The sequence below is a fragment of the Camelus dromedarius genome, chromosome 13, assembly GCF_036321535.1.
Source record: "Camelus dromedarius isolate mCamDro1 chromosome 13, mCamDro1.pat, whole genome shotgun sequence".
In the NCBI taxonomy this organism is placed as follows: Eukaryota; Metazoa; Chordata; class Mammalia; order Artiodactyla; family Camelidae; genus Camelus; species Camelus dromedarius.
The window spans coordinates 12,501-121,022 of NC_087448.1; the positions used below are offsets into that span (position 1 = coordinate 12,501).

The following is a 108,522-nucleotide window of genomic DNA, read 5'->3' on the forward strand; positions in this document are numbered from 1 at the left end:
CCTGAGTCTAACCCTAACCCTAACCCTAACCCTGAGTCTAACCCTGAGCCTAACCCTAACCCTAACCCTAACCCTAACCCTGAGTCTAACCCTGAGCCTAACCCTAACCCTAACCCTAACCCTGAGTCTAACCCTGAGCCTAACCCTAACCCTAACCCTGAGTCTAACCCTAACCCTAACCCTGAGTCTAACCCTGAGTCTAACCCTGAGTCTAACCCTGAGTCTAACCCTAACCCTGAGTCTAACCCTGAGTCTAACCCTGAGTCTAACCCTAACCATGAGTCTAACCCTGAGTCTAACCCTAACGCTAAGTCTAACCCTAACCCTAACCCTAACCCTAACCCTGAGTCTAACCCTGAGTCTAACCCTAACCCTGAGTCTAACCCTAACCCTAACCCTAACCCTGAGTCTAACCCTAACCCTAACCCTAACCCTGAGTCTAACCCTAACCCTAACCCTGAGTCTAACCGTAACCCTAACCCTGAGTCTAACCCTAACCCTAACCCTGAGTCTAACCGTAACCCTAACCCTGAGTCTAACCCTGAGTCTAACCCTAACCCTGAGTCTAACCCTAACCCTGAGTCTAACCCTAACCCTGAGTCTAACCCTGAGTCTAACCCTGAGTCTAACCCTAACCCTGAGTCTAACCCTGAGTCTAACTCTGTGTCTAACCCCTAACCCTGAGTTTAACTCTAACCCTAACCCTAACCCTAAATCCTGTGTCTAGCCCTGAGTTTAAACCCTAACCCTAAATCCTGTCTAACCCTGAGTCTAAACTCATTCCCCTAACCCTGAGTCTAACCCTGTCCTTTAGTCTAACCCTAACCCTCTAAACCTTAACCCTGAGTCTAACCCTAATCCTTCCTCTGGTTGTAGCCCTAGCCCTAACCTTATGCTGTTCCCTCATGCTTGACCTAACTTGTACCCTGACCCATACCTTACCCATACCCTGAACTTAACCTGTTCCCAAACTCCTATCCTAACCTGTACTCTAGCCCTATTTCCTATCCTAATCCACACCCTAACCCTTTCCCTAACTCTCACCGGTACCCTCACACTGACCCTAACCCTCACCCATTCCCATACCCTACCCCTAATTTTGACCCTAATCCTAATCCTTAATCCTATTTTCTTGTAACAACCTAGCACTCTCCTGATGGTCAAATCCCATGAAGATGTAACAAAAACACATCAACTAGCCTATGAAATAGAATCCTCCACTTCCCTGTATATTACTACTTACCTGAAATTAACAGCACAATAGAAATGAGTATGCACCTCCTGCAAATGTCTCCAAAGCAGATAACCCAATGTTTTAACATTGTAAACCAAGCACTGTCATAAATTATTACATAAAGCTAAGCAATGTAATCAACAACAATTGTACAATACAGAAAAATCACATCATCCCATCCACTTGATTCACCACAAGCTTTAAACAAATTCCACTCCTACTTCATGGCATAAACACTCGTGAAAATAGAACCAGGAACAAATTATTCAGTATGATACAAAGCAGTATAAAAAACGCACGGTCAATGTCAATCATCTGGAACGAGGGCCAGGGATTTCCCTTCACCTCTGTTACTCACTATTGTACAGGAAATTCCAGGCAAATCCAGGATGAAAGAGAATAAAGATAAAATCATTATATATAAAAGGACGTCCATTCACAGACACAGTTGACATCAGTTTACATATACATCTTGAAAGCACACACAATTCATTGACTAGCTCAATTTTTAAACTGTGAGCAACTCAAATACTTCAGCAAGTAGACAATACAAAGTATCAATGAATCAAAACTTGTCTACATGGACACATTAACAATGAATAATCTCAAGAATTTAAGAGAATTGTATTTTACATGATGTCAATATTACTAAAATAGTTAAGAGTCAATTTAATCAAGGTACAAGACTATTAAATTAAAATGGAAATGACACCACTAAAAGAAGTGAAATAAAATATTTAAAAAAAAAAAAAGACATCGCATGTTGGTAACAAAACTAAATATGGCATGAGTGCCCAAAGTCATCTAGAGAGACAACATAATTTCTATGACAATTTTGGAACAAACACAGAAGTTGATTTTAACATTCGCATATAATTTTAGGAACCCCGAAAAGACAAAACAAACTTGAAAAGGGAAAACCAAAGATAGATCTTCATATTTTCAAATTTCATGTCAATACAAAGCAATATAAAAATATGATATTGCCATAAAATATAAATATAGATAAATGGCAGTACATAAGAAGCCCGAACATGATCCCATTCACTTAGGATCAATACATTTTTGACAAGCGTGAATATTTAGGTTTTTTGTTTTTTTTTTTTAACTACTCTTTTCCACAAATGGTGCTGGGTAACTGGCTATCCACATGCAGGGGAATAAACCACATATACAATTAACTCAAACTACATACATTGGGATATGGCTGATGGTTTTATATTACTGATGGTAGTTAAAAAATTAAAATCACCAAGAATGAGACACCTCCTAAATACACGGAGGACATGGCTAGGTCGGCAGAGGCTCCTACGTGGCCAGACTGCCACCTAGAGGTGGATGTACACGTGGTTCAACAAGTGCTGGCACTTATTACAGGTCAACAAAGGTTCAAAGTAGTGTCCGTGGGTTAGTATGGGGGTAGATACCCAACTATACTTATCTTTAAATCAAAGTAAAATAATTATAATTACTTTACACATCTAAACAGGATTCAGCCTTTAAAATGAAGGTAATTCTGACACATGCTACACTGTGGATGAACCTTGAAGTCATTCAAGGGAAACAAACCAAATCAAACCAAAAAAGGACACACATTCTATGATTCTAAGATGAGGTATCCGCATAAGTCTAATTCAATAACAAAACGTACAATGTATTTGCCAGGGGGTTAGGAGTTAGTGTCTCATGGATACAGTCTCACTTGGGGAAACTGAAAAAGTAGTGCAGATGAGTGCTGAGAACATTTCTACAACAAGGTAAACATAGCTAATATCCAAAAACTGTATTACATGAATGTAATGAAACTATATACTTAAAGCAGTTTAAATGGTAACTGTCATATGGAATAGATTTACTCAATGAAAAACATGAAGTACTGATATTTGTTACAACATGGATGAACAACGGAAACATCCTAAGAAAAAGAGGCCATACAGAAAAGGCCAGCCAGATCATACTCACTTTAATTCGATCAAGGTTGGGGAAATAAGGGAAAGTCTCGAGAACAGTTCCAGGAAAAGAAAAAAACAAAAAACAAAAAACACCACTGGATCAGATTGGGAAAACCCATTGCTGTACAGCTGGAGCAGATGCCGACAGTGGAACTGAGCCTGTGGACTGCATTATGAAGTGAGAACCATAATAAATCCTCATTTGGATGTTATGTGGTGACACAGAGAGAGTGTCTCTACTCAAGGCAAAAACACACTAGAGATTGTCATGAGAAGTGGCATACGTGCTACATCAGTGATGAGAGAGAAACCTGAGCTTACAGATGAAGAGTACACTGTACTGCTACTGCACATATTCTGTATGCTTAAAAGTATTGGAAAGTAAATAATTTTTTTTAAATCAACCATATCAAAATCATAACAGGAAAGCAGAGAAAACATCAAACTTCACTGTAGAGCCCAAGCCTTCTCCAGTTCCAGTTGATCCAAAATGGTTAAGCTGATTGCCCTTGCAGGAATCTACATATTATTAAGAGACACCTTAAGATAATATCATAAACCACTGTGTCTTGGTTGTTGTGAAGGACTTGGATGTGATTTTTAAAAAAAGTGGCAATTTTGAATTATACTTTTCCACATCAACACACCAAAAAAAAAAACTGTAAAAAAGTAATAAATACCTTTACTAAAGTTACATGATACAATATCAATATACAAAAATCGATTGACTTTCTATACACTAATAAAGAAGTTTCAGAAAGAGAAATTAATAAAGCAATTCCATTTAACAATTGTACCAAAAATAAAATAAAATAAAACCTAGGAATAAAATGAACCAAGGATGTGAAAGGCCTGCACATGGAAAGTTAGAAAACGCTAATAAAGAAATTGAAGAGGACACACACACAAAATAAAGCTGTGCTCATGCACTAGAAGAACATTACTGTAACATTCACGAAGCCTAAGCAGTGTACACATTAATTGCAAACTCTACCAAACGGCATTTTTTTTTCACAGAAACAGAAAACAAGAAATCCTACCATTTGTACAGAACAAAAAAGAACCTGGAGTAGCCTGAGCAACCTTGAGAAGGGAGAACTCAGTTGGAGGCATCTCCCTCCCTGGCTTCACACGACGTTAGGAAGCCACAGTCCCCAGCAGAGATACAGTAAGATATTGGCACAAAAACAGGCACATGGACCAGAGGAGCAGAACAGGGAGCACAGGAATAAACCCATCTTTATGTTGTCAGTTGGTCCATGGCAAAAGAGCCCAGAACACAAAGTGGGAAAAGGACAGTCCCCTCAATAAATGGTGCCAAGAACATGGGACACCATACCCCCCAAAATGACACCAGACACTATCAACACTAGACACAAGATCAAGTAAATTTGAAAATTTTCCACATCAAGCCCCTCCTCTGCTGGATCCTCTGACAATGGACCTCCTTAGTTGCAATCACACACAGGAAGCCTCTCCCCACTTTTCCCTCACCTTTTACTCCAACAGTGATGCCTCCTGGTGATACTTGAAGATGTCTGGCTCCTGTCTGGGTGGACTTGGTTGGTCGAGCGTTTTCCTGAAGCTGAAGCCATGGTGGGTCCTAAGGAGACCCAGCCTCCACCAGCCCCGCAAGGAGCCAAGTTCCCACAGGAGCCAAACCCCCCAGTGAGACACGTGCACCTTGAGGGTCAGAGAACAGGCGTGGTGCCACCCGCTGGCCAGCTGGGAACTGCAGGCCACAACCACTCAGCTTTTACCACTCACACCAAAATGCACTCTACAGTGTCCATAGACAACTATAAAATGCACATCTGGAATTATTCTAAAAAAAAAAATGTAAGGAAATCGACATAACCTTGTCTAGGTGATGAACTTTTACAAAAATCCCCAAGTCTATCCACAGAAGTAAAATTTATATCATGGAATTTTAAAAATTAAAAATTTAAACTCTGTTTATGACCTTATTCAGAAAACCTAAAGACAAGACACATACTGAGAAACATAAATTTACAAAACACATAACTGATTAAGGATTTGGACTCAAATTACACCAAGAACTTTACAACAAACAACCCCAATAAAAATAGGTAAAGATCTTAACAAACACCTCTCCAAAGAAAACACACAGATAGTAAATATGCATATAAAAATGTTCTCAAAAATCATATACCAGTAGGAAATAGCAAACTAAAACAACGATGATGTAACACTGCACACTCATTAGAACCACTAAACTCCAAAAAAGTGACATTACTTGTGACTGATGGAAGATGAAGAAAAACAGGAACTTGCCCTTACTGCAGGTGGAATGCATGTGTGGCTAGTTTGAAAGTCAGTTTGGCAGTTTTTCCCAAAGCTAGCCAATGCTCGCCTGAGAATCCAACATTGCACGTCTAGTATTTAGACAATTGCTTTGATAAAGTGTCCAAACAAAAACTAGCATGCAATTATGCACAGCTACTCTACTCACAATGGCTAAAAACTTTAAAATATGAGAATGTCCTTCCGTGCATGAATACATGAGCATTTTGGGGTACACCCATGGAAAGAGGGCAAATGACACCCTAAAATACATCTCTTTGGCATTAAGATTACAATGGGCAGATTTCTTAAAAAAATAAGACACACAAGACTCTATGAAACCCAAATCAAGACTGCCTTTTGTGAGGCAAATTTACATTTATAAGGGAACTCTCCATTTGAAAAGTAATCTCCCTTTCTGTACCAGGAATAAAAGAAAGACTAAATCTCAGAAAACTTATCAATAGTGAAGGCTAGGATTTAAATCTATATAATGAACATACCCTTCCATTCTTTTGCTGTTAGAGAAAGATGGCATTTCAGGTGACGTCGTGGGCCGTCTCAGGGAGCTACTCAACTTCCTGGGCACCTCCCAGGCTCAAAGCAGGCACCCAAGTCCTCGAACTTGTTTGTACAACTACGTGAAGGAAGCTCACACCACAGAAATGTGTGCTTGAAATGATTTCAGTTAAAATTGTCGTATGTATTTTTCATCACAGTGAAAATCATGTAGGAACGTAGAACTGATACAATTTGCACCATTAACAAACACTGAAAAGATCCCTAGTGGAAAGAGCCATAAAGAAAAGTTCTCCTGATCACATGGTCATCGTGTGTGCTTCACATCCATCAAGGCTGTCACAGTGAGAGTCTCAGTAACAAACCCAGAAACAGAGAACCAGCAGCTGGACCAAGTGGTGGCAGCTGAAGGGGCCGGCAGGTCACACAGTGATGCAGACGCCACACGGCTTCTTCACTGGTGGCTATGTGACGGCTCCTCGGGAGACTACCCCTGTTTGGGGTAAAACACCCTACGGTATTTTGTATAAAGTGGCAACTGTGAGTAGTTTTTACCATCATAGAAATTACTGGAAAGTCCATCACTTTTCAAAACAACCATATCAATACCATGGCAGAGAAGCTGATAAGACAGACTTCAAACCTTGCTATAGAAGCCAAGACTCACCCAGACCAAGGTCAGCCAGAGTTGTGATGCTCATCGCCCTTGTAGGAATCCACTTGTTATTAAGAGGCACTGTGGGATGAGTGTACCCTAGCCAGCAAGTCTTGGATCCTGTGCACGACCTGGGATGCAGGAGAACAGTGAGATTTTAACATTACAATTTTCCACAACACTTAACAAACAGTTGTTAAAATAAATAAATTCAGTAAAGTTCAACTTGAAATCAATGTACAAAAATCAGCTGCATTTCTATACACTAATAATAACCCATCAGAAGGAAAATCTAGGGAAACAATCACATTTATAATTGTATCAAAAAGAACAAAATATCTAGGAACAAACTTAACCAAGGATGTGAAAGACCTGTACTCAGAAAACTGTAAACCATTGAAAAAGAAGTTAAAGAAGACACAAATAGACAGAAAAATATTCTGTACTCATGGATTGGAAGAATTACCATTATTAAATTATTGATTCTACCCAAAGCTATCAACAAATTCACTGAAACATCAATATAATAGTCAATGATATGTTTCATTGAAATAGAAATAATAATCCTATTATTAATATAGAACAACTAAGGACCCTGAACAGCCAAAGAAGTTCAGAGAAAGAAGGACACAGCTGGAGGTGTCACCCTCCCTAGCATCAAACTGTATCACAGAGCTGTAGTAACCACAACAGTGAGGAACTAGCACAAACACAGACACATGGATGAGAGGAACAGCATAAAGAGACCAGAAATAAAACCACATGGCTGTGATCAGTTAACTCATGAAAATGGGGCCAAGGACATACAAAGAGGGAGGGACAGTCCCCTCAATAAACATTGCCGGGAAAATGGGACACCATGCACCAAAGAACGTCACTAGTCACCATCGCCACTGCACACAAAACTAACTAAAACACCACAGTTTTCCACATCAAACTCTTTCTGAGGTACCTCTGAGGACAGAACTCCCCTGAACAGTCAGCTGCACACAGGAAGCTCCTCCCGACTTGGTCTTTTCTTCCTCTTATGGCCCCTTTTCACAGCGATACCCAAGAAAACTCAGCCCATGACAGCATGGACACAGCCCCACTGTCTAGAAGACAGAGCCCTGATGGTCCTGAAGAGACCAAGCCCCAGACGGGTCCATGGGCAGAATGCACCTGTGCCCTGTGGGTCAGAGTTGGATATGGCGCCCCCCTGTGGACCATCAGAAAAGTTCAGGGAACACTGAGCTCTCAAAGCCCAGAGTCCTCATCCTGAATGCAGTTCTGCTCTACGTAGTGTCTTTGGAAATCCAAACTGAAACACAGTCAGATAGCTCACTATGTTGTCTCAAAAACTGGCTAAGGAGCAATTAATTTAAAAAATGTATAGAATGAAGAGAACATAGACACAAACTTTACAGCTGATAGCAAAGTTCACTCAAGATTGCCCGTAGACAAATCTAAATGACAAAACTATAAAAATCTTAAAAGGAAAAGTGAGAAAATCTGTATAACCTTGGGTCTGGTGATGAGTTTTAACTCGCAACAACAAATGCCAGTCTACAAATCAACACAAAATTAATAATGTGGACTTTATAGAACTATAGACGTCTACTCTGTGAAAGGTCTTATTCATAAAGGCAAAAGAGAGACTACACACCAGGAGAAAGTATTGGCAAAATGCGTATCTGATAAAGGATTTGTACTCAAGTTATACCAATAAAATCTAGAACAAACAACCCCATTAAAAATGGGTAAAGATAGAAACAAACATCTGGCTAAAGAAGGTATACAGATAGAAAATAACCATACAAACATATACTCAAGATCCTAGTGGAAGACAGGTGCGGCCAACTTTGGAAGACAGTTTGGCAGTTTCTTCCAAAGCTAAACAGTCTCAGCTTAGAATCCAAAAAAATCATCTCTTGAATTCAGACAACTGCTTTGAAAAACTGTTCAAACAAAAACTAACATCAAGTAATGCACAGGATGTCTATTCATAAGGGCTTAGAAACTCAAGTGATCAGTACGTCCTGAATTACTTGAGGCCAAGAGTACAATCAGTAGGTAGGTTTCTGGCAGATGTTCTGGGTGGCTTCATCAGGTCAAAACTTGGGATTTGATTCAGGCTGCGATGTGATAAGTCACAATTTCCAAATGGGCTCCTGGCTCCACTGGACAGAGCTCTCTTATCAATACCAACTCATGATGATTTTCCTTTGACAAGTGAACGAATCAGTCTGGAGAGGCAACATATGCACTATGTGACCCAATTTATATGAAATTCTGGGAAAGGGAAAACTAAGAGATAGTAAACAGGTCATGGGGGAGTTTTGAAATGTTCCATATGATACTGAGTGATGGACATTTGCCATTATGGGTTAGTCTAAACCATAGGTCTGTATGACCCAACAAATCAATTATGTGATCAAGTGAGTGGTAGTGTCACAGAACGGAATGCAGGATGTAACACAGGGTCTGTATTAGAAATGTATGAAAACACTCAGTGATGCTGGTGGAGCAGAAGGTGCCAGCCTCAGTAACTGCAGGAATGAACAGAACGTGCAGACTAAAGGGAAAACATACTGCACGTAAACAGTGGGGTCTGTAAGATCCATCCCACAGGGGCAGGAGCTAAGCATGCTCAAACCACTCATCTGGAGCAGAATGAGAAATGAATTGAATGGGTGGAAGCTGGTGGGAACCAGGATTCTACTGTCTGACTGGGAGTTACAGATAAGCAGAGGGGGAGATGTACACTGTCCATACGATAATGGATCAAGTTGGAGGCATCAGTATAAACCCGTCTTCTGCTTAATATGAATACAGACATTTCCACATAGAAATCTTTATAATTAGGAGTGTATACTATTGGGGAGGGGGAAATTTCACTCTCTCTCCCTCTTGACTTGTTGTGGCTGGACTAGTAATAAAACTAACATAAGACTGAGCCACAGGAGAAAAAGAAATTTTAATTCTGACACACACAATTCTCATAGAAATGAGAAGAAGTAGTGAAAACAGACAGATTTTATACATCTAGAGAACTATAAATTCCTTAAGAATTGACAGCCCAAAGAAATGTAGCTTTTGGGTATTCAGTGAAGAATCTAAACAGAGTTTCAGCTTGGGGTGGTAAATTAAAGAAGTTACAAGTTATGTCTATATGCGCCTCTGAACCTTTCATGTGTTACACTTATTTCCTGCTTTTAGGGAGATAGATCTGGGGTCACAGTGTCCCTCTTGCTTTGGCCATTTCTAAGTAACTTAAATTTATAACACTATGTGGTTGTGGCAGATTGGGGGGGGTGCGCGGTGCTCCCTGAGCAACAACAATACACTAAGGTGGGAACACACGCACACACTTCCTTGCACTGTCAGCTGAGAACATTTTCCTTCCATGTGTAAACTCTTAATACCATTCTCTAATTAATGGAATCAGGACTCTTTGAAAAAACGGCTTATACTAGGACTGAGACAGTCAATATGAGCCAGGATAATCTTGAATCTTGTATCAGAAAGTAAGGAAGTACCAGGAGGGAAAAAAACCCAAAAATATGGAATGACCTCAAAGGAAACAGGAGCCAATGAAAGAGTTCTCAATAGCCAAATCAGGAATAAACTGAGCAACCAAACCTGTGGTGCTGGATTATAACCAAAAGATTAAAATAAATATCCAGGTGAAGTTAAATGATGACAGTTATTTTTTTTTTAATTTTAATAAATGGGATTGAATAGAAACCTATGCAGAAGAAATCCTAATAATCCATGACATCCATCAAGGAGGTGTAGTTAAAGCCCCCTCTCCTGAAGTGTCGGTTCCACATGGCAACCTCCTCCTGTTTAGGTCAAAAGCAAGGAAAGCCTGAGATCCCACTGCTGGGCACGTATGCAGAGCAACACTCTAATGTGAAAAGACACATGCACTGACTAATTTTTTTTTACCACAGTGGGCAACATTAAATTGGGGGAAAATTTGTGTTTTCAACAAATGGCGCCAGGCAATTGTCTATCCAGTGAAACTTTTTTCATTTCCAAGAGAAATGAAATTGGACCCTTGCTTCAAACCACATGCAAAATTACCTCAAGATACATACAAAGCTTAAATTCAAAGAGTGGTAAAGTGACAATCAGCCCTCATTTGCTGATTCCACATTTGCAGAATCAGTCACCTTCAGATAAAATAATAATAATAATTTGAGAAAGTTCCATAAAGAAAAACTTGAATTTGTGGCATGCCAGAAACTATTTAAATAACATTAAATAGTTTTAATTAATATTTTTATTATTAAATAATATTATTTTATTATATTATTTTATTATTAATTAAATAATATTGTCTTCACAATTATTTATGTATCATTTACATTGTATTACTTATTATAAGTGATCTCGAGATGATTTTAAGTATACAGGAAGATGTGCTTAGATTATCTGCAAATACTACACCATTTTATATAATGGATTTGAACACCGACAGATATTTAGTATCCACAGGGTGTCCTGGAACCAATACCTCACAGATAGAGAGTAAAGCTGTATAAACTCTCAAAGAAACAATGGGGATAAGTCATCACGACCCTGGATTTAGCAATTTATTTAGATCTGATAGCAAACACAAGCAAGGAAAGAAAAAAATAAATTGCCTTTCATCAAAATTAAAGACTTTTGTACATCAAAGACACTATCCAGAAACCGAAAAGACAGTACACAAAATCAAAGAAAATATTTGCACATTATATACTTGAAAAAAAATTTATCAAGAATATATCAAGAACTTTTACAACTCATAAAAAGACAAAACAAACCCATTTTTTAACATGGTAAAAAGGATTTTTTAAACATTTTTTATTGAGTTATAGTCATTTTACAATGTTGTGTCACATTACAGTGTAGAGCACAAGTTTTCAGTTATACCTGAACATACGTCTATTCATTGTCACAATTTTTTTCGCTGTGAGCTACCACAAGATCTTATATATATTTCCCTGTGCTATACAGTATAAACTTGTTTATCTATTCTACATATGCCTGTCAGTATCTACAAATTTTGAACTCCCAGTCTATCCCTTCCCACCCACACCCTTGGCAACCACAAGTTTGTATTCTATGTCTATGAGTCTAACATGGTAAAAGGACTTAAATAGACCCTCCTCTATATGTAAAGTAAAAAAAAAAAAAAAAGTCCAGTATATTCTATATATGTATTTACATGCAATATAATGTATATCTGCAGTCAAACAGTAATAATTCTACTTAATAAAAATGAAAAAGAAAAACACCAATAAATAAATTAATTTAAATAATTAAAAAAAAAAATAGACCCTTCTCCAGACAAGACAAATAGTCAACAAGCACATGAAGGGACGTTAAAAATCAGTCGTGATGGAAATGTAAGTGAATACCATAATGCCATACCCTTTCAAGCACACTAGAAGCCCTACGATCAAGAAAACTAAAAACAACAAATACTGGCAAAAATGTAGAGAAATCGAAACTTTTAAACATTACTTGAAAAATTGGAAAATGGTACAGCCCATGTTTCCAGTTTGTCATCTCCTCAAAAAGATAAAAAATATAGTTACCTTATGGTTCAACAACTTCACTTCTACATATAGATCCCAAAACATTAAAAATAGGTATTCAAACAAAAAAAAATGGTGCACAAATATTCGTAGCAGCACTATGCGCAATGGCCCCAAAAGTAGAACAATTGAAATGTCCACCAAAGGCTAAATAGATAAACAAATAGGGTATATCCATAAACTGCCATATTATTCTGCCATATAAAGGAATACAATGGTGCAGCCACGGTGGAGACCCATAAAGGAGTTCCTCAAAAATTTACACATGGGGTTGACATGTTATCCATCAATTCCCAGTTCAAACACATCTGTCCAACCACTGTGTCCCCCTTTTACCTTGGAGCTGACGGGCCCCTCACAGGACTGTGACCATGCTGCTCCCCACACCCCAGGAGGCAGCCCCACCTTCCCTGGTTGATGACCCCAGACACCCAGGGCCTCCCAGTCCCCCACTTTCCTTGTGCCCCAGTGACTGTTAGCTCCTCCTCCAGAGTCTATGGCCAGTCCCTACACTAAGGATGCTGGCCCCCACAGGCCTGACGCTGGACCAACGCGATCTTGTGCCCAGCTCCTCCATCAGGCCCTGACAAAGCTCCTGCCCCCATGGTGCATCTCACATCACATCCCAACTTTCTGAAGCATCACTGAGATAATGACCCTCTCCCACCTAATCCCCCAAAGTGTCCCCACTCTGGCTGGGCTGTCTGCTGGGAGAGACGTCCGCCGGGGCCCTCAGAGTCCCCAGCACCCCGACTAGGCTGCTGGCTCCCGGGTTCCCTGACACTGAGCACCTCAGCAGGCCAGGTGACACAGCCTGAAACCCCAAAACTGCTCACCTCAGGAAGCACTGGCACTGCAGCTGCTCCATCAAAGAGAGCAGGGAAGGGCTCCCCAGCTGAGACACAGTCTTTACTCTAAAATCAAATCCCTCTCACAATGTGGGCAAGAAGTTGTCTGTGAACTAAGTCCCCACTTCTCCAGTCTTTGACTACTGAATAAAGCTTGTGCTGCATTCATATCAGCTTGTCTTGTTTTTGGCTTCCAAACCTGAACTAGCATCTATTCCACACTTTCTTTTAATTATTTTAATTCTTGTCCTTTTACTAACAAGCATTATTGAAAATAACCTGCTGAAATGAAGAGTCTTTGTCTTGTATTTATTACCCTGGTCCTGTAAACTGGAAAAGGAGAACATATCTCCCTGAGACTCCAGAGAGTCTTCACCTGCACTCCAGCTCCACCTTCAGCTTCCAAGTTTGAGGTTCCACTTAAACTATTCCCTGAACAGCTTTTTTACCTTGTTCCTTGAGTGCTATCTCTAAGGGCTGTGTGAGCGTGAGAAAATGACATCATTAAAACGAACATCACTGTGTACCTTGTGCGTTACATGCCCTTCCACCCACAGAAGCGCAGTACAGATGCTTCGGATACGTAACACTGATATGTATAATCGGGAATTAATCAGCTAACCCACGTGCATACGCATGCACGTCAGCCTATCGCTATTACAGGACACAGTAAACACTTCAATCCATATTAGATTCCAGCCCATACAAATATTCACAGGGGTAATTGAACAGATTGATATTACATAGAACTATGTTTATTAATCATACTACCACACTGAGTCCAAACATCTCCTGTCAGCATGGTTATGGTAACCGATAACCAGCGCTTAATCATCAAGCCTCGACAAACCTGCTTCTCTCCTCATTCTGAGCCCATGATCCATGGGAATTTCTGTTAAAGAACTGTAACTGGCATCTGATTCTTACTTCAGCACCCTCTCACATAAAACTGCCAACTTTCCCCCTTGAATAAGACATCTCAATGGCATTTTTCACAGAAATAGGGCAAATCACCCTAATATTTGTGTGGAACCACAAAGGACCCCAAATAGCCAAAGTGACCCTGAGAAAGGAGAATAAGCTGGAGGAGTCTCCTTCCCTGACTTCACACTACAGCACAAAGCTACTCACAAAAACAGCGTGGAATTGGTACAAAAACAGTGCGGAATGGGAACAAAAACAGGCACGTGGAAAAGAGGAACAGAACAGAGAGCCCAGAAACAAAGCCACACCGATGACATCAGTTAAGGTATGACCAAGGGGCTGAGACACACCAAGAGCAAAGGACGGTCCCCACAAGAAGCAGTGCTGGGAAAACTGGACACCACATGCCATCTATACCACACACGAAACTTATAAAACCTGGTTTTCCACACCAAGCCCTTCCTGGTCATATGAACACCACCACCACCACCCCCCCACTCCAAGCCATCAGCCATGCACAGGAAGCTTCTTTCCACTTTTCCTCACCTGTTTCTCCCAGCAGTGCCTGAGTCTCAGGAAACCCAGCTCCTGTCTGCATGGACACTGCCCTTTTTGACCCTGAAGCCACAGCCCGGGTGGGTCCCAAGGAGACTAAGCTCCTGCTGCATAGACATTGATCACATCAATACCACGCCAAAAAAGCAGAGAAGACATCAGATTTCCTTATAGAGGCCAACCCTTAACCAGATCCGCTTCAACCAAAGTGCCGATGCTAATCGCCCTTCTAGGAGTCCACATGTAACTCAGAGGCACTGTGGGAAGATTAGGACCCACTGGGTCTTGGGTGTTGTGAATGACCTGGATGTTGTCCAAACAGGGCAATTTCTGAATTCTAGTTTTCCACAATAAATCATCAAAAAAAAAAAACTGTTAGAACAAATTAATCATTTCAGTAAATCTACAAGGTAAAAAAATCAATACACAAAAATTAGTTGTCTTTCTATACATTAATAATGAAACGTCGGAGAAATTTTTTGAAAAATCCCATTTACAATTGCATCCAAGAAATTACCTAGCAATAAACTGAATCAAAGATGTGAAAGGCCTGCACACTGAAAATTCTAAAACACTGAAGGAAAGAAACTGAATAGACAAAAATAAATGAAAAGATATCCTGTACTCATGGATAGAAGAATTAATCTTGCTAAAATGTCCATTTTATACAAAGCAATGTTCAAATTCAAAGCAACCCTGCTCAAACCACTATGCCCTACACTAGAAAATAACGGAACGTTGTAAACTGACTATACTTCAATAAAATAAAATAAACTTCAGTGGCATTTTTCACAGAAACAGAACAAACAATCCTAATATTCCTGTGGAAACACAAAGGACCCTGAACAGCCAAAGGGATTCTGCGAAAGAACAGGCTGGAGGCATCTCCTTCCCTGACTTCACACTACGTTATGAAGAAACAGTCACCAAAAAAAGTGTGGAATTGGCACAAAAACAGGGACATGGAACAGAGGAACAGATAGAGAGCCCACAAATAAAACAAGGAATATGTGGTCAATTAATTCCCAAGGAAGGAGCCAGGAACCTGCACCAGGGAAAGGACAGTCCCCTCAACGAATGGCGCTGGGAAAGTTGGACACCACACGCCGAAGACGGACACGGCACACTCTACACCACACACAAAACCTGACTAAAACCCATGGCTTCCCACATCCAGCCCTTCCTCTCCCGGGGCCTCTGAGCAGGGACTCCCCTCAGGAGTCAGCCCCTCACAGGAAACTTCTCCTCACTTGTCCTTTCTTCTCACCTCTCCCTCAGTGCAGAACCTCCTGTTGGGTCCTGAGAATATTGGGCTCCATAACCCCCTGTTGTCCTGAAGCCCCAGCAGGTCCAGAGGAGATGCAGCTCCAGTCAGCTGCGCAGGAAGCCAAGGCCTCAGACATAACACAGGTGTGGGAGGCGGGCTCTGGGCCCTGCCAGCCAATGGGAAAGTGCGGACCCAGCCGCCCTCACAGCCAGCGGGGGGTGGGGTGGGGGTGGGCTGCCCTAAGGGTGGCTCTGCTCAGTCCTTCAAACTGGAAATGCAAACTGAAATAGAGCCAAATATTCGTAATTTCTCACAAACTTTACAACTTACAACAAATTCTCTCAAATTTATTTTTACCCATTTAAAATCCAAAACTATCAAAATTATAGAGATAAAGAAGACATTCTAAATGACCTTGGGTTTGGTCACATAGATTATGCCCTTTGAGTTTTAACACGCAACACAAAAAGCCAATCCACAAAAAAAGTAATGATTATGGACTTTATAAAATAAAAGATCTCTACTCTGAAAGCCCTTATTCAGAAAGCCAAAAGACAAGCCACAAATTGTGAGAAAAATATTTATGAAACATGTATCTGATAAATGATTTGGATTCATAATATACAAAGAACTCTAAAATAACCCCATGAAAATGGGTAAAGATCTGAACAGACACTGGGTCCAAGGAGACATACAGATAGTACATAAGCATACAAAAATATGTTCAGATTCATACATCATTTAGGGAATTACAAATTAAAATCACAAGATAACATGGCACACCTGTTAGAACTGCTAAACTGCAAAAGTACAATACCACGGCAGGTGATGGGAAACAACAGGGCTTTCCCTCGTTGCTGGTGGAATGTGTGCACAGCCACTTCCTAAGACACTTTGACAGTTTTTCCCAAAGCTAAACAAGTCTCACCTTGGGATCCAACAAGCCTGCTTTCCAGTAATTAGGCAACTGCTTTGAAAAACTATGTCAAAACACAAACTGGGATGCAGTTATATGCAGCAGCTCTGCTCATAATGGGTAAAAACTTGACATCAGGATGTGCTTCACTAGACGAAGCATAAGCAAACTGGGGTACATGCATGTCAAGAGGAGCAGAATGAGCCACCCCAAAACAGGCCTCTTTGGCAAAGAATTAGTCTGGTCTAACTATCAAAAAAAAAAAAAAAAAAAAAAACCATAGAAAACTAAGTAGAGGTTGCCCATCTGGGAGCAATATTTACATTTCTTAGGAAAATCTACATTTGTAAGGGTGTGTCCATCTTTGTACCAGAAATAAAGAGCTGATTAAACCTCAATTAACTCTTGCCAGTTGAGAAGTCCTGACTTAAATCTGCATAACAAACACACCCTTGTTTACTGAGCTTTCACAATAACCTACCTTAACCGACTTCCTCCCTCCCCAAGGCCTTGCTTCTGTTTTTAGCTGAAGATCCTATTTAAGGTGATACCTTTGGCCATTTCAGAGAGAGACCCAGTTGTCCTGGGTGTCTCCCCTGTACACAGGAGGTACACATGTTATTAAATCTGTTTGTTTTTCTCCCTATAGTCTGTCTTATTGGGGGGGGGGGGTCTCATCCAACAACCTAGAAGGGGAGAGGGAAAACTGGTTTCCCTCTCACACACACGCAATGGAATGCTCCTCAGCAACAGACATTAAACCATCAACCCACGGAAAGACACGGATAAATCTCACTTGTATGTTACAAAGGGAAAGAATCCAGTCTGAGGAGGCTGCACACAGTAGGACCCCATTTATGACAATTATGGAAAAGGCAAAACTGTACATGAGCTGATCATGGAGTGGGGGTGGGGGGTAAAGTATTCCATGTGATATTTTAGGATGGACACCTGTCACTATGTGTATGTCGAAGCCCAAAGGTCAATCATAATCTATTCAAATTTGGTTGTTTAGGGTGCAGGAGTGTCACAGGATGGAACACTAACTGTGACAGAATCTAACTGCATTGGAAATAGGTGGAAAAATCTCAGTCGGTGGTGGGGCAAAAGGTGCTGATCTAAGTTAACTTTGGAAATGAACAGACTTATTCTACAAAGGTAGAATGGACCATTGTTAAGCTGTGGACTTTGTATTATACAGTTCTTTCTGGGGTGTAGTAGCTAACAATTCTGAAAGCACTGTGCATGTAACCTGCAAAAGAGAAATGAGTTGACAAAGGGCAGATGGTGGGAGCCAGGCTCCTCGCTGTGGGATTGGGGAGTCACAGATAAGCAAGGGGAGAGCCTCATACTCCTGGATATGAGCTTCCTGGGCAGATGGTGTGGGGAATAGACTGGGATAGGGGAAGGCACAGGTCCTTACTCTTGGAAGGCCCTGCAGATGGAAGAACTTCACACCCTTTCCTTCCCCCCATACCTGCTGGAAACACTCAGACTTCCAAAATCAGCTGGTTGCAGGTTTTAAGACATTCTCACCCCAACACAGATAAAGGAGCAATGAGGATCTTGCACTACCCAGAAGCTGTCCCAGAATCCAGGCCCTAGAGGGTGGACCCAGGACGGGGTACCTGGATCTCTGACCAGCAGGTGAGAGCAAGGAGACCAGTCCTGAGGGCAAGGGTCTCCTGAAGTCTGTGAGCCCGATGCCCTGATGGGGTTCAGTCCCTGTGGGGACATGGGTGGGGCCTGCAGTGGTTCTGTTTTCCACCTGAGCCCCTTGGATGAAACCTGAGCAGCACTGCGCTCAGGTGTCTCCTGGTAGTGTTTCAAACTGACACAGCAGCTTTACAAAAGAACAGGAGAGTGAAACTGAGCACCTGACAGCAACCCCTCTCTGGCTCTCAGCTGCTTCCATCAGGACCACAGTCCCCTGCACAAGATCTGCTATAACCCACCTGCCCTGACCCAGCCTCTCCCCTTCCACCCTGGACCCCTCTCCCATGCCAGATGCTTCTGTCCAACCACTGTATCCCTCTCTCACCTTGGGGCTAACAGGCCCCTCAGAGGACTGTGATCCTGTTGGCCCCACACCCCAGGAGGCAGCCCCGCCTTCCCTGGTTGCTGAGCTCAGACACCCCAGGCCTCCTAGTGCCCACCCACGTGAAACCCGTGTGCTGCTGGGTTTCTGGCCAGGTGAGCTCCATATGCTGGGAGGAGCCTGCGAACAAGCGTCCTCACTTTGCTGCTGGCACAGTTGTTTAGCTACTGGCCCATGGGCAGTGCTGGGATGAGATGAGAACCAGGAGATGTTCCAGGTCTCTGAGCCCTGCCCAGGCCCATCCAGACTGACCAGGTCAGTAGGTGGGGTGCTGGCTGCTGTGCTGTATGAGGGTGGCCCCATAAGTACCTCCTGTTTCTTCTACCCTACACAGCAGAGGCCTCCAGAGGGCAGAGCAGACAGCCTGCCTCAGTGGGTAGAAGCTCCTGGTGACCCTACAGGGGACCTGGAAGGGAGGGACCAGGCAGGAGGGGAGCAGGGACCCAGGCAGAGCCATGGGGCTTGGGGCCTGAGGGGCCTTTCTAGGTCTGAGCTTGGAGTGGACAAGCAGGAGTTGAGTGTGACCCAGGAAAGCTGCCCTGGTGAATGAGGCTGAACCCACTTTAGGGTGAAAAGCCTCCTGGATGACCCTAAAAACAGGATTATTAGATGAATCCTATTAAAGGAAGACTTTGTAACATGAGTCCTGCTGAAGAGAAGGTTTTGCAAAGCGAATCCTCCTAAGAGGAGGCTCTGTGAGCTGGCACCCCTCAGAAAGAGGATGTACAACTTGCTGGGGGCCACCCTGGGCAGGTGGTGGGCACAGACTCCACTCTGTGGCCCCACATCTGTGCTTCTGGGTGGTCACTTGGCTCCTCAAAGCCTCAGCTTTCCAGTCTGCTCAGGGAGGGATGGCAGTGTGGATTAACCAGTATTTTGCTCACAATAGGGTAGAAAGGGGTCTTGTGGAAACTTTGCAGAACACTGTCTTTAGGGGAATCACAGGCTCTGTTTCCTGCAGGTGTTAGTTTAGGGTCAGGAGGGCAAATCTGAGTGGACTTGCAACAGATCCTGGGGATGGGCTCATTTCAGTGGGTCCTCTTGTTCCCTGAATCTCAGAAGGGGGAGGCTCCAGTGGGCAGTGGCAAGTTCATCCCATACCTGGAAGCATCCAGACCTCAAGGCCCAGTGGCCCCCGGGAGGCGGGCAGGACAGGCCAGCCTCCCCCTCAGTCCCCTCCTTCTCAGGACATGCAGGGTCCAGACTGTCATCAGGGAGAAGGATGGATGGAGGGAGGTGGGTGTCCTATGTGGGAAGCAGCTTGTGTAAGAGAAACAGTCCTTAATTTATGTCTCAATCATTTTTATATTTCTTGAGATGCATATTAATGCACTAGTTTGAATTGAAAAATTGCCTTTTTTCTGCCAGAAGTAAGTCTGATTTTGGCCACTTCATTTAACAATGTGCAATGGGTGTGCCATCGTGATTCTGTGCAGATTTGGAGTATGTGCAGAGGCTCAATGCTGTTATTCTATGTACACATATGACAAAGCCCAATGCCACTTCAGTGGTGTTTGGGGTCCTGCTCCGCAAAGGCTGTTTAGACTGTCACTTCCTGCTGCAATTGTAGCTCACTTGCCTCCACCCATTCACTCCCTTCTTCAGGTTTGGCACCTGGAATCCACCGTAAGTTGAGAAAACACCCAAATTAGTTGTTAAGAAACGTGTTAAATAAAAACCTTAAACTAGACCTAGTTTGAAAGCCTGTAAGGCCTCATTTTACTGGGTTTTGTGAGTTATTTCTGCTTTCTTTGGTTGCTTTCAAGTACTGAGAAGCTTTAAAAGGGCATGATTTCAATAATTGAGAGTTTGTTTGCATTATTCACCTTTAAGTATTTACATATTCTATTACTACAATAGCTTTGCTTATGTAATTTTGATTCAAAATAATGGAAGAAGGTCTTTCGGTGTTTCGTTATTTTGTTGTTGTCTATTTATAAAGAAAACACCCATGAAAAAGACCCAGAATTACTGCCCCATCACAATCTAGATTTTGGCCCCCAAAAGTTGCACAGTGCTACAGGTTTGTTCAGAGTTCAGTTGGGATAATCAACTCATTTGAACACTTAAGAAAACAAAGTAAAGCACCCGTTCAAATTACAGCCTGCATCCACAGCAAGCCTTATCTCTAACAGTGAATTTCACAACAGAAGGTAAAAAGGCCCCAGAGGCATCATAAAGAAAAGGAACCCAGAGGTATCCACACACTCCACAACCACCTCTAGATTGAAGGGTCCCCCTTCTGCAGATAAATCAAAGGAACAAGTACACGTTTGTACACTCATATTTCACTGACAGATCCCTCCAAGACATCTCATCTTCACCAAATACAGAAATAAAAACAGGTATCTTGCTACCAGTCTTGGGCTCTAACCTGTTCTTTAACTGGAAATTGTGTGATAGGAATAATAAATTAAACTGCCTTCCAGGAAGTGGCCTCACAAATAACAACAATAAAGGGTTGCAAGTTATTATGGTGATGCTGATACAACAGCAACACTTTCAATAAAATTATTACAAGACCTTCAAATACAAACTACAGAACTCCATATATGCCCAAACTAAATTTCACAACATAACTTCATATTACAGTTAATGATCTCACAAGTTCTTTTAAAAGAAAAACCTGATGTTCTAAGTAAAGATCTCAAATATTTGCAAATGATGCAACTGACAAGGGCTTAATTTCCAGAATATACAAACACCTCAAATAACTGAATAACAACAACAACAACAACAAAACAGCAACAACAACTCAATCAAGCAATGGGCAGAAAACCTAAACAGACATTTCTCCAATGCAGACATACAGATGGCCAATAGGCACATGAAAACATGCTCAATATCAATAATTAACTGAAAAATGCAAATCAAAACTACAATGAGGTATCCCTTTACATTGGTCAGAATGGCCATCATTAAAAAGTCCACAAATAATAAATGCTAGAGATGGTGTGGAGAAAAGAGAACCCTCCTACACCACTGATGGGAATGTAATTTGGTGCAGCCATTGTGGAAAATAGTATGGAGATTCCTCAAAAACTAAAACAGACTTACCCTATGATCCAACAATCCCACTCCTGGGCATATATCTGGAGGAAACTCTAATTTGAAAAGACACATGCACCCCAATGCTCATAGCAGCACTATTTACAATGGCCAAGACATGGAAACAACCCAAATGTCCATCGACAGATGACTGGATAAAGATGTGATATATATATACATTATACATATATGGCATATATACATAATGGAATATTACACAGCCATAAAAAGAATAAAATAATGCCATTTGAAACAAAAATGAACTTACTTACAAAACAGAAACACACTCACAGACAGAAAACAAACTTATGGTTAGCAGGGGGAAAGGGCGGGGGAAAGGATAAATTAGGAGTTTGGGATTTGCAGATACTACTATATATAAAACAGGCAACAAGATCCTACTGAGACAGGAAGGAAGAGGGCAGGGCACAGCCACTCAAGGAATGACAGCAACCAAAATGGTGGAAGATTCACCTCCTAGTTGGCCTTGAGGATTAAGAGGTTTGATTTCTAATAGACCTTCAGCTTCATTATACGCTCATTGTAACAGCATGATCAAATAACATGCCCGCAGGCGCCATGACAGACCCAAGGCTAACCGCAAAAGGCCAAAGAATGCACGGTGGCCCAGTCCCTGGGAATCCCAGCCCCTTCCCCAGGGCTGTTAGATTGATTGCACCTGTAGGCTTGTGAAGCTACTGAAACCATAAAAAGTGACAACACCATGCCTAGTGGTCCTTTGCACTTTGTATCCCCTTTGGAGAGGGCCTGCCCTCTGCCTATGGAGTGTGTACCTACTTTTACTTTAACCTGAGCACCCAATTCCCACAACTCTTTCCTTGCCTGCCTCTTGCCTTATACTCTATGCAGTATGTATCTCTCTAAATAAATCTACCTTAACTCAACAGTGGCTTGCACTTGAATTCTTTTCTGCACAAAGCCAAGGACCCACACTTGGCAGGGCACATCCCAGGGGCTCAACCGAGACCTGGGACTCAGCCCTCCTCATGCCCCACATCCTGCATCACTACTGTAAAGCACAGGGAGCTATATAATCAGCATCTTGTAGTAACCTACAATAATACAGAATATGAGAAAGAATGTTTCTGTGTATAACTGAATCAATATGCTGTACACCAGAAATTAACACAACAGTGCAAATCAATCATACTTCAATTTTAAAAAATCTCATGGCTACGTTCACACCTGCCACTTAAATCGTGTTTTTATTTGCATTTTTCTTATTATTAAAGCTGAAGGTTTTCCTCTTTATTGGACATGTCGGTCTTCTTTTGTAAATAAGCTGTTTGTGTCTTTCCCCTGTATTTCTCAACAGGGTTTCAGCATTTCTTTTTTTCATAAATTTTCAGCCAGGAGATAAGAGTTCATTTCAGAGTTGGGCCCTGGAGGATGGGAAGCATTTGCCTGGGTAAGGTGAATGGTGTTCATTTATCTGCAGTCCCGTCACCCACTCCCCTCCAGTCCCAGTGAGTTTACCGTGAACCTGGGCAGGTACGCCCTTCAATTCCAGGCAGGTGCCTCCATCGGGGAGGAGTCCACGGAGCTCAGGTAAAAGATATTAGAAAATTTTTTAGCCTTTAATTTTAAGTTTTCTTTTAAAGCTGTTAAGTCAAAATTATGGATCACCTTGCTAAAAAAACAAAAACCTGCAAATTTCCTAGCATGCACCCGTTACTGTTTAAGACTATTTACAGAAATTAAAAGGATGCAAGATCTTAAACTTGGGTAAAAGTGAGGATAAAACAAAAACCACAGGGATAGACCGGAGATGCTGCAACGGAGGCAGAGTGGAGGCCGCTGGCTCACACAGCGACCACGCGCCAGCTGTTCTCCTGGCGCAGCACCGTCTCGGCCGGGCGCTTGGGATCCGCGGAGATGTTAGCCTCAAAGGACCCGAAAAACAAGCAAGTCCAAGACCCTGAGCAGCCGAGGGACCGCAGGCCGCGGCTCGGCCCCTCCACCCAGCGGGAGGCGCAACGCCGAGGCCCGCCCGGCCCGCACGGTAGGGAGTATCACGGACCCACATCGAGCCCCACCGGCTCGCAGGAACTTCCGGGCATGTCCGGGCGGGGGCCGCACGGCCCTTCGCGGGGCGGGTGGGAGTTGCATCACTTCCGGGGGCCTAGCGGGCTGCTTGACCCGCCGACGTCCCCTCGGCAAAGCGACGTCCCCGCGCCCAGCGATCTGATTGGTCCGCGTGGGAGGGCGCGCGGCGCCAAACTCGCTTCCCGTCAGCCTCCGCCCGCCCGCTCTGTGGCCGCGCGCACGTTCGCGCGCCCGGAGCCCGCGCCTGCGCCTCGCCGCCATTCGGGAGGCCGCCGCGCCGCAGGGCCTCGCGGAGCCGCCCGGGGCCGCGAGCCCGGCCTCCCGCCGTCCTTCGCCCGCCTGGACGCCGCCCGCTGCCCACCGGTGAGGAGCGGGGCGGGCGGGAGGGGCGTCATCCGGGCCGTAGCCCCGAGGAAGCCGGGGACGGCCTCCGAGGAGGGGCCTGGCCGGGCCGCCTGCCGGCGGAAGGACCGCTCCCCCGGAGGCCAAGGCGGGGTTGGGCCGCCAGATCCGGGGTGGGAGGCCCTGCGTCACCCCGTCAGAGGCAGGAAGCGTTTTGTCGGAAACCCCGCGAGGAGCGGGGACCTCACTCAGCCGGGCGGGCATGTTCTGCGTTCTGGCCCGGAGGCAGTTTCCTCTGCCCCTCGTCTGCGTGGGCTTTTGTCGTCGTTGCTATTTAAAACTCAGCCAGGCAGCCCCTGGCGTGGGAGGAGTGTGATCGTGTGTGTGATAAGGGGTTAGTGTCCAGAGGATGTAAAGAAATCCTGCAGCTCAACCACAAAAAGCGGTTTTAAAATGGGCAACGGACTTGAGTGGGTATTTCTCCCAAGAAGACGTGCAGATGGCCAGTGAGCACATCAGAGGATGCTCATTAGCCATCAGAGTTACGAAAATGAAAACCAGAATGAGATACCACTTCACAGCCACTGATACGGTTATTATTGAAAACAAGAGTGGACACTCGTTCGTTGCTGGCAGGGTAGTAAAATGGTGCGGCCACCACCTGTGGAAAACAGTGTAGTACTTTCTCAAAATTTGGGCATGGAGTTACCATATGACCCACCAATTCCCCTCCTAGGTGTAAACTCTGAAGAATTGGAAGCAGGGACTCAGATACTCGCACACCAGTGTCCACAGCAGCCTTATTCAGAATAGCTTAAAGGAGGTAACAGTCTAAATGACTATCAACAGATGAATGGGAATAAATTGTGGTATGTTACTCATCCTTAAAAAAGAATTAAATTCTGATACATGCTGCGGTGTAGACATGCCCAGTGAGGTAAGCCAGATACAGAAGAACAGGTGTGTGATTCCGCTCAGAAACAGAAAGGCAAATAGGGCTGGAAAGGGGTACTGTTGAATGAGTGTCCAGTTTCTGTTTATGGTGATGAAAGGTTCTGGAAGTGGATCATGGTGGTGGTCATACAACATTGTGAATGTACTTAATGCCACTCAGTTATGCTTTTAAAAATGGCTGGAATGGTCAATATTATATTTTACCACAGTTTAGAAAGTGTATACAAAAAGGCAAAACTACAGAGACAGTGGTTGTGAGGAGCACGGGGAATTGTTAGAACAGTGACATTACTTTGTGTGAATCTGTAATGGTAGAGAACGTGACACTACATTTGTGAAAACCCTCAGAGCTGTACAGCACGTGGGGTGAGCCCTGTATAAAGTGGACTTTAGTTAAGAGTAACTATATATTCGTCTCTAACAAGTCTGCCACATTAATACAGGGTGTTAATAATAGGAAGGGTGTGCAAGGGAGGAAAGGAGATACATGAGAACAGAGAACTTTCTGTTCAGTTTTTCCTTAAACCTGAAACTGCTCTAAGAAACAAAGTTTAATTTTAAAAGAAAACCAGCGAGGGTGAAGAGCAATACTAGTGGGACCCCATTGGCTTTAAACGTGCTCTGCTACACACATTTTTACATTTAAGAGCTGTGTGTCAAAATGTTTTAGACGACGACCGGTAGTGCTAGACTTTAAGGAAGAAGTTGAATGGGAGATGAAAATAGGTGTGATATCACCCGCTATCCTCACTGAAAAATACAGGATGATGGAGTAGCAAAACACTCATGATTAAAACATGTTTTTAGAGACAATGTTGTCTGTAGAGGTGAAAAGTAAGATAAGAAATTTTTATTAATCTGAATAATGTAGAGTTACTTTCATAGTTAGGCTTAGGAGCCCTGACCTTTAGGAAGAAAACTTCTGTAATCTTGAGGCTGCAAGTAATCTTAGTGTCTCACCTAGCAGTTGAATTCTGGACTCAATTTTCCAGCGTCACCATGGGAGAGACATCGTTGTCTTACAACAGAGATCTGGAAGCAGAAACCAGGGGCTTCTGTAGCTTCCTGTGACCTACTTACTGTGATCTTTGACAGGTTGGTCCCTCTCCCCCAGCATGAGTTTTGTGTTGATTGTAAAATAAGGTTGGACTTAAGTCCTGTGAGGATCCTTCCAGTCCTTTACTGACCATTGGATTCCAATTGTGGACGGCTCCTACCTAACAAAGCAACTCATTCTAGTCCATGATTAAATACTTTGTAACAAACTTTTTAGGTTGACCTGAAGTCTCTTTTCCTGCTGGCTTCCACTTGGACAGCTTACATGTTAATCTGAAATTCTTCCTCTTTTGAAGTTAAGTCTCTGCTCACAAATGACATCTTCTTAAAGACTGACTACCATTATATTTGCTTTCTTTTGCATATTCCTAGTCTTAAGGACTTTCTTAAAGTATCCTTCCCAGTAATCCACTGGGATACTCTGCCCAGTGCAGACTCTAGTCTTATAGTCTGCAATTGATAATTGGATTACAGATGTTTGATAAATTTCATTTAGTTGAATGTGGCCCATTTACTGGCTTTTCAAGATCTTAGTAATCCCATTGTATTCGTTTGGTCAGGATACACAAGGAAGAACCTGGATAGATAGCAGAACGTTTTTCTGGTCCTTCGTCAGGTGCTGATTATCTGCCTGATCTTGAGAAAGGTGGTTTATGTCTAGGTTTGAGTTCCCTTCACTATAAATAGAAGTTTTAAAGTACATGATCTCTGAGGTCTTCTGCCCTACAATCCAATGACTCAGGCTAGACAATAGTTCAGGTCTTTCCTAATTTTACAATTCTGGGAATCTAAGATCAGTTCCCCAGTCTTCATGAGACATCATGAAGCACTACCATCCCTCCCTTTTGCAGAAGCCTCTTCCCTCTTTGCCCCTTGATCCTATTGGTATGTTGTCCCTTCCTCCACTGTGTGTTAATTTGCTGCTCTGCTGTGCATGGATAATTGACAGAATAGCCTGTAGTCACGGCAGGAGTCTCCTGGATGCCGGTCACATCAGCTGAAGTTAGATGGTGGGTTTGAGAAGGTTTGACTGGGTTAGGGTTAGGTATTACATAGTGGATCATTACCATGGAATTTGATAGTCATGGATAGCATCTACTGTAGTCTTTGGTGTCCTTTCATTGCAGTTAGTGTCCAGGCTTATTGGATTGGACCCCTCTCACTGTTGGAAGGGGCAGGACAGTGAGAGGAAGAGGCAGAATTCTATTACAGAGGGCACAGATTACCACAGAGAAGTAATTTTGATTACCCTTCTTTTATTTTTTTTCAGGTTCAAGTTCTCATCTTTGTCCTCCTTGATGTACTGCAGGCTATTGTCTGTGGTTTACTCAAAAAGCCATGTAGACTTCTCTGCCCGTGTAAGACTTCTAGTAAGACAGCTGGTAAGTCTACTAGGGAAAAGTATGTTGTGTTTTCATTCCCTCCCCATTCTAAAACTACTTGTCCTGGATTTCAGTGATATTCTGCCAGCATTGCTTTGCATATATTTTTGTGTGCTTTTATCATTTCTCACTTTCTGATGTTTAAGAGAGTATTTTATGATGAGTATATTTTTGAAAAGTGCTTGGTGGAGTTCTCGAGGAAAAACTCTATAAAGGTATACACACCCATATATGTAATGATGTATGAACATGTGCTAAAAATGTTACTTACAGAATCTGTTTTAGCAGTTGTTGGATTCCCATGCTAAGAACACCCAGATGGAAATGGTGGAGAATAGACTAGAGTCCAGAATGGAATCATACATGAAACTTAGTCATTGCTAATAGAACGTCATAGCTCAGCATAATTTAAAAGAGTCATAAGGAAAACACTCAAGTTTTTAATTTTTATGTAAACCACCTATACATAGTAAAAAAAAAAATTTACAGTCGAGAGACATGGTAAAGTGAGAAGATATTTTCCATATAGAGGCTGATTTCTTTTATATGCAGGGCTATTATAAATTAGTAAGAATAGGCAAAGCACATCCTGGAAAAATAAATACACATGAATAATAAGGTAAAATGCTCATTAGCCTTTCTCATTAAAGAAAAGTACATTACAACAATAGTGAGACATCAGTTTTCACCTAAGAAGTAGCAAGGATTAGAAGTTTAATGATACTCTGTTGACAAGGGAGTTGGGGAATTGTTCTTCACATATGCACTATTGGTTGGTATATAAAAGTACAGCAACTTTTTGAGAGTTTGGTAAAATATCAGTTTCAGTTGCGAAAAGCCTTTGAACCATGTAATCCATTTCTGGGTTTTTCCCCCTTCAGAAATACCCTTAAATTCAGAGAAGGAAACTCTGCTTACTCTGTATGTAAAAATGTCCTAGAAAATGCCTTCTAATTCAGCAGAATTCCTGAACATTATATTTGCCCTTACTATAGAAACACGGAAACTTGGCCAGTTTTGTCTCCAGAATCACCAGAACATGTTCCTCTCGCTTCCCTGGAGCCTGGTCCTGTTGTTTCTCCTAAGCCACAGGCACCTTTTCTTCCTTCAGTGAAAGTGTATTGCAGAACAATATGTTTAATATCTCATTTGTGTAAAAGTGTGTGCACTTTTGTAAAGATAAACATGTCTTCAGTGACACGTAAGTACAGTGGCTTCCCCTGGGGAGTGATACTGTGCGTGTATCTGGTACTGTGTGAGTAAGTGTGTTTTTAACCGTGAACTTCTGTTACTTTTACCACCTAAGAAGACTCACTTAAAAGGTTAAAAGTCTCATTTTCTGGCAAGCAACTTGCCTTAAGTTTCCTCCACCAGAACTGCCCTTTGCTTGGCAAACTCCTTCACGTCATTCAAGACCTCTGCTTGAGTGCCTTTCCTTGACAGCCTTCTCTGTGTTGTCCTCTGCACTCTCACCTCCCCAGCTCTAGTAAGCACCATATTGTAAGACACCCCTTTAAACACAAAGTGCTTAGAAAAGCATGGAACACAAAATGATTTATTAAATGGATGGATAAAAATAGATTAGGATGGATAAAACATTACAAGATATGTTGATTTTTTTAAGCCATCTTTTCATAGTTAGATTTAGTTTAACAAGTACTTCCTGAAGTGGATCTAAGGTTTCTTATTGAGCCTTAATAGCCTAACTATAACTTTCATATTTACTCAGCTTTGTGTGCTGACACTTTATTGATTCAGGGTTTTAGAGTCAAAGTGTAAGGCACAGGCAGTAGATAATGCTGGAGTCAGACCTGGGTCACTGGTAGTCCTGTAACATGGGTAAGTCACTTCTTTGAACATCAGTTTCTTCATCTGTAAATGAAAATACTGTGTGAGTTATGTTGTTAGGAGGATTAAATGAGATAATGTGTGTAAAACTAGCAGAGTTCCTGGAACTCAGTAAAATATTACTGACATTTCTCCTTTCTCTTCAAAATCTTAATAGAGATACCATCTAATAAATGCATGTGCCATTCTAGGCTTAAAATGATACAAGTATAGAAAGGACTAGAACAGTATTTTTATTCAAAATTTTGTTCCCTGAAAATAAGTTATTTCTACTTTATTGCAGCACTGCTTTTAGAGAATATAATCGTGTATGTTAGAAAGAAAAATGGAAGTATTCCAGGACCTTCATAAACTATCAGCACGTTTGGAGTGTGACCACTGCAGTTTCAGAGGCACAGATTATGAAAATGTACAAATCCATATGGGTACCATCCATCCGGAATTTTGTGATGAAATGGATGCTGGTGGGTTAGGTAAAATGATATTCTACCAGAAAAGTGCAAAGCTATTTCACTGCCATAAATGCTTTTTCACCAGCAAGATGTACTCTAATGTATATTATCACATCACATCCAAACATGCAGCCCCAGAGAAATGGAGTGAGAAACCAAAAAATCAGTTAAACAAAGAAGCAGATCCTGTGAAAAGCCCTCTTCTTCCTGAACACCAGAAAATGCCCCCTAATTCAGGAGAACTCCTGAAATCTATACCTGCCCTTTCCGTGGAAACACAGAAATTTGGCCCAGTTACGTCTCCAGAATCACCAAAACCCACTCTTACTTCCCTGGACTCTCAGAATTCTGGCCGTGTTGTTTCTCCTGAGCCACAGACACCTTCTCTTCCTTCTCCCGAGCCTCCAAAACCTGCCCCTATTTCTTCTCCTGAACTTCCAAAACCAGTCCCTCTAGTTTCTGAATCCCAGAAACCAGTGCCTGTTCCTTCTCCAGAACCACAGAAACTTGCTCCTGTATCTCCTGAGCCAGTAAAGGCTACTCTTATTAATCCCAAACCTCAGAAGCACTCCCATTTCCCAGAAACACTGGGGCCACCTTCAGCCTCATCTCCAGAGTCACCAGTTCTAGCTGCCTCCCCTGAACCTTGGGGACCGTCCCCAACTGCATCTCCAGAGTCTCGGAAGCCAGCCCGGACTGTCTCCCCTGAGCCAAGGAAGCTCTCCCCTTCTGAGTCCCCTGAACCTTGGAAGCCATTCCCTGCTGTCTCCCCAGAGCCTCGGAGACCAGCTCCAGCTGTGTCACCAGGTTCTTGGAAGCCAGGGCCACCTGGGTCCCCCCGGTCTTGGAAATCCAGTCCTTCAGCATCATCAGGACCTTGGAAGCCAGCTAAACCTGCTCCATCTGTGTCTCCTGGACCTTGGAAACCAATTCCTTCTATATCACCTGGACCTTGGAAACCAGCCCCCACATCCTGGAAGTCTTCATCAGTCTCACCTGGTTCCTGGAAGTCTCCCCCTGCATCTCCTGAGTCATGGAAGTCCGGCCCACCAGAACTCCGAAAGACAACTCCCACCTTGTCACCTGAACATTGGAAGACAGTTCCCCCAGTGTCTCCTGAGCTCCGTAAAGCAGGACCTCCCTTGTCTCCTGAGCTTCGCAAACCAGGCCCACCACTGTCCCCAGAGATCCGAAGTCCAGCAGGATCTCCAGAGCTCAGAAAACCCTCAGGGTCTCCAGAGCTTTGGAAGCTTTCTCCTGATCAGCGGAAAACTTCTCCTGCTTCACTTGATTTTCCTGAGCCCCAGAAAAGTTCCCGTGGTGGTTCCCCTGATCTATGGAAGTCTTCCTTTTTTATTGAACCTCAGAAACCTGTCTTCCCTGAGACCCGGAAACCAGGTCCTTCTGGGCCACCTGAGTCCCCTAAAGCGGCCTCTGATATCTGGAAGCCTGTTCTCTCTGTTGATACTGAGCCTAGAAAACCCGCCCTGTTTTCCGAGCCTGCCAAAACAGCCCCTCCTGCTTCTCCTGAACCACGAAAACGTGCTCTTTTTCCAGAGCCCCGGAAACATACCCTTTTCCCTGAACTTCCCAAATCTGCTATCTTCTCAGAATCTCAGAAGGCAGTTGAGCTTGGTGATGAACTACAGACAGATGCCATAGATGATCAAAAGTGTGATGTTCTGGTTCAGGAAGAACTACTAGCTACACCTAAGAAACTCTTAGAAGACACTTTATTTCCTTCCTCAAAGAAGCTCAAGAAAGACAACCAGGAGAACTCGGATGCTGAGCTTAGTAGTAGCGAGTATATAAAGACAGATTTGGATGCGATAGACAGTAAGGGCCAAGAGTCAAGCAGTGACCAAGAGCAGGTGGATGTGGAGTCTATTGATTTTAGTAAAGAGAACAAAATGGGCATGACTAGTCCAGAGCAGTCCAAGAACGTTCTGCAGTTTACTGAAGAAAAAGAAGCTTTTATCTCTGAAGAAGAGATTGCAAAATATATGAAACGTGGAAAAGGAAAGTATTATTGCAAAATTTGTTGCTGTCGTGCTATGAAAAAAGGTGCTGTTTTGCATCATTTGGTTAATAAGCATAATGTCCATAGCCCTTACAAATGCACAATTTGTGGAAAGGCTTTTCTTTTGGAATCTCTCCTTAAGAATCATGTAGCAGCTCATGGGCAAAGTTTACTTAAATGTCCACGTTGTAATTTTGAATCAAATTTCCCAAGAGGCTTTAAGAAACATTTAACTCATTGTCAAAGCCGGCATAATGAAGAGGCAAATAAGAAGCTAATGGAAGCTCTTGAACCTCCACTGGAGGAACAGCAGATTTGATTTTTAAACAGTGTGAATATGTGCTCTACAGAGTTGTTTATTGAAACCATTTGTTGAAAGTGTAGTTAAATAGCCTAGTTGAATCAGTAGATGTTGGTGTGTATAATGTACTGCGTTTAATTGTCTCGGTAGTGTTACAAAGAATGAGCATTTGGGTTTTTTGTTTTTGGTTTTTTGTTTTTGGTCTCTATTTATGTGGCTATCTTGTAAGTCAGTACATTCATATTGTGTATTCCGGATGTGTAAAATTTCTTCAATTTCTTTTCAGTGTATTTGAATTTGAAGAGGTAGGCATTCCATTTAATGATCAAGAGCAAGTCATACTCAATTTCAGACATCTAGGTAAAGTGCATCTTTTTTTGTGAAACTAATTTCAGGCAATGGAAATCATTAGTTGGAATGTTTAAGAATTACGGATGAAAATTTTCAGAAATTTTGTTCTCTTAAATGTACTTTCAGATCATAAAAGTTATTTTAAGATTTTTATTGGATCATGTAAAATTAGTTTATTTATAAAACTTGAACCACTTCTAGATGCTTAATTGCTCTTATGGAAAATTGGATCTCAGGGTTGCTGATTTTCTGCTACAAGGGGGAAGTTGAGTCAGTTAAAAAAAATAGTTTGCAGCCTTCTCCTATAGGAAACTGGGAAGCCTGAGTGTGATTTTAGGCCTCACCCTTGGTTGTTTCTTTTGGAGTCTTCCATTCTGTACCTAACCCCAAATTCTGGCCCTTCACTTCCCTGTGAGCTCACGCCAATAGATGACCCTTACTTGTCAAATGCACACGAGCCGTACCTCCTCCTCCTGGGCTTTACGCACCATCTGTTGGGGCTTCAGACCAGGGTAATGAGCAGGAACTGAAAGTCTTCCAGATTCACAACAAAAAACTTTATAAATAGACATTGCTGTTTAAGAATACATCAGTTTTATGTTTTTCACAGTTGTTACTGTAAATACCTTGTGCCTGTTCATGGGTTATTTTATTCTAAAATTTTTTGTCAAATGTGTATCAACCAAATTAAAAACAAAGACTTTGATGTTAGCAACATCTTCAGGTGTGTGTTTCCTTTTGTGTAATTTTCATTGTATGTTACCAAATCCAATTATTCTTTCCAATTTCCTCTTGGTTTTAGCATATTAATTTTGATATCTGGAGCAGCATTTTCTCAGCTCTGCTTTCTCAGAGTTCTGTGATAGGTAAGTTAGGGTGTTCACAGTCATCCCTTGGTATCCACAGGGAATTAGTTCCAGGACCCCCTGCAGATTCCAAACTCTGTGGATGCTTACGTCCCTTATATAAAATCATGTAGTGTTTGTATATAACCTACACACACATCATCCCATATACCTTAAATCATCTCTAGATTACTTACAATGCTTGATACAGTGTAAATGCTATGTAAATAGTTGCTGGCATGGTGGCAAAATCAAGTTTTGTTTTTTGGAACTTTATGGAAATTTTTTTCTAATATTTTTGATTCATGGTTCTTGAATCCAGGAATGTGGAAACCAAGAATACAGAGGGCTGACTACATTAGGCACTCCTTATGGAACACCTCATCAATTCATATCAGCGTATCAAAGGGTGTTTAATCTTGGTTGTGGTCAGTCCTGACTGCCTCATTTAAACAATGTGACGTTTTTAGTGCCATAAGGATTCTGATATTTGGCCACAATTGAGATACTGGCTTTTATTGAGCTGTTCCCAGATATTTGGGAATAAGACATTTGTTCCCATTTTTTCACAGCATCCAAAAGAATACGCGCCTTGGGAAGACTTAGGTCGTACTAGGAAGGCCCTACAAACTTCAGACCTGTCACTGGTGAGCACGGTCTGGCAGGCAAGCGTGTGAGTGGTTGGTGGGATTGTTGGTTACACTGGGTACCTTGAGGATGAGCTTCCAGTTCTGGGGTTTCCTGCTAGGTGTGATGCCAAACAGTAGGACAGATAAGGTATCTTGGACACAGCTGTCTGTTTCTTGTATACTGACTTGATTAAAATTATGAACCGAAAGACAAGGGGCCTGTGGCGCCCAGAAACCCTTTAGAAGCCTGCAGTCTCAGACCAACTGTTAGAGCATGTGACGACATGCAACGGCTTCTTAGGCCTTCACGCTTTTTGATGCAAGCTTCTTACAGAATCCTTCCTAAATTACACAAGGGGGAGCCAGCTGGATCCCACAACTTGCCATCTGATGTTTTCTCATGATACTGTCACAAGTGAGAGGGTATACTGCTAGCATAGGTGGTGGTGCGTGAGCAGCTGTGGCACGGAGCCCTCAGCTGTACTTACTGAACCACTTGTTCATGGCTCCCCGCTTGTTCCTCCGTTTCCCTCTCAGGTCAGGGGCAAGCTGGAGAACTTCTGTTCACCTCTGACAACTGCCTCGTTCACAGTAGCGTCCATCACTGATCAGTGTGACCCACTCTGTGCCTTTACATTTTCTTAATTTTCTATGTAATGGACTTTTTAGTGAAGTCTCCAGTGATTTCACATAATATGAAAGGGAATAAAAGTTATTGTACCATCTTTGGCAACATTACTGGTCTTGATGCCATTATATCCTAGGTGGCCAATTTAGTTTTCATTAATTTGACTACATGACTTGTGATGTGTCTGTAGCTGATCCTGCTTTTGTTTTTAATGTTGGTGTGGGTTCTATAGCTTTGTCTTGGATGAAGATGATGCTTATCAAATCTGATCTGCAAGCATCAAAATGAAGAGGGGTGTCCCTTTAAGTGGAATTGCATCCTTAAATTAACAACAACCCAAAAGTGTCTCCTTTCTCAGTCTAGCTATTTTTGTATTTCTTTCCCACTGCCGTGACACACTGCATGAAATGTGGCTTCAAACCACGCAGATTTGTTTTCTTACAGTTACAAAGTTCTCTGGGCTAACGTCAAGGTGTCAGCAGGGCTGTATCCTTTCCTGGAGGCTCCAGTAGAGAATCCATTCCCTTCTCTTTTCCAGCTTCTAGAGACCACCTGCATGCTTTCCTCATGGTTCCGCTTCTGCATCTGTGAGCTCGCACAGTGCGTCTTAGACTCTGCTTCTGGTGTCACGTGTTTCCCTCCCTCACACACTTAGGACCCTTGTGATTACATTGGGCTACCCAGATAACCTAACAGGATCTCCCTGTTTTAAAGTCAGCTAATTAGCATCCTTAAATCTCCTCTGAGATGTAAACCTCCATAGTCACAGTTTCTGGCAGTTGGGACTTGCCTACCACACCCGAGCTTGAAAATTGGGGTTTTCATCACTCTGCTTAGCCTATAGCAAGCCTGGTGGAGTTTCTTTGCCAACTTATCTGCTGCTACTACCATACTGCTCTAGGCCCTCATCACTGGTGCAGAAGACTGCTTAGTCCGGGGCCCCCAGTGTCAACCCCAACCCAACCCTTACACACCAAAATAAGGTCTCCACAATACTAATTTTATGTTACATTTGTTAAACAGAACGACCCCTTAAGGTACAGTTGCTTAAGGTCTTCTGTTGGCAAAGCATACCTTTTTCAGTAAACTTCTCAGCCCATCTCACAATTCTTGGTCTGTTTATCCTGTTAAAGTTCTACCCTTATTAAGCCAGGCATGGTTCTCTCCACTTGCAAAGGCTACTCTTGCAAGATGACTTTTTATTTTGTAAATTGGGGGAGGGGGGAACCTATAGGACTGGTTTGGACCTAAATTAGCATCAATTCAGTGCAGGAATGCTACTTTTTTTTTTTTTTTTTTTGGTTATAAATACCCCAGACTGGATGCTACACTCAATCCTAAAACTGAAGTACAATATGACATTTCAACACCTTTGATCCTGATCAGTTAGTTGCTTAGTTGTTTTGAGCATACTGTCAATTAACTTTTTGCTTCTAACACCAGCCAATCTCTTGCAGATGCTTGCCATGGGCCACAAGGAGGATTAGATGAAATGGGTAGGGAGTCTACTAAATTGTTACTTGATTTATATAAATGGAAGAGTTCTAGGTCAAGTGAACCAAATTCTAACTTGAATTATAAAAACAGAGTCATGGCCCCTCAATCATTTCCCAGATGAGCTTGTTTATGGACCTGGAACCCCTTGAATGAAGGGGCGACTGGGTCCCCTAGAGCAAGGACCCCAGTACACTACCAGGAATGTATACCGTTAAATTTTACCCCAACCTTCCCCAAAGGTACCTATGGTCATTTACCAGGGTGACTGCATTGGGGAAAAGGAAATAACCGACCCTTCAGGAATTCCTGGACAGTGGCTCTGAGATGACACTTGATTCCAGGAGACACCAAGTGTAACTGTGGCCCTCCGGTCAGAGTAGGGGCTTACAGAGTTCAGATAATCAACAAAGGTTCAGCTCAAAACCACTTCACAGTGGGTCCAGTGGGTCCCCAAACCATCCTGTGGTTATTTCCTCAGTTCCAGAATGCAGAATTAGAGTAGACACAGGCAGCATCCCCATGTTGATTCCCGACCTGTGAGATGAGGGCTATTATTGTGAAAAGGCCAGTAGAAAGCCTCTAGAATTGCCTCAGTCTAGGAAAAATGTAAATGCAGAGCCATCAGGCAAAAGGAGTTCTGGGAAGATGGCAGAACAGGAGCACCAGGAGCGGGTCTCCCCACCACGATAGCAGCTGAACTGGCAGAATCTGTCTGGTAACACTGTTTTGGGACTCAAATCTGTTAAAATCTTCAACTTTCAGGGGAAGAATTGGAGAGTAAGTTGCAGTTAATTTTGGTCAATCTGGGCTCTTCACAGAGTAGCAGCTACTTGTCCCCCACTCACAGCCACGTGAGCACGATGCACACAACTTGCAGGAGCTAGTGTGGGTGAAAAGGACCCTGTTTTGCAAATACAGAGGATCTGTGCTTTGCTTTCTAGTTGCTGCTTTAGATTACAGAAGTGCAGACAGAGACAGGCAACCATTCTTTTTGCACCTCCCCTCCAGCTAAAGTGACTTTCTGTTGATTTAAAGGGCCAGGACTTCCCCGCCCTCACCAAAAAAAACCCCACATACACTTCATTCTTTGTTTTTCTCCTTTGGAGAACCAGACGTTAAAGACTAGGGCATTAAAAAACTACTGCATGTACAGGGAAAATTAGAAAGTGACTGCTTGCCCAAGGGAAGGCTCAAAAGAGACATAAAAAGACATTGTTTACACCTCAGACTGATCCTTGGCACAGAGACAGTCTACAGCAGTTAAGTAAATAAACATATAACCAATAGAGGAAGAGGGAGAATCTGATTTCCAGAGTTACACATCAGCACATTCAAATGTCCAGTGTTCAGTAACAGCAACAAAAGGTACACAAAGAAACAGGAAAGTGGGCCTGTTCACAGGAAGAAAATTCAGCAGACTCTTTCCCTGAAACAGACATAGTGGGCAGATGTATTAGACAAAGACTTTATCTAAAGGTTTATCGATTTTGTTTATCTTTTAAAAAACTCAGCACTTAGTTTCCTCGCTCTTTAAATAGACGGTTGTGTTTTTCCTCTCCACTTCCTTTTCTGTGCTCTGATCTGTGTTACCGCTTTCTTTCTGCTAACTCTGGGCTGTTTGTTGTTCTTTTTCTATCTAGTTCCTTGAGTTGTAAAGTTAGGTTGTTTTTGAGATATTTTCTTTTTCCTATTTTTAAAATATTTTAAAAAATTATTTTTGTTCTTTATTGTTTTTTTTTCTTACTTTGGATTTGGGGGGTTAGGGTTAGGGGTTTGTTTGTTTGTTTGTTTGTTTTATTTATTTATTTTAATAGAGGCACTGGGGATTGAATCCAGGACCTCATGCATACTAACCCTAAGCATGCACTCTACCAATAAGTTATACCCTCTCCCCTCTTTTTTCTTAATGTAGGCATTTATCACTATAAAATTCCTTCTTAGAACTGCTTTTGCCGCATCGCACAAATTTTGGAATGCCAGCTTTCCATTTTCATTTGTCTCAGCTATTTTTTTGATTTCCCTTCTGATTTATTTGACCCATTGGTTTTTCAGAAGCATGTTTGATGTAGTGTGATGCTCCACGTTTGTGAATTTTCCTATTTTCTTCTAATTGTTTCTAGTTTCATTCCATTGTGGTTGGAAGAGTTGCTTGATACGATTTCAGTTTTCTCAAATTTATTGATTTGTTCTGTGACCAAACATTGGATCTGTCTTGGAGAATGTTTCACGTGCACTTGAGAATGTATATTCTGCTGCTATTGGTTGGTATAGTGTGTACATGCCTGTTTGGTCCATCTGGTCTAATGTGTAGGTTAAGTCCAGTGTTTCCTTATTGATCTTCTGTCTGGATGATTGTCCATTGTTGAAAGTGGGCCTTAAAGTCCCCTGCTATTATTTCATTGCTGTCTATTTCTCCCTTCATATCTGTTAATATTTGCTTTATATATCTTATGTGCTCCAATGTAGGGTGCATAAATACTTACAATTGTTAATTCTTGATGAATTAACCCCCTTACGCCTGTATAATGACGTCCTTTGTCTTACTGCAGTTTTTGGCTTAGTATCCTTTTGTCATAAGCATAGCTACCCCTGCTTTCTTTTGGTTTCCATTTGCATGGAATGTCTTATTCATGCCCTCACTTAAAGCTGAAATGAGTCTCTTTAGAACAGCATAGAGGGGGAGGGTGTAGCTCAATGGTAGAGCACTTGCCTAACATACACAAGGTCCTGGTTCAATCCCCAGTACCTCCATTAAAATAAATAAATAAATAAGCCTAATTACCTCCCCCTACCAAAAGTCTATAAATAATAAAGCTAATTTTAAAAAAAGAACAGCATAGAGATGGATCTTTTCCTTTTTTATCCATTCAGCCACTCTTTGTTTTTTCTTTTTTTAAATTGAAGTATCGTTGATGTACAATATTATATAAGTTACAGGTGTACAACATAGTGATTCACAATTTTTAAAGGTTATATTCCATTTATAGTTACTACAAAATACTGGCTATATTTGCTAGCTATATTCCTGTGTCATATAATACATCCTTGTAGCATATTTATTTTATATATAACTTGTATCTCTTAATCCCCATCCCTATCTTGCCCCTCCCCACTTCACCCCTCTCCACCGATAACTACTAGTTTGTTCTCTGTGAATCTGTTTCTTTTTGGTTGTATTCACTAGTTTGTTGTATTTTTTTGATTCCACATAAAAGTGATATCATACGGTATTTGTCTTTCTCTGTCTGACTTACTTCACTTCGCATAATTCCCTCCAAGTCCGTCCATGTTGTTTCAAATGGCAAAATTTCATTCTTTCTTATGGCTGAGTAGTATTCCATTGTGTATATACACCACATCTTCTTTATCCATTCTTCTGTTGATGGACACTTTGGTTGCTTCCATATCTTGGCAATTGTAAATAACACTGCTGTGAACATTGGGGTGCATATATCCTTTCAAATTAGTGTTTTTGTTTTTGTTGATACACAGCCAGAAGTGGAATTGCTGGGTCATATGGTAGTTCTATTTTTAGTGTTTTGAGGAAACTCCATACTGTTTTCCACAGTGGCTGCAGAAATTTACATTCCAGTCAACAGTGTATGAGGGTTCCCTTTTCTTCACATCCTTGCCAACATTTGCTATTTGTGCCATTCTGACAGGTGCGAGGTAATACCGCATTGTGGTTTTAATTTGCATTTCTCTGATTATTAACAATGTTGAGCATCTTTTCATGTGCCTATTGACCATCTGAATGTCCTCTTTGGAAAAATGTGTGTTCAAGTCATCTGCCCATTTTTAGAGTGAGGCTTTTGTTTTTTTTTTTTTTTTTTAAGTTGAGTTATATGAACTGTCTGTATATTTTGGATATTAACCCCTTGTCAGTCACATTGTTTGCAAATATTTTCTCTTACTCTTAAGGTTGTCTTTTCCTTTTGTCAATTGTTTCCTTTTCTGTGCAAAAACTTTTAAGTTTAATTAGGTACCATTTGTTCATTTTTGCTTTTATTTCCTTTGCTTCAGGAGACAAATCCAAAAAATATCGCTAAAATTTATGTCAAAGAGTGTTCTGCCTATTTTTCTTCTAGGAGTCTTAGGGTTTCTAGTCTTACATTTTCATGTATTTAAATTTATGAAAATGTTCTAATGTCATGCTTTACATGTATCTGTCCAGTTTTCCCAGCATCACTTACTGAAGAGACTCTCTTTTCTCCCCTGTTTATTCTTGTCTCTTTTGTTGTAGATTATTGACCGTAAGTGTGTGGGTTTATTTCTGGGCTCTCTATCCTGTTTCATTGATCCATGGGTCTGTTTTTGTGCTAGTACCATACTGTTTTCATTACTGTAGCTCTGCAGTATTGTCTGCAGTCAGGGAGCATGATTCCTCCAGCTCTGTTCTTCTTTCTCAAGATTATTTTGGCTATTCAAATTTTAAAATCATTTGTCTTAGTTCTGTGAAAAGTGCCCTTGGTTTTTTGATAGAGATTGCACTGGATCTGTAGATTGCCTTGGGTAGTATGGTCACTTTAACAATATTAATTCTTCCAACCCATGAACATAGTATATCTTTCCACATGTTTGTGTCATCTTCAATTTCTTTAATCAGTGTCATAGTTTTCTGTGTATGGGTCTTTTACCTCCTTAAGTAGGTTTATTACTAGGTATTTTATTCTTTTGGATGTAAGGGTAAGTGGGATTGTTTCCTTAATTTCTCTTTCTCATCGTTTATTGTTAGTGTGTAGAAACGCACAGATTTCTGTATACTAATTTTGTATTCTGCAACTTTACCAAATTCATTGATGAGCTCTAGTAATTTTCTGGTAGCGTCTTTAGGATTTTCTATGTATAATATCATGTCATCTACAAACAGTGACAGTTTTACTTCTTCCTTTCCAATTTGAATTCCTTTTATTTCTTTTTATTTTCTGATTTCTGTGGCTAGGATTTCCAATACTGTATTGAATAAAAGAGCCACTTCATCTTTAGAATGGAGAATTTAGTTCATTTACACTTAAAGTAATTATTGATACAGACTTACAATTTTGTTAATTGCTTTCTGACTGTTTTGAAGTTCCTTTCTTCCTCTTTTGCTCTTTTCCTTTCAGATTTGATTATTTTCTTTAGTGGTATGCTTTGATTCCTTTCCATGTATTTTTTGTGCATCTGTGATAAATTTTTGCCTTGTGGTTACCATGAGGCTTACATAAAACATCTTAAAACAGTTTACTTTTAGCTGATAACTTAACTTAGAATGCATATAAAAGCTCTACATTTTTACACTCTCCCCTCCCATATTTTGTTCTTGATATCACAATTTACATTTATTTACATCTATTGATATTATATATCCATTAACAAATTATTGTAGTTACAGTTATTTTAAGAGTTTTGTCTTTTAACCTTTGCACTAGAGTTACAAGTGATTATCCCACCACTATTACAATATTAGGATATGCTAAATTTAACTATATACTTACCGTTACCAGTGAATTGCTTTTCTGTTAGGAATCAGTGGCCTTTTGTTTCAGCTTGAAGAACTTCCATTAACACTTCTTCTAAGGCTGGTCTAGGGGTGATGAGCTCCTTCAGCATCTGTCTGTTTGGAAAACTTCTTCTATCTTCTTCAGTTCTGAAGGACAAATTTTCTGAGTAGGGTATTCTTGGTTTGTGTATCCCCCCACCCCCAACCTTGTTAATTATAACATCTCACTCCCTCCTGACCTGCAAAGTTTGTGCTGAAAAATCCACTGACAGTCTTGTGGGGGTTCCCTTGTGCATAACAAGTTGCTTTTCTCTTTCTGTTCTTAAGAATCAGTCTTTAACTTTTGACAATATGTCTCAGTGTGGGTCTCTTTGGATCCATCTTAATTGGTACTCCTTAGGCTTCCTGTATCTGGGTGTCTGTTTCTTTCTATGGGTTATGTTTTCAGTTATTATTATTTTTGGAATAAGGCTTTTACCCCTTTCCCTCTCTTTCCTTCTGGGACCTCTGTAATGCATATATTGGTCTGTTTGCTGGTGTCCTATAAGTCTCTTAAGCTATCTTTACTCTTTTTCATTCTTCTTCTTTTTGCTTCTCTAATTGGATGAATTCTACTGCCCTGCCTTCGAGCTTGCTGATCCTTCCCTCCAGTTGATTTAGTCTGCTGTTGACCATCTACTGAATTTTTCAGTTTAGTTATTGTATTCTTCAGCTCTATGATTTCTATTTGGTACTTTTTAATATTTTCTTTCTTTGTTGAAATTCATACTTCATGCAATGCTCTCCTGACCTCAGTGAGTACCTTTGTGACTGTTATTTTGAACTCTAGCCGTTAATTCACTTATCTCTATTTCATTAAGATCAGTTTCTGGATATTTATCTTGTTCTCTTTTTTGGAACATATTCCCCAGGTGTAATTACTCATTAAGGCTAAGACATTACTCACCTTTTTCATTATGAGCATCTCATGAGTGTACATTGGAGTTTTCCAGAGGCTACATGCTGTGTGGTGATGTTACTACTTTGACAGCCAAATGGACCACGGGTTTATGGATTCTTGAGCTTTAAAACATTTTGTTTTAATTGTGAATACTATAACATCAACAGATATAACCTAGTTATAAACAAAAAGTCCTTTGGGGTTGTCAATAATTTTTAAGAATGTAAAGAGTTCCTAAGACCAAAAAGTATGACAACCGTTGTTTTAAACCATTAATTTTGAAAATGAACACTAACAACCTATGGTTTGTTACACAGGCCAAATATGGTCTGCTGCTTGTTTTTATGAATAAAGTTTTATTGTAACACAGCCCTGCTCATTCATTTACTACTGTAAATGTATTATAAGGCTGCTTTCTCACTACAGTGGCAGAGTTCAGTAGCTGTGACAGAGACCATGTAGCCTGCAAAGTCTCAAATATTTATCATCTATCCCCTTTCAGCCAGAGTTGGTGTGGCTGGGTCAGCTGGGCCTCCCTGGTTCCACAGTAAGTTCTTCTCTCCCCTCCCCCACAAAATTTTGGGGGCTCAGAAGTCAGAGCAAGAGCACAGCAATGCGTGAAACTGACTGTATGTCCAACAGTCATAGATGTTTTTTAATAATAAATAAGTCAGTTTTTGGTAAACATTTTATATTTTATAAGGAGTAGACATAACCAGCAAAATAGTCAGATGATTGAAGCTACATTTTTAAAAAGCGGTATTTTGTTACATACAATTCTATGTAGGAAAGGTACCATAACTGGAGTTCACATTCATAGCAACTAAAATTTTTATTTAATAAATTGGCATAGCACCAAAAACACATGAACATTTAAAATATTCACTAGAAGGAAAAAGTACTATAGAACGCACAGTTGCAGAAAGCTACATTACTATTTTAAAATAAACTGCCTCAGACTGCAAAGAGGAAACCCACAGACGCTGCACTTAGAGTTCCCATCACAGGGGTTACAACACTGTGGTGTCAGGGGCCATGACAGAGGTGCGCAGGGGGGACGGGGCACAACGGCTATAGCGGAATGACAGCTGCTCACTTTCCAGAAACCACAACTCACAGAAAACCAACAAAAAGCACGATGAGATACAGACCCCAACAGAACCCTTGCTTACAAATGTGTGAAACGCAAAGTCCAAGTTATGTTTAAGGTGCTTTAGATACTAGTCTTCTTCCCTGTTTTGGTCATACTTTTCTGCTTCCTAAAGGAGATTTTTTTCCTGTATTAGTTGTATTATATATACTAGTCTGTACTAAAAACGGTAAAATCTATGTAAACTGTTCAAATTTTTAAAAGATCGCTCCTTAAGAATGGTTTCTAAGCCACGTTAATAGTTCTGGTTTCTCATTGTTTTATAAGGAGTAAATTCACCTTGCTCGCTTTATTCCAGGCTAATTTATACACTTGTGAAATGCCTCCTCGAATCCACAGAATGCCGAAGGGAGCTCACCACCGTCACAAATGCGCACGTTGCTCAGTCTGCCCCTTCGCTCTTCTGGGATCCAGCCTCTGTGAAATCTTCCGCCTCACCCCTCTTCCTGACATGGCCCTCCTCGAGGGGTCTTCCATCACACTCGCGGGCTCGGACACACGCTCTGGGCTGGTACAGCTGCACCGCTGGCCGGTCCTGCCAGGAAAGAAGGTGTGTTACTTTTCCAAGGGCCAGAAACATAGGAAGGGACACAGTTCTATTTCTAAGACCTGATAATCCTAATTATCTAAAGAAAATCAGTCTTGCAGCTAAAAACCAGCTCTTTTCATGTATTATCTCAGAAATCAGGCATTTTGAGACCAAAAAAGCCATGAAAAGGAAGACAGTTAATATTTAAAATAAATTGAAAGCAGGTAAAATTAGTATCTGGGTAAGTTACTGTTAAAACCTAGAACACCCTATACAATTAATACAATCATGGCATTCCCCTCCCATTTTGAGAGATGAAAACTCCAACACACACATATCTCAGCCCCTCAAATTCACCAGGGAGGATGTGAAGTCTGAAACAAAATGAGGTGTGGCCCCTCAGAGAGATGGCTTTTTAGAGCTACTAACTAAGCAGTCATTAACATTTGTAATAAGCAATTTCTGTGTAGCTTATTCCTGAACTGTTACCTTTACAGAAAATAAACCTAACCAGTCATCATACTAAACTCTTAGAGATAGTGGGATTAAATACCTGAAATGAAACTAAACTGTTCAGGGAATGGGGAGAGGAAGCCAGCTGGCTCAGCATGGACCCAGCCCTACGGCCGAGGGAGGGGGCAGCTGACCCAGCTTAGCAGAGCTTCCAGCCCTGAGGGAGTAGAGCAGCCCCACAGCCTCCATGGCCACCTGGGGGCCCAGGACAGCATGAGTCAGGTGGGCACGTCCTGGGCTGGGTTTCTCCAGGGCCCACCCTTGGGCTGTGTGTGGAGGCCTCACATCACCACCATGGGGCTTATCGAAACACTCTTCTCCTTGGCCAGGCTGAGAAAGGAAAAGAGTGGGAAAGGGCTTGGCAGGCCCCATGGATCTGAAATCCTGCGTGGCCCGAGAGGCAGGCTCCACACACCACCTCTGCCTGGGGCTCTGCTCTCCCAAGTAACGTGTGCACAGAGAGACCCTGAAAGAGCATAATCGCTTGCCGAGCCTCGTAAGAAAGGAGCCATCACACACAAAGGTGTGCAAAGACCCACACCACTCACTGCTGCTAAACAAAAAGGCAGTTAAACACAAGCGTTCCTGTGAACAAACCCCACCAGAAAGCCCCATGGCTGTACCTGGTACCTGAGGTTAAGGTACCTACAGACCCTTTGAGTAAAACGGGTGTGGCCAGTCAAGGGTGACGATGAGAAGGCCCTGCTGTCTGGAGTCCTGCCTCGCCTTCACTGGGGATGCTTTAAAACCAACGTCACTGACACCCACCACACCCTGGACGGATCTGCAGGGAGTTGCGCCAAGTGGAAAAGCCAGTCTCAGAGGCCACACACATGCTCCCAATCACAGAGCTCCCTGAAAAGACAAAACCACGGAGGCAGAGCAGAGGTGGCCACCAGAATCACGGGCGGGCTGGGAGGTGGGTGTGCCCTGCAGCTCGTGACCAGCACTGGGGCAGGGGCCGGGGCCTGGCAGGGAGATGACCCCAGTTACAGTGCTTCTCTGCGACAATGTGACCTGAATAAAACTTAAACTCAAGCTTCTGAAAGAAAAGCTGTCTGTTGGGCTAAGTTAAGTACACAATCCCAATTCCATGCTGATTGTGTAGAGCAAACCTATGGTGTTTATGAGCTTTTCGAATATCCAAGAACAATCAGAACACTTTTGGGGGGATCAGGATGGAGAAGGGGAGGACACAGAGCTCACCTCCCCCAACAAACACATCAAAAATAAATCGACCTGTGGAACAATTCTCACATAAAACTAGCTAGAGACTAGCAGAAGATCTCCTATGCAACGAAAGCTGCAAGAAAGATCTCCATGTAACTGGGCAGGATGGGAAAAAGGCATCTGTGGGGACCCGTGTCCCTGGTGGGGACTGTAAGGAGGTGAAGATCCGCATGGGTGGTCCCTCATCCTGGGGAGCAAGCAGGTCCAGCCACAATCTGGGTATCCCAGTCCCAGGGTTCTGCTTGGAGGAGATGGACTCCCTTGCCTGCTGGGAAATCCGCTGAGACAGAGAAGGGCTGGAGAAGCTCAGACTCCACTTGTTAGGAGCACAAGTGTGCTGACAATCAGGGTGGAAAGAGAGTCTTGCACTGGCAGCTGCCACCTCACTGCTCTTGGGGCAAACATCCTGGCCTGCTCACTCCACACCACAGCCTGGTGTGAGATCTGGGCAGAGACTCAGTCTAGCAGTGCAGAGACAGAGAAGAGCGTGGGACTGTGGTACAGGTGAGGTGGCAAAGGCCACTGTTGGCATGTGCAGGAGTACACAGCGGTTGTCTCCGAGCAAGAGCCCTCAGCTCCGCCCACTCCAGAGCACAACTTAGTGTTGGATCTGGGGCAGAGGGTCCTGGGAGAGTCTGCCACAGAGGCAGCCCAGACCCCAGGAAGCAGCACAGCCACCTCAATTCCTGCAGCCACATTGCCCTGACCCCCAGCCCCACAGCCTACTCCACAGCCTTGCATGAGATCGGGGTAAACACAACAGAGAAAGGGATGCAACTCTGGGCTGCTTCTGAGGGGAACCACAGATGCCCACACAATCAGCACGTATGTCTTCTGTGACTGCACGGGCCACATTTGCTTTTTAGCAGTCACCTCCTTTGGGGCAGGACACACACTCAAGGGCAATGAAGCTTTACTGAACCCAACCCTCATGGCTTCTACTCCAACAATGGGGGAACAGACCTCACCCCTGACAGGAAGCCCCCACTCATACCCTGCATAGGGTCTAGATACTCCAACACCAACCACACCTCCTATCAAGGGGATAATTGCCAGCACACCCTGAGGAAAGACAAGGCTTCCATACCAAACCAGCCCTTACGCCAAAAACACTGGACATACATAGTTTATACATAAAAACACACTATTAAGACCACAGTAGACAACTGTTTCTCCTAAATTCACAGAGACAGAGAAAGTAAAATAAAAAGGCAGAGGAACCACTCCCAATTAAAAGAACAAGAGAAATCCCCTGAAAGAACAAATAATGAAACAAAGCTCAGTCTACTAACCGACTAGACTCCAAGTTCAAAAAGGAAGTAGTAAAAATGCTAACTGAATTAAGAAAGATTATTGATAGAAATGCAGATCACTGTAAAAAGGAACTAGAAACTATAAAGATGAACCAATCAAAAATAGTTCAATTGCTGAGATAAAAAACAATCTAGAAGCAATTAACAGTGGACTAAGTGACACAGAAGAACAAATCAATGACCTGGAAGAGAGAATAATAAAAATCACGCAATCGGAACAGCTGACAGAAAGACAAAGGAAAGAAATGAAAGCAACATATGAAATCTATGGGATAATCTAAAATGTACCAACCTGTGTATAACAGGGATTCCAGAAGGAGAAGAGAGAAGGAAAATGAAAATGTATTTGAAGAAATTATGGCTGAAAACTACCCTAACCTAAAGAAGGAAACAGATATCCAGGTACAGTAAGCACAGAGTCCCAAACAAGATAAACCCAGAGACCCACACCAAGACTTGTTATAATTAAAATGGCAAAAGATAAAGATAAAGAGAGGATTCTAAAGGCAGCAAGAGAGAGTCAGTTACAGGGAACCCCCTGAGGCTATCAGCTGATTCCTCTGGAGAAACTCTGCAGCCAGAATGGAGTAACATGATATATTCCAAGTTCTGAAAGGAAAACACCTGCAACCTAGGATACCCTACCAGCAAGATCATCATTTAGAACAAAAGGAGATACAAAGAATTTCTCAGGCAAGGAAAAATGAAAAGAATTCAGCAATTCTTAACCTACCTAAAAAGAAACACTGAAGGGTCTTCTGTAAATAGAAAAGAAGAAAGAATCTATAGGAAAGGGAAAGTCACAACAGGAAAGGCTGAAAATCACTTAAATAAACCAGCACGTAGATTAAAAAAACAATAATAAAAAAAAAAACCTGTGAGAAACGATTACAACTACAATTAACAGTAAAAGAATATGCATGGAAATATAAAGTAGGACATCAAAATCACAAAACGTACGGGAGAGGGATATCAAAAATGCAGCTATTTCAGAATGTGTTCAAATTTGAATGACTATCACTCAAATTTAATTTCAAAGACATTCTTGAACTCCATGGTAACCGCCAATCAAAAATACACAACAGAGTCACAAAAACCAAAAAGAAAGGAACTCAAGCATACCAAAAAGGAAAATCGTCAAACCAACAAAGAAAAACAACAAGGAAGAGATGAACAAAGAACTACAAAAACAACTGAAAAATGACTAAAATGGCAATAAGTATACACCTATCAACAATTACTTTAAGTGTTAACAGACCAAATGCTCCAATGAAAAGACACTGAGTGGAAGACTGGATAAGAAAATAAGAACCTCCAACATGCTGCCTACAAGAGACTTACTTCAGGGCAAAACACAGACAAAGTGAGAGGATGAAAAAGATATTTCATGCAAATGGAAATGCCAAGAAAGCAGGGGTAGCAGTGCTCATATCACATAAAACAGACTTTAAAACAAAGGCCATAAAGAAAAAGAAGGGCATTATATAATGATAAAGGGATCAATGCAAGAAGAGGGTGTTATACCCATTAACGTATATGCACCCAATACAGGAGCACCTAAATATATAAAATAAAGACTGACATAATGGGAGAAGCAGACAATAATGAAACTTAAGCCCACTGACATCAACAGACAGATCATACAGACAGAAAACCAAAAGGCAACAGAGATACTAAATGACACAATAGACCAACTGGACTTAATTTATACCTACAGGACTGCATCCAAAAACCCCGGAATACACATTCTTTTCCAGGGTGGACCCTCACTGTCAAGTGTGCACCCTGCACCTCAAGACACCACGCAGACTTCCCTCGTTTGGTTAATAAAAGAATTTCTGTTTGGAAAAGCAGCAGGAAGCCTGCAGAAGCAGTTTATACTTTCAGCAGATGGAAATGAAGTGAGAGGTTATCCCAAGTGAGTGAAAGAACCTTGTTTCCCAGGCGCTCCTTTCTGGCCACCAGCCAGTCCTCACTCCTCTGCTCCATGGGGGCGCCCCAGTCCTGGCTCCCTGCCCTCCCTCTGTCTGGGGCGAAGGCTTTCCCTGACTTCGTCTCTTCATTGCCTCTTCCTGAAAGCCTGTCCAGCTGGCAGTGAGCTCTCTGCTTCCTGCTGTCGTCCAGGTGGTGTCTCTGTGCTTCAAGTTCTTGTTCCCGGCATCTTCTTTCTGCATCCCTTTGCTCTTTATCACTGTCGTTTTGTGACCTGTGATTAAACACAAATGATCAGCAACCTCTTGCAAACTGCTTGTCAGTTACCCGTCCTCCCTTCCAGACTGGAAGGTCAAAAACAGGCCAGGAATACGTAGGTCTGCTCATCCCCATGGTGCCAAGTTTGCACATGACAGGTATTCAATAAGAAACTTTTGAAGAGATGAATAAACAACAGTAATAACTATATTTGCTGTTATACCTGAGTGACACATATGTAATAGGCACTATGGGAAGATACCATGTACACATATTTTTATTATTCTCAGTAAATACAACCTCCCCTTTTCTGAAATGAGATTAACAGTGGTCAAGGGACTTTCCTGAGAGCCCAGATACACATCCATCATGACACAGAGCCGGTATCTACAGCTGCGTTTCTGCTCCAAGCAGAGCTAAAGTTAACTGAAGATTAACGTATGCTGTTATCAAACTGTTAAATGAATAGAGAGAAAGTAAGTGGCTACTTAGCTCATCTGGTTCTTAAAGTCTTTCTCTCCACGAACCTCACACACTGTCTGGCTCCCCGCGCACAAAGGCAGCAGAGCAGACAGGAACAGAAAGATCTACCAGAAAAGCACAAATCTGTGCAAGAAACATGACAAGGGCACTCTGTGTCACAAGCAATAGTAACAGAAATGCCTGTAACATAAACCAGAGTGTTAAAAGATCATAGATTTGATAGTCACACATGAATTAATTTTATAAACAAACCAATTAACCAGAACCACCAAAAAGAGGACAAAAACTTTATCACAACTCTGTACAAGGAAGGCAGTAAGAAACCATTCAGATTATATTGATTCTGGACAAACAGCAGCCTAATCCCATGACCTCACCCTGCTCCCTCCGAACTCAAACCTACTTCCAAACACTCTGTGAGCAGAGGGGCCCTGGGCTCCAGGAAGCTCTGCAGGCGTCCAGGTCCAGCCCATGGGTAAGAGCCCCTGGTCAGGGGAAGAAGCAGCCCAGCTGCATGTGGCACCCGACTGTGGGGAGGGGATCAAACCCTGAGGACACAGGGCAGAAGGCAGGGGCTCCCTTCTGCCAAGCCCCTGGCTGGTCTTTGGCCCCACTCAGAGACTGCCATGTCCCATCCCAGAGAACACTGCCTGAGCTCCTCTCACCAGCTGCTCATCATGAGCAGGCAGAGGACCCCCGCTGGCGGAGGGGGGCTAGCAGAACACCAGTACCCACAGCTGCTGGTCAGATCCTGTGGTGGGACAGAGGGTTGCCCACTCCAGCAAAGGAATGACAGTACTTAGGGTTCTATTTCTGTATCACAAAAGATTCCCAGCACCTAACAGACTGGGTTCTCAAATCTGTAATTCTGTAGATGAATTGAAGGAGGTCCGGAAGATCAAGTGGGCAAAGTATCTCAAAACAGAGAGGAAAATTACAAACTGATAAAAATCCCAAAGGAAGAGAGATTGGGAAGATCTTGAAACCCAGAAGTGCAGTGACAGGGGCCCAAGAGAAGAGGCAGGAGAGGACAGTTAAGGAGATAACACAAGGACATGCCCCTTCTGAAGACAAACCGAATGGGTTCACCAAGTTCCCACTTGACTAAGGAGGGATAACAATGTGGACAAGCATATTCTGGCAAAATTCGTGAATTCCAAGCATACTGTGATGTGTAAGTACTTGCACTGGCAAAGGAAACACGACCGTGACCCAAAGGCCACCTCAGACAAGCAACATGGTCAGAGAAACAGAAGCACAGGCTCACTTTTCCCTGAGCTCCTCCCGTGAGCTCTCCAAGGGCCCAGACTTCATGCCTGCATGGCTGGGATACAGTTCCCGTTTCCCATCTCCGGGGTCAGTTTCCTCTCCTCTTTCTTTTGCTTTCTCAGTGCTTGGTTCTTCTCCCTTTTCTGGTTTCTTGAGAAGCTGAAAAATTATCATGTTAGTAAAATATCACTTTAAGAGTGTATCATGGAGGGTAGGGTGTAGCTCAGTGGTAGACTGAATGCCTAGAACGCATGAGGTCCTGGGTTCAAGCCCCAGTACCTCCATCAAAAAAAAAGGAAACCCAATTACCTACCCACAGAAAGTAAATTAAAAAAAAAAAAAAAGAACAATTTTTTTTAAGTTTATCATAAAAGAAGTTATTTAATAAATAATTTAAAATACACAACAATACTGAGTCCAAATGTTTGAACAGCAAAAAGAGTAAGCTAAAGGCCCACTGAACGGGTTTTTGGTAAAATACACAGGGGAATGTTCAGTCAATGAAATACTCTGTAGCTATAAAAACAATTTAGGATAGTTACTGTGATGAAAACTTACTTATACTAACGAATAAAAGAATGTTACAAAGCAGAATGACTTCTAGCTATATGTTGATTCACACACACAGAAAAATGTCTAAAAGGCTTGCAACACTGTGTTAACAGTGATCATTTTTAGTTGGCAGAACTGAAATGATTTTCCATCATCTACAGGTTTTAGTTTTTCTAAAATGAAGACGTATCACTTTCGTAATAAGGAAAAAACCTTTTTTTATTTTTAAAAAGACTGCTTTATATTGATGACTTTGAGACTAGTTTAGAGTTTTCAAACACTGTTCTCTTTCTGGAGAGAGACTCAGAGGTTGCTAGGATCCATTTAATTTGGTATGAAACTGGCCTCCCTCCCTGTTCTTACTCTGAAATTTAAGTACTGCAGGGCGAAGTCAGTTTGTAGAAAATGAACGGAAGGTCTGCTTACGGGAATTCTGTTCTCCCTAGACATATTCTATATTGCAGCACAGCAAAACTATACACAGATACATTTAGACTAAACTAGTTCCTTTAAGAATGAAACATGGGCTGACAGGCAAAATGCAGAAAGGTGCTTCTCATGAGAGGTGAACACCGTCACCTGCACATATGCTCTTACTCTGCCTGCGTGGGATCTGCGAATTCTAACACTTCCTTTCAGATAACACTCTATATTTTTTTTAATTAAAAAAGCAATATATGCTGGTAATAAATGCAAACCCCAAGGAGGGGCAATAGCATACACCTCCATCCACCCAACAGATGGTTTTGTGCACCTCTGAACCGTTTTTACTCACAGTATTTCTGGAACCAAAGGTTAGGGTTAGACCCCCCTACCACACCACTTCTCCAACACAGGCTGGGTATCCCATGGTTCACCCCAGTCCTGACACCATCTACCTGCCATTAATGTCAGATCCCACGAGACTGTCCCCACTTCAGAGGCCAGTTTAAGTCCCAGGTTGTCTGGGACCTGCACTTCTGATGGGCTGGCTATAAGCTCAGGGGGGTTCTGAATAAGAGTGACTCACGGAACTGTGGAAAGTGTGTCACTCACTATGAGTGGTTTGTTATAAATGGTACAGTGCAGGGACAGCTAGATGGGAGAGATGCGAGGACACAGCAGCAGGGAGAGGTCTGAGGCTTCCATGCGCACCTGGGATCCGCCTTCTTGGCAGCCAGATGCACGTGCTCACAAGCTTGGGTGCTCTCCAAACCCCCCACTTAGGGGACTTTCAGAGAGACTCCATTACACAGGGCTCACTGACTGAATCACTGGCCATTGGTGACTGAACTCAACCTCCAACCCTCTCCCCTTCTGGAGGTCGGGGAGTGGGGCTAAAAGTTCCAGTCCTCTAATCATGCCTTGGTCTTTCTTAAGCCCCATCCTGAAGCCATCCAGGGCCCCAGACACTGGTCAGCTCATTAGCATACAGACACTCCTGTCACTCCAGAGACAAGGGTTTTAGGAGCTGTGTGCCATACATTGGGAAAAAGACCCTGTATCAGGTGCTAGGGATACAGTTGGGAATAAGAGACAAGTGCCCACAATTAAGGAACTTACATTTAACATTCTAGCTGAGGCAGTGGTGGCCGTGGGGGTGGAAGACTGGTGTACACAGTGACAGAAACAGAAAAGAGTGAACAAGACAATCTCAGGTGGTATGAATGCTACAAACACACAATAAAACAGAATAAAAGGACAGTGAGATGTGCGGTAAGGGGAGGAGAAGGAATAGTTTCTCAAGGGGGTCAGGAATGGCATCTCTGCAGATAAGATGTGAACAGGGACCAGACGGTGAACAGGAGCCACAGATGAGAAGGCGTGAGTCTGGGGAGAAAAGCTCCCTGTGGAAGCGGGGAGGGGGAGGAGAGAGGGACAGGACACAGGGGAGGCAGAAGCCAGGGCCACATCCAGGGAGCCCTGCCCAGCCCTCAGTTCTACTTGTTCCACAGGCATCTGCTTTTAAAGAGCTTCGTGAAAGAGATCACACAATTGTCTTGGATAATGCTATTTATAGCCTACAGTTACGTACTCAGGATTTTGTTTGTAACTGTGCTAACCTGACCTACCTCAACTTGAGCTCACTGCTTAGTTTTCAAGTCCTTGGAGGAAATAAAATGCTGAGTTGCTCTCCCTAAATCATATTTTTCTTTACTGTTAAAAACAGCCACGAGAGCCTCTCTCTGCCTCATTACTTTCAGGGTATTAATACAAATTCTTTCGGCATTTCTTTGCAGATTTTATTTTTCAAGTTCTCTTCTTTAAATTAGAATTCTCCAGAAGAATCATAGGTCAGAGACACCCAAATTGAGCACAGATGCTCATTAAAGGCTACGCCTGGAGTCAGACACATAGGGTCAGGTCAGAACACCACACACTGCGGAGGACAGAGCTGTGGACGGCTCATGTCACAGGTCTAACCTACCACCAGGATTCTTTTTTACCAGATTGGAATAAGACTAAGCCTTTCTCTCACTGTGCCCATGTTTTGTTTTCTTTTTTTCTAGATGAAGAGTCCTACAGTTACTTTCACTGACTTAAAATTTTTTATTATTATTATTTTATTTTATTTTTTGGCAGGGAGAGGTAATTAGGTTTTATTATTTACTTTTAGAGGAGGTACAGGGGATTGAACCCAGGGCCTCATGCATGCTAAGCATACGCTCTACTACTTGAGCTATATCCCCACCTAAATTTGTGTTTATTTCTTTGGCTTATTTTGGATGCTAATTCCATACTCAAAAATGTAAAAGTAAAATGCTATACTCCAAATATTCTGTCTTACTTAAAGTCACAGTGAAAACTGTGGGCTAGAAGTTTCAACGACTCTTCCTGAAAAACTCTGATAGCTGTTGACAAAAGTGCTTCTGAGAATATACAGCCTTAGACTAGCTATCATTCTTTGCTGAGGAAAGTAAAGGAAAAGGTTAGACAGTATTTGCACACCTGTGACCATAAAATCTGCATTAAACGTGTACCTACTTCCTCGCAGGTCATGACAGAGCGGCCTTTCCACAGTGACAAAGACCTTCCCCATAACGTGAAGGTTTCATTTGACTAGTTATCCTTCAAGGGCTGTTAGTTCACACTGCTGAGACTATCTGCATTTGCCACAGGAAGTACGTCCGCTACACTTTTGTTATGAAGAGTCGCGCGCTCACTCAGGCCACACGGACAAGCAGAAAACACCCTCTCCGAGTTACTTCCTGAGGGACCCCGGCCTGGCCTGTTCCCGGTCCATGTTCTGGCAGATGTGGGGAAGGTGATCTTCACTGAATACTGCTGACTGGCTTCCTCTACTTCATCAGTGTTATTATCAGATTATGAGACTTTTAAACTACACAGATCTGTGTCCAATTCTCAAAGCCAAGATGAAAGAAATGACTTGGGATGATTTCTTGTGGGGCAAACGGCTCCCTACTCATCTTTGCACACTGGGGTTTCATCTTTGCCACAAACGTGTGTGAGCAACATGGCCTGGCCCACACCTTCATCAAGCTGAGTTTTTCAGCAACGTCCTTAAACTTAAGAGAGACATTTCAAGAAACAGTCTTCAGAAATAATGTCACTCATTACTGCTGTTCATAAATACTTCAGGTTTTCCTCTGGCACTTCCTCTGTCCCCACTTGAGATTAGCTGGGGATGTGCACCATGTTTTGGCAGGTGAAATCTGAGCAGGTAGGATGGATGTCACTTCCATGTGGAAGGCTTAGGAACTAGCGTGCAATGTGCTGTGTTACGCATCCCCTTCCCCCGTCATTAAGACTGCGGAAGCAGATGCCAGATGGTGCCTCCATCAGCTTGGGTCACTGAGTGGCCGTGTTGGGCAATGCACAGTCGACAGCAATGTGGCCCAGAAAAGGACCTGAGTTATGTGAAACCAATGAGATTTTGAGACTGTTACTGCAGCATAACCACCAGTCCTGACGGATACAAGTAGTTGTGTGTTTCATAGGAATGTTGTTGAGACATTGTTCCCTCCATTGCTAGTGAACCCCACATGACCACCTATGCGGGAAATTGTTTTAGAAGTCAAAGTCTAGAAAAGGCTTTGCTTCCCTTGAAGAACTGGCATGTTTTCTCTGCATGGATAATGGAAACTGTTTCTGATCAGCTTTTCTGGTTTTGACTGCCAAGCACATCAGACACTGACCGACAGCTCAGTTAGGTGTTTGCGACCTCTTTCCCATCCTTCCCTGGCTACCTCTGTTCCTCCAAGTCCTGACCTTTCATATTTTTCAATTTATATTATATAATTTTAATGAATCCCTAAAAGGTACCGTGAACCCTTCATGGAACAGGTAAGATTCACATTAGGCTACAATCCGGGCTCAGTTTAAGTCACCTGAGCGGAGCACTGAGAAGGCGAGGCTGACCCCAATGCGGACAGTAAGTTTTACACAGAGGAAAGCTCCCTCTCAGCACTAAGCCACACTCCTGAGAGAGTGCATCAGCCAAGGGAGAAGCTGGGCAAGGGAGGCAGAAGCCGTTGCTGCCACAAGAGAAATGGGACAACCCGGTTCTATGAGTCAGGCTTCATGTAGAAAGGGCAGTGAACACAAAGCCAGCGGGTTTCAAATATGCAGTTTTTCAGTCAAGAAATCTTCCTTCAAAGGCAAATATAAGCAGAAGCCCAACCTATGACATTCAAATGTGGGGCTCCTCTGGGTGCCGTGCTCCTGTCTCCCCAGGAGGCCAGTCCCCTTCCCCACCCACCTACGTGGTCCTCCCAACACAGCACGCCCAAGGAACCCCAGGGGCTCGGGGAACACACTGTGAGCAAAGAACTCTAACAGTTAAAGACTACACTCATTGAAAATGTTCTTAAAGTTCTAAAGAGCTAAAATATCTAAAAGGTAGAACTATTTTTGGAAAAAGGAAACGAAACGTCTAATCAGAATTACCTGAATCCTTACTTCTTTCTCCACACTTCTTTTTGGCCTGTCTGCCGCTTTTCTCTTACATCTTTCCTCCTCTCTCCTCCTCTTCCTCTCTTCTTCCCGTAAGCGCTTCTTTTCCAACTCCCTCCTCCTCCGTTCTTCTCGCTTTTCTTCTCGAATTCTCTAGAGATGTGGGAAGTACGTGCATAAACTGTCTGCACGGACGTGACAGGAACAGGAGCGCTGTTCATCAGGTAAAAGGCCAGACCTACCTGCTTCTCTAATTTTCTGTTTTTAATATATTCCAAAAGAGGCGTGGTTCTTCTAGCTGAAATACAAAAATTGCAATGTGGTATTACCTCTAAAAAAAGATTTCTTTCCTTTATTTTAAATACTTGCTTTCAATTCAATCTTTAAAATAATTAGAGGAATTAAAATATACATGAACATATACTATATTTGAGGGAGTTCTTATTTCATCACTATAAAGTCAAATAATTTGGAGGTACTGACAATTTTACACATGCTAGGCATTTAATTCCAGACTCTTCAGGGAATCTTCTATATTACAAATATGGTATAAAAGCAAAATGAGTACAATACATTAAACTTCCCAAATGTTATGACTATCTTAACATTTTTGCTGATAATTTAAATCAGCACATAACATTTGTAGATACAGTCAGCCCTCCGTACCTGCAGGTTCAACATCCACAGGTTCAACCAACTGTGGATCAAAAATATTTGGGGGGAAAAGTCCAGAAAGTTCTCTAAGGCAAAATTTTGAATTTGCCACTGAGTGGCAACTATTTTCATAGCGCTCACAGCAAATCAAGTACTATAAGTCACCTCGAGACGACTGGAAATACCCGGGAGGGCGTAGGTAGGCCACATGCACGCACAGCACTGTGTTTTAGAGAGGACTGAAGCGCCCACAGACTTTGGTATCCATTGGGGGCGGGGGGAGGGGGGCTGCTGGAAATCCATGCAGACTCTGCTCTGCACTGTGGAAGTTCCGGCCTTGCCCACCAAGGGCAGGGCTGAGACCCTGGATGGGTGGAGGTTGACATGGAGACTCGGCCTGCCTCCCTCCTTTCCTGCAGAACACCTGCCTTGTTACCCCAAAGCAGTGATGTGAATGAGGGGTAAATGAGACCTTGCATGAGAAAGTGCTTTACAAACCATAGAAGTGTCACTGTTAGACCTCCAGAGAGCTGTTACCACAACCTATGAGGAAACCGGGAAGCTGAGGCTCCGGACAAGGTCACGGGGTTGCTAAGTCTCAGAGCTGGGACTGAGCCCAGGTTTGTCTGCTCTGTAGACCCTGATATACACTGAACTAACCTGAACTTCAGAGTGAATTAAAACTTCCATTTAACCCACTCTGCTTAGACTTGATCGTAAGAATCCACTAAAGGCCAAAATCTAAGAAAAGAAGAACACAAATTGTCTGATTAAGATTAAACCACACAGGCAGAAACAGGAGTCACAGAAACAAAGCCCTCGGCCTGGTCCCGGGCTGGCGGGCTTCCTCAGCAAGTCACTACCATTCGTGTCCCACGCACCCAGCACTGGGCGCGGTACTGGGAGCCAGAGAGGACAGAACTGCACCCTGCTCTGCAGGAGCATGGCTGGAACCTGCAGGGTGGTGTGTGTTTGACCAGCAAGGGGGTATCTAAAACTGCCCAGACATTAAAGCCCTCACTACTTTTCTGAAGCTATCCTATACAAGGCCATTCACAACAAAGCAGTGAAGAAGTGGGTGGGGGAGGGAGGTGACTTGTGTCAATTTCTGATCTTCTTCTTTTAGTTCTTCTTAAATTCAGCATATTTCTACAGTGAGATCACAATCTGTCCTCAAAACTGTTTCTTCCCTACTTCAGTAACAGTGCCATGGTCCACGGACCTGCTCAAGTCAAACTCCAGGAGGCCCTGATTCCTTCTGCTTTCTTACTGCACATGCCAGACCTCAGCCCAACCCCTAGAGCGCACGCCAACTCGGCCAGCCTGAGTCAAGCGCCTTCCCTGACCACAGCCTCTCTACTAGGGCCCAGCTTCTACCAGCACACACCGTCCCCGACACTGGAGCAACCAGAGACCACACCATGCCACTCCCTCAATGGTTTCCAGCGTCCCTCCAGTAAAACCCAGCCAACCGTGCTGTGCCCCATCTCCAGCCCATCTGCCCCTTGCAGGCCACGTGCCACCAATGGGCCTGCGCCCGCTGCTCCGGGCCCAATATGCCAGCAACCAGCCCTTGCTTCCTTGCCTGGCTGGTCTTAGGTCAAATGCGGTCTCAGAGGGGCCTCTCACCAAGCCCTTACTCTATTCCAGTATGTTTGTGGAGCTCATCAGGAATGGAAACGCTCTGGTTTGGGCATTTCTGCACGTGTTTGCGGCCATCACCCCAACAAGAGGGCAGCGCGTGAAGGCAGGAGCCAGTGCACCCCATTCTGGTGCAGTCCCCGGTAACCAGTCAGCACATGCAGGGCATGTGTCCACAAATACTTCAGTGAGTAAGTCTTCTGAGCCACATGTTAAATCATCTCTTATAAAACTCCGTTACTACACTAATGAATGTTTCAGTAATGTTCACCTTTTTGATTAATTTACTCAACAAATATTTACCAAAGACCTAAATTTGTCCAAGCAATGTATTATATGCTGAGACTAAAAGACAGAAATAGAGTCCCGTTGGTGGGTGTGGGGTGGGGGAACAAAATGAGAAGAGAGTTAAGGCAGAGGGAGACAGACAAATAAGATAAATTATCAACAGTGTCACTGGCCTGGCCTGTAAGTGTCAGTGGGTGAACAGGGTGCAGGCACCAGGAGGGGAGGGAGGAGAAGGGGAGGGGAAGGGAATCGGAGACAGAAAGGGAGACACTACAAGCAGACTGCCTGATAGAAAACAGGGTTTCATGTCTCCAAGTTCTGGGGGACTGCTACCAGGAGACAAGCACTTCTACAACGTACCACCTGCAGGTATAGGGTTGAAGGCCTGATTCACACCAGACTCTTGGCTTTGGCTGGGCTTACCCACTGGCTCAGGAGGCTAAACAGTTTTTTTGAACAGCGGCAAGATGACCTCATACTTAAGCAAAGCATCTCATTTGTGGGACTGCTCTTTGCAAACATGTCTGATTTCAACTTTGAGACATAAGGCTTTTCCCTAATGCAGCCAAGCACACAGCACTCAAATGTCTTCTTTGTTGTTCACACAGAAGCATCATAACTCTGAAACAAAATGACTGTAACTGAAAACTCTGGTGTTCTCCATTGACAGATGCTCAGAATTATTTTCCCAAGTTGCCATCTCACCATCCTTTTGTCAAAGCTGGGAAATATGCACATTTCTGTCACGTGTCGGTTTTTTATCATATAATGAAAAAGAAATAAATATATACTCTATAAATACATATCTCAATAAAGCAAAGAGAAGAAATGAGCAAAACAGACCAATAAGTTCTCTTGTCTTTGCTTCTATGTCCCCCAGAAGAGTTTCAGGATTGGCACTAGTTTTCTCCTCCTCCACACAGTAAGCTTCTAAAAACTTCTTATATTCTGGATCTGTAAATTAAAATAGACAGAAAGAGAAGAAAAATATTCCTTGCCATATACAGGAGAGGAGTCATACTTGATCAGTGTATTTAATTTGGTGGTTTTCCAACCCAGCATCTGAAAAGGACGCACCATCTTCAATGCTTCCAGTTTTAGCATCTTTTTTCTTTAGCTTCTTTTTGGCTATCTTCTGGAATGGAGCAAATTCTACCACTGCAGGATATTCTAGGCCTTTAACAGAAAACAAATTACAAAAAACATTCTGAAATTCTACTGTATTCATTTTGGAAGACAATGCACTAGCTTACTTAAGGATTGAACACAGCATTGACAATATTACTGTTTAAACTATAATTTAATTATACTTTCAAGTAATTGTAATCTTAGCATGTCAAACTCCAGACTTAAACAAAGGATGCACAATTATTTGTTAAATAAAACAAATGTTTTATTTTGTTGTCGTGGTGGTTACAAGATTAAATACACACAAAATTCATTAAACTGTATACCTTAAAATGCTCATTATTAAAGATATGTAACTTATACCTCAATAAATGTTATCACTCTACCACCAAAGAGTTTATCTTAGAATATCTTCAAATAGGTTTCCTAGTCACATTTAAAATTTTTAAGTTTTAAAAGGTTAATTCAATTATCGATCTGTTATGTGAGTTCAAGGAAATGATTCTGCTTAGAAGATACACTCAGCTAAAAGAGAGGGCTTCAAACTGAAAAGTTCACAATGAAAGTCACTTGAAACTGATTTTGTTGTTATGTGAGGGGAAACAAACACACAGAAACTTTCACTCAGAGAATCCACTACATGATTACTGAAAAAAAGATGGAACACTTCTACCTTGGCACTAAACTCACTGAGTAATCACTTTTAGATTTGTCAGATGACTATGATATTTTAACTCTCATTTATCTGGAAGACATGTTTGTGCTACCCTCAACTATCCAGAATAAAGTCAAGAACCTGGAGGAGAGCAGGGCTTCAGATAGGCAGGGACAATGTCTGACTCATTTGTATTGCTGTGTCCACAATGCCTAGTACATAGTATTAGGATACAATAATTTAGTTCAGGGACATAAAAAGTTCACTTCTCCAGAAAACTCACTTATATGAAAAACTTGACTCATGATAATACATAAATAGGTTGTCACTACTACACAGAATTGCTGGAATTTCTGGTTTATATATAATTTTAATTTTAAACATAAGCACATAATCACAGTAATAATCAAAATTTATGAGTTTTAGATTAGTATCTAAGAACTTCTTAATTAAAACTCACAAACATGCAGCAAAACTTTTACTTAGAGATTATAATAAAGAGTTTAAAAAGCCAGTGATCCAACCTTTACTGTCAATGAAGATATATCCATCAAAACGATCTCTAAAAAGCAGGATGTCATCAGGGTTTCTAAAGTTAATGTACGCTCTTGAATAGAGATGAGGATAAAGACTGAAATAAGACATAACAATGAAAATGGTTAGTAAAAAACTTAGGACTTCTTTTGGTTTTGTCTTTTTTTCTTTTCTGGATACAACAGACTACTTCAGATACAACCTTTATGCCACAGAATCATATCTCAGTTAATTACAACAATCTGGATATTCTATAGCAAAAAACCAAAAACAAAGTATTAACTGAGATCTTTTTTTTTTTTAACTGAGATCTTTTTAATGATTTGGGAGAGACAGTTTAGGTTGGTTTCTCTACTGCACAGAGCCAGGGTTAAAATACTGGTCCTCAGAGGTGGAAAACCAAAGGCAAGGTTATTCAGAGATAATTCCTAATCATGCATCATGACTGCAATGCAACCTGGTCATGATTCATTGAGAAGAAAACATTATACTGTAAAAGAGATCTTTTGCTGATTTAGAGAATATGTTTACGTATCTTAAGAGTATTTATTGTAGCACATGGCATGTGGTCTACAGAAGAACTAAGCCTTTCTCCCCTTTCTCACAGCTACCAATGCCCTTCACAGGCAGGGACTTTCAACCCCAATTCACAGATGAGAACACTGAGGCCCAGAGAAATTAGGTACTTGCAGAGGGTGTAGCTAGTTAAAACGTGGGACTGGGATTCCAGTCTGAGTCCCTCTGAGACCAGTGCCTGACCTCCTTTAACTGTACCAGTTTTCCTAAACTTTAGTCATGTGAAAAGTCATCTTTATGTTTTTTTAACCATATTTTTTTTACCTGTGATATTTTTCTTTGACTGAACTGACATTTTTTATTTAAATGCATTTACTCAAAAGGAAAGTTTATATGGCTATCATAAATGAGAATGCATGATACTAACGATAAAAAGAAGAATAAAGATAATGTGAAAATCACTAAAAATCAATATTGAAAATTGCTAAATTCTAGCCAAACTGTCACCTGTTGAAGGGCAAACTTGAGGTCTGCTCTCTTTTTGTTAATAAAAAGGAGATCTGGAAGTGTTAAAGTATTGTCAGAATCATCTTACTACCAAGCTGTAAAAGGGAAGTAAAAAAATACAGCTTGGTTGGGGTGGGTTGGGGTGGGGGGTGTCAGTGGTGGAAGGGAGCACTGGGAGGTTTCTGGGGTCTGGAATATTCTGTTTCTTTATCTAGTGTTAGTTACGTGAGTTACGTGGGCGAATTCACTTGTAAAAATTCATTAGGTTATACATCTACTGTTTATTCACTTTTCTTTGTTGTATTTTAATACAATTAGTTTAACAGGCTGTATGAAATCAGGTTTATTGATATACAAAATGAAAAAAATTAAGTAATATGTTGTTAGACTGTTTTTCTTTTTAGACTATGTTGGTGCTACAGAGATACTCAAATTTATTTTAGAGGAATTGAGTGACCTTCCTACTTAGGAACGACTTGCAGAAATAAAGGTCTGTACTGATTTCCAGGTACATGTGGGAAAGAAGATGGAAACAGATGGTTTCTATTATCTATATTACTTCACCATCAACTGACAGTGCCTCTCAGCTCGTTAATGTTGGTAAAAGCTTCTCACCTGAGATCAGCAGTAAAGAATTCAAAGTAATCATGTGCGGGCAGAGGGTGTAGCTGCTCCGCCAGCTGCTCCTTGGTGAGACCGGGAGGAAGCCGCCGGATTACCACCTGGGGAAAAAACGCTGTCTGGGTTTTGTTTCACTAGTACTGTATCAAGCTTTAATTACCTGAATGCTTGGTCACCTTTGTTTATGCTCAGAGTAAAATCTAAGCCAAGAGACCAGCAGAAACACGCATTTTAGGAAAGATTCAGAAATACATGCATGGAGAACACGGCTATCAAAAGGGTAATGAGGGCTGAACGGTCAGAAAAGGCTGTGTATAGCAGCTCTTTTTCGTGAAATCATTTCATTAATACCAGACAACGGCTGGCATGTGCCCCCCTACCCTCTTCCTGCACGAGGGGCCATACTGGAATGTAAGATACATGTACGAAACACCAACAGCAACAAAACATCGACGCATCTCTTCTTACTGCCGAGAGAACTCCGCCCGCTGCGGACACCTTCCGCCTGCTGACCGTCCGCAGTGTTCACCCTCGTCCACTATCCAATGCTACCAGGCTGTCGGGCTGTGCCTCTCCCGGCCCACCGTCTTCCCTGGACCGGACCGGAACGGACCCTCGCCGAGCCACCCCTCCCTCTCGGGCCCCCTCTGGCCGCGGTCCTCCGCAGCGTGGACGGCTACTGCCCGGCGCTGGTGAGCCCAGCGATTCAGCCCCAACGGGACATATCCTCAGGCTGAACTGACTTTTCTTCCTCCTAAGCCAGGAAAGATTGCGTCAAGGGGGTGTAAAGCTGGGTCTCAGGAGGCACCAGCCCCTCCGCCGCTGGAGCAGCGCAGCCCGGCTGCTGTCCGCGGTGCTGAAGCGTCCGCGGCCCCAACCCGAACGCGAGCCGGGAGCCTGGCCCCGTCCTTCACCTCGCACCGCCCCAAAGCTAAGACCCGTCCTCTTCTCGCGAGGTTTGCCGGCATGGCTCCGCCCCCACCCTGCCCCCTCTCCCCACCCCACCTTGCTCAGGACCGTCCTCTTCTCCTCGCGAGGTTTGCTTACACCGCCCGCACAGCCGGAGAACGAGGCCACTGGTGCTTCGGGCTCTCGCCGCGGAGAATAGTGGCAGAACTGGGCTTCCGCGGGTGACGGCTTCTCCCTCCCGCTCGGGCCCCGCGCAGCAACGGCCGCCCCGGGGCCGCCGGCCCCCTCCTTCTCCGAACGCATCCCGCACCCGCCGCGGAGCCGCCGCCGCCTCCCGTCTGGGCCGAAACCTCGCGAGAACTGGGCCGCCCCCACCCAGCCCGCGCCCGTCGGAGGCCGCACGCCCCCTTATCCGGCCGGTGCGGTGGCCCGGCCCGCACCCCTCCCGGCCCAGCCTCCGTCTCCGCCCGCAACCGCAGGGCCCGCGCGTGCGATTCCGGGAGCCGTGGAGCCGGGCCTGCCGCGCTCCCCTGCATCCCGACTTAGGAGGGTCTAGGGGCGCACAGGTCGAAGCCCTCGCCCATGAGCGGGTCAGCGGGAAGTTCTGGTCCGGGGGACTTCGCCTTGAGCGGGGCCCTTCCCCACGGAGAAGAGCTGGCCTTTTGGCCAAAAGTTCCAGAGAATTACATACACGTGCTTAATAAGATATTTACAGCTATTTATTTTTTTCCCCAAGGAATCTGAACCTTTCATCAGAGAACAGCAGTTACATTTAAGACAAATCAAGCGACTGACAAACAGCAGAAACCGGTGGTGCATGGCTTTCCTAAACGAAGTAGAATAGACACACCAGTCAGCAGAAATTGGCCGGCAGGGAAAGAAGGTTCACTGGGCTGTCCTTAGGCCTCAGGTGGCAACGCTGACTCCTGTCTGGATTGGTGGTACAGGCTGAATTGGAGCAGCTCAGACCCGCGGCATTCACAAAACAGGGCCTTAATGTTTTCCAAGGTAATTTTCACTCAACTTTTTGAGGTATTCAGTAAATGGGACAGCAACCAAACCAGGTTCACATTTGTATGTTTTTCTTTTGCAAACATTCAGGCAATACTACTTCTGATTAGAATAGTTTATATATGTTACTTTTTAAATGCCACGTTTTTCATATTTTATATTTTCAACTGATGTTGGCTGTATTCTTCATTCATAGCACCTTTCTTCCCAGAACTTCCAAGTACAAAAATAGAAACTAGAGATGGAGCGAGTGAGGCAATAAGAGGTTGCAGGTCCTGGAAGTAAACCTAGGTTTAACGCGATCCAGTCCTTTATCCTTGAACCACTTACTACCTATGAACACACTTGAAATGTGTCACTTTACATGAGCTGAAAGACTGACAGAGTAGTTCCAAAACTGAGTTCTTTAAAACCCCACGAAGTGAGGCAGGAGCTGTTACCAATATTTCATAAAGTCTAAAGGAATCCTATCAGGAACACACCTATGACGAAGTCACATACTCTAGATCCAGAGTTTCTTTTTCTGTCTCCACTCAACTCAGTATTGAAAGTCTAGTCATGCTAATCAAAAGCTCTTATCCATGACAAAGAACAGGAAAATGTTGTTACCAGATAAAATCATTTATTACATCCTGAGGGTGGGAGGTAAGGGCAGAAGGCGCTGATGGTGAGAAATGTGGGAACCATTCATTTTAAAAATCTGAATGTTTCAGCAGTCTTTAAGAACAGAGCATAAATTTGGAGCATCTTTTTTAAAGAACTGCTCTCAATCTATTTGCAGCTTTTCTCTCTTTAATTTCTAAATATTATACAGATTAAACAACTGAGTATCTAATTGTAACTCTTTAGTGATGTTTCTAGATTGAGATAATAAAAAGGATTCTAAATCTTACACTTCACATCTGTTCTTCTTGAAGTGTTCTTGTCCTAAGGGATTTTTTTCATGACTCAGCCAAAAACCACAAAATGCTTAAATGGAGAAAACTCCTGTCCCAATCACGTGCAACGCCTTGTGCCACTTCTTCTGTCAAGATTTTGCGCCCACCACCATGACGCTATGGCTGTGGCCTCTGCCTGAACGTCCTGCCCACTTCGCTGAAGACCTCTCAGCCCAGCTGAACACTGTCCCAGCCATGATGGCTTCACTTGAGATCCCCCAGGACCTTGAGCTCACCTCCACTTACTGGTTACTAAGCTGTATCCAACGCTCGAAGGACACTCCCTAAAACCCAGAACTTGACCTCACTCAGGAAGGAACCCTGTCTTCGTTCAGCTGTGTGCCCAGCCCAGGCACTCACATGTTTGCTGGATGTCCATTTCTTGTAGTTTACCCAGAAAAAATGCCAAAATGTTCTTCTTTTCCCCCACTGTAACTTCCACCACTGTCGATTTTTAACGACTCCCTCTGATTCTTTAATTCCTGTTATTACCAATAAAGTTCTGAGAAATGGTTTCACAAAAATGACAGAACTCTAGAATTCAGGTTTGTCTGATGAAATTATTCTTTAAATAAAGTTGTATAATACAAATTTCAAGACACAGTAAATGAAATACATTTGTAAAACCGCTTATGATTTTATATGAAAAAAAAAGTGCAGCACAAAGAAAATCTAGCTTCCTACACATTGCCCAACACATCCTGTTTAAAATACTGAGAACTAAATTCAAAACCAAGCAGTGTTAAATAATCTCCAAATGTCAGTGAATATAGTAGGTAACTTTGCTTTTGCTTAACTGAACACTCCACCCATGACTGTGATCCTGGGGGAAATGCTGGTCATAGGAAGTGTTACATATTACTCCAGGTAAATTATAACCACTCTAACTGATGGATGACAGTAGCTTAAAGCAGCTGGTGATTATTACACTCCACTTTTCTTTGAAGATGACAGCATGGTCACTTAAGAAAGTTGCCTTTTTAGGAAACTAGGCATCATTACCAGAGACCAGAGAACTGAGTCATAACAGGAAAACACTTGGTAGTACAATCACACATTACCTTTCTGACACGCTGTGAAGACAACACTGATACTAGACTGCTGCTGATATGAAACAGTTTATCAAATGTCTTGAAGCTTTTGTCTCTTATGTCTTAAAGAACTGCCAGCAAGGTCATGCTTACTGATCAGGAGTTCACTCTTCCAGAAACCTAAAAAACCACACCACATGTTCAATGAAAAATCTAAATGAAGTAATATTTTGGTCTGGTGGGCCAAATAAATGTAAAAAAGTATTAATAAAATACCTTCATTTTAACTTATTTTAAAAGTGATTAGGTGCCACCATTTGATTTTCTAGCCCAGCTAAAGAGAGGGGAGGCATAAAAATAGGCACACGTGATGCCTGACAGAAGAGACAGAAAGGCATTTAAAAAGAAAAGTGAAAACTCAGTAACACACTATTTGAGTCTAAATAGCAGGAAGCAACTCATGGCACTAACAAAATAAAATGTAGGAAAGAATTCAAAAGGGACACATCACATCGAGATGGCTTCACAGGTCTTTTTCTAGCCTTCAAAGAACAAGTAACTGCTCCTTTACGTAAGCTGTTCTAGAAGGAAAAATGTCCATGTCACTTTATGAAGATAATCAGCTCAAGAAGGTAATTCATAGTAGATCAGTCTTTGATGATCCTAGTTGCAAACATCCTAAACTAAACAGCAGCTAACAAATTTGTGATGTATTAAAAACAAATACATCAAGATATGAATTAACACCAGAAGTGCAAAGAAAAGCAAGAAATAAAAGACCAAACTTTCTATCTTAAGAAAAAAACCCAAGGTCAACTTTAAATTATTAAGAGTTCATTAAGAGGTTTTTTGCCTCCAATCAACATGGAAAAATATATACTAAATTTGTCCTCATACACATGTAAACAACTAAAAACCTGGACAAAATAATACTGAGTGACAGAAACCAGATACAAATGAGTACATAATGTGTAAGTCCATGTATATAGCCCTAAAAATCCAGAAGAGGTGAAAATAATCTAATGTGTTAAAAGTCAGAACAGTAGTTAAATCTTGAGATTTTACTTGAGAAGTTACAGCTGACACCACAGAAAAACAAAGGTTCAAAAGAGACTGCTACAAACAACTATATGCCAATAAAGTGGACATTCTACAAGAAACAGACCAACGCTTAGAAAAGTACAATCTAACAAGACTCAACCAGGAAGAAACAGAAAATATGAACAGACCAGTTACCAGTAATGAAATTGAATCAGTAATTTAGAAAACTCCCCACCAAAAAAGTCCAGGACCAGATGGTGTCACAGGTGAATTCTACTACACATTTAGAGAAGAGTTAACACCTATCCTTCTCAAACTATTCCAAAAAGTCACAGAAGAAGGAACACTTCTGAACCCATTCCACGAGGCCAGCATCACCCTGATACCCAAACCAGACAGAGATCACAAAAAAAGAATATTACAGGCCAATATCACTGGTGAACATAGACGGAAAAATCCTCAAGAAAATATTAGCAAACCAAATCCAACATTACATTAAAAGGATCATACACTATGATCAGGTGGGATTTATCCCCGGGATGCAAAGATTTTTCAACATCTGCAAATCAATCAATGTGATACACCACATCAACAAATCGCAGAATAAAAACCATGTGATCATCTCAATAGATGCAGAAAAAGCTTTTGATAAAACTCAACATCCATTTATGACAAAAGCTCTCCAGAAATGGGCACAGACGGAACATATTGCAACATAATAAAGGCCATATATGACAAACCCACAGCTAACATCACACTCAATGGTGAAAAGCTGAAAGCATTTCCTCTAAGATCAGGAATAAGACAAAGATGCCCACTCTTGCCGCTTTTATTCAACATAATTTCCAAAGTCCTAGCCACAGAAATCAGACAAGAAAAAGAAGTAAAACAGAATTCAAATTGGAAAGGAAGAAGTAAAACTGTCACTGTTTGCAGATGACATGATACTGTACATAGAAAATCCTAAAGACGCTACCAGAAAACTACTAGAGCTCATCAATGAATTTGGTAAAGTTTGGAATATAAATTTAATATACAGAAATCTGTGCATTTCTATACACTAACAATGGAAGATCAGAAAGAAAAATTAAGGAAACAAACTCACTTACCATCAGATCAAAAAGAGTAAAATACCTAAGAATAAACCTACCTAAGGAGGTAAAAGACCTGTACTTGGAAGAGAATAAGACACTGACAAAAGACACTGAAGATGACACAAACATGTGGAAAGCTATAGTGTGTTCATGGGTTGGAAGAATTAATATTGTTAAAATGCCCATACTACCCAAGGCAATCTACAGATTCAATGCAATCTCTATCAAAATACCAAGGGGATTTTTCATAGAACTAAGACAAATAACTTTAAAATTTGTATGCACACACAAAAGACCCTGAATAGCCAAAATAATCTTGAGAAAGAACAGAGCTGGAGGAATCTTGCTCCCTGACTTCAGACAATACTACATGGCTACAGTAATCAAAACAGTATGGTACTGGCACAAAAACAGACACATGGATCAATGAAACAGGATAGAGCCCAGAAATAAACTCACACACTTGTGGTCAATAATCTACAACAAAGGAGGCAAGAAAATACAATGGAGAGAAGAGAGTCTCTTCAATAAGTGGTGTTGGGAAAACTGGACAGATACATGTGAAACAATGAAATCAGAACATTTTCTAACACCATATGCAAAAAATAAATTTAAAATGTATTGAAGACCTAAATGAAAGACTGGAAACCATAAAACTCCTAGAAGAAAAATAGGCAGAACACTCTTTGACATAAATTTTAGCAATATTTTCTTAGATTCATCTCCTAAAGCAAAAGAAATGAAAGAAAGAAAAAAAACCAAAAAACAAATGGGACCTAATTAAACTTAAAAGCTTTTGCACAGCAAAGGAAACCATTGACAAAAATAGACAACCTACAGAATAGGAGAAAATATTTGCAAATGATGTGACTGATAAGGGGTTAATATCCAAAATATATAAACAGCTCATACAACTTAAAAAAAAACACAAAAACTCAGTAAAAAACAAGCAGAAGACCTGAACAGACATTTCTCCAAAGAGGACATGCAGGTGGCCAACAGGCACATAAAAAGATGCACGTGCACACTGTTAATCATCAGAGAATGCAAATTAAAACCACAATGAGATATCACCTCACACCTGTCAAAACGGCTACTGTCAAAAAGAACACAAGTAACAAATGTTGGAAAGGACGTGGAGAAAAGGGAACCCTCATACACTGTCAGTGAGAATATAAATTGGTGCATCAACTATGGAAAAGAATGGAGGTTCCTCAAAAAACTAAAAATAGAACTACTATATGATCCAGCAATTCCACTCCTGGGTAAGTACCCCAAAAAAACACAAAAACAGTAATTCAAGCAGATACATGCACCCCAATGTTCACAGCAGCACTATTCATAATAGCTAAGATATGGAAGCAACCTAAGTGTCCATCAACAGAAGAATGGATAAAGATGTGTGAGATACATATATATATATATATATATATAACAGTATTACTCGGCCATAAAAAAGAGTAAAAATTTGCCATTTGCAACAACATGGGTGGACTTCGAGGGTATTATGCTAAGTGAAGTAAGTCAGAGAAAGAAATACCATATGATATCACTTATATGTGGAATCTAAAAAATGCAACAAACTAGTGAATATAACAAAAAAGAAACAGATATAGAGAACAAACTAGTAGTTACCAGTGGGGAGAGGGAAGGGGAGGGGTGAGACAGGGAAGGGGATTAAGAGGTACAAACTACTATGTATAAAATAAATAAGCTACAAGAATGTACTGTACAACACAGGGAATATAGCCAGTATTTTGACTTTAAATGGAATACAATCTTTAAAAATTGTGAATCACCGTTGTACACCTGTGACTTATATAATATTGTACATCAACTATACTTTGATTATGAAAAAATGAAAAATGAAAAAAATGACGTTACTGATAATCATCTGCTTATTTTACATGGATTCAGAAGATACAACAAGTATAAACATACATGTATCTAATAAGAGAGCTGGAAAGCTGTCCTTTAAAGATGAGAAATGCCTGTTTGTGCCACTTCTGTTCAGCAAAATACTAGAACTGGCTTAGCCAACAGTTATGCAGGGAAAAGAAACAAAAGGAATCCAAACTGGAAAGGAAGAAGTAAAACTACTTCTCTTTGCAAACGACATGATCCTATTACATAGAAAATTCTGAAGAACACACACACACACACACACGTACAATTTGTTAAAACTAATAAACACATTCAGGATACAAAGTCTACAAACAAAAACCAGTTCTAACTCTATACACTAGAAATGAATAATCCAAAAATAAAATTAAGAAAACAATTCCATTCACAAAAGCATTGAAAAGAATAAAATACTTAGGAATAAACTTAACCAAGGAGGTGAAAGACTTGTACAATGGAGACTGTAAAACACTGCTGAAAGACATTAAAGATAAATAAATGAAAAGACATCCTGTGTTTATGGATCAGACATAATATTAAGAAGACACACAAATTCAATGAAATCCCTATCAAAATCCCAATGGTTTTTTTGTCCCAGAAATGGAAAAAAGAAAAACCCTAAAATTAATATGGAAATTCAAGGAACCCAAAATAGTCAAAAGAACCATGAAAAATAACAAAGTCGGAGAACTCACACTTCCCTACTTCAAAACTTATTACAAAACTAGTTAACAAAACAGTGTGGCACTAGCATACAGACACACACAGGGACCAAAGGAACAGAGTTCAGAGCCCAGAGCCCACCCTCATATTTATCATCAGTTCAACACGGGCACCAAGACCATTCAACAGGACAAGGACAATAGTTTCTTCAAGAAATGGTGCTGGGAAACTGGACATCCACATGTAGAAGAATGAAGCGGGACCTCACACCATATACAAAAATTAACTCAAAATGGATCAAGGACCTAACTGTGAGACTTAAAACTATAAAAATCTCAGAAGAAGACATAGTGAAACTCTGCATAACCTTGGATTTAGCAAGTTTCTTAAATATGACACCAAAAGCACAGTCTACAAAAGTCAAAGATGAAAGAAAAAAATAAATTGGATTTCATTAATTTAAAAACTTTTGGGTATCAAAGTACATAATTAAGGGAGTCAAAAGACAACTCAAAAAATGGGAGAAAATACATGCATACTTTGGACCTAACAATGGTTTAATATCAAAAATCCACAAAGCACTCCGGCAACTCAACAAGATAAACAACTCCATTTAAAAGTGCGCAAAGGATCTGAATAGACATTTCTCCAAAGAAGAAACACAAATGGCCAATGAGCACAGGAGAAGCTGTTCAACATCACTAGTCACTAGGGGAATGCAAATCAACCAAAATGAGGTGTTACTTCCACCTACTATGATGGCTACAGTCAATACAAAAAACAAAAAAACCCAGTAAAAACCAGCAGTGAGGATGCGGAGAAACTGAAATCCTCATGCACTGTTGGTGGGAATGTAAAATAGTGCAGCCACTGTGAAAAAAGTGTGCCACATCCTCAAAAAGTTAATATTGCCAGTAGCTAAAAGGTGAAAACAACCCAAGTGTCCACCAACAGATAAACGGTAGGTAAGTGGTAAACATACACATACTGGAATAGCATTCAGCCACAACACTATGGAATGAAGTTCTGATAAAAGCTCCAACATGCTAATATTATGCTAAATAAAATGAATGAAACAGAAGAGGACAAATACTGTATGATTCCACTTACATGAAATTATCCAGAATAGGCAAATTCAGAGACAGAAATTAGCTTAGAGGTTACCACAGGCTGAAGGCGGGACGAGTGGGGAATTACTGCTTAATGGGGACAAAGTTTCTGTTTGCAGTGATGAAGAAAAGCTGGAAATAAATGCCACTAAATTATACACTTGAAAACGGTGAAAAAGGCTATCTGTCCGCACCTGCACACACGTTGTTTCTCAGCGCATTAGGTGAGCAGAGGCAGAGCCCCGTACACGAACCCCCCCCAACACCTGTCTCGCACTAAGTGGTGCAGCTGTCACCAACAGCGCTCGCGATTGTTCACTGAAGGCCACAGTTTATGTCCTGTGCACTTCACCAAAAGGAAAGTCACAGGGACACAGGAGCCCAGCTCAGAGAGCTCCAATGGCCAAAGCTGAAACAACTGAAGCCACAAAATAAATAATATTAGTACAGAATTTTAACCTAAAATAGGAAATATATATAACAGCAGTCTACACTGATAAATAAATAAATGGGATAAATAAAACGAATAAATAAATTGGAGAGAAGAGATGAAATTTCATTACAGAAAAATTCCAAATAATATGTGCAGATACCCCCACCCCACAATCCCGAGGATGGAGCTTAAACCCTAGTCCGACGGAGGGTGGGCTGGGCCTAGTGATTGACATCTAAGAACACAGCACAGCAAGGGAAACGCTGACTACAGTGCAGAGGCCTGGCAGACACCACTGTCACCAGGGACAAGGCCAACACCTCCTGCGGGCACCACGCTGGCCTTGGGCACCCTGACGTGATGTGAGGAGAAAGGTACTTCACAACTGAGGTATTTTCCCCAAAACCCTTAACCCTAGTCTAATCATGAGAAATACTCAAAACTAGTTAACAAAACAATCATGAGACGTACTCAAAACAAACTCAAAATTGAGGGACATTCTAGAAAATATCTGACAAGTCCTCCTCAAAACTGTTCAGCTCATGACAGACAAGAGGTGCCTGGGGGAAGTGGAGACTGGGCCGTGTGGCCCCTGGGCACAGGCACAGGAAGAGGACATCAGTGGGAAAATGGGTGATACCCAAGAGTCTGGAGTTTAGCTGCTGGAAACATACCAACGTGGGTTTCTTAGTCATGATAAAAGTCCCATGGGATGCAAGATGTTATCAACGGGGGACCAGGTGAGGATGTACGGAAGCTCTCTGTACGACCTTTGCAGGTTTTCTGTAAATCTAAAATTAGTCCAAAATAAAAATCTACTGAGAAAGAAAAAAAGACGTAAACGAGGGTTTACCTTCTTTATTTCACTTCATATAGCTATTCTGTAGGGCCAGAAAACATGTGCTGCAAAGGTGTGCCATCCAGTCCCTCAGGCCAGGTCTCCACTCCCGAATGCAGACGTGTGGCTGGGGTGCGTGATGAGCGTGATGAGCGACGGGCAACTCTCGAGCCACAGGAGGATGAAACGCTGACCTCTCCAGGACGGCGTGGAAGCGGCCCGCATGGAATCACATACTGTGGTCCGACATGGACGTCTCTAACATCATGTCGCTTTCATTCATTTCAATTTCAAATGCTTCCTCCAAGGAAGGTCTGGAATCTGGAGTCTTCCTTGAGGCCACCAGCGGCGCAAGCCCTGCTTCCTCCACAGTCTGTTTTTCTGCCTCAAATTCCCTGAAATCCCACGGGGGTGAGATAATGTTTTTTAGCGTCTTCATTGTATGCACATCAAAGTCGTAGCACTTTAACTTGTCTTTAATGTCTGCTCCTAGAAAGAGAGAAATGCCAGAGTAAGAACAAAGTAAGAGATTCCACTTACCTGCCATTTCCATCGATACATAACACTGCTCCGTCATTTAGGCCGAATGTACTTTCAGGGGCACAAGCACAGCTTGGGAGAAAGACGTTCCAGTCACTCCCCTGCTCTTTTGATTCTTACTATGAAGGGCGACGGCCGGGAGGACGTTCAGAAGCACAGGCAGGTTCGGCCTAGTGGGGCTCAGCAGCCTCCGCAACTCCGAGGCCATTACCTTTGTGAGGACAGGTAAAACATCTGTCCCACTCAGCACTGTTTCTCCAGACCTTGCCTAACTTCATAGGACTTCTGCATTTAAGCCTTACAACTCCTCCTCGGACAAGCGTGGAAACTAAGCCTCACACTGGCCCCAAAGCCACTACTGAGTGGTAAAGCTGAGATTCCAGCCCAAGGTCTTCAGGATGACAGAGTTCAAGTCCCTTCTTTGTTTTTTAAGTTTTAAAAAATTGAGCCATGACATACAATCCAAAAAGCGTGCACAGCTAGGTGACTTCTCACCTATGTGCACACCCACATCAGCACCACCAGACTAAAACAGAACACTCCCAGCTCTTAGAAAACCTCCTCAGGCCTCTCTAATGAACACTTCCCTTTTCAATCACTGCTCCAATTCTTCTACCACCGATTAGTTTTGCTTATCACTGATCTCCATAAAAATGGAATTAATCATATATATATTCTTTTCTGGTCAAAATCTGTGAGATTCACACATGCCACAACACGACTCAGCAGCTGGTCCCTGAAGTGCGCAGTGGTCTCCATCTCCTACTGACGCACAGTCGGTCATGTGCAGGAGACACTGCCAGGAATGAAGCTGCTGTGTGCAATCTTGCGAGTGAATACCAACTCACTGAGCCACCTGTTTCTCCTGGGCATAACCCAGGAGCATAACCGCTACATCATAAAGTCGGTGTGGCAGGTCACTCACTGCCCTAACCACCCCCAACGAGCCACACCTCCCATCACCCATGCCCCTGACCCTGACCCTCCTGTGTGGACTCTGCACATAGTCGCGTCGCTCGTTCTGATGTACAGAATGCGATGAAAGTGACTTTGTGCGACTCCCAGTATCTTGAAGGTTTGGATACTGCCCCTCGGGACCCTGAGGCCACGGTGCTATGAAGAGACTGGGATACAGACCCACGGAGAGCCCAGCTGTTCCAGTGAGAACCCCACAGACGAGGCCATTCTGGACGTCGGCCCCACCAAGTGAACGAGACCACCAAGCAAGCCAGCCAGCCCGCAGGCTGCGAGGAGCAGTGTGTCTCTGTGGTTGGAGCAGCATCAGGCGGCAACAGGTAACAGATATGACAGGCCTGCTACACGTCAGCAGCTGTGTTGTTAAACAGTTTTCCAAAGAGGTTTTACCTGCTGGACCCCACCAACAACCAGTAATGCACGCGTCATCACCAACACTAGGAGCTACCGGCACCTCGCACCTTTAGCCACTCTGGCAGGTCCACAGTGCTGCCTCACTGTGGTTTCTGCTTCACTTTCCTGGTAAGTAATGGTACTGAGCACCTTCATTTGCTTTCTAATTATCTGAATGTCCTCTTTGGTGAAGCTCCTGTTCAAGTATTTTGCCCATTTTTGGCTGAACTTTCCCTTACTGTAGGATTTCGTATTCACGACACAAGTTCTCTGATAAGCCTATATATTGTGGTGACTTCTCCTGGTCTATGATATGCCATTTTGCTCTGTTAATAGTGTTTTTGGATAAACATTAGTTCTTAATTTTATTGAAGCCTAATTTACCATCTTTTCCTCCTAACAGCTTTTACATCCTGTTAAAGAAATCTTTGCCTACCCCGAAGTCCAGGTCTCAAAACTTAACCTCACTGAAACCCTCCTTACCTTAAAATGTTCGTAACTAAATGACGCCCAAGTGCAGCAACTCCATACAAGCTTATCTTATGACTCGCTAATCTTAAAAAAAAAAAAAAGTTAAAGAACTATCTAGCGCTGTAATATGAATGTAAGCCGACTTACTGTCCCACTGAAGCGCAAAGATTAACATGCTACACTTTGCTTACTTGTTTATTAGAAAAATCTCTCAAGATTTCTTTCAGTGTTGCAATTAGATTGATTCCTGTACATCACACTGCTTTATGCGTATTCTGTAACAGTATTTTGCTTATAGTAGTACTCAACTTTAAACTGAATGGACACTTAATGAATCACTAATTCCCACAACATTGTTCAACTGAAATAAATGAAGTTCCTTGATATTAACGCAGTTAGGATGATTAGAAAGATAAACTGAGGACAGTGCATGAGAATTTGAGAAACCTAAACAGAGATAAACGACAGTCTAAACAACGGAATACAACATCAACAAGAATAATTATAATCTCACCAATATAGGCTTCAGAGTCACCAATGTACATTTCAATGCAGTGACCAAGCATCGTGACAGAAAAGGTGTCATCTCGCCGAAGACCCAGGGCCTGCCAGGAAAGACGCAGCTTGGTTATTACAGGAAAACTTACTTCCTTCTCTTTGGCTAAAAATAGTCCCACAGGACGCAATTCAACATACTCCAGGGAATCCAGGATGGGGGTGGAGGAAGTGAGAGTTGTGGGGACACAGCCATCACCAGGGGACATGTCTCGATACTGCTGAAACTGGGTGACAGGACACAGAGGGTCATCACACTGTTCTTTTCCTTTTCTGTGTCTGAAACTCCCTCCTCCAGAAGATGGTAAAGACTCCACCTCCACAGAGAGCCCTTTGTTATTAACTAAATCACAGAAGACACGTACAGACATCTGAAAGGCCACATGAACTATAAAGCTGCCAGTCACACTTGTGAGTCGCTCCATGCGTGCTCTAGGTGTCTCAGCGGTTCCTCAGGATCATCCTGCCTGAAAGTCTCTCTATCACTCACAAATTTCACCTTTAAAACACAGAATTTTCTCATATTTTATCTCTTTCTCCAAATACAGTTATTTCACCATTTTTTTCAAATTCTAGCACTTCTGAACTGGGGAAGTCTTTCAACCGGAGGTTCCTTAGTACTGCGGTCAGCCAGCCACAGCTGTGATCAGGGTACCTGCATCAGCATTGTGGACTTGGTGGCCTCGTTGGTGGCATGCACTAGACCACAGACCACGTGAGGAACACTTAAAGAAGACACCTGAGTTGTGGCTGTCATCTAAAAACCTTCTGGTGACCCTTTCTGGCAGAGCCAATGCCACTGGCCGGGAGGAACCTGAAGGAAGAGTGGGGTGTGAGCACTGACACCAGGACACAATTTGGGGAAAACAGGAATATTGATTTAGAAGAACCAAACTCTGAGTGTGAAGAACTGAACATCTTTCATTTATATCTTCTTTTTTTATGTAGGTATTAGAGTGATCCCTGATAAAAATCTATGTCCTCATATGTCCAAAAGAACACTTTTTCTAAGTACAAAGAAAATCTGAAACAATAGGCTAGAACTGTGTTAAAGTTTAAATGGCAGCGTATTTGTTTCGTGTGATCATCTTACTTACTAATGGTGTCTCAGACTTGATGAAATACTGTGTATGGATTGAGAGAGTCTTTCCTTGTGATGAATGCAAACAGTTTGTCCATCTATTAATGCGGTCTGAGGGAATTAGTTACAGTCATAAATAGGCGAGCTCCCTGAGGGCTCCCACAGACGCACACCCAGCTGAGACTGCGCTGGCGAACACCCCAGACCCGCGTCTCACTGATATTCAGGACGGGTCTCACAACTGTTTCTATTCTGATGAGCACTGTACAACGTGCACAGACTCTTCTCTGCAAAGAAAACAATAAAATACAGGTTGCTTGAAGAATTTTAAAGCATAAACTTAAACTGTACTTTTGTAAAGTAACAAAACACTGCCTAGAAGAGATCTTAAAAAAAAAGTGGTAAATGTAACAAGATTTAAAGTTAGACACAAACGAGAGACATACTGTGTGGAAATAGTCAACAGCGTTCTCAAAGTTGCCCATCAGACTGTGAATGTACCCGATGGCAGAGTAGGTGGACGCGTTCTGAGGGATGAGCACGAGGGCCTGGCGGTGGTAGTCCAGGGCCTCCGTGTACTTCCTGTGAGGGAGGCAGGAGGGAGGAGGACAAGAGGAGAGAACAATCAGTGGATACCATGTCCGGAAAAGCATGCGCCTACAAGAACACACAAGAAAGAAACTCCTTCCTCTATCAGAGTAACGTCCAGACTGTGACAGCCTCCACCCCACCAGTGTGTCTAACCCCCTCCGTGTGTCCTCCTGCCTTCCCGCCGGGGTGGCACTCCTGCAGGGCTATCAGCTGCCTTCTGTGTGGGGCCTGGTGTGGAGCCTGGCGGGAGACTGAAAGCAGAGCCCCACTCTCGACCATCACCCAGCAGGGTCTTCTGGATGTGAAGACAAGCCCCCACACCAGTGGTGGTTAAAAGCAACCAGACAGCTATGCTTTAAGGTCCACAGGACTTACTGGGAGCAGCATGTCCCAAAACTCTCCGGAATCCTTGCCCTGTAAAACCTTTTGTGAGAAAAAGGTTTTGTGCTCAATAATGTTTGGGAAATGCTGCAGTTCATTAATAAATAGTAAAGACTCCAAGAAATCCTGAAAAACCTGCTAAATTCTGAGTAGCCTCAAGTTTCCCAAACTCATTTAACCAAAGAATCTATTTTTCAATTGTCATTGTTTGTCACATCACAAAACTGGTAACCACAGGAAAACAGAGAGTGAGGGATGGATACGGTTTTAATTGGGGCCTGCTGTCTTAATTCTCCCAATTCTGAACATTAAAAATTTTTAATCTAAGAAAATAAAAGTTATTATAATTCTCAATGTATTTCTAAAGTAAAATTATACCAACAGAGATGATAAAAACAATTATTTTGGTCCTTGTTAAATCTGAGTAGCCAAGTACAAGAAAGCTAGAGGATCTTATAAAATGTGGAAAAGGCTACACAAAAGTAAGCAAAGTTTTAGTCACAAAGAATATTTCTAAAAATGCTTTACTTCACTTACTTAAGTTTTCTGCAGACATGCCCCAAGTTGTTCAACAAAGGTTCCCATTTGTCAACTGTCACCTAAAACAGAGCAACATCAGATGCAGGGTTTACACTGTGCTTTTCAGCCCAAGCGTCTGCATCGGGCTGACTCAAGCATCTTCATGAGTGAGGGGCTCCCTCCTGGTGCTCCCACAGCACCAGGCAAGAGTGTCCAGCGCCTCCAGCTTCCCTACCAGACGAGACATCCTGAGGACTCCAGTATCCCAACAGTACAACTTGTCAAGGAGCCCTCTGTGCTGAAGAAGTTCAAATTTACCTCCAGGCCAGAGCTTTCCATCTGCCTCCCAAATATCTCTACTCAGAAATCTCACAAGTACTTCAACCCCAATGAGCCACATGCTGAACTCTTACGCTGTCTCTCCTGCCATCCCAGCTCCCCAGTGTCACCCCTGCCCTCAGCACCCACGTCCTCCCTGACCGCTCCAGGGTCACCGAGACCTGTTCATCAGCCTCTTCATCAGAACTGCACCCCCATTAACAAGACCTGTGGGCCTCGTGAGTCTGACCGGACTGCCCGTCCTAACCCTCTCACTGTCCTGCCACCTCAGGACAAGGCGCAAACTCTCACGTTGTCTTTAAGGTCCCTGAAGACCTGCACTCAGCCCTCCCACCCTGTTTCTTGACATTCTCTGTGAGCTCAAAATCCGCGCCACACTGACCCAGCTCCAACTTCACATGCACCATTCTCTACACCTGAAAACACCCCTTTCCTTATTTCTGCCGCCTGCTGTCCAACCGTCCTTTAGAACTGAGGTGCGTGTCCTCGTGGCCGCGAGGCCTCCTGGACCTGCCCTCAAGTCTGCGAGGCCTCCCTTACTCCATCCACCAGAGCGGGTCCGTGCACTGTCATCACTGCCAGTTTACTTGTGCACGCGCCCGACAGACCTGAAGACAGTCAACACCGAACCATTCTCTGTTCCCTCCCAATGCACAGCTCAGAGCCTCAGACACAGCTGACGTGAGCAGTGAGTCAGGACCAGGTGAACAAACACACCTGGGCCGCACTCTCTGCCCTGGGCCTGGCTCTAGGAGGCACTGCCCACGTCGGCAAAATAAATCCTTAATGATTCCTGGGCACAACTGCTTTCCTGTGGCTACTCTGACATTTGCTGCAGTTTATAACTAAGTCACACAGTATCTCCCCCTCTGCATATAACCCTTTAATGGGCATTCTGAAAGTTTAATAGTCTTGTGCTTTCGTAATTAAACCATTACTTTAAATGTCTGTAAGAATCCAGTGTCTTCTGATCATCAAAGCACACAGTTCAAGTTTAAGTGTGCTTTAGGACAGTGCAGCCCAAACTTCTCTGTGCCTGAGAACCACCTGGGGACCTTGCTAACCCTGCAGACCCTGGCTCAGTAGGAGTGAGGGTCTGCACCTCTAACGAGCTCTAAGGTCCAGTCTGATGCGGCTGGTCCAGTCTTGAGTAGCAAGGTCCTAAGGGATTCAACCCTTTGAAAACTGGCAAGGTGGTAAGTGGCAACCTATACTCCAGAAACATGTATTGCCCAGCCCACCAGAGGCTGAGCTGTGGAAGAGCCTGTTTCACGTACCTCCACGTGCAGACACTCAGAAGTACAGTGTTTCTAAGCTCATCTGACAAATAAGAAGACAGCAAAGTAAACAAAGCTCTGTCTCCAGGGACAGGTAAACTGCCACCTGGCAGGGCCCCGGGGAGCTGTGTCTGCCTCAGGAAAGAGGAACTCGCAACGAAGGAAGATGCGGGCTGTGGGCAAGTGTGCCAGACAGGAACAGAACGAAACTGGGAAGTGATAATCAGACAGAATAAAACAACACAGGTGAGAATAAAAAGAACCAGGAACCAAAGAGTGGCAACAAGCAAGCCCACAACCCCAGAAGCTCACAGTATCTAAAGCTGTTGTCATTTTAATGTAACACCAGTGCTGACACAGCCACGCTGGCTGGAAAGTTTGTTAGCACAAATTCACACATGCTTCACACGACGGACCCTAGTTAAAGGCCTAAATACGCATCAAGTACCAGGTAAGGAAGCGCAATGAGAGGTCTTATTTAATGACATCTAACCCTTTTCCGCATCCCAGATTCCTGGAATCAAAGACGAGGTTCTTAAGTTCTCAAAAAGGACATGCTGGATGCCACAGTGCCTACCAGCTTCCACTAATCATCACATATTTCCCATATCAAATATATTCTGTCTAATCCCACAGCCCAAAACTAGAGCCTCTTAAGAAGCAAACAGCCAACACCTGCCCTCTCAATTAGAAACAAACTCACTTTGCACCATGTGGAAAAACACTTTGCACCAGGACAGGTCAAACATTAACAAACACCTGCTATGATAAACACTAGGTTATTACATTCAAGGCAAGACACACTGTCTAACAGTATTTTTTTTTCATTTAATAATAAACACAATTATGAGTGTGTGTGTGTGTATTTACAGGAATTACATAGAATACCTCATTGCCAATTGCTTTGATTTTTTCCAAAGCATCGAGAAACCATTTTTCCGCTGTTTTCCATCTGAAATAGAGGGGAAAAGGTTGCAGGTTATTCAAAATTAGCATGTACAAACATTTTAAGAAAAATGTATCTCTTTCCAGTAATATTGAGATACAAGTAAACTTCTGAAAATAGTTTATTAAAATTCAAATTTAAGTGAGATAAATGACTCAACATCACAAGAGGCGATGATTTTAGGAGATACAGCATATTCTCAACATTCTAGGAAATTATCTTCTGCGAAGTCACTGTGAGCCCCACTCCAGCCAGTGCCAAACACCCGCTCCTGGGGATAGACTGCAAACTCTGCTCACATCTTCACCACGTGCTCAGTGTATCTGTTCCGTACCTGCTTCTCTTTGGCAACACCTTACTTAGCGTATGGTGCTGACTCACAGCCCTGAGCCCACGCCAGCAGCACAACCACCCCACCCCCCGCCACCAGGGCTCATTGGACATGTGTTCTGCCCAGCACCCGCCTCCATGCTTCGGACACTACCTGGCACCTCAGCACTCCATCTGGGAGCACTTTAAACAGTGAAATAGCCAACAAAAGGCACAAAAATGGGGGGGGGGGGGCACCAAATGGACTGCAGAAAGAACACTTGCTCACAGTATAGGGGTGGAAACAAGAAGGCAGAACAACTTGTTTGACCTCCACTGGGACACACCCTCGTTCGCATATGTGAAAACACTGTCAAGTACCGACTTCAGGGTGACAAATAAATTGACTGCATATTAAATTGTTACTATACATTATTAAAAAGGCTCCAAACTCTTTTATAAATACTAGATAATCCAGTTTTTAGAATACACACAAAAAACACTACAGTAGTACTAATTTACTGTTTTAAAATTTATATAGTTTAGTGCAAAGGACTATAGATAGTTCTTTTTCTAATTGACACTGAACTACTTATTCTATAAATATTCAAGACTACAGTAATGCTTCAGCTACCGACCAGGAAACTCAGAAACTGGGTCATTTTAATTGGTTTCATTTTCAGATTAACTGGTAACTGAAAAAGAAGTATTTCTGTTTCAAAATTGTGCGAAATCTTTCTCAAACGTGTGAACCAAACTCCTAGCCAACAAAGAGATGACCAAGGATTCCACAGGGCCTCCAGGCCAACCTGTGGGCTCCAGTGACTTGACAGAGTTGGCAACAACTGTCCCATCCTAGAACTAACAGCTGGTGACAGCCCACAGCAAAGGAGACCAAAACTCAGGCTTAGCATTTCTAAAGAATTCCAAGGTAACACTTGTTATTCTCTTTAACTGTCCACCTCCTTCCCTAAAATAAACATCTATGAAGAGTCACTCTGATCAGTTAAGCTCTAGTGATGAAGGTTCTGTTCTGTTTACAGAAGAGGAGCAGAAGGGCTTGGGCCTTTCAGTACTTACTCTCCATTCTGAAACGCAACCACGCCAACCTCATGCATAACAAATGGATCTTCTGGTGCGATGCTTAGAGCTTGGCCGAAGAATCTTTCAGCCAGTTTTGAGTTATTGGTCAATCCATATTCTAATCCAATATAAAGCATTGGCAAATGACACCTAAAAATATTGGAAAATTTCACATATTCAACACCAAAAGCTTTGTAACTTAGCAGATGTCAAATCCCACCTGCAAAAATAATTTTAAAACCTTCCCTTTTTTCTAACACTTCATTTACTTATATTTAATGAATGTTTAATGGGCTTTTAGACTAATCAGCTGCCACTTCTAGACTCTATCAGCAACCTGTTTACCCTTATTTTTCATTCTTCTGTAGTAAAAAACAAAAACAAAACCCTCTAAAGTAGAAGGGCTGGCCCCCAGCAGACTGTCTTCTTCCTTCTCCTTCCCTGACTCAGCGACGTTCACCCCTCACGACTGCGTTCAAGTTCCACTTCCCTTTGCGAAGCTGCTTCGGACCCTCCACCTAAACAGCTCTGCATTCCTTCAGTTGCTATGGGTGTGCGCTGAAGAGCTCAGAACCGCGTCGTGCGCACCCTATTTTCATGCCTCTGTAGCAGTCCAGGCCCAGAATAACTAACCTTAACTGAACTTTCATCTCCTCACCCTATCAGACCAGGGAGCACAGGAAGATAACCTTTCTTTGAAGACGGATTTGACCCCGTCCACGCGATGTGCACTGGCTCTAATCTGCAATTACGACTGAAGTCAGACTGTCCTGTCTACAGAAGGGTCGTGAAGAGCCTCTACATGTGTTTACCTGGAGGAAGTACTTCCGAAATGCAGTTAGGAGCTCCAAAAGTCTATTCCTCCAACAACTGTCAGAATAAACTCCAGAACTTTGGAAGTTACCCAACAGCTTACAACAGTCTGAGGAGTATTTACTCTAGAAAAAACAGCTGAGTCTCAGAACGGCAAACCCTGTGACACTGAACTTGTCCGATTCTCACCTCCTTTTCCCCAGCTCCACACCAGCTGAGAAAACTAGCAGCCTGGCAGCCACTGGAGGGGACAAAATGCATCTGGGGCTCCTGAAACACTGACAGAGGACTGTCACAATGTGCCCCATCTGGTAGATCCTTGGAAAGGCCCATTCATGGCTTATCTCTATCTGATCTGACTCAGAGCTCACCCAGAAAAACATCTACCTACCAGGGCATTTGTTGAAAAGAACTGGTGGTAACTGTTTAACATGAACCTGAGGCAGCTGTACCAACTGAGGCAAACAAGAGGCTGACCAAAACCTTACAGGAAATCTGGGGAACAAATGTCCGTAAGGGGTTTGAAGAACCCCAACATATTCCTAGGGACCCAGAAGGCCACACACAGGGCCATACGCATGCACAGGAAAGGCTGGAGAAGGCCCCAATCTCCCATCTCTGGATGACCCTGGGGCTCAGTGCAAGCAGTAAGTGTAGAGGGCTAGGCAGAAGTATCAGCCATGGGAACACTGCCGGCATGCCCTTGTACAGAGCAGGGTCCTTCAGAAGAGGGGGAGACTCATTTCAAGCTTGGAAAGAACCTGTCATGTGGCCTCATGTGATGAAGGACACAGACTTCACAGAACTTTTAAAAGTCCAGCAAAGTCATCAAATAAATAGCCACAACAAATAGCAAGAACAAACTCTGGGGTAGAGCAGGGTCAATCTGATTTCCAGAACTGCCACATTATATTGCTTGAAATGTCCAGTTACAATAAAAAATAAAGAGACACACAAAGAAACAGGCAAGTACGGCAACACACAGGGGGACAAAGGCAGGCCACAGAAACTACTCCGGAGGAAGACCACACACTGGGTTTACCAGAGAAACACTGTAAGCTATTTTTAATACCCGAAGAACTAAAGGGAATTATGTCTACAAAACTCAAGTAAGAGAACAAGGTCTCACCAAACATGACAACAACAGATACAAGTTATAACAAAGAACCAAACAGAAAATCTGGAGCTGAAAAGTAAAATAACTAAATAAAAAACTTACTAGGAGAGTTCATCGGTAGTTCGAACAGGCAGAAGAAATCCGTGAACATGAGTAAGATCAAATGATTACCCAGTCTGAGGAGCAGACAAAGGAATGAAAGGAAGGAACAGTCCCACAAGCTTTTGGGACACCATCAAGCACTTCAACACATGCACGATGGCCCCAGAGGGCGAAGGGGGAAAGGAAGGGGTGGGGAAAGAAAGAATACTGAAAGCAAACAACACTTGGGCCAAACACATCCCAAAGCTCAAAAACCTCCCAAGCAATCCCTACCTAGACAAACCACAGTCAAACCACTGAAAAAGACTAAATAAGTAAGTAAACAATAAACTAATAATCTTTAAAGCAGTAACAAAATGTAACTAATAACATACAAGAGATACCAGATAAGATTAACACCTGACTTCTAATCAAATACCTGAAGGCCAAGAAGGCAGATGGATGACACTCAAAGGAAGAAAAAGAATGACAATCAAGAATTTTATATTCAGCAAAACTATCTCTTAAAAATGGAGGTGAAATTAAAACATTCTCAGAAACAGAAACTGAGAAATTCTATTTCAGACTCATTAAGAAACACTAAAGGAAGTTCTTATAGCTGAAAGGAAGTGACCCCAGGCAGTAATTCAAATCCACATTAAAAAACAAGCACCAGTAAAGGTGAATATGTAATTATCACACAGCAAAGTCTATAAATAAACAGCCTTCTGTGTGTGGAAGACGAAGCCTTCCACACACAGAAGCGTGATGCTCCCAACAACAGCGCTGGGGCAGGGAGGGCAGAGCTGTGCTGGAGTGAGGAAGCCACCCCGACAGCATCTTCATCCACAGGCACAAAGGAAGAAGGCTTGAGACGGTAAAAAGGGTTAATATAACAACAGTGAGAATATATACCTGCTCTCCTTTCCTCTCAAAGCCTCATTGAAAACAATACCACACACGGAGATAACCCTAACAACGCATTACAGAGAACTCGCTGTTAGCAGACCAGCCCAACAAGAAACAGTGATGAGAGCCCCACGGGCCAAAATGAAAGAACACGAGACAGTAACTCAAATCCATGTAAAAGAGTAAAGAGTTCAAAGGAACAACACAGGTAAGCATAAGAAAGTATACATGTATTTCTGTTTGCAACTCTTCTGATCTATTGACATTAAGTTGGCGCCCTAAGGTAAGAAATAAATTTGAATTTTGTCCCTGGTTGCTGGCACAGATTTCCTGAATAACGGGAGCCCCTCTGATCACACCCAGGTTTATCTCAGGCCACCAGGAAGATAAAGGAATGTGAGAGCTGGAACTTCTAGGCCTACGTACAGACCTCCTAGAAGAGGAAGCTGGAGCCTGAGCTCCGTGAAAACTCTTGGACAATGAGACTCGGAGAGCCTCTGGGCTGCCGAGCACATGGAGGTGCTGGGAGGGTGGTGTGCCCCCACGCACACACCCTGCCCTGTGCATCTCTTCCACTGGGCTGCTCCTGAGCTACATCACTTATAATAAGCAAAACGCCTTTCTGAGTTCTGTGAGTTCTTCTGGCATATTATCAAACCTTAGGAGGGGGTTGTGGGAACCTGAGTAGTAGTCGTCAGGCCGAAGTACAAGTGGCCCAGGATTTGCAACTGGCATCTAGAGTGGGGAGGGGCAGTCTTACAGACTGAGCCCTTAACCTACGAGGTCTGCACTACCTCTGGATGGTCAGTGTCAGAACTGAGTGGACCTGTAGGTCCCAGCTGGTGTCTAGAGAATCAGAGAACTGGTTGCTGGTATTGAAAAGCACCCTAGTTGGTATTAATCCAAACTAGATTGATTTAAGGTGTTAATTATCACCCCCAAGATAACCACTTTAAAAAAAAAAACCCTCAAAAAACGTACAACATTAAAAAAACAATTAAAATGGTACATTACAAAATATCTAACCAAAAAAATAGTGAGGAATAGAAGAAAAAGACGTATGACATAAAAACAGACCAAAATGCCAAACATAGATCTTACCTCATCTGTAACTGTATTACACATAAATGGATAAAATTCCATCAAAAGGCAAGAAACTGGCAGAATCAATAATAAAGCCATTATCCAACTATTTGTTGTCTACAAGAGACATACTTTAGATTCAAAAAACACAAACAAGTTGAAAGTAAAAGGATGGAAAAAGATATACCAAGCAATTAGTAACCAAAATAGAGCAGGAGTGGCTATACTATCAGAGAAAATAGACTTAAGACAAAATTTATCACCAGAAGCAACAAAGGACATTTTATAACAATAAAAGGCCCAATCCATCAAGAATCTAACAACAAAGACCCAAAATACAGGTAGCAAAAACTGCCAGAACTGTAGGGAAAAACAGACAATTCAACCATAATAGCTGGAGACTTCAATACAGGGACCCCCGCTGTTCGAAGGTGTGCTTCATACCACCTCACTTTTGCAAGAGGTCTATCTGGCTGGCTAACCAAAGGAAATCTGAAGAGGATTTCTGCCTTTAAGACAAAGAAAACTGCTTCCTCACTGTCTGCAATTTCAGCTTACAAAAGGTTTCACAGGAGCACTTTACTTGCAAAAAGTGGGGAAACCTGTACCCCACTTGCAATAATGGACAGGATATCGAGGCAGAAGATCAACAAAAAAACAGAAGACTCGGACGACACTACAACCCAATCAGGCTCCAGGGACAGTGACAGGACGCTGCATCCAGCACAAGCAGAAGTCTCGAGTGCACCTGGAACATCCTCTAGGGCAGACGACGTGAGGTCATAAAACAAGGCCCAATAAATTTAAAGACAGACATCACACAGAGCATGTTCTCCAACCACAACGGAGTTATGCTAGAAATCGTAACTGAAGATCTGGGCAATTCACAAATATGTGAAAATTAGACAACACACTCTTAAATAGCCAGTGGCTCAAAGAATCATAAAGAAAATTTAAAAACATGTATGCAATTCCAAACAATTACCCAAACACAGGGCACGTTAAGAAAATGCAAAGCTGTTCTGGTGTGAAAGTGAAACTGAGAGAGAAATAATGCTTATCCTCATGAGCCAGTTTGAAAGTTTAACTAGAAGAGCGCCAAACTGGAAAACATTAAAGGTATTAATTACGTCACTGATTATCACTGGTTTTGATTCTTAGCTACTAACTACCTAGTAACTAGTAATAAGTATTCTGGAATTGAACATCCAGGATAGCAAAATAAAATCAGCAGACCTGAATATGTGGTCATAAAAAACACAGTCAGTCACTTTTTTCTGCCAGTTCACCAGCCTGATAGACTAGGGGTGCGTGCAGACACTGGAGTCAAGCTTCAGCAAAGCACCAGGAAGGGCTCATACCCAGTGGGCTCCCGTCCGCACAGGAAGGACTGGGTATGAGCACCACTGAGGTGGAGCAGTACTGAGCTGAACAGCTCTAATCTGGAGGAGTAGTCTAGTGATATGCTAGTATTATGGACTTGGGACTGAATGCATGTGTCTTCCCCTAGAGCCACACATTAAGTCCTAACTCCCAATGACTGTATTTGGAGAGAGGGCCTGTGAAGAAATAATAAAGGTTAAATGAGGGCAGAAGGGCAGGGCCCTAACACAAGAGGACTGGTGCCCTTATAAGAGGAAGAGACACCAGACCTAGTTCTCTGGCATGTGAGACACAGTGAGAAGGCAGCCATCTGCAAGCCCGGAAGAGAGCTCTCTCCAGGAACCAAATCCGCGAGCACCTTGACCTTAGACTTCCCAGACCCAAGAACTGTGAGAAAATTAATTTCTGTTGTTCAAACTACTGGTCTATGGTATTTTGCTATGACAGACTGAGCAGCTAGGGAGCTGTATCTTTACAATATTCTCATGGATGGCTAGGTAGATATCAAAGTCATACATATCATATTTAATATAACTAAAAAAGCTGGGGCCACAGGTAATACGGATGCAGAACTGGATGCCAAAATGGGTCTGACAGTCTGGAAAGATACATCAAACCTAGTAAGATGAACTCAATACAGAGAAGCACAGGATCCCCCTCCTGACTCCTACAAGCAAAGAAATGAAGGTAATCAACTTTCACTGAGTACTTTCCATGTGTCAAACACTCACAAAGTCTTTAACTGGTATTATCTCAACTACCCCTCATGGTAAGCCTGGGAGTAAATCATGCTATTATTCCTATTTTTCCAGAGGCACATCCCTTGCCAAGACCGCCAGGCAGGCACCTTCCCATACCCGGCGCCTCTCCATGCGGAGATGGGCAGCGGTGAGCAGAGGCAGCCACACAAACAGCACTGCAGGGTGAAACCAATGGCGACTCTAAAAAGAATCAACAGGAGTAACCGCAACTCAATCCTCAAAGTAACGCGCTCTCAGGGTCAGGGTCAGGGTCAGGGTCAGGGCACACCCACTCAGCATCAACACATTTACTGCTGGTATCAATCCACAGTGCTGGCAGATTCCGTTCTGAATTTGGATTATGAATTAAGCCACATAAATGCATTTGGACGTAAGCAGGATGTAAGTAGTAATTTTGCTCATGAATACCTTCATTCTTGTATGAGCATGTGCAAAACAGCTTCCATCCTCCTCTGTTCCCTGAGCCAGTCGGCCAGCCCCCTTTGTACTGGTTAAGATAAACTGCCGGGCAAAATCACTACACCAGCTTCTTTCTCCTTCATTTCCAAGTTACTTTACAATCCTAAACTACTAACAAGACACCAGTGTTATGTTTCTGTTGAGCTCAGCAACCACATGGCAGAGACATTAGAATAAAATCTCGCTGCTGAATGGACTTGCTCTGCGCACCCTTTCATCAGCTGTGCGGCTGTGAAGTAGGCGGCCATTGCCTGGTCGTGCTCACTCTCAACCGCGAACGAATGCCCGTACGCTATCCACGCCGGCCCATAGGTCTTCTCGAGCGTCGTAGCTTTGCTAGAACAAGAGATTTCATTCAAGTATGTTATTTATTCTCAAATTAAGTTAGCTATATGTAAGTTGATGCCTTTAAGGACATCAGAATTAAGTAAATAAACGAGCTGTCAACATATTAAACGCTAATGTAACATTTATGTTAATTCACCTGAAATAAAATAATGTTTTTTAATAGTACAAGCAAAATTTCAAGTAACTTCAGGAAAGGTCCACAACTTCTCAGGTGCTGCGTGGAGCCCATGAGCACCGTGTGTAAAGTTTACAAGTCTCACCTGATCCATAATCCAGGAGCTTCACTTTGAAACCTAGTCTACAGTGGTAGCAGCAACCATTTAACGAAGGTCTGTTTTGTGCATTGTATGCACCACCTAACCCCAGTAACTTTCAGAATAAACTATTGTTCACATCTTAGAATTTGTATACTGAGGCTGGAAAGACTAAGTGGTACCCTGCGGATGGTCAGGTGACTCACCTTAGTTCACAGACCAGACTACACAGTCTTAAACAGTCTTCAATTAGGTGACTCACAAGAAGGAATAAAGAAAACACATCACAAAACCAGGAAAACATAAATAGTGAGATCCCCACTTTCGAGCATTTTATTTTCTAAGTTTTCTTTTACCCACATATTCCCTGTTTCATGCAGAGCCGATTACTGAGTAAGCACCCTTAATCAAAGCAACAGAGTTCAAAAGAACTATTATAACACAAATCATCCTACTCCTGGAAAGAGCACAAACACATCTTTCTAAAATGTTTCACACTCAACTAACCAGAGAGCTTCCGCACTTCCTCCATTACCTGTCGTCTTATCAACTTCCCTAACGATCCTGGGATACAAATATTACATCATTCCCATCTTTACAAAAGAAAGAGAGGGTCGGAGAAATGAATGCTCCCAAGGAATTACAGCTGTAAGTGGCAGAACTTGGATTAGAATTGAAGTCTGTACCCAAAGTTTACAAACTTCCCACAGGACCATTTTCTACTTGGTTCACATGGAGGAAATCACAGGTATTATTATATCTTAAATCCTCAGTAATCAATTCTTCACATACTAGACATTTTCTGGTACTTGAGTAATTGACCAACGTTGGTTAAGCAGCTTGCTTGGGTTGCATGGAGTTCCTTGAGCTAAAATCACAGCAGATCCTTACACAAACCCATTCACCAGGCCAAGAATTCTGTTTCATAGTCACATTTAGTGACGCTAAGTTTTCATGTAATTGCACAACTATCAACACGAGTCCTAACAGGAGGAGAACAGTATTTCTGTAACTGAAAACTTTCAAAATACTCTGCTGTTCCTCACTGCTTCGTGTTTATTCTCACTGATAAATAAGCATTTAAATACAGCATAAGCTCCTTAAGAACAAGGTCTACCCACTCATTGCTTTTATCTCCCCTGAGGACATCTTAAAAAGAGCAAAGCAGGAAGTGATAAAATTGAACAGAACCTGAGGAAACATTTATTCTTTCACACAGCTTTTAAACGTAATACTAATTACTGCATTAAAGCAGAAGACCAAGAAATTACCTCTTACAGGTTCACTAAGAGGGAGAAAAACAATAAATCCATACCTCAGATATCTTCTGGCATGTTCATTTTTATGACCAACCATGAGATAATAGCATCCCACTGCAAACCAAGACACCTAAAAAGTTTAAAATTTACCATGACCAAAGATGTCTGAACTGGGAATCTGATCAAATCAGACGTTCCATCACATATTCTAGTTCAAGTCAGAAACCTCTCTGAGACAGGCTGTGTGCTCAGTCCTAGATGAAAAGAGAACAGACTCTCTACAGCCCTTCCTCAGGGTGCCTTCAACCAGGCCCCTACAGCACCTGACATAGACGAGGCCCCCTGGGCACCCCGATTTCACAACCAGCCTGAGTCCTGGCCTCCCACCCGCACTGTGTATCTTCCCTGGCCCGATCCCTGTTCTACCACATTCCACCTTGTTAGCCAACTTCTTGGGCAGTAGTTTCACCTCTTGATAAATTATTTTCAGGCTGGTCTAGGGTGCAGATTCTTGTCTGAGACTCAGACCCTGACTCAGGACTTCTGTCTTCAAGGACAGAGTTCCTGATTCCATTTTCAATTTCTAGGTCTTAGTTCTGATCCACAGTTTGGAAGATACAATGATTCAATCAGTGGGCAATCCGTTAGTTGCCCTATAATATGCACAGGAGAAAGCTGCTAAGCAGTTACTAGCATTGCTGATGAGAGGTGTGAGCATGACTTTCACTTTCAATATTTCATTTTTCTGTATGTTAAGCCTTTTAAAATAATAAATATATATAATTTCTATAATCAGAAAAAATAGATTTCTGTTTAAAGTTACAGACTAAGAAAATACTTCCGTCTGTTGGAAAAGGAACTGCTACTTTTAATTATCACAGGCGCTAGGAGACTCCACTCCCACACCTTCAGATAAAACATTATTGTCTGAACTTAAATGTAGCCTTTGTGTAACTACTAGTTAAAGAATTTTCTTAAAGTTCAGGTAAGAAAAAAAACCCAATAAGGAAAAAAGAAGATTTATATTTACTTACAGGATTACCAGGATACAAATCCACCAATTTATGAGAAAGATAGAAAAGTTCTACAGTAGGGAGAAAGAAAAAAAAGAATAAAATTACTCATATCAAATGAATTTTAAGACATGAATTTTCCCCAGTTACAATTCTTCATAATCATATAAATTCTGTCCTCGCAGCAGTGATTTCATACTTTTCTTTCTTTGCAAGACAGAAAATCCATTTACCTGAGGCAATACAGAAACTCCATGGGGTAGACACTATAACTGTTTTCATTTAACCCCCTCCCCCTCCCCCCATGCCAGAGCCTGAGTGGGCACAGAGTGCTTGCCGAGTGACTAGAAGACAGGATGAACAGCCATGGCAAAGGCCTGCACGTGCCTGAGAGGCTACCTCAGAGCACCTCACCTCTCTTAAAGCCACGCCCCTACTCTGGGCCCTTATGGACCATCTTACCACCCATACCCGACCTGGCTGACCAAACTTCCCAAGCCATCAGATCAGCAAGACGATCTCTGGAGTCACACCAAGTCCCAGCACATAAACGATGATGTTCCCTACGGCCCCACAGACCAGGGCAGCTGGAGAGCCTGCGCCCCAGAAAGCTTCCTGGGATGTGGTGCCACAGGTCCCCAGAACACACTCTGAGCAGCAGGGCTCCAAGTGGGGGGGCCTAGCTATTATCCTCCTGACCAGCTCACTATTCAATTTAAAAGACTTAAGGGCAAATACAGTTCAAACACTTCAAATGTTTCTGAAATATTAAGTTATGGAAACAAGAGGAAAAATTCTGCTCCCTGCCAGTTTCTAAAGTTACTGACTTTTGCTGTATCAACTTTCTTACGGATTTTACAAAAAAGAAAAAAGGCAAAACTGCTACCCATCACTCAAAAGCTCACATACCTTAAAGCACAAACTACACTTGAGAAAAGGAAGCAGGAAGCAGGGATAAAGAAATGGTGTGTTCTGTTGGCTACTTTGATAAGCATTTCATCCCCCAGCTGTCACCTGAGATTTCAATTACCCAGGATTCGTAAGACAGAATTTCAAGAGTTACAGAACACTTTCAGTCTTAATAATAATTTTTTTAATTAAAAAAAAAACCTTACCATTTGCTTTATTCAGCTCCACAAGTGTCCCTATGTGTACGGGTAAACAATTTGCATGGAAAGGATCTTTTTCCATTACTCTGAAAGTGAAAGCAACCACCATGACCCCAGAAACAGCACGTAACAGCACTCGTCACAGTCAGATTACATCTGAGCAGTCATTTCCATGTTATGTACAACAATGTGGGTTGTAGTACTTTTTTACTCTCCTGACTCTGCTATCTTTAGGCAAGTTCAGTTAAGGTGATGATTAGGCTATAAAAGAAATGGGGGTGGGGGGGTGGGAACCCTAATCTAAGAAGGAATAAAAACAGACATCATCATATACATTTACTTTAATAGAACTGTAACAAAAAAGTGGCCCAATTATTCAGAAGGATCAAAAATAATATGAATTATTAAATAGATCCTAACTATTTGTCAATTAAAATGTTTGTGAATTCAAGGATTTCAAGCAATCCCAAAGATCCGTTACAAACAGTATATGTAATTCAGCTAAAGGACAAGTGTGAACTGGAAAACTAGGGGAGGAGGCCTGGCTAGTAAGCCTGACACCCGGTACCTGCAGGATTTTATTAGTCTCCACTTTAACAAAGAACGGATTTCATAAAACTATGCACCAGAATTGTAATTTCAAACTTGCAAATTACCAACTGGGAGGGACATGTATACTCCCCAGTTAGTGGGATAAAGGGACAAATGTGCATAAACCTACAAATTGCTCTTTTAAGACAATACTCCCCTTGATATTCTGCAGCTAGAAAAAGCAGCTTAAAGGATCATCCATTAGTCTAAGATTGTTCAGAAAGCACGTCCCAAGCACTTCTTATGTAAAATGGGCTGAACTCTGTTCCCACACAAAAGCAAGTGGGTGTACTTACACAGAGGTAAGCTTGTAGCACATTTTAAAGTCACAGTTGTAATAATGTCTTTCAGCTAAAGACACGACCACATCCAGGTTCTCCTGTAAACCCTCTACAGACTCAGGGATGGCAGTTTCACTAGGCTTATTATACTGAAATAGAGAAAAAATGGAAACATAACTCAACGAGCAATACCAAATCAAAAGGCAGGCTCAATCTGGCCCAACTGTTTCAAGAATTCACACGTGGACACGTGCGAACCTCTCAAAACTTTTTAATTTTTTAATTTCAAGTATCATCAGTATTCCTCTCAACAAGTCTAATTCTCTTCTCAATTTTATCACAGAATTCCATGGTAGGAAGTATTTTACAAAGTAGAAGTTCAGGGAGTTTAAGAAAAAAATTCTCATTTTCACACAACAGCCCTCCGTTACCTGGTAGTTCAATCTTTTACAAGTATAAGGAGTCCCTGGGAGGAAGACAGACATTTTTGGAAGCTTTTTTAGGAATCATATCATATACTTAAAATAATCTATTCTTGCAAATGTGCTAAATTAATAAAAATTAATTTAAAATTTTCAACTAGTAAAAGGATAGACTAAATTTAATGAAAAAAATAAAAAATTCATATGACACAAAAATTAACTTTGTTTTTACTTACCTTTTTTAATTTGTTCTCAAATAGAAAACGTAGCAATTCCTGTTCTTCAGTACAGAGCTTGCTGAGAGGTAGTGATTCAAGAAGTTCTTTTTCTAAAAAATTTTGAGAAAAAAATGTCCTCACAATATTTAGGGGGAAGAATCAGCAATAGAAAATATTCTTTTATAGTTCTTGGTCTAAGTAAAGTGAACTCAAAAAAAAAAAAAAAAAACACGATCAGAATGTTTTAGAGAAAACTAAGACCCTGGTAGTGAGACCCACCTTGAGGGCTGTCCATGAACCTTCCAGGCAATCCTAGTCATCACCAGACCTAAGAACCACCAGGTCGGCTTTGAAACCCACGTGGACAGTTCTCTGCTGTGCTGGCTTCCTATGCACTGCAGGATATCTGCAGGGTATCTGGCCTCTACATAACAGATGTCAGCAGCAACCTCCCACTCGCCTCCCACCCCAAGCTGTGACCATCAAAACTCTCCCGAGATATTGCCAAATGTCTTCCAGGGGCAAAATCACCCTGGCTGAGAACCACTCTTTAGGCTAAAATGTGTTTGAATCCCATCAATGCAATATCTGCACCTTCTCTGTTTCTCTCGTATCCACCTCACATCACTGGCTACACACCAGGGCAACAATCCTCAGCCCTTGTTGCAGCTCAGAATCATTTGGGGGCTTTAAATCATCTGACACCAGGGCCCCACCACCAGATTCTGATTCAACTGGTCGGGAGTTGAGACCTGCACACTGATGTTTCTAGAACTCCTCAGGGTTTAAAGTTCAGCCAGGTTGGGAATCACTAAACGAGATAATGAATTCTTATACAACCTCAAATCACTCATCACGTCAGAGAGTCCCTGAAGACTCTGACTGCAAGAGGCACTGAACAGTATTGCATTTTGCAATGTGCTTCATATTTGAAGACATTAAGGAGGTTAATAGGTTTATTTAAACCCGTACATAGCCTGCTCTTGATTCGACAGATTTCAAAGAAAAAAACAATCCAAAAAATATTAATTGTGCTAAACATAAAGACACCTGGGTTTCCAAACCTTCTTGAGCTGTCAGCATGTGGTGTGAAGTGAGAAGGTCAAACGCTTCAAAGCAGTAGACGTCGAGCTTCAAAGCCTCTTTGTAGCTGTAGGTGGCGAGAGTTCGGTTATCGAGAGCATCATAGATTTTCCCTCGTAAAAGACAAATAGAACTCTTTATCTGTTGGAAAATGATGAGTTACATATCAACACTATTAAACTTAATTTTTTATCAAACATTACACATTATCTAAAGGCCAAGACATTTTTTAACATCTAGAAAGATCTGCTCCATTCCAAAGTCAGACATAATTAATAGAAACGTGAAAGCAGAGTAAAAGTTCTCTAATCTATTTTTCCTGGGCTCGGCTCACTTCAACAAACCTTTACCGCTACCCTGTTCATTACTAGTTCTGTCCCAAATAGGGAATGATTCAGAGACGGCAGACAGAGCGTACATACATTAAATCAAATGTTAGGGTAGTTTGATATGTAGATCTCAATGACAGAATCTTAGTAAACATTAGAAAACTGACAGCCACGCAGCACAGTGGTTAAGAGCACAGCTTTCTGGAACTGCACAGACCTGAGTTCAAATCCCAGCTCTGGTACTTACACTTGACCTTAGACAAGTGATATAACCTCTTGTTCTTCAGTTTCCTTTCCTCATCTTGGAGGGTTCTCCAAGGGTTACAGGTAATACTATCTGTAGCCAGCACATGGTAAGCTGCTCACATGGTAGCCACCTTACTACTACCATTAACAAGAAGATGTGGAAATTTGATTTATGTTCCAGGCTCTGAACCTCAAAAAAAAATAACTGAGCTTAAAGATGGCCCAGAGATGCAGCTGTAATTGGTAATGGGATGAATGAGATTTATCATGAAAGCAGAATTTAGAAAATATTAGAGGATATTATGAGAGAATCTTAGACCTATACAGTATCTTATCAGTTATTAAAAAAGTAATTTCATAAAATACTGTATTAGAAATAAATCAAGCATTTCTTAGCAATTAATGGATAAGAGGTTCAAAAATAATAATCCTTAATTCCCTCATAAATGCATTTCCTCACAAAAAAAATGAATGTGCTACTTAAAAAGGAAAAACCAAAGCACGCACAGTATTCCTAGCTTTACGAGGTGAACAGAAGAGTAGCCAAGTCTTCCTCATGGACAAGTTATAAAGAACAACTTGGGGGGTGGAGGGTGGGAAGGGATAGCCTGGGGTTTCAAAATTGTAGAATAGATAAACAAGACTACACTGTATAGCACAGGGAAACATACACAAAATGTTATGGTAACTCACAGAGAAAAAAATGTGACAATGAGTGTGTATATGTCCATGAATGACTGAAACATTGTGCTGAACACTGGAATTTGACACATTGTAAAATGACTATAAATCAATAAAAAATGTTAAAAAAAAAAAAAAAGAACAGCTGGGGAAATGGGGGGACTGGTGAGCAAGAGCTCAATGGTACAGGGTTTCTTTCTGAAGTGAAAAAAAGCTCTCAAATTGACTGTGTGAGGTTTGCAGACCTCTGTGAATATACTGCAAAGGAACGAGCTGCACAGTATGTGAACTGTATCTCAAGAAAGCTGTTTAAAAATTAAAAGGCTAACAGTCCAGATCAGTAATGACTGTGGATGTTACTTATTATGTCACATTATATACTCTCTGCCAACAAGGTACATGCAATTCATACAAATATGAAGTACACAAAGTAAAATATACAAAATAACGTCAAGCCATTCCCTAGAAAGAAACAATCTAAGGCAATCAAAGTTTCCTGGTACAAAACACTTAAAATACAGAAAGAAGGGGAAACATTATTCCACCCATGGGAGTAGTTTAAAGCATCAAATGTGAGAAGAAAGATCTCAAGTCTGCCTATTTCAGATTCAACCATCTGAGGACACAGTTACAATTTCTAAACGATGGCTCAGAAATGTCTCAGAATCTTTTTGGTTTGGGCAAATTAAATAAATTGGCAATCAAACTGTTTTAACACAGTTACACTCAAACAAAAGAAGACTTATGTTTGCCACGTCACGTGGGCAATTCTCACTGATGTCGCTGAAGCACGCCTATCAGACTCACTTACTGAGGACTGAGACACCTCCCAGTCACTGGAGGGGTCTCTCAAGCCACCACTTTCATCCTTCAAGCATTTCTCGAATAACCTTTTGTTGATCGGTTCCTCCATATCAAGAATATCGAGAGCCTGCTGATGCTCCTTTGCAGCAAACTGTGTAGAAAACAGAAGAAGCATTCGTCACCTGTGACTTCTGACACTAGAGACACACACAAACACTGTAGATTCTAAAAGGGTCTAAATTATACCCACTCATTACTTAAATTTAAAATGTCTCAAGTAAAACTTTCTTCATGCATGTCAACTTTTAGCAAATGGAGAATCAATATTTATAGCAAATAATACTAAAAAAAGGACATTTCCTCAGGAAATACTTTATTACTCTGCAAGCTCCGTTACTGGAACTCACACTCGGGAGGGACACACAACACCCACGTCACGAACCCTCACCAAACAGAAGCGGGACAGAGCGCATACTCACGTGGCACCTAGCTGCAAGGTAGCGACATGCTTCGTACAGCTAGGAAAGAAATGAGTCTATTAACAACGAGATCAAGGTAACATGCACCTTCCCTCCAAAGACAACTATAAGCATGAAGTCAAGGAAGCTTTTCTCATAATTTCTCCTTTACTCTTGCAGAGGAAAAAAAAGAAAAAACAGACTCTTTAACTCATGATCATGAACATACTGTTTACCAGGCACCAAGGATTCAAAAGGGAGTAGGGATCTGCCCTCAAGGAGTCTGCAGCAAGGGAGACATAAACCATGAAAGAAAGGGCATGGAAACTATGAGGCAGCTGAAGAAGAAAACATCTGTAGGGGAGAGGGTCAGCGTTCTAGGCACGGAGCCCAAGTAGCTGTCACACAGCTTCGGAACTGCAAGCAGCCAGCACGGCTGGGTACATATGACACGTACTGATGGTGGTGGCGGGTCAGACAGAGACTGTAGAGAGATCATGAAGGACCCTGGGTGTCTATGAAGCATCTAACTTTATTCTGTAGGTGATGGGAAATCACTGAGTGATACTGTGAGCGACATAATCATACCTGTGTTTTAGGAAGACCACCCTGTGCAAGTTTAAAAGGTAAACCAGAGACAGGAAAGGTGGGGTGTGGGAAACATGTCCTTTTGAGAAAGGAGAGAGGCTTCAACAACAAAACAGACAAATTACAGGCCTGAAATATATGAGTGATGACATGGAAAGGAATATCCACACTTCAGAACTATTTAGAAAACAGAACTTTCAAACCTTGGTGACTAAGTGGGATGGTGGGAAGAGGGAAAAACAAGGTGACAGATTAGGAATAAGAAATTTTCTCTTTTCATTTAATAAGAAAAATTGAATCCTTTAAAATATTTTTACATGAAAAGAACATATACCTAAAATACTAACCTCATGACATTTTTAAAAGCTCTGAGGTTCATACAATCACTTACTTTGTCCAATTTTCGTGACCGAAGTGCATGAGCGGCTCTGTGATACTGGGCTGTCAGGTAAAGACACTGAGCCAGCCAGTAAATGTCCTGGGGCTCCTCTGGAGGGAAAGTCACACAAATGGTCAGAAGTTCAAGGTAAAGGAGACAGGTTTTTAATAGAGAAATCAGAAAAATTAGAATTTGTTACTTACCATGAGAGAGTGAAGCTACCTTATCCGCCCAAAATAAAGCACTTTGATACTGTTGCTGCATCCAAAAAGAAAAAAGGTAGTAATTGCCCTGTTATTTCAATAATTTTACACAGATATCTTAATATTATTAGAATGCTACATAATAAGTCAACATCTCAACATAATAGCTTTTTACATGTAGTAGGGGGTCTATCAATCATACCTCTATCTCATTCGCGGCTAGGTGAGTTTTAGTTCAGTGGTACAATAAAAATATTATTTTAAGAGCTCTGATATATACAGTTCTAAAAGGTACATTTTAAACAAAACTTACACATTGCAAAAATGTATGGACAGGTTCGTGAAATAGTAGACCATTTAAACTACCATTTTGCAACATCTAGCCCTAGCCACCAGCTAGCAACCTCAGTCCTCCTGGATGCCAACCCAGAGCTCTGCTGCCAGTCAACCTGGGAAGAGGCTGCGCGGATGTTCACACATCTGCTCAAACGCGCCCACAGGGTGGAAACAGGCCTGTCTCACTGCTCACTACATCCCCGAGCCAGAGAAAAAGTGCTCAGGAAGCATTTATTCAAGTCATCTGACTCGTGGCAAACCAACATACAGCCCTTCAGTGTGCAAACAATTGGCAACATTTCACATCCAATTCTGAACAGTTCACACAGAACACCCTTTTCCCTCCCCTTCTTGGTTTCTAATTTATCAGGAGAGCATACATTTTGCAAAAACGAAGTGACATCGTAGATTAAACTGATGCTGCTGATTCTGGGCACAATTCTTTCCCTTAAACATTGTTTGCTGTTCATTCAAGGGTAGTGTAGGGAACGAAGGTAGTTAATGTGAACTTTTAAAAGTACTGATTTTGAGACTACAAGTTTGTTTTTATCTTTGTTCCTCTAAATTCGGCCAAATAAGAATTACAACTAAACTTTTCGAAAATTTTCTATTAGCTACCTAAACTCAAAGGCCACTCCGCAACTTTCCTCCTGAAATAACCCTTCAACTTCCACTTCGCACGAAGGATGTACGGAGCATCTCAGTGCCCCGGCTCTGGGCGGGCTCCGGAGCGGGGCTTGAACACGTGTAAGGCTCGCCGTGTGCCGAGACGGCCTCGAGCTCGCTGCTCCTCAGCCTCCCCTCTGCAGAGGGCTGGGGGCTAAACCCCTCCCTTCGGGGGCTTTACACCAGAACGAAAGCCCAGGTCCGAGGGCCGCGCGCCGCCAAGACCCCGCGGGCAACCGCCCCTAAGGACCAGGCTCGGGAGGCGCTGCCCCACGAGCCCCGGCTCGCGCTGCACGGGTTGTGCCGCCCACCTGGTCCAGGTACTGCCGGACGCGCTTCCGCAGCCGCTCCAGGTTCATCGCTGCTTGGCCTGGGTCCGGCGCGCGCCCCTCTTCGTGCTGCCGCCGGGCGGACTCCGCCCCCGCGCCGCCGCAGCCACCGCCCCGCGCCCAGGCCTCAACCCAGCCCGGCCGCGCGCACCGCCCAGAAACTTCCGCTCCCGGCCTGGCCCCGCCCCGGAAGTCACCCGCAAATGCGTCCCCTCTGGCGCTGGAAACGGGGGTCGCGCCGTTGGTTCCGAGGCCCTCTCTTGCCCCTCGGGTTGCTAGAGTTCGTGGGGAGCTGTGGACGTCTTTCCTCTGAGACTCAAGCCCCCGCGGACGCGCAGCCAATGACGTGTCCGTGCGCCATTGGCTGATTAACGCGTTCCAAGTGGGGACTTGACCGCCGCGGGGCTGGGTTCGAGTTCAGCCCCACTTACCTCGTGTCCTTGGATCCAGGTGTGACTCCTGTGTCTCGGGTAAAATGGCCAGAACTACCTGTGCGGCTGGTCGGCGGTTAAGTGAGCTCACGCCGGGGCCTGGCACGTGGTGTAGATGCTCTTCGCGTCCTCGCCGTGGCCAAGTGTCCCTTTCAGTGTCTTCAGGCAAAACCCAGAGGCTCATCCCTCAGACGCAGGTAAAAGACACTGCGATCAAGAACAAGAACTGAAGAAGTGGATCTGTTAAGACTTTGGATCCATACGATGGAATGTTATTCAGCAGCAGAGATGAATGAAGTGTTGACATGTGTGAACCTTATGTTCAGTGGAAGAAGCCAGTCCCAAAGGGCCTCGTGTTGTATAACTCCACTGACAGAGATTCTCTCGTGGACCAAAATCTGCTCAGACTCCCCTGAACCTTTTTTCAGCTAGGCCTGTCTTACTTCCATGTATCTCTCTGTGTTGTCCAGTTTTTGCAAGAATTCCAGTAAGTTAGCTTAGCCACAGTCCCACACCCTGTATACTCCTCATCCCCTGTAATCTTCCTGGCGGTATCTGATCACCTTGGTCTGCCTTCGGCAAGAATCCTGTTAGGTCAGTTAGAATCCCCCTCACCCCTGGTGTTTCCTCTTAGCAGTTTTCACTCACGGACCCCCATCCCACTCCTTGGCTGTAGTTCCCACTCGCCCATCCTGCATTCTGAGTGGAACCCAATTTCTCCCTCACTGCAAATTTCTGTCAAATTGGCCCCTATACCTGTATTGATAGCTCCCTACTTTTGAATAAAATCTTCCTTGAAGTGCAAATGTCATTTGAATATTTGGGGTGGGGGGTAATTAGGCTTATTTATTTTTTTATTATTAGTTTGTTTTTTTTTTAATGAAAGTACTGGGGATTGAACCCAGGACCTCGTGCATGTTAAGTATTCACTCTACCCTCCCCACCTGGATATTTTTTTTCTTTAACGCCATTTATGTGAAATATCCAGAATAGGCAAATCAACAGCGATAGATAGTTGATTGGTGGTTGTCAGTAGCTGGTGTGAGGGGTGGGGTTGGGCAGATGAGAAGTGACAACTAAAAGGTACGAGATTTCCTTTAGGATGGTGACAGTGATCTAAGATGGACTGTGATTCCTGCATAGCTCTGTGAAAACCCAAAGGACACTGAACTCTACACTCCAAATTTTACAGTGTGTGAAAGATATCTCAATAAAGCTGTAAAAAAAAAAAACCTTCTTTGACAAGTTGAATGCAAAAAGAAACCTAATTTGACAAATATGTTTTACTTGACCCTGTGACAATATGGAGCTACAATAGGTAAAAATGAAAAAGTTACATGCACTACGTCAGAGAGCTAACTCAGAGAACAATCTCTACATGTAAAATTTTCAGTCTAGTAGAAGGAAGCAGCTGTGGAAATATGTAACTGCAATTAACAAGTGCAAAGATGCAAGAATCCGGAAGGAGTAGAGGGACTAATCAGTCAGTACTACCCAAGTGAAAAATCAAGTGACCTGTAAGCAGTGGAAATGGAGGTGACGTGAACTGAACCTTTCTTCCCCAATATTAAGTTAAATTTTTAAAATGAAGGCAATGCATTCTCATTACCAAAAAAAATTTTTAAGTAGACAGACAAACAGCAAATGAAGTCAAAAGACAAGCTAGGGAGAAATTTGAAACCTACCATAAGATGCAAACCTCCTTTAGATGTAATAAACATACATATGAGTAAACTAAAATAAAGAGACCAATGGCTGAAGAGGGAAAAATGGGGAAATGATATGAAAATACAGTTCATAGGAGAAGAAATGCAAATTGATTCTTAACATCTGAAAGAAAGCTCAACTTCACTCATAATAAGAAAAATTAAAACAGTGGGATATTGCTCTTCGTAAATCAGCAAAGATCAAAAATGTTGGTGATACTTTGTTGGCAAAAGTGTGGGGAAACAGGCCTCTTCATAGGTTGTTTTTGTGAGTGATACTGACATTTTCTCTATGGTGAACAAGTTGGCGTGTCTCCCAAAACAAAGTGTACATACTCTGCCCTAACACTTCCAATTCTGGGAAACATAGAGATGCATTTTGCATATGTGCAGAATGACCTGCCTCATTAAGGATAGTCATTACAACACTGTCTGTTTCATAGGAAGACCTATGAAAAAACAGAACCACCCTGCAAGGCCACATCAGGAGAGGCAACAAGTGTGCTGTCTGGTGGGAAAGAGGGCACTGGAGTTAGACTGCCTTGGTTCAGATCCTGGGCAGAGGGATCAACCTCTCTGCGTGTCATTTTCCTCATCTGTAAAATAGCTTGTACTTCATAGGATTGAGGCATGCGAGGACTTAATGAGATAATTCACAAACAGTGCTTAGAGTAATGCTGAACATATTCTTGTAATTAACATGTATATATCGGCATATATTGCATTGCATTAAATCACACTACTTTATTACTAGTGGCAGCAGCTGTGGCAGCAGTCTTGCTAATAAGCTGAGACACACAACGAGCAGCATGGAGATCTGAGTCCCTCTCGAGGTTAGACAGTCTGCTCCATTCTGTTTGAGGTCTCTGCAACAAGACCGCTGTTGCTTGCCTCCAGTCCCACTCAGCACTATGGAATGGCTAAAAAGCAGTGACCAGGCTGCCAAACCAAGCTTCTGGACCCTCAGATAGGCCTGCAGTGTCTCTGTGGTGGTGAGGCCGGCCAGATGATTTGCCGTAACCAATTTCATGCACAGTCTTCTTTTATTTTTTATTTTTTAGCTTCTTTGTGTACAGTCTTTACTAACTCATATGTCCTAAAGTCATACATTTGAGATGACTAATTAGTAAAATCACAATATAACCTGAAATTTCTTTCCATCAAACCCACTTTTAAAAAGACAAAATAAAACACTGAATGTAGTTGTATTATAAGCCCTCAGTAACTGATTCATACTGACATTTCCCAGATGTGTTTGAAGTTCATACATCTTTTATTTCACACCATGAGGCCAGGCTCTCCAAATGTCTTCAGGCATTAAACGCTTTGCTGCACAAGGATTTAATAAAGTAAACACATGCCCTTGAAAGCACAATTTATCACTTGTTTCCAGTTTGTTCTTTCCTGCTCTTGATTGCAGCTCCATAATCCTCTCCACTGCACACAAATCAAGACAATTGCAGTGACATTTGACTGTCTGAGGAACCTAAACCTTGGAAACATTTAATTTAAAAGCCCCAGGAATCTTTAAGTAATAACCAATATCCATACACGATTTCTCCTTTTTCAAAGTACCTTCCCCTGTGGCACGTCACTCGCCTCCCCTCGCAGGGTGTGGCGACATCACTTCATTGCAGGATGGGCTCTGAGTCCCAGGGGTCTCCTGAGACAGGGATTTACTGAGGGGCTGGATCGTTCAGAGTCCTTTGCTCTCTCAGGGGCGTGCAGTATCCTTGGCTACAGTACAATTTTATTGTTGGGCCCAGAACAGACAAGTTAAGTTCATTTCTTTATCAAATGTCGTTGCTGGAAATACTTATAAGCCATGTTAGTTTATTTTAATGAGTCCATAAGCATGGTGGGGAAATAGGTTGATGGAAGGTTTAACCTCAGGAGCTCACTCTAAGACCAGGGATGACAATGTAGCAGAAGGTGACAGTAGGTACAGAAGGAAAAAGTACAAGAATGAACTAGGAGGCTGCTGTAGACTGAATATTTGTGTCCTCCCAAATTCATATGTTGAAACCTAACCAAGAATTAGGAATTACTAACACCCACTCCCCACCTACCCTCAGGGGTATGGCCTGTTTGCCAGCAGCTCCGGGCCAGCCTCAGCCTGGCCAGGTGACAAACTCGTCAGCTGTCCAGAACTGTCCCCACCTCCTCCTCCTCCCTTCCCCTCCCACTGCCCTCCTCATCCCTCCCCAGCACCTCCTCTTTCTTCTGTGGCCACAGTGCTAGTGAGAAGGTGGCATGGCCTCCCCTCACTTTGGATGCTGGGTAACCAGGTGGCCAGCCCTGTGCCCTCAGGGTCCCGGGTACCAAGGCCCAGTCAGCGACTGCAGGCCAGGTTGACTACCTTGGGCTCCTGCCACAGAAGGACAGTGCTCTTTTCTCCCTGGAATAACTTACACTGGGTTTGGATTTGCCCTCCCCGTCTTCCATGTTGACTCTCTAACTGCTGCCTTCATCTTCAGGGTTCTACAGGGTCATGAGGTAAAACAGTAGCCAGTGTCCACGGGGCTCATCGGACTTGTCATGTGCAGGAATGGTCACACTATTTTAGGTAGCAGCATTTAGAAAGATGTACAAGAAAGGTGAGTAGGTGTATGTGTTGGGCACAACACTCCCTCCACCTCCCTCACACCTGTACCTGTGACCTAAATGCACCAGTCAGACTGCACAGCTGGGGTGTCTGAGGAGTGATAGAGGCCAACAGCCAGCAAATGGCATGGGATAGCGGGCAGGGCACTTTCCTTATGCCCTCAAATTGCCTGTTGTCCTGCAGGAGTAATTTCCACTGCCTTCAAACAAAGACAATGAAGAATCATGCACAGAAAGGGAGAACAGAACTCTGATATCCTCAATCAAGTCATGAATCATATTAGACAATAATACAATTCCATCCAAGGGGTTCTAACCCCTAACCCATGATTCTTCTGGTGTGTTAACTTGTATGAAGTCAACCAAATACTGGGCAACAGCTGCACATTGATATTTTTATGCCAAACTAAGTTTTGTGAAATTGCATATGTATAAATCTGTGTTGCTGTTTCTTTTAATGATTCCTTTCTTAAACTAGTCCATGAAATACAGTCAGGAAAACAAGGCACAGATTTTCAGTATGGCCAGAATATTAAACATCTTTAGTAGTTTCTCAAGAATTTTTGGTGCGGGGGGGGGCTTCTTCCTCAGAATTACTCAAAATTGAAGAGAGAACAACCATCTTTCTAGCTGGATTGAGGAGCAGTGTGACAAGGCTACCACAGGAGGGGAATCTAAGGATTGGCAGACTCTTGCTGCAAGGACATATATAATTGTTAAGAAGCCCATGATTTGTAGACATCCTGTTGCTGTCTTACGATGACAATTCTACAGATTTTGAATTAACCTCTACCCAAACACCAGATCTCGATTACTCAGCCTTCTCTGTGTCTTGCTGTGCCTGCTGCCACAGTTGCTAGGGCTGTACCTGCACCTGCTTAGGAACCGGAGGTTGTGTCCATTCCAGCTTTCATGCGCTATCAGTGCCTCCAGCAGAGCCAGGGGTGAGGGAGTGGGAGGGGGGTGGCAAAGTGGACAATGGAAGGATGCTTTGGCTCAGTGAAGGCAGTCACTGGGATGCTGAGAGAAAGCCCAGCTCATTCAGGAAACACAGAAACATAGTCAGGCTGGGATGCAGGGCAAGAGGCCGGAAGATGAAAGATGGAAAGTTTCATGTGAGAACATATTCATGTGTGAAAAGCACAGTCGAGTCTGGTAAGTTACGGTGTTTAGAGCTGATGTCCAGTGTTGTAAGTATCTTATTAACACACATCTCTTCTACTCCAAGATACATTATTGCTGTTTAAACTGTAGTGCTAAGGACAGGTTTTAAAGACAGCAGCAGCATATCGCTGAAAGGAGGTGTGAGACATGTAAACTGGAGACACACTCGCACATGCCCACACCCACCCACGTGTAAATGGTCTTGTTAGCAGCCGGAGCCTCCTCCCCACCTCGCCCCGGGACTGTGTATTATGTTGGACAAACATAGCTACGTAGAGTAGGATGGAAGAGCCATGGGGTCCTATTTAGGAAAAGAGGATGGTTGCTGAGCTGCTGACAAGGGCAGTAAGTCCAGCTTGACGATCAGATTTGGTTGTGCTGAGAGTGAGTTGCAGAATGGAGCTGCTGGGGGAGGTAGAAGGGACATCTCAGCTACATGGGGAAAGAAAGAGGGAAAGGACGAGAGGCAGCCGGAGCTCAGAGTAGAGTCAGGAGAAGGAGACACATTTAAGAAGGACTTTGAGAGAGAAGCAACAACAATCTTTACATCAATGACGGTGGCCAGGGACTGCAGGTGGCTTTTGTGACCAAGGCAATCCTCGCCGTGCACACACACAGCAAACGTGCCTTGTGCC

At 42.5% G+C, this 108,522-nt stretch overlaps 3 protein-coding genes, 1 long non-coding RNA gene and 1 other non-coding gene across 10 annotated transcripts; 2 read left to right on the plus strand and 3 right to left on the minus strand.

The window, feature by feature from the left end:
- The first annotated feature begins 24,173 nt into the window (after window positions 1-24,173).
- On the plus strand, window positions 24,174-33,380 carry CHAMP1 (chromosome alignment maintaining phosphoprotein 1). Of its 2 annotated transcripts, none has more exons than XM_031466403.2 (3): window positions 24,174-24,320; window positions 27,580-27,691; window positions 29,823-33,380. In XM_031466403.2, exon 3 carries the CDS (start codon window positions 29,850-29,852, stop codon window positions 32,328-32,330), a length of 2,481 nt encoding a protein of 826 aa, XP_031322263.1. In that variant the 5' UTR covers window positions 24,174-24,320; window positions 27,580-27,691; window positions 29,823-29,849; the 3' UTR covers window positions 32,331-33,380. The 2 variants fall into 2 exon arrangements, with proteins under 2 accessions (XP_031322263.1, XP_064348982.1); XM_064492912.1 differs by lacking the exon at window positions 24,174-24,320 and adding an exon at window positions 26,074-26,348.
- Window positions 28,398-42,837, minus strand: LOC135322753 (uncharacterized). Its single transcript, XR_010383534.1, has 4 exons — window positions 42,691-42,837; window positions 41,740-41,891; window positions 41,301-41,425; window positions 28,398-29,563 (listed from the first exon to the last, which is right to left on the minus strand). It is a non-coding gene; the product is annotated as an uncharacterized LOC135322753 (long non-coding RNA).
- A 521-nt stretch (window positions 42,838-43,358) lies between these two features.
- UPF3A (UPF3A regulator of nonsense mediated mRNA decay) lies at window positions 43,359-64,590 on the minus strand. Of its 2 annotated transcripts, XM_064492914.1 has the most exons (10): window positions 64,356-64,590; window positions 63,345-63,451; window positions 61,697-61,803; window positions 60,467-60,565; window positions 60,233-60,343; window positions 57,049-57,104; window positions 56,801-56,959; window positions 51,360-51,520; window positions 49,352-49,625; window positions 43,359-44,369 (listed from the first exon to the last, which is right to left on the minus strand). In XM_064492914.1, the coding sequence occupies exons 1-10, from the start codon at window positions 64,560-64,562 to the stop codon at window positions 44,217-44,219; spliced, it is 1,434 nt and encodes a 477-aa protein (XP_064348984.1). In that variant the 5' UTR covers window positions 64,563-64,590; the 3' UTR covers window positions 43,359-44,216. The 2 variants fall into 2 exon arrangements, with proteins under 2 accessions (XP_064348984.1, XP_064348985.1); XM_064492915.1 differs by lacking the exons at window positions 43,359-44,369; window positions 51,360-51,520 and having other exon boundaries at window positions 49,465-49,625.
- On the plus strand, window positions 51,568-51,645 carry TRNAS-AGA (transfer RNA serine (anticodon AGA)). Its single transcript has one exon. It is a non-coding gene; the product is annotated as a tRNA-Ser (tRNA).
- CDC16 (cell division cycle 16) lies at window positions 63,347-102,168 on the minus strand. 4 transcript variants are annotated; one of them, XR_004141289.2, is made up of 19 exons: window positions 101,965-102,165; window positions 100,652-100,706; window positions 100,461-100,558; window positions 99,503-99,541; window positions 99,031-99,174; window positions 96,945-97,104; window positions 95,899-95,990; window positions 95,256-95,389; window positions 94,375-94,454; window positions 93,281-93,330; window positions 92,303-92,376; window positions 90,596-90,721; window positions 83,777-83,929; window positions 82,330-82,393; window positions 79,844-79,905; window positions 78,781-78,916; window positions 77,213-77,303; window positions 74,335-74,808; window positions 63,347-63,451 (listed from the first exon to the last, which is right to left on the minus strand). XR_004141289.2 is itself a non-coding variant. In XM_031466398.2 (18 exons), the coding sequence occupies exons 1-18, from the start codon at window positions 102,010-102,012 to the stop codon at window positions 74,549-74,551; spliced, it is 1,866 nt and encodes a 621-aa protein (XP_031322258.1). In that variant the 5' UTR covers window positions 102,013-102,165; the 3' UTR covers window positions 74,325-74,548. The 4 variants fall into 4 exon arrangements, 3 of the variants coding, with proteins under 3 accessions (XP_031322258.1, XP_031322259.1, XP_064348983.1); XM_031466398.2 differs by lacking the exon at window positions 63,347-63,451 and having other exon boundaries at window positions 74,325-74,808; XM_031466399.2 differs by lacking the exons at window positions 63,347-63,451; window positions 83,777-83,929 and having other exon boundaries at window positions 74,325-74,808; window positions 101,965-102,167.
- Between the last annotated feature and the right edge of the window lie 6,354 nt (window positions 102,169-108,522).

What these genes read in the sequence shown, in the direction of transcription:
- CDC16 (XM_031466398.2), bottom strand. Translation starts at nt 102,012, where the DNA reads ATGAACCTGGAGCGGCTGCGGAAGCGCGTCCGGCAGTACCTGGACCAG. An exon ending in GGTCACGAAAATTGGACAAA is followed by an intron (nt 99,542 to 100,460) that starts GTAAGTGATTGT and finishes TTTCTTTCCTAG; the next exon opens with CTGTACGAAGCATGTCGCTA. An exon ending in GGGAGGTGTCTCAGTCCTCA is followed by an intron (nt 97,105 to 99,030) that starts GTAAGTGAGTCT and finishes ATTTTCCAACAG; the next exon opens with ATAAAGAGTTCTATTTGTCT.
- UPF3A (XM_064492914.1), bottom strand. Translation starts at nt 64,562, where the DNA reads ATGCGTTCGGAGAAGGAGGGGGCCGGCGGCCCCGGGGCGGCCGTTGCT. An exon ending in TTCTTTACTGCTGATCTCAG is followed by an intron (nt 61,804 to 63,344) that starts GTGAGAAGCTTT and finishes GTCTTATTTCAG; the next exon opens with TCTTTATCCTCATCTCTATT. An exon ending in AAAGACAAGAGAACTTATTG is followed by an intron (nt 57,105 to 60,232) that starts GTCTGTTTTGCT and finishes TTTGTATTTCAG; the next exon opens with CTAGAAGAACCACGCCTCTT.
- CHAMP1 (XM_031466403.2), top strand. Translation starts at nt 29,850, where the DNA reads ATGTTAGAAAGAAAAATGGAAGTATTCCAGGACCTTCATAAACTATCA.